The 144179-nt window shown below is 40.7% G+C and overlaps 1 protein-coding gene across 2 annotated transcripts; it reads left to right on the top strand.

Moving 5' to 3' along the window:
• The first annotated feature begins 29029 nt into the window (after positions 1 to 29029).
• Positions 29030 to 136257, top strand: PCDH19 (protocadherin 19). Of its 2 annotated transcripts, none has more exons than XM_047765551.1 (5): positions 29030 to 32160; positions 35723 to 36050; positions 94043 to 94101; positions 101054 to 101223; positions 134097 to 136257. In XM_047765551.1, the coding sequence occupies exons 1-5, from the start codon at positions 30014 to 30016 to the stop codon at positions 134684 to 134686; spliced, it is 3294 nt and encodes a 1097-aa protein (XP_047621507.1). In that variant the 5' UTR covers positions 29030 to 30013; the 3' UTR covers positions 134687 to 136257. The 2 variants fall into 2 exon arrangements, with proteins under 2 accessions (XP_047621507.1, XP_047621506.1); XM_047765550.1 differs by having other exon boundaries at positions 101051 to 101223.
• Positions 136258 to 144179: the final 7922 nt, after the last annotated feature.

The following is a 144179-nucleotide window of genomic DNA, read 5'->3' as shown; positions in this document are numbered from 1 at the left end:
GAAGAAAATGAAACCAGAGTGTGTTTCTCTTCTAATTCCCATTTTACTTTCATTATTATTATTATTATTATTATTATTAATTTCCATTTAAAATATATATATATTTTTCATATTATTGCTTTTCCTATGAAAAGTCTCTGTAAATGCCAAGCTTTTTTTTTTTCTTTTTAGGGCTGCACATGGAAATTCCTGGGCTAGGGGTCAAATCAGAGCTGCAGTTGCTGGCCTACACCACAGCCACAGTAACGCCAGATCGGAGCTGCATCTGGGACCTACACCCCTGCTTGTGGCAGCTCCAGATCCTTAACCCACTGAGCGAGGCCAGGAATTAAACCTGCATCCTCATGGATACTAGACAGATTCTTAACTCACTGAGCTACAACAAGAACTCCAAATGCCAAGCTTCTTAACCTGCCACTCAAGGGTCTCTGTGATCTGCCCATCGCTTACCTACGTACATTTCCCCACCAACCTTCAGCAGACAAAGCTCGCCACTCTTCTTGGGGCGAGGTATCTTCATTCCTATACTCGCCCTTTCCTGATGCCATTCATCCTGCCCTCCTGGCTGCCCTTCACACATTCAAATGCTCCCCATTCCTCAAGGAGGAACTCAAGTGCATGTCCACTTGATGTTGTACTGGTCTATACTATCTCATGGTAATTGCTCCCTCTTTTGAATTGCTAGTTCTTGTGCTCAGAACTCCTTGTGTTATAAAGCCTCGTCATGCCTCTTTTTTCACTGCCATATATTATTATTATTACCTTTATGATGCAATATTTATTGAGCATCTTTTCTGTTCCTGGCCCTGTTCAAGGGACTGAGGGTACAAGAATGAACAAAGATGGGCAAGTTGCTTTCCTCAAGGGGAATATATTCCAGAGGGTGGAGATGACAAGTAGTAAACAAAGGAATAAATGAGATCATTTCAGGTAATAATAAGTACCATGAAAAATAAAACAGTGCATTAAGGGGTTTCCATGGTTATTGCAGGCAAGGAAGGCTCTAGAGAAAGAGCATTTCTGGCAGATGGGGAACAGCAAATGTTAAATTCCCAAGCCTCCTGTTTTTAGTTAGAGTATGGGGTCTTACTACTAAAGGGTTTATAAGGAAAAACACATAAAGTAGGCCACCAAGGCATCTGGCTCTTGCAGTAGCAGACCCTTACAATGATTACTGCACACATTTTTTTCTTTTGTTTGCTTTGTAAATTATAAAGGTGCTACACGAAGAAGTTTCCAAAACATTTCACTTGATGACCACAATCACTCTTCCAGTTTGGTAAGTTGGGTATTATTATCTTCATTTTTTATGAGGAAACAAAGTGGTCAGATGACTTGACCACAATCCTATATTTAACTGTTTGTTGGGTATGGTTCATTTTCCCCATCACAATGGAAACACCTCAAGTCAGGGACCTTGAAGTGAGGATAATGGTGAGAACTCTGGAGGCAGTCAGATGAGAGTTCCAATCCTGACTCCACCTTTTACTGTGGAGTCTTGGGCAAGTTATTTTACCCTTTGTGTCTGTTTCCTTCTTTGTAAAATAGGGTTTAATAATACATCACGGGGTGGTTGTGCAGAATGAAAAAGATAATGCATAGAAAACCACTGCTGGAGTATTTAGCACATTAATAAATGGTCCCACCTATGGTTATCATTACAATGAATATAATAACACAATTATAATAAACAATGGTAAAATAATGTTTCTAAGATTATTCAGAGAGCTGTTATCCACTCATGCTACATTTATAGCACTATTAGCTATCAGATGGTGTTCTTTGTACCTAAAACAGTCTCCATACATTATTACACACCAGTTCATCTGAGTTGCAGTGACTTCATGAGAGTGATGCGAAAGAAACCGTAAATTGATCACCGAGCCTAGTATATAGTACATAGTAGTTGTTGTTATAAGCCATTATTTCTATATTCCTTGGTTGCCCAGCATTGTGCTGAGTGCACCGGCGTTCAAATAATATCAAGTGAGTGGATGAATAAATAATTTAAAGCACAAAGTGGCCTTGTTTAGTTGCAGCTAAAACAGAGCCAAATAAATTAATACTGGACTTTGATCATTGTCCATTGTCATCTGAACCAACCTGAGAGGAGAAAACATGCCTTCCTTTTCCTTTGTGTCCCACCCCCACCCCATTCCTATAGGTCACTGTGCTTAACTCAGTTCAAGTCTTTGTACAAAGTGGGCAATCCATACATATATGTTGAATCAATTATCTGTTCACATTATCTAGAGGCTCATTTCTAATAGATCAAATTCCATGACACCTCAGTGACACATCTGCAATACTGCCATTGTCCGAAGGGGAAACTAAGTCTGAGGGCTCTGGAAATCTGATGATGGGACTTCATGATTCCTGTTTATATATAGCAGGAACTCAATACAGAGTTGTTGAAAAAAAATAAATGACTACTGAATTAATGCATCCTTAATTCTTGCCACTAGATGCTTCTCTTTCTTACCATATGTCACAGCAGGGAAGTCTACAATATTCATTCCTGTGTTTTTCAAGTGCTTAGAGCTAAAGGCATTGCTTAAAGGCTCCCTTGGGCAATGGCATTCTAGTTGAATGCCATTAGGCAAGTCCCTCAACAGAAGCAATTTGGCCTGTGGGTCCTCTGATGTTTCATTTTCCTATGACTGTTCTACCCAAGGCAGCAAGAAGCAGAATCTGCTCTACTAGAGATCTAGCAGGGTTGGACCCCACTTCCATCTCCAGAGATAGTAGGCCCTGAAATTGTCCTGGGATTGAAATTGAAATGTTCCTTGAACTAACAGTGCAATCTAGTTAACCCCATTAGGTCTGCAGCTTGAGAACTATAAATAGAATCTGGATCCCTACATCCAAAAAAAAAAAAAAGCCATTTGTTGTCAGGATAACTATGTGTTAGTGGCTTGGGTGAGGAGGAGGCAATTCTGTGTAAGGATGTTAGGCATGATTTAAAGCATTTTCTATTGCTTATAATAGGTTTTCATTTTTTTGTTGATTGAATTTATTTACATCTGCGGCTGGTGTGCAAGCTCCTGGTTGGGAGGGGTAATGTGTGTGTGACCTTTTTAACTTTGTAGCACTTTAATGCAAATGAAATTTAAGGAGTGGAGGAGCCAGAAAAACCAGCCTAACAACAATGAAATCATTTTCTAAATATGTTTACAATCAAATATCTCTCTCAATAATTTGATTTGTAGGAAATGGCAGAGTGCAGCATTTTATACAGAAGCTTTTCAATAATTCATCCTCATCTCATTGATGTGCAAGCCTTTGGCTAGGTTGGTGAGTACAATAGGTGCTCTGGCACGAGGGAGAAATTCATTTGAGCCCTGAAATCAATGTACCCCTTGTCTGACCCACTCATCTAATGCTGCTTGTCCTGGTGGGTGACTAGAGCCTTTTCAATCTTACTAGTCCTGTAGTTCCCCTCCCTGGGGCATTTGGAGATTGTGGTCTCTCCTCATTCAATTTTTTTTGGGGTGATTTATATTAGTACAGTCCCTATTAAGCTATCCAAATGATTAAACTCCGTGGAAACTTCTGGAAAATTGACACTCCCAAATGTTCGCTTCTGGGGGCATGGGGATGTAGGAAAGAGTGGGAAGTGGCAATTTGGGGAGAGTCTTGGGCTAGTTGAAGATGTAAGCCTCTCTCAATTTCTCAAGATCAAATGAGCTGGAATACACAAGGAGTAGAGACTGGGGGCATTTGAGACCCTCTAACCTTGAACTAGCTTCAAAAGTAATCTTATTCCCGGAAACTTACATTCTTGTGGCTTCTCACAGTCTATAAGGGACACTGGTTCTTGCGTGTGGGGCCGGGAATCCTTATGAAGCTAGTTTCTGTTGTTTTTTCATGGGGAATGGTGTAAGAGGAGGCAAGATAGAAGGAGGAAGTGGGTGAGATGAAAATGGTGTGCCCAGTCATGTCAATTAGAGTCCCAGAGTCTTCAGGCAATAGTGTGTTAAAGCTTTGGCACCAAGAGAAGCCAGACAGTGATTACCTCCTCCGTAATAATAGACAGGAGACATGAAGTTTGCTATTGTGCTGCTGCTACTGCTCTGAAACTTTGTGAAGCCATTGATCTGACTTCAATGAACCATAATACTGTTGATTTGGTATCAGATCACTGGTAGGCACTAGAGTGACAGCCTGAGTGGATGTGATGTTACATTTAAATTGTCCTTTTGTTTGCTTTCTATTTGTCAAAACCTTTTGATAGAACACGTGCTTCCAAATGCCTGTACAGTCTTTATTAGGGTGTAAGTGCCAAGAGCATGTGCTACATCATTAAACAAAATAGGTGGCTCTTGGCCAAATTCTATTGGTCAAAAAATGTATACTTGGCTAACCTGATTTTCTCTGATTATCTCTGAAGGGCACAGGACTGTGCCCTCTTAAGCTGGAGAGGGCAGAAGCAAATCAGCTGTCACACCCATCCTGCCCCCTCCCCTGCCACCTTATTGGTATCTTGGATTCCTGCCATCTCAGCCACATTCCCTGGCTATGCTGGGACTAAGAAAAGGTTTTATTAGACATGAAAATCCAGCAGGTTGAAAAGTATCTTGGACCATCACAAGGGAAGTGGGGAGAGAATCAGTGGAATTAGTCTGACACATTCTCCCCAGGTTATAGCTCCAAACCAGGCCTCACATGGGCACAATATGTGAAGTTGCCCCAGTGAAGATGTGAGCTGGGAAAAATTATGTTGGATAAACTGCTGAAGAACATTCCTTGGTGGATTTCAATCAGTCATTATGCTATTCGTTGATTATTTCCTGAACACCTGCTGGATGCCAGACATGGTGCTCAATACTAGGAATATTTTAGTTAACCAGAAGGTCATGGTGCTAAAACATAGTTTAGTAGGGAGAGAAGTACCAAATAAGTCTAATGAGAAAACCTAGATGTAGTGATAGAACGGACACAGTGTAGTATGGTGGAAAAGAGATGGACTTTGAAGTCTGGAAGATCTGCAATTGAATTTAAATGAGCTGTTTGTTATTGAGTAAATTACTTTTTTTGAGCCTTAGTTTCCTTCTCTATAAAATGGTAATGGTAATAGTGTATGTCTAAAAGTGTTGTTGCCAGAATGAAATGGGAATATTCATATACAAGTCTGGCTCAGTTTCTGACACTGGTAGGTACTTGATGGCTGTGGGAAAGAGGAGTGGGATAGTGGGGGTGGAGGAAAGCACAGTGATAGGTACATGGAAGATGGTGAACAAAGGCGAGCATTCATGGCCAGTTAGGAGACTCTTGCTGTAATCCAAGGGAGAAATAAAGATGTACAAATCTACAGTGGTGGCAACAGGGATGGAGAAGAAGGGACATATGCTTCTGTTACAGAGGTAGAATGGATGAACATGACAGTGATGGAGATGCTAACCTCCATGTTTCTGACTGTGATAATTGGATGGATAATGGTTCTCCTTATGGGTTACAGAATAAAAGAGGGGATTTAGGGTAAATTAAATATGAAATGTCTGAGACAGCCAAGTGTGTATGGGATGTCCAGTAAGTATGCAATGGGATACCTAAGAGCTCAGTGCAGAGGTCAGGCTCAGAGATCCAGATTTGGAAATTATCAGCACATAGTGAAATTTCAACAATGGCCTATTTCATCAAGAGAGAGTAGAGTGAGAAGCAAAGAGAGTCAAAGACAGATTCATGGGGAACAATTTGGCAGCCTTGTTCCTTAATGTTCAGTACTCTTCCTGCTTTTCCAGAGAGGGATTTCTGGAGCTCTTTATGCCCTTTGTAAAATTTTTCTACTGTGTAACTGACTTGTGAGTTTTCCATGAAATGCACAGGTTGCTGGCATTTCAGTTTCATCTGTATTTATTTTTTAGTGGTTGCAAACACAGAAATGTAGGAAGCTGTCATGAAATTGTCAAGATTTTCCAGCAAGCACCAAACCCAGGGATCCATCTAGAACCACCGGCCTATGTCTATTCCTTTTTTTAATGGCTTTTTTTTTTTTTTTTTTTGCTTTTTTGCTTTTTAAAAGCATATGAAAGTTCCCAGGCAAGGGGTCAAATCGGAGCCGTAGCTGCCGGCCTATGCCACAGCAACGCAGGGTGCTAGCTGCATCTGTGACCTACACCACAGCAGCAATGTGGGATCCTGGACCCACTGAGCGAGGCCAGGGATCGAACCCCCAACCTCATGGTTCCACTGCATCATGATGGGAACTCTGGGAGAGCTCTATTTTTGAGTATGCATTGTCACTGTAGACAGAGGAAACAGAGTGGGAAACAGTCTGTGGGAGTGGATGACACTGTACAATTTGGAAGGAAAGAAAGAAGAGTTGAAGAGAGTAGCGCTAAAGAAGCAAAAGTGTTATTGGAGTAAAAAGACACTAAGGAAAATACTGTTCGAAGAACCCAGCAGGAAGTGAGAATTCCAGGAGAAAAGAGAGGAGAGAGTGGATGAAGTTGTGCCTACTTTTGAAGGAGGCAAGAGATTTGTTTATTTCCCCTTCAGTTTATTCAGAGTTTGTTAATGAAGGCCCATCAGCAGGAGATACGTGGTCCATTTAGGAATGACAAGGACTGCTAATCCAGGATTTACCTATGCTTGCCGGAGGTGAAAGCCCCTGCTACTAAATTATTTCAAGGGAATGCATGGGCTCAAGCAGAGATCTAGTTGTCTGGCTGGGCTCAGTCTTTGAGTTAATGCTTCAGCCCATGACAGTGGAAGTAAAATCCTGAACTGGATTTCCATACTTGTCTAATATAGATTCAGGCAAAGCCTGAGATGAAGATTAAAGCCTTTGTTTGTTTAAGGAGGCATGCAGAATTTCAAGGAGCTTCATTTCCATGACTGAGAGGCTGAAATGTGACCCCCTAATCACACCGGGAGGCTGAGCGCCCTTTCTACCGGTGGGTTACCAAAGGGGGATCCTTAACCTCTTTGGTATAAGCCAATAGAGACCATGCCTTACTGCTCCAGTACTTTTTTCCGTCTTCCCCAGTGAATCAAGAAATCTCAACTCAGCAACAGGAGGTTAAATACTGGTTGATGGGACTGTTTTTTTGCTTGGTTTCTCTCCTAATCTTGATGCTGGGAGCAGGTGCCTGCTTGGCAGCTCTGAAGCCCTGGACCATCTCAGAACAACTACAGTCGTGCGTCTCCAACCCACAGCCTCTCCACAGGGTCCTTCTGCTTGGCAGACCTGCTATGGCCTGGTAAACAGAGCTCACTAGCTAGCATCTGCTCTGTGGAAACTGGTGTGAAAGTCTCTCCTCAGGCCCCCAACTAACCTGCTGCAGGGAGACAGGAGGCTTTGGATAAGATCTATGGGTAAAGGCCTTTGTAGAAAAAAATGATTCAACTCCAGACCCCCAGATTTTGGAGCTCATACCCTCTCCCTCAAAGATCTTTTGACAATGTTCCCATTGTTAACATGGTAAACAATTTCTTTAATGTGTGCTTCAGTCCTGGCCAGATTAACACCTAGTGGTTCTAAGTGCTAAAAAGCGTATGATTCTCTCCATAGGTAATTCAAAAGTGAAAACATGCTTATCTGTAAAATAGATGTAGAAAGTCCAAAAATTTTTTATTTTGGCATAATGACATTCTGTTTTCTAAAAAGCAAACATAGGAATTCCTGTCATGGCTCAGTGGAAACGAATCCAACTAGGAACCATGAGGTTGCAGGTTCGATCCCTGGCCTCGCTCAGTGAGTTAAGGATCTGGCATTGCTGTGAGCTGTGGTGTGGGTCGTAGACTCAGCTCAGATCTGGTGTTGTTGTGGCTCTGGCATAGGCCGGCAGCTGTAGCTCCAATTTGACCCCTAGCCTGGGAACCTCCATATGCCGTGGGGGTGGTCCTAAAAAGCAAAAAATAAATAAATAAAATAAAATAAAATAAAAAGCATATACAATATTGTTTAAAATTTTGTGGTAAATTTACATAATCTGGCATTGGCTCTGGGATGATCCTAGCAGACTTGGGGGAGAGAGGCTACCTCTGCAGAGACCATGTGAACTCTATATGCAGAGATTCCATATTCCAAAGCTCACAACCTCCTTCCCTAGCTCATTTTTGAGACTGTTTCAAACAAATATTTCCTCGCAAGGTGCTCCAGACTGAGCGTAATGAGCCTATATCCTCACTCAAACTGGCTGTGTTTTTCTCTTTTGGAAAGTATCAGAGAAACCCCTATTGCAGAGACTGGTCTGAAATCATCTGAGCTATCTGTTTCTCTCTTAATGCTTGATTAGAAGAATCAATCCGTTTAATCGAAGAAGAGGCTCATTCTGTCACCCTTAAACCTTTAAATTCACATTTTTCCTTAAATGTGTGGCTTGATACCCACCTGTTGTTTGGGGGAACTTCTATCAGAATAGAAGTGGTGCCTAATTTTCATGTAAAACAGTTCTTTCTTTTCTTTGAGTAAAGCCATTACTGATGTGTAGGTAGTTTAGGCTGAAAGAAAGGATGGATTTTCTCAGTCCTGTACTGTGGCAGAACAATCCATCATTAAGTACAAAGATGGCCCGAGGGAAACTACTAAAGGATTAGCCCAAAGGGGCAGTCCTTGATTTGTTCTTAGTGGGTTTTTTTTTTTCATTTCAGTGGAGACAAAATATTGCTAATGAGAGATATACCTTTTCCCACATGAGCACATGGAACACTAACAACCAACTTCACTGAACTAAGTAGAGTGATACAGAAGCCTCCAGCAGCAGGAAGCTACAACCAAAAATATCCTATTTATTCAACTTAACCTTAGACCTTATTGTTAATTAGCTGTAAATAATGATAAACGTGCTGGTATACTTCTGTCTGTGTAGGATTCTGAGAAATGGAACAGGGCTCACTGTACTGTGTATTCAGTTGTGAAATGGTTTTGAATACACACAGAGCTATTTGAGGTAGCCAGACTGATCTCATTTCCCTGGCCTTGGGTTTATGTTTATGCAATGGGAACCTAGGGGGAGTGTTTGGATTAATTCTTATTCTGGAAAAACACTTCAAATTCTCTGCTTCACTGATTGTGGCTCAGTAGGGTTATTTCTATTTAAAGTACAGAACATTTTATTTTTCAAAAGTGATTACCTCTAAAACATCTATTATTTATATTAATTAATGCAATGTATATGTTGGATTGGTTTATAGAAACTCAGATTATAGCTCTGTAGTATGTTTCCTTATAATTGTCCCTTCTGTAGCAAGCAGCTAACCCTAAATATTACTGGTGAATTTGACTTGTATTTTGGAAGGGGAAACAAACTACTTCTTCATCTTCCATACTGGCTCTAGAATCACAAATGTGGGTGCATACTTCCATAAGTAATACTGTTTCTCCAAAAGGAATAACTTATAATGGTGCAATACACAGGGCTGGACAAATGATCACTAATTTATTGATAAGGAAACTGAGGGGTGGGCAGATTAAGTGACATTCCCAGGTGTGGTGTCCCTCTCTGCAACTGATTTCCACTTGGAACTGTGAATGTGATATTATTTGGACATAGGGTCTTTTCAGATGTAAATCAAGTTAAGTCAAAGTCATTATGCATTAAGGTGGGTCCTAAATCAAATGACTGATGTCTTTAAAAGGAGGAGGAGGTTTGGAGACACAGAGACTAGAGACCATAGTAAAGAAGACCATACAGTGGCCAAGGCAGATATTGGAGCGATGTAGCTGCAAGTCAAAGAACTCAAAGGATTGTCAACATCCACCAGAAGGTAGAAGAGAAGCATGGAATAGAGTCTTCCCTAGAGCCTTCTGAGGCAGTATAGCTCTGCTGACACCTTGATTTCAGACTTCTAGTCTCCCAAATGGTGAGAGAACAAATTTCTGTTGTTTTAAGCCCTAGCCTGTGGCTATTGGTTACAGTATCCCTAGGAAACTAATAACCCAGAGTTGCATAGATAGGGAGTTGTAGGTCCATGGATGCAGTAAGGCTTTTCTGAACTCTAGTGCAGTTTTTCCAAGACACCTCTGTGCCTCCTTATGTGTGCCCTTCTCCATCCACGCTTACTATCCTCAGTAAAAATCAGCTAGAGAAATCATTATGTTTGGGATTTATGACATTTTGTGTTTTAGGACATTGTGATTATGAGGAAATAGGTAACAGGTTTGAATTTTAAGAGGACAGCAGTATAAAAATCCCATAGATGCTGTCCAGACACAAAACTTGCTATAATGGGCAATCCACAGCATGTGGAGAACATATTCCTCCTCTCTGGTTTCCCCCACTGAGACAATCTCAAAACAGAGCTGTAATGAGTACTATCTATCTCTGCTGGTAACCTATGATACAATTATGATAATGATGATGATAAACACTTATTAAGCACCCACAGCGCAAGGTGTTACTTGTTCAAAGCTCATAAAAGATCTGGTCTGCACAGTCCAAGGGTTTATCATAGTATTGGTCCAGTGAGGGATCACTACTTAATGCTTTGTGCTGATCTGTTTGGACAATGGACTGCAGTCCTTCACACTTCTGAATTTCTTTTGTGAGTTCCTCTGCTGTCTGAGGCCCCCATAAACACATTGGGCTTGGAGACCATAAAAATTATGAATTTTGGAAAATTTGGTATTGCTATAATGACTAAAATATTTGAATCCACTTTTCTCATCAACTTACTGATTAGCCATCTACTGATGAGGAAACTGAGGTATGGGCAGATTAAGTGACATTCCCAGGAATAGCGGGCTGAATAGTGCCCCTTCCCTCAAATTCATGTCTCCCTGGAACCTGTGTGTTGTTGTCTCTGCACTTGGGTGGAAGAAGAATTTTCCAGATTTAAAGCAAGGTGTAGAAATGACAACTTTATTGAGGCAAGAGACACAGTTAACACAGTGGCCCAACTTCCTGATCATCAGGGAGAGCTGACTCTGGGTGCATCGTGTCTGTTTTTATAGCCCAAAGACAAAGGAGTTCGAGGAATGGTCTTGCCATACAACTGTTGACCTGGCGATTGGTTGGTAAAGAATGAGGTCTTCTGATACACTTACTGGTTGGTTGAGGAAGGATGGGGTCTTTGAATACCCTTGCTGGTTGGTTGGGGGTATACGTTACCCCTATAGGGGCTGGGTAGGGAGTTGGCTACATACCTTTTCTAGTAGGGGGCAAGAAGGAGTAGGCCAGGTTGATCAAGGGGGAGGATGTGAGGCGTGGGCCACATACCTTTCCTAGTAGGGGGCAGGAAGGAGTAGGCCAAGTTGCTGGGGTGGGGAGGTCCTTAGGAACACTGTAACAACTATAGTGAAATAGGTGGGATGATAAGGATCCAATAATTCTTATCCCTGCCAGAGGCTTTTTTGAGTTTTATCTCCTTGAAGAAGTCTTGAAGTCCCACACTGTGGACGTGACCTAATTTGGAAATAAGCTTCTTACTGATATAATAAAGTTCAGATAAGTTCATACCGGATAAGGGATGTTGGTTTGGTTGTTGTACTGAATTATTGGAGTTTTCATATATTTCACTGATTCTAGATTACCTTGCTGTGGCTCATTTAAGCTAGATGCAATCTTGTTATGAGGAAGATCTGGTGATAGTCTCAGAACCATGTATTTTAGACTTGGAAGGGACCTCAAGATAGCACGGTAAGCCACCTGCTTAGGGTGGCTAAGCTATCATTGTTTCCATTTTACAGATGAAATAATTGAAGGGAATTTCCATGACCTGATAAAGATAACACATTTTTTTAGTAGCAGGTAATATCCAACATTTTTGAGTACTTTATATGTGTCAGGCATTGTACTAAGTATTTTATGTACACAATCTCATTTAATTTCTACAGCAATCTTATGAGGTATATCATTTTAAAGATGAGAAGACAGAGACACAGAAAAATTAAGTAATTTGACCGGGGCAGTACTGCTAGTAAGTATCAGAATCAGGTATCTGCATCTACATAGCGTAGATAACACTATGACCTGAGAAAGTCTGGTTCCAGAGCCAAAGCATTTAATCACCACGTTACATTGTTTTTTTTTCTTTTTTATAATGATTTTTATTTTTTACAATTATAGTTGATTTACAGTGTTCTGTTAATTTATGTTATATTTTATTCTGTTTAATGGTCAGAGCGAGAATCACGTCATCTTTTCTTGATGGTTTAGTGAAGTGGTTCTTGGGAACCATTGCTCAACAGGGTCTATGAATCTGTATATACTCCAAGCATTATCTGTAGACTAAAAAATGTGATCGTCTAATATTTTTAAATTAATACTGATTTTTTGGGGGTATACTGTACATTCATTTAAAAGCGTTATTGAACTAAGAGGGGCTTCTTGTCATGATTCACTTATTAAATTAGTGACTATTAAAAGAACAATCCTCTTTTGGGAGAGTCTGAAATGTTTTGATCTGGGAAGGAGTCCTTATATTCATGAAGAAGATTGTGAACCACAGGTAGAGTAGAAAGTAAGCTCAATTTGGAGTCATCCAGACCTGGGCTTGAGTATTGCTTCTGTTTACTGCCTAGCTGAGTGACCTTGGGCAAGCCCTTTAACTATCTCAGCTTCAGTTTCCTTATCTGTAAAATAATATTCTATAACTTATCTCAAAATGTTGTTGGGAGTCTTAGCTGCAACTGTGTATGTGAAATTCTTTTATTAAAAAAAAAGAGTTTTCTCTATTTATTATCCCTCTCTGATACTCAAGGGATCAAGTTTCATCCTGAATACTTTCTTTTTTTTTAATTTTTAAAATTTTTTATTTTACTTATTTTTTTATTTTTTGTCTTTTTGCTATTTCTTGGGCTGCTCCCACAGCATATGGAGGTTCCCAGGCTAGGGGTCCAATCGGAGCTGTAGCCACCGGCCTATGCCAGAGCCACAGCAACGCGGGATCTGAGCCGTGTCTGCAACCTACACCACAGCTCACGGCAACGCCGGATCGTTAACCCACTGAGCAAGGGCAGGGACCGAACCCGTAACCTCATGGTTCCTAGTCGGATTCGTTAACCACTGCGCCACAACGGGAACTCCTCATCCTGAATACTTTCTTATGTGCTTTTGTCCTGTAGACTGTCAGTAAACATTTTTTCTTTTGTCACTATTGTGACAAAAATATTCATTCCTGCATAAGCTAACACCACTTTCTAGTCATGTCTGAAGTAGCATCCTTTGTGAAATGAAGATTTTAAGTGGCCAAGAGGAAAAGAAGATGTCATTCCAGCTCTTCTGTAGGCTTGACTTCACCCTTCCTCTTTGAGTATGTCAAAATCATTCTGGGATACCCTGCATAATTTTTTCTGGGATGAGAACTAGGGATGGAAGAATGGAGCCCAGCCAAAGAGAGGGGGATCTATTTCTGTCTCTTTCTCCCATGTCTCTCCTTTCTCAACTTTCTAATCTCTTCTGGGGGCACTATTTATTAAAAAATAATTCTAAAAGAACAGACCATATCTACCTGTTTCCTTTCTAACTGACATGAAAACACTGTCAGGTTTACCGAGCAGAGATACCATTGTGAAGTGGCCAGCTAAAGTACTCCTATCAGTGAATCCAAGGGGCTTGGTGAAGTTGTATCTAGGTGAGAGCAGGGACAAGCTTGAAGAAACCTCAGTTACAGCCCTGAATCTATTTTAGTCTGACTTGGTCACTGCCGTGACTTTCCATTTCCCCTTTGATCCTAGTCATTTGTAACTGCTGAGATGCTGGAAGGCTTAGCATGAAAAGATTTGCCTCAGCCTCTGGAGCTAGAGCTGTGCTGCCACCACTTTGAGTTGGGGTGGATTTCATCAGCAATTGTCTGTACCTCACTCTCAGCAGCCAGTTATCTATTCACAGACAGAATGTTCAATTTTCTCTCTTGTCTGAGAAAAAAAAAATCCTTTTCTCTGGAAGCTTCCTGATTCCTTAGGAGATGCTTGATTATGGAGTGGGGTTTGGTTTCTAGATTATTGAATGAAATTTACAAGGTTGAAAGTAATGAATCTTTAAACAGGCTTCTTATACTCTTCACCAGCCACAGCTATCCATTATGATGAATAAAACAGTGCATTAGCAACCTAGGTCTGACCAGTGATAAGGCCTGATTAATCCTGTGGCCTAACTGCATTTCAACTCTTTTTGTTAACCTCTTGCCTGAGGACACACAGATATCAAGAGAGACTGAGCACCTCCTTGTCAATTACACTAGTAGCCTACAGTCAGTGATTTATAAGACATGGGAAATATGGAAAAGATGATTAGCTGTTCTATCTTCTTATCACCAACTTATCCAGAGAGCCTTGGCACTTATCTCCTTGGTTCCATCTACATTTCTCTTTGGGTGCCATGCTAGTCCATCCTTATGGCAGACTTCGGTTATGTGTCTTGCCAGAAGATAAAGATGAACTTAAGTGCTTGATCTGCTATGTTCTTGGTTGTCAAGGTAAGAGGAGGATTTACCCTTTAATTGAAAAGTGAAACCTAGTGCAAGATGCAGAGGTCTTATAGAAAGGAGTGGTCCTCTGAACTTTGGAGTTGGTCCACATGTCAGGCCTAAAGCAACTGTGTGCATAGTACCAAGAGAGCTATCATTTGCTGGATTGACTCTCAAAGTCAGGCTTGTTTTAGGTTCACATGAAAGAGGTTGGTTGTTGTTGGTGGTCATTTGGTTGCTCTTAGACGCATTTAATTTTTATTATGCCAAGGCAAGGCTTAAAGATAGATGTCATAGGCTTGGAATACACCGCACTTCTTGTGCAGTGAAGATCTGACAGAGATGAAAATTGTAAGACTACACAGGAGAGTTCCAGGACCTTCTGTCTCCAAGAGTATGCAACTATAGCAATACATGGCTTTATAGCTATACTGTCAGTGTTCCAAGAATTAATCATTTTCATTCTTACCACTAGGTCTTATACTAACCTCTGTCTCCTGGGTCTTTTCCTTATATTTTATAACCTTTTGACAAAGCTCTTATTGCTTTTAGAATCTTTCCTGGTCTAATCGCTAGCAAATATCTTGAAGAAAATCAAGTTTGCTCAACAGGCCATCTCTTGGCATTTAGTGAATTCTTATCAATGTAGACTGCCTTAGTTGGTCTTTAGATCTTATATTAAATGCTACTTTGGCAGAGAGACTTTTCCTGACCATCTCTTTTAAAGCTGGTTTCTCCAACCTCCTCTTTGTTATAGTAAGAAAACATGGTTTAGAGGCAGACAGATCCATTCCCTGGCTCTGTCCACCACTAGCTCTGTTACCCAAGGCAAATTACTTGACCTCTCTGCATCTTAATAAAATAGACATAATGATAGTACATACTTCATAGGGTTGTTGAGAGAATTAGTTATGGTACATAAAGCATTTAGAATAGTGCCTGGCTATCATCATCATTATCATTTCAGCTCACATTTGTGTCTTTTATATCACTTATTATAGCTTTCAATTTTTGTAGGTGTCAGTTTGTCTTTTTTTTTCAGTCTCTCTTCCACTGTTCTGAAAGTTGCATGAGGGCAGAAACCAAGTTTGTATTTGTTTGTTCATTCCCCTTTCCTCAGTGCCTAGCACATAGTAGAAACTCAATAAATTCTTGCCAAGTAAATTAATGATAATTTAAGGAGTATTTTCTCAACAACCCAAATATCTCCTTCCTCCAAGTTCTTCTTCTTATAAAAGTCTCTTCATAACAAGAGGACTCCCAGATCTCAATCAATTGAACATTTTATTTCAAGGAAAACTCGTTACAAACAAAATGCCAGGGCAACATGTTCCAGTCTTTGCCGTCAGCCTCTTCCTTTTTCACTATTGCCTTTGTCTTTTCAAGCTATTGACAACTAGATCTACTAATGTGACCCACCTATAAGTCCAGGCCTAGAGCCCACATCAATCACCCAAGCCATAACTTAGGCATTTAATCTAGGGTATGAAAAATTTGAAGGTACAAACAAATTAAATAACTCAAATGTACCTTGCAAACTGTAAAGTTCCCTTACCCTAGCATTAAATGTATTAGAGATGTACCCTAGATGCCTGTGTAGCCTCCAAGTAATAGATCCTACTCACCATTCTCTCCATCATAAACAGCCAGATGTTCCAGAACCTGCTCAAGATTCCTGTACTTTTTACCTGTAATCTTCTGCTAATGGACATATCCTGTCCTCTTCTTCCCTGAAGTATTTTGGGACTTAATGAATTCCTTGGACACAATGCCTTGGACATACAACTTCCATTGCTGATATGAGCCTCCTCTGACTTACAATACCCCAGGTCTCAGTGTTGTCACCCATTCTCATTGTGACTCTTGAGCTTGCTCTAGTTATTCCACCTTGGTGTATGTTGTACTAGAATTTGACTTGTGTAAGTGAGTTAGGAGTTCCAGTTGTGACTAGCAGTAAGGAACCCTACTAGGATCCATGAGAATGCGGATTTGATCCCTGGCCTCACTCAGTGGGTTAAGGATCTGGGGTTGCCGTGAGCTGTGGTGTAGGTCGCAGGTGTGGCTTGGATCCTGCATTGCTGTGGCTGTGGCATAGGTCGTCTGCTACAGCTCAGATTGGACCCCTAGCCTGGGAACTTCTATATGTCATGGGCACAGCCCTAAAAAGACCAAAAAAAAAAAAAAGAAAAGAAAAGAAAAAAAATGTGGGCAAACTAGAGGAAGGTAGAGGAAGCCAATATGATTTATTTCAAAACAAACCACAAGTCATATAAATGATGTTTTGTTACTACTCTGTTCAAAAGACTTTGATGACTTTACTGGCCTCTAGTATAAGGTTCTAATTCTTCATTCTAGCACTCAAGGCCCTACACAATCGCCTCTACCTACCTTTGTAACCTCAACTATCATTACTCTGCTATACAATGCTTCTGTGTGATCCTTAAGAGCACAGGCTTTCTCTTCTTTAGTAGTAGCCTGGCATTTTAACTTATATTTGGTGTATTGTGGTGCTTGGTAAATACAGCCACTAAAAGTTATTGAGTTCTTTACTCTGTGCCAGGCATGTAAAACATGAAGTACTTTCTAGACACAGGCGTCATCTCATGTAATCCCCCAACTTTCTGAAATAGATGCTATATTAATTTGTCCAAGGTCACTCAGCTAGGGAAATGATAGTCCCTAACCCATATCTGTTTAGCTTGTGGCATTAATATGTTATATTACATCACTTCAGTGATATCCGTAGAATAAATACTTGAGTCAAACTGTACACTTTTTTTTTTTTTTGGCCACCCTGTGGCATATGGAGTTCCCAGACCAGGGATCAGATCCGATGCCTGTGACCTAATCTGCAGCTGTGGCAATGCCAGATCCTTAACCCACTGTGCCCAGCAGGGGATTGAACCTGCATCCCAGCGCTCCCAAGTTGCCTCTGATCCTGTTGCACTACCTACAGAACTCCCAAACTGTATTCTTAATTGTTTGCCTAACACAAGGAACTTACTGCAGTTTATGTGCCTTCACAAACACTCTTTCCCAGAGTTCCCATTGTGGCTCAGCAGTAACAACCCAACTAGTATACATAAGGATGTGGGTTCAATCCCTGGCCTCACTCAGTGGGTTAAGCATCCCTCGTTGCCATTGCTGGTGGCTGTGGCACCGGCCAGCAGCTGCAGCTCCAATTTGACTCCTAGCCTGGGAACTTCCATATGGCAATGTGTGAGCCCCTAAAAAAAGACAGAAAAAAAGCACCCTTTCCTTAAACCAAAAGACTTTCTCACAGCTTCTAGGTCATCAGCTACTCTTTTGGACTTAGGTTATTTCAATGCTGTGTACTGCCATTTAGATACCTGATAAATACTTCCTTATATTTGTAATTCTCCCTTTATGATGCCCATAGCTAGACTCTAAGCCCTTATGTCTTACAATGCTATGCATTTCAGGCTTCACATCAAGTATAGGAACTTAGATCCTGATGGCGATGGCTTAAATGGGGATGAGATAAAATAAACTGAAGTTAGATTCATGATTAATTACAATTGGCAAGAGACCTATATTACAGAAGGATGTATCAAAACATTAAATTTCCTAGAGTTCCTGTCATGGCTCAGTGGAACCGAATCTGACTAGTATCCATGAGGATGCAGGTTTGATCCTTGGCCTCACTGGGTGGGTTAAGGACCCAGCGTTGCCCTGAGCTGCGGTGTAGGTCACAGATGCTGCTCGCATCTGGCTTTGCCTTGGCTATGGCATAGGCAAATGGCTACAGCTCCGATTTGACCCTTAGCCTGGGAACTTCCACATGCCTCGGTGAGGCCCTAAAACGACCAAAAAAGAAAAAAACATTAAAGTCCTTTTATGTGCAAATATTAGTTACTGGGATTAAAAAGTGAAGGAACAGGGAAGAAATAGTTAAATAGTCATCATAACCATCATCCTTACAAGTCAATCTGCTTCAGAAGTTGAATTATCCTGTTAAGTCTACCAATTTTAGACCAATCTATGGGAACTTCTAGAAATCAGAAATTAGTTGCTTAGGCTGGACATAATTATTTTGCATTTGTGGAGTCATTTACATTTATAAAATGACTTTACAATAATTATAATGTTCACAGAAGATCAAACAAGACTGAACAGGAAACCTGGGAGGGCCTTCAAAGGCTTCCTGATGACCAGAAACTGCCTATGCTAGGAAATCTTTGGTTAAACTCTAAGTAGATCTCTTTTTCTCAAGAGAGTATCAGATTTCATTGATCTCCATGTTCCAAAGCTGTTCATGATCCCTGCTGTTCTGGATGTGTGACAGCTATTTATTTCTCAGGGAAAAGGGAACTAAATTAAGCGTCTTTATTTTACTCTCCTTGGCTAGAAAAATCTAATGCTATATTGGAACAGGTTAATGGTCCACTAAGTAATATTCAGAGCCCTGAGTTATAAATGAAAGGAGGCCCATGTGTGAATCTTCTCTAATGTATGTATAAGAAAATATGTGAAATTCAGAATTTTGAATTTTCTTCTGACTCTTGTAGGTGATTACCACTGCTGGGGTTTCAATCTGGTGGTTCCATAGACTATGAGATAGTACGGTTTGTGTATATATATACACACACATAATTTTCCATCCTCTTTACATTAGAAAAAAGGGTTTGTGGAAGACATGTTCTTATACATTGACATTGAAGAGAGACACTCTATCTACATCCCCCCACCCCAACCCAGATAGTCCTGATCTCTGCTATGGAGCATGCAATTTGATTACCTTGCTAGTGTTCACTTATATTGCATGACTAACAAAATTATTAATAGCTATAAAATGATTCAGGTCCTTAAAGATGCAGTCACTATGCCTGTCTGAATGGTCTCCCACAGCAGCAAATTCTAGGCTCATTAGAAGCTGCACACTGATTTTAATTTGAAATGTTTTTTCCATTAATTTAATTGAGCCCACTCCTATCCTTCTGCAATGGCACTGAGAGTCAAAAGGGCTTTCCTTTCTCTCCCACCATACCTCCATGGTTGGAAGAAATCAGACCAGGATTTTCTCACTTCTCATCTTCAGGCTCTGTCTTTTTCACTTTATAGTTTCTTTCTGAATGACCCTTCTCTTGACCCTGGGCGTGCAATCTGAGAGCTGCATGGGGGTGGAGTGTGGGGAGGATATTCTGGAGCTCAGCAGATGTATCCCAAGAGCACAATGGCTTACCAGCCCTCCTGTGATTGTTGCCAAAACGCCTTCCTGTTTTCAAAAGTCTCTCACCCCCTGCTCCTTTGTTTTGCTCTGCTAGGAGACTGAAGTTCTGAATTTGCTAGGGATCAAAATCTGCTGTTTCAAGGAAATGCAGCTGCTTGCTTTGGTGGGTGGCTTCAGAGAGGGAATGTTTCTACCTTCCCTTCCCAACCTCCTCACTATCCCACCCGACACGTGAACTCCACTAGCTTGTTCATCATCTCACGAAGCATTGATTTTAGAAACTGACTATTTGCTTTTGATTGTTTGGCTGGGGTTGCAACGAAGTCATTGATGGATCTCATTTTGAGCTATCATCCTGTCCACTCTTTTCAGTCAGCCTTCCAGAACTGATTACCTCTTCCCCCAAATGAAACTGCATAGCCAGACATTGAGGCTTTCTCAAGTTTCCCTGTTTCCCAGGGCAGAGAACACACAGAGCTGCCTGGGCCTCAAGCTGGGCCAGCTCCTCTCTAAGACTGTTAGTTCTCTCACCAGCCTGTTATTAGGCACGAGACTTAATTCGTGCATTGCTGCCTAGGCTGCTATCCCTGAGTAGATGTTGCCTGGTACTGATACAGCTGCATTTTGTGATCTTTGTTGAAAGAGACCAGTCAAGCTCAGCCCAGCTGGTGTCTCCTGTGATATAGGACACCCTCTTTCTCTATCCCTTCCAACTCCCAGATTTCGAAAGAAAGGTCATTGGTTGTCTCTGGACATTCTGACCCCAGCCGCGGGCAGCAGACGCAAATTAATATGCTCCCCCCAAACCCCCAAGTCGAACACTCTAGTATGCAAACTCTTGGAGCCCAAATCAGGATGCTTTCTCAGCTGGCAAGCCATTGTTTTCTTCTTATTCAAAAAAAGTGCATAATTTCTCTGCTACTAAAATTATTTTTCTGTCACTTCTGCTCTGTCTGCCCCCTTTGTGGTGCTCTCTCTGCCTCCTTCTGGGATCTCCCTCTTTCAGTTTACTCTCCACTGCTTCAGGGCTTGTCAACCTGAACAGATACTGTGCATTGTGTTGTTAGTGCCATACGTGACATGCCTTTGGTACTTACCTTGCAAGCCCAGGTAATGTAACTGCAGCTGTCAAACCGGTAGTTCTTCATGTTTATTAGTTTTCTTTTTTTCATTCTTAAGTTGATATTAAACCAAGGACTCAGTTTCCTAGTCTAGTGACAAATCAGTCAGTGGAGCAGCTGGAACTCCCAGGGAGCTACACAATGCTTTGGAGGAACCGAGAAGAAATCTAGGCTCAGCCTAGTCACTTAGGACTAAGGAGGGGACAGTAGATCGAGGGTCCTCACTGAAATCATCTTTTCCCCAAGATAGCTAGAGAAGCCCAGGAAGTTGGCTCATCAGATTGACTTTTGTGTTCCTCTTCTCATCAGCTCTTTGGCTATTAGTGCCTTTTTGAACTTAAGGCAAAGAAACAGGTGCTCTAGCATGGAGTTCATACACTTACCCCAGGTCCACTACCATATCTCAAAGTCTTGAAAGATATGATTTTTTTTCCAGTCCCATGGACCTCTCCAAGTAGAACCCAGCCTGCTATAAAACTAGGCAACCTGGGAGTTCCCGTCGTAGCACAGTGGTTAACGAATCCGACTAGGAACCATGAGGTTGCGGGTTCGGTCCCTGCCCTTGCTCAGTGGGTTAACGATCCGGCGTTGCCGTGAGCTGTGGTGTAGCTTGCAGACACGGCTCGGATCCCGCGTTGCTGTGGCTCTGGCATAGGCCGGTGGCTACAGCTCCGATTGGACCCCTAGCCTGGGAACCTCCATATGCCGCAGGGAGCGGCCCAAAGAAATAGCAAAAAAAAAAAAAAAAACAAAAAAAACAAACAAACAAACAAACAAAAAAAACTAGGCAATCAGCTTTTTTTTCTTAGAATTGTAAAAAAATTAAAGTATAGTTGATTTACAATGTTGTGCCAATTTCTGCTGTATAGCAAAGTGACTCTCTCTCTCTCTCTCTCTCTCTCTCTATATATATATATATATATATATATATATTCTTTTTCTTATGTTAGCTTCCATCATGGTCTATCCCAAGAGACTGGACATAGTTCCTTGTGCTATACAGTAGGACCTCATTGATTATCTGATTTTTTGTTTTAATTTGGAAAGCTGATCTTTAAGAACCATCCTGTAGAACTGATATTTTGGGTTAGAGGTCCTTCAGCACCATCAACCATTCCTTCTAGTGATATTTCTACCTTGTTTCCTGCTTCATTTGAACCACTCCAGAAATGGTGAAGAGACTTTGAGATAAGTCTAGGCTGGGAGTCAAAAGCCAAGCCAGTGTCTGGAGCCCTTGGGGTCCCTAGGATCCACCTAATAGGTTGCAATACTAAAATTTGAGGGTAGCAGTGCAAAAAAAAAAAAAAAATGGCTTGGTCTAAAAGAGGGCATCCTCGCTCTGTATATTTTCAATTATCTCCTCTTTTTTTGCATCCAGCTCATGTTTCATTTGGTTTTTGAGTTCTCTTATTTGGTGATAATTTTTCTTCCAAGTTTTCAAGAAGGCATTTCAGGAGTTCCCATTGTGGCTAAGCCGAAATGAACCTGACTAGAATCCATGAGGATTTGGGTTTGATCCCTGGACTTGCTCAGTGGGTTAAGGATCTGGTGTTACTGAGAACCATGGTGTAGTTTTCAGGTGCGGCTTGAATCTGGTGGTGTAGACAGGCAGCTGCAGCTCTGACTCGACCCCTAGTCTGGGAACTTCCCTATGCCTCAGGGGCAGCCCTTAAAAAAAAAAAAAAAAGAACAAGGCATTTTGTCTGGTGGTGGTGATGTGGAATGTCACTCTTACACTGCTCCTTGGGGTGAGAGAGCAGTGGGAAGGCTGGACATGATCTGATCAGAATGCCTTTGAAGAAAGAGCTTTATCTTTTCAAAAGTGGTGGTGGTGGGGAACAATAACCGTTGGTATGAGTTTGCACCTAGGAAAATAAAGTTTGGGATCCACTTTGAGAGAATTCACATGAAAAGGCCCAGGCAATAATGCCGCGAGCCCAAATGGTGCTGTCAAAACATCACAGGTAGTCACTGCAGGGTAGTACGGAAGGTGTTAGAGAGCAGTGTCATTTATTGAAATGTATCTGCTGATTTAGCCTTTGCTAATTAAATGGTCCCCATGATGTGTGTTTATATAGGGACAGTTATGAGTTTTGTAGCAGCAGGGGTTTGGCCCTGTGGGAAGTGCCATTCCTAATGAGAATGGATAAGCATGGAAAGGACTTGGGCATAAACTGTTCAGGGATGCTGGCCTTGTCAAAATGGAAAGACTTGGAGTGGTTAACAGCTTTCTGTCTCTTTTTTCCACCACCATCCCTTACCTCTTTTGTGTTTCTTTGAAAAGGTAGACATCAGGGCCATGATGAAAATTTTAGCACTTAAGGAACACTTTCTCTATTCGTTTGTCATGCTACAGCTCCCTGGCTGTCACTGTTAACCCTTTGTCATAGCGTGGGAATGGGGGTGGGGCTTGGAAGGAAGAGAGAGAAAAAAAGTGCAAGAAACCTCAAAGATTTTTCTTGGGCCCCTCCTCTTGTCCTCCTGGCATTTCAGAAGGGTCAGAAACAGCATCCAGGATGGTGGAAACCATACGCCATCCCTTCCTATCAGGACTACATACCTGGCTATTGCTTTTAAGGCCTTTCCTTGTGGTGCCTGGGAATGTGTGTGTCTGTGACTGTGTGTGTGTGTTGAGGGGGGCTAACTAGAAATTGGGCAATCACTTTGGGCAGAAAGGGCAGGATTTCAGGAAGCTGTTAACATATATAACTCATTCTAGTTCCTCCTCTGGCAAAATCTATATAACATAGAATTACACACTGCTATCAAATTAATCAACTGAATTTAAAACGTCACAAGGGCAAGGACCAGCTTTAAAAAAAAATTCTCAGTCCCTGGGCACACAGCCAACACTTGTTGATTTCACAAGGGAAGTGGTTGAGTTTTGTGTAATGAGGTCATCTTGGCAAATCATCGAACTACTCTGCAACTCTGCTTCCACATCTGCAAAGTCTTTTTCACCTCCCAGGAACATTGTAAAGAGTAAATAAGATGATGATTTTAATAATGACAGCTTGCAGTTTTGTGCTGTTTCCTCCATTTTCATTCTTTTATTCTCTCTACTCTAGGCATTGTAACCTAAGTAAGAAGATCATATCTGTAGGATGGAAAAATTTGGCTATTTTTTAAACCAAGTTTTTCTTTCTAAGAGAACCATCAGGCAGCTAGTCAAATTAGTTGAGTAGAATGGGATGCCCATGAGAGGCAACAAAAGCCAAGCTAAATGATGATCCACTTTTCTGCAGAAGGCTGTTGGGAGATAGAGGGGAGAAAGTGAGGATGGAGTGATTTGAAGGTTACTCTCTTTGGAGTTTGAAGCAAACAGTTGGAAAAATACATCAAAGTCCACATGATGGAGTAGACAAATGCTGGAGAAGGTGTGGAGAAAAGGGAACCCCCCTACACTGTTGCTATAAATATAAATTTGTGCAACCACTATGGAACACAGTGTAGAGGTACCTTAGAAAAGTAAATACAGAACTACCATATGACCCAGCAATCCCACTCTTGGGCATATATCTGGACAAAGCTTTCCTTGACAAAGACACATGCACCCTTGTGTTCCTTGCAGCGCTATTTACAATAGCCAAGACATGGAGACAACCTAAATGTCCAACAGCAGCTGAATGGATTAAGAAGATATGGTATATATACACAATGGAATACTACTCGTCCATAAAAAAGAACAAAATAATGCCATTTACAGCAACATGGGTAGATCTAGAGACTCTCATCCTGAGTGAAGTAAGTCAGAAAGAGAAAGACAAATATCATATGATATCACTTATATCTGGAATGTAATATATGGCACAAATGAACCTTTCCACAGAGAAGAAACTCATGGACATGGAGAACAGACTTGTGGTTGCCAAGGGGGAGGGGAAGGAGTGGGATGGACTGGGAATCTGGGGTTAACAGATGCAAACTATTGCCTTTGGAATGGATAAGCAATGAGATCCTGTTGGATAGCACTGGGAACTATATCTAGTCACTTATGATGGAGCATGATGGAGGATAATGTGAGAAAAAGAATGTGTGTATGTGTATGTGACTGGGTCACTTTGCTGTACAGTAGAAAATTGACAGAACACTGTAAACCAGCTATAATGGAAACATAAAAACCATTTCAAAAATAAAATAATAAATTAATTAATTTTAAAAATAAAATAAAAAACACATCACAGAAATTCCCCTTAAACTTGTCAGTGCTACAGGTCTCATATGCTGGGATCTTAGTTTCTACCATCAATTTTAGTTCTACCAGAAGATTTTTTTGAACAAAATTTTTTTACCCTATCCTTGTCAATGTTGGAAGATGAAGATTTACCCTCATACACAGGCTTGATTTGAATGTAGACCATTCCCCACTTTGGTCTCCTTTTCCATTGCCATTACTTAAGTGGTACAGCTGAGATTTTAAAGATTAAAAAAAACTCCTTACCAATTTTGATTCTGGCCTCAGTGACACAAAGAGTTGCCTTGTCCCAGAGAGCTGGCCCCAGGCTGCACAGCACTATAGCTGATACTCAGGGCCCAAGTGTTTCTCAGCAAAGTTTGGATCAGAAATACTGAGGACGGTCACTAGATGTCCCTCTTGTGTCTCTAAAGAGGCTGAGAAGGCGGCGTTCCCTTCAGGATTGAAGGGAAGCTAAGACCGAGAGAACATTTATCTACTCCCAGAACGGTTTTATTCAATTAATTAATAAATTCCTCATCAGGAAGGTGTTTTCCGCCACTCAGTCTATAGCATTGTTGGAGTATAATGATCAAATGTGTTTATTAGCAAACATTGCTGGAGGATAATTATAAAGCTCGTGTGTTAGCAAAAAAGTGAATTCCCAGAGCAAATGATGGTGTTAGGGTTATCTGTGGAGATAGACTGGGGGTTGGGAGGGAAAGGAAGAACTATTTTGTTGGAGGGGAGTTGCCGCTATCACTTTGAGCTTGGAGGGTAAGGCGAAGGAAGGAAAGCAGATGCACATGCCCCTGCTTCCCTCTGCATCTTGCTTCCATAGAAGTGGTTTAGTGTAGCCTGCAATACTTGCCGTGCTCGACTTGGAACAGAGGGGCTCACTGAGTGTGAACATGAGTGGGACTCAGGGAACCCCCATGTCATCTCCTTAGGAAGAGCATTTGTCTTTGCAAATGCAGGATGTATCTTTACAATGTGATTGCAATTACAAAGGTAATGACATTGTACATGAACTGACTTCTATTTATCTTTAAAAGACAGCAGAATATAGACATTCTATTAGCACTCCCCAAGGAAGAGGTCCTCAGCCCTCTTATCGTGTTGTGTACATCTTTTCAGATGCCACGGCAATGTTAATCATTTTACCTGAATAAATCTTCCATTTCTCATTACCTGGGGGATTGTTAATGGCTGAGACTACTTCTCAGACTCAATCAAGCCGTGGAGGCGCCAGTTTACTTTTATTGATCAGCGGGTTCCTGACAGCCTTCGCCACAAGGAAGCAGCATCATCCTTTTTTAACTTAAAGGGGAACAGATCGCCTTAAAGTTTATAGCTAAAAGCTTCTAAGCATAGCATGCAAACATTTTAGCATGCTGCTAATTGTTCTGTTTAAATAGTCCAAGCAATATTTTAGAAAGCTGCCAAACGCCGAACTCACATCCCGTGATCAGATAGCAAACCCATTTCAAATGCCTTTTTAGGCCTTTTTAATTAGACCAAGATGCACTTCATTCCCACTCGCTGACATCAAAGGTAAATAACTGTGATAAATCAAATGGAGTCCTTCTCTTTGCAGAGCCCGTGAGGTGAGTCCGCGTTGCCTGCCATGTTGTCACCCTCCTCCAGCAGGGTCTGCAGACAACCGGGCGGGCCACACAGCTCCCTCGAGCCGCCACTCTGCTGTCCACTCGCACCTCTAAAAGACCAAATTAAATGATGCTCATTGCAGATGCTTCGATTTTCTCCCTAATGTTCTGGGCTGAATAGCATCCAGAGAGTGAAACGACCCCCACGTGGAAAGCGGATCAGGCTCCCGGTGCCCTCCTTTTAGTCTCAGATGCAGGTTCAAGGGGGTGAAACCTCACTCCCGAAATAATTCCTTTTTGTAGGAGGAAGCTGTATTCTTCCCTCTGCCAAGGTAAAGGCTGCTATACTAGCTCCTCTCAGGAAGGAGAAATCTTTTTAAAAAGCAGTTGGGTCGGTCTTTGCAAGAAGATGGCAGTTTTGAGAAAGCCTATATATAACGTGTTCAAATATGCCTTTCCCCTTTTCTGGTTTAATTTTTTTTTAAGGGCAAAAGTGACTCTCATTTTACGCACACAGGCTCCAGCCAATGTTGCTGGGCTAATTATGTTTGCTCACCCAACACTCCCAAATATCCGAGACCACTCACTCTTCCAAGAATCGTGAATTCGGAAATCAGTCCCCTTCAACCCCAATCGATGATGAAAAAAGAAAGTAACAAAAATCCCAACATGTTCAGTGAAGTGCTTTTGATTCTTCCCGCCAGTGACCTTAATTAAAAGACCCAGAATTGGGCGGGGAGGAGTTCTCCTCTTTCCCCAGGGCGCCTTCAGTCCTGAAGGCAAGCCGAGTTTGATAGCCTCAGCCACGCTGGCCTCCCGCTTCTCAGCACTGGCACACGCCGCAGCCGCCGCCGCCTCTACTATCGCCCGAGCGAAGCTGGCAGCCCCCTGGGACCGAGGCTCCACAGGAAGGCTGGGGCGCCCAGCACACCCGCGCCGGCTCCAGCTGCGGGCGACCTACGTGGAATGTGCGCCAGCCCCTCAGCTTCCGCTGGGCTTGGGGCTTTCCCGGCTTGGCGCGGCGCGGTGCGGCGGCATCTGCTCCACCAGCACTTCTTAAACGTACAGTTTATTTATAGGGAGCTAAATTCTCCTATGGGGTGGGGTGAGGGGCATCGAAATGTGTCCAGCCCTCTCGGAGACTCTGTCCCTGCGGCACAGATCCCATGTGATTAACAAGCATCAGACAAGAGTGAACCGAACCGGGCAGGGGGCTCTGCTTGGCTGGCTGGGGGCGGGGGGTGGGGGGCACAGCGCTGCGTCTGCCCAGGAAGAAGTGATGGAGGTGACGGTCCCGGGAGGATGGCTGCAGCGGTTCTCAGCTGAAGTGAAGAGTCACCGGCCAAGAACTGGATGAATGACGACCATCTCTGGGGCGCTATCTTCCCTTTTTTTCCTTCCAGTACCGGAGAAGAACAGAGAAAGACAGACAAACTGACAGACAAACCCAGGGCGAAGAGACAAAGAGAGAGGAGGGCGGGGGAGAGAGAGAATATGAATATGAATATTATATTCAATATATGAAGATATGTGAGAGAGATAAACACGCCGAATCAAATCCTCATCTTTCCTGCATTCTCTACAAACAAGAGAGACGCGTAGTTCCTGGGGAGGCTCAGCAGTAGCGCCAGCACGCCTCTCTCCCTGCTCCACCCTGCCTTCTTGCCTCTTCTTGGCCTGCCCGCCAGGCCTCCCCAGACTCTTGCCTTGGCTCCGCGAGTCGCGGTACCACTCAGTCCCGCCAGTGTGTAAGTTTCTGACTCGCCCCGCCCCGCCCCGCCCCCCACCCAGAGCATTGGCCCCGCCCCAAGCCCGGAGCCCGCTGAGTCGTGCGCTGATTGGCCAGCGCCTGGCGTAGCCGGGCTCGGCAGCTCGGGCTCTCTCCGGCTCTCTCCAGACTCCACGGCCAGTAGTTTGCGGCATCGGGAGGAGCAGCAGCAGCAGTAGCGGCCGCGGGGAGCGCAGTGGGGAGACGGCCGAGCGGGCACAGACGGCAGCACGGCTCCCGCGCACCATGCCCGGCTTGCTTGGGGGGCACTGGCACCCGCGTGCCTAACCTGGCACGGGCCCTTGGCGCGTTGCGCTCCTCAACATTCTGGCTGAGCAGATTCATCGGAGATCAGAAACCTCCCATCCCTGCTCGCTCACACTCCCCACTCATATTCCCCACACCACACACTCGCTCTTCCTTTCTCTCACACATTCACACACAGCCCAAGACCGAGAGCGCGAGACCGACCTCGCGAGTGCGCGAGCGCCGGGGAGGGAATGAGCCCAACGCAGCGCGGCCAGCGCCTCTCCAGGAAGATGGAATCAAGAAGCTCTCGCAAGTAAACTTTGGCGGCGACGGAACCGTCGACCGTGGCAGCTGCTGAGGCGGACCCCAGCGACATGCGACTGAGCTAGGAGGGCTTCCTCCCGCGGCGGTGGCGGCGGCGGCGGCGGCGGCGGCCCTCGGAGCGACACCCCAGCCCAGACAGAGGGAGGAGGAGAAGCCCCCGGTACCCGCGGCGGCGGCCCCGCCTCTCCTGGCCGGTACTGTTGTCGCTTCCTCTCCCCTCCTCCCCACTCCCCGCCCCCCCCCCAGGCCATTGGAAAGGCCGGGACTTTTATTTTCTTAGACAAATTGCCATCGCCCGGTTTTCACAAACTTGACGTGGAGACTCGGGCGGCGCTGATAACTTTGATTTCCGAGACGCAAACGCCCGCAGTCCAACTGCTCTGTGGGGGTGATTCCGTGTCCGCCTCGGATCCGGGACAGACGCACCCCTCAAGCTTTCCGAAGCCAACCACAGTGCAAGGGAGCGCCCTCTCGTCTCCGCAGCCTCTCTCCCCTCCCCCTTCCTCTGCCGGCTGGGGGACTGCCATCCTGCTCAGCCAGATAGTCGGGCGGCTGCGGCGCTTGACAGCAACTCAAACTCCCTCTTGCGTTTCCCTTTTCTCCCCAGTAGGCCTCGAAAAGGCCAGCGTGGCCCCCCCGGACCCCAGAGGGCGCGTTCCAGGCGGGTCCTCTCTCCGCAGTGAGCCAGGAGCACTGGGGGGAGGTCCTTGCGCATGCCAGGTGCACCGACAACGCTCTCGCCAGCCCCAACGCCGCTGCGCCGCGGCGGGCCGGGGAGTGCCTGAGAGGCTGTACCGCTACTGCATACCCCGATTTCGCTCCCAGTGCGGTCCAGACTTAGCAGCTCGTCGACTCGGCCGCTCAGACGTCCTCCCACCCGCAGCCCTGCGCCGCTGCGGCCAGTCGCGCCCGGCTAACTTTGAAGGGGGAAAACTGAGTAGCCGGGCTGGAGGGAGGGGGCTCGGGGCCGCGCGGTGCTCCCTCGGCCCCCCGGAGCCCCCGGGCCCCCCGCGAGCCCCCGCTGGGTCCGTCGCAACCTCAGCATTGGAGCCGGCGCGGGTGTCCCCCCCGCGCCGCCGGGCCGCCCTGGGCGGGACTCCTCCCGCGGCCTCCGGGGCCCTTGGGCGTGCGCAACAGGCGGCCGGAGTCGGCGGGAAGCTGGAGCGCCGGCGGCGTCGACCTCGGAGGGGTGTGGAGAGGCGAGGCCAGGCAGAGCCCCGCGCAGCCATGGAGTCACTCCTGCTGCCGGTGCTCCTGCTGCTGGCTATATTGTGGACTCAGGCGGCAGCCCTCATTAACCTCAAGTACTCGGTAGAAGAGGAGCAGCGCGCTGGGACGGTGATCGCCAACGTGGCCAAGGACGCGCGAGAGGCGGGCTTCGCACTGGACCCACGGCAGGCCTCTGCCTTCCGTGTGGTGTCCAACTCGGCTCCGCACCTGGTGGACATCAACCCCAGCTCGGGCCTGTTAGTCACCAAGCAGAAGATAGACCGTGACCTGCTGTGCCGCCAGAGCCCCAAGTGCATCATCTCACTCGAGGTCATGTCCAGCTCAATGGAGATCTGCGTGATTAAGGTGGAGATCAAGGACCTGAATGACAATGCGCCCAGCTTCCCGGCGGCACAGATTGAGCTGGAGATCTCGGAGGCGGCCAGCCCAGGCACACGCATTCCCCTGGACAGCGCCTATGACCCAGACTCGGGCAGCTTCGGTGTGCAGACGTACGAGCTCACGCCTAACGAGCTATTCGGCCTGGAGATCAAGACGCGCGGCGATGGTTCACGTTTTGCAGAACTCGTGGTGGAGAAGAGTCTGGACCGAGAGACGCAGTCACACTATAGCTTCCGCATCACTGCGCTCGATGGCGGCGACCCACCTCACCTGGGCACTGTTGGCCTCAGCATCAAGGTGACCGATTCCAATGACAACAATCCGGTGTTTGGAGAGTCCACCTATTCCGTGAGCGTACCAGAGAACTCACCTCCCAACACGCCCGTCATCCGTCTCAACGCCAGCGACCCAGACGAAGGCACCAATGGCCAGGTAGTCTACTCCTTCTACGGCTACGTCAATGATCGCACTCGAGAGCTCTTCCAGATTGACCCGCACAGCGGCCTGGTCACGGTCACCGGTGCCCTAGACTATGAAGAGGGCCACGTGTACGAACTGGACGTGCAGGCTAAGGACTTGGGGCCCAACTCCATCCCAGCACACTGCAAGGTCACTGTCAGCGTTCTGGACACCAATGACAACCCCCCTGTCATCAACCTGCTGTCCGTTAACAGCGAGCTGGTGGAGGTGAGCGAGAGCGCCCCCCCGGGCTACGTGATTGCACTTGTGCGGGTGTCTGATCGGGACTCCGGCCTCAATGGGCGCGTACAGTGCCGTTTGCTTGGCAATGTGCCCTTTCGGCTTCAGGAGTACGAGAGCTTCTCCACTATCCTGGTGGACGGACGGCTGGACCGCGAGCAGCACGACCAGTACAACCTCACGATCCAGGCGCGCGACGGCGGCGTGCCCATGCTGCAAAGTGCCAAGTCCTTTACCGTTCGCATCACCGACGAGAACGACAACCACCCGCACTTCTCCAAGCCCTACTACCAGGTCATTGTGCAGGAGAACAACACGCCCGGTGCCTATCTGCTCTCTGTGTCGGCCCGAGACCCCGACCTGGGTCTCAATGGTAGTGTTTCCTACCAGATCGTGCCGTCGCAGGTGCGCGACATGCCTGTCTTCACCTATGTCTCCATCAACCCCAACTCGGGCGATATCTATGCGCTGCGATCCTTCAACCACGAGCAGACCAAGGCATTTGAATTCAAAGTGCTGGCCAAGGACGGCGGTCTGCCCTCGCTGCAGAGCAATGCTACCGTACGGGTCATCATCCTCGACGTCAATGACAATACCCCAGTCATCACCGCCCCACCCCTGATAAATGGCACCGCGGAGGTCTACATCCCCCGCAACTCCGGCATAGGCTACCTGGTGACCGTTGTCAAAGCAGACGACTACGATGAGGGTGAGAACGGCCGGGTCACCTATGACATGACGGAGGGCGATCGCGGCTTCTTTGAAATAGACCAGGTCAATGGCGAGGTCAGAACCACTCGCACCTTCAGCGAGAGCTCTAAGGCTTCCTACGAACTTATTGTGGTGGCCCACGACCACGGCAAGACGTCTCTCTCCGCCTCTGCGCTTGTCTTAATCTACCTGTCCCCTGCTCTCGATGCCCAAGAGTCGATGGGCTCGGTGAACTTGTCCCTGATTTTCATTATAGCCCTGGGCTCCATTGCCGGCATCCTCTTTGTCACTATGATCTTCGTGGCGATCAAATGCAAGCGAGACAACAAAGAGATCCGGACCTACAACTGCAGGTAGAGCCAACTTTTCTTTCTTTCTTCGACTTGGGTGAATAAGGTGTCTCTGTGAGAAAATCCCAGTGTTTTTGTTTCCTATTTAAAAGCATGCACCTTACTTACAGCGCTTCTTTTGGGGGGTGGGATGGGGGGAGAGAGTTTGTGGCAGCCCAAATTGATCAATTCTTTTGATCTGACGATTTGCTGGAAGACAATCATTTACCGTTTGAATGGATTCTGTCACATAATGATGATGAGTAGAAAAGCAATTATCATTTTAAAATTTGCACAGCTGTTTCCATGAAGCTAAGGCAGAAAAAAATTTATGGAGGGGGGAGGGAGAGGGAGAGAGCCATAACTTTATTTGGGGGCTGCAGTGTTTTGGGGACAGATTTTGAAAGGAAATTGAGTGCTGGCTGTTTCCCTGTCCTGTTGTGAAAAGAAACTCTGAAGAGAGCTTGTGAGTGGGAGTCTAAGGTAGGAAACAGAGTTGGAGGAAGAGAGAACAAGAGTGTGTGGGGAAGTAGGTGATTAGTGGTTGTGTGTGTGTGTTCTTGGCTTGTTTTGTATCCAGTCTCCAAGCATCTGGCTATGTGACGTGAAATTCTACCAGTTATCTATATATTTTGGAATGTCTGGTTGCTGGGGTGAAGATCAGGCATCCCAATAAAGGACGTGACTTTTTGCATCTAGATGTTTCACTAAATATAGCAATCTTCTGGAGTTGGTGGTGTTTTCCTCTAATGTGGGACTCTGCTGTGGCACTAAGAGCGGATCCCTACCAGTGGATGTCACTATGTTACAGTTTCCCTTGAAATGTGTGCAGGATATGTGAGTTCCTGTGAGAGGTGAGGGAGGGAGGGAGAGAGGAGGGGGGCAACATAGAAGTGTGGAAACTGGAATGACATGTAGTAATTTTTTAAAAAAAAGATTTCCCAATAAGCACTTGGAGGGTCTTGCTGAAGCAAACCCTTAAAACTGGATAGAACAAATACGTCTAAGTATTTCTAGAATCCAATATCCAATTTAGGATAATACATGTAATTTTGTTTCCAGCAGTGTCTCATCGAAACGGTTGAAAAAAAAAAGTTGTTCCTTTAGTTTGCTGAAAATGAATGATGCTGCTATTTCTTCCCAAGGTGTGTGTGTGCTTTCAACACACCTACACATCCAGTGTGTCTTTTGTGCCATCTGTGCTCGCATGTTAATCAGTCAAAATATATTCCTGTAGGTCCGATTTGTATTTGACACCAACTGAAATGCACACTTCTGTGAATCAGAGCCCCCTGAATATGTAACAGCCATGCAATTATTGTTTCCCTTTTACTATTCTCTGCGTTACACAAGTTAGTAGACAAATGCTAACCACACATGAATATCAATCAGGTGCCATAAAAGAGCAGCTGCAATGCCTCATAAATGCTTTAATCCTGTTACTAGCGAAATGGCCATGACTTTCTTTCCTTCAGCTCCGAGTCATTTCAGATGGGAGAAATGGAAATTAATATTGCTCTTACCTTTGAAACCTGTGACTGCCAGTGGCGATTTTTATAGGAGAGAAATGCAGGGGTCTATAAAATTTTATTTACATGGAGATAATGATAGAGGGGATTCTTTTTAAAGCCATTTCCTCAGCATAAAGTAAATGCGTAAAGACTCTTTGCTTAATGAAAAAGAAATCAGCTTGAAATAAAGATATTGAAGGCTTTGCCACCTCTTGGTGATATATGACTAGAAGTGAGAGGCACTTTCTGAGAGCTTGCCAGGGAGATCATTAAACAGGGAGAAGAGTGTTTGAATTGGGAAAAAAAAAAAAAAAGCAAATCTCAGTGCTCTCCAACTTTACTCATATGTGTGTTTTGCAAAGAGCTCTGTTTCCTGTGCTGGTTTGGGATTAATGAAGTACACTTTAATTAAATAATTGGTCAATACAGAAAGGGCTGCGCAATGAAAGCCTCAGCTGAATCATTGGACGGGGCATTGCCAAACTTACCCATCATGGGTAAACAAAATGATTAGAACTTCCCATTGATTCTAAATAGATTTGAAAAGAAAAATCAACCCCAGTCCTGGGCTCTCTGGAATTTTGTCTGCTCCTGAGCCAAGGTAGCATCAGCTTGCCACCACTGCAAGTCTTCGGGAGCACAGAGGAGAGGGGTGAGGGGAACGCAACTGCTCAGCACTAGGAAGATCCCAGGGATCCAGCAAGAATGTGCCTCCCTAGATAGGCAATCTCCCTGTCTGCTCAGACTTTTTAGAAACCTAAAGTTCTAGAGCTTGTCTTTCCCTGTATTAGGCAGAGGTTTGTTCTCAGCCTCTGCAGAGCCTCTTCCTGGAATGCATTCATTTATGAGACTTGCGAGATGATCTGCACTTGCTGCTTGATTTGGGCTCCCTTTTTGTATTCAGACAATTAGCTTTGTGGAGTGAGAATACAGGCACAGGCTTTCCCTTGTAAAGATCAACCTGTATTATTTATTAACCCTATTGTTTTGCTGATTATTGCTCAGAAATTGAATTTCCAAACAATAAGCCGAATCATTATGTGCAAAGTAATAAATGATCTTGAGAATCTGGCTGCATTTAAATGTATTTCTTTTGACAAGTCTCTTAATGCTTGGTGTCTTTGGTACACATTGCTGGGTCTGTGTCAGTGTTAATTAAATTGAGCTCTTTATGTTCCAGTTGCAGCACAGCTGCTTGTAGGTACACCTGAATGGAGAAGGATGCTGAATGCACTAACCTTTAAATTCCTTTGCAGTAATTGTTTAACCATCACTTGTCTCCTCGGCTGTTTTATAAAAGGACAAAACAGCAAGTGTCTGCATTGCATCTCGGTTTCTCCCATTAGTGAGGAGCAAGACAAAAAGGCTGAGGAGAAAGTGAGCCTGAGGGGAAAGAGGTAAAAAGGCTTTTCCCCTCATTCAAATGGGTTTGGCTATCAGATTTCTTGAGAGGTGGGGGTGGGGTGGGGAGTTGAAGGGAGCAGGAATAGGGCAGGGGGAGGAGGGGTGGAGGAAAGGAGCTGAGGATTTGGTAAAGGATTGGGTCTGATCTACTGCAGTTCAAAGCTGATCAGGTCCGTCATCAAGGAACTTGAGTGAGGGTGTTCACCACTTGGCAGTTGCCTGCAGGAAATGGAAAGGGGATTGTTTTTTATTTCTTTCTATCACTTCTATTAAATTAGGACTTGCTTCTTATTTCACCCAGGAATTCCTTTGGGTTCCACGAAAGCTCCAGATTTGAGCATTTCCATGCTTTCTCTCCCATAGGCTCAACTTTCCCCATCCCACACCCTTGTTAAATGGTCACTCACAGTGAGAAATTCCAAATCCAAAGTGTAGAAGCCTTTTTTTAAGGGGGGGAGTGGGAGGTTACTATGTGTAATATAAAAAAACTTTATAGCCTTCAGCTTGTTTTCATATGTAAAAAGCACAGGGAGAAACTCGATGATGTAATGCACCAGAATAAGAAGCTGGAGCGGAGATGGGGTGCAACCCTCTGGGGTGCTTAATGTTTATTAATCGATGCATGGTTTGGGAGGGCGTTAGCGATACATGCTGCCTTTTCTGTCACGTAGAATCGCTGAGTACTCCTATGGGCACCAAAAGAAATCAAGCAAGAAGAAAAAAATCAGTAAGAATGACATCCGCCTGGTACCCCGGGAGGTGGAGGAGACAGACAAGATGAACGTTGTCAGTTGCTCCTCCCTGACCTCGTCCCTCAACTATTTCGACTACCACCAGCAGACCCTTCCTCTGGGCTGCCGCCGCTCTGAGAGCACTTTCCTGAATGTGGAGAACCAGAATACCCGCAATGCCAGCGCCAACCACATCTATCATCACTCTTTCAACAGCCAGGGCCCCCAGCAGCCAGACCTGATCATCAACGGCGTGCCTCTGCCCGAGGTGAGTGCAGCTAAATGGCTCTGTGGGGTCCTCCCAGACCTCTTTCCCAGGCTGCTTACTGAACCCCATCATCCTCTATGGTGGTACATTGCCTGACAGGGGTGGGGAGAACCTCTCTGACCAAGCCCATTTGCGCAGTCAGGGTTTTACTACCAGCGCATCTTGGGACAAAGGGTAACTCAACATATTGGGCCTTTGTAGGGATGGATGTTGGGAGTGGGAGCTTAAGGTCCAAGCTTTTGAAATACCCGTATGGTATTCTGGCATAGTATGAATTCGCTCCACCTGTTGTAAATACGCATGCTTGCCAGCCTGTGGTACTCCTATTCCAGTTGAAGTGTCTTAGTGAGAATCAAGTAGTCTTAAAGATGGATGAACCCTAGGATGCTTGGGGGCCAGTTTCCTAGTGTGAGAGTGATTCAGCTTCCTGAAGCACCCCCTTTTGCTTTTTATTTGGTCATATACACCCTTTGCTGAGAATATGGATGGGCTAGTTAAAGGAAGGCAAACAAAAACATAAAAAAAACTTGACCATTTTTCAGTAGTTCTTATGGTGACATTTGACAAATGAGGAGGTTGAAACTGTCACTAATATGGAAATTTCGGGAATTAACCATGCATTTGAGTTAGCTGTTTCTCTTTATTGGGAATGAATGTTTTCAAATGGAAGCATTTTTTTTTTTTTTTTAAATAAAGACACTATGTGGTCTGGTGTTTGCTGGGTATTGAAATATTTCAGGGTGGTAGGGTAATAAGGTGGATGATGGTGGGTTGGTGGCTGGCTAAAAGGGTATAAATAACAGTTCTTGAGTTAATTTCATTTTTCTTTGACTTGCTTAAGTCCCTCTTTGGTTGGAAATTTGATGCACTGGGAGGCATATGCCCTCTTCTGGGCCACTAATGAAAGGAGTACTGTATACTTGGAGAGCACTTGACAACCGTTGTCTCCTTTGATCCTTACAGGCAGGTATTTTTATAGATTGCCCTTCAGTAGATGATGAAATGGAGGTCCAGACACACTAAGGGACTTGTTCAGACTCACACAGCAGAGAGGACTAGATTACAGGGCTCTATAATTCTGGCGAGTGCTGTTTCAGGGACACTTTCCAGCCTGAGAAGTAATTCAGCCTGCCGTACCTGGGCTGGGATGCAGATAAAATAGCCTCATAGTCTTTGTATCAATTTCATAGGGCAAAGGGTTTTAGGACCACTTTCATTGACTGCTCCTCCTAGTTCCGGAAAAATATTTCTCATTGGAATTAATGGAAGAAAAAAGCAGTGATTTGAATGAAAAGCTGATGATCTTCTTCCAGCGACAGAAACACCAATAGTGTCAATCTATAAATCTGTAAAGAAGGATTTATGGAAAACCCAGTATTAAGCTGGGTTGGCTCAGTTATAATTATGAATATCAGTGAATACTACTAGGAACTAGATCCTAGACTTTTTGCACGACTACTTGTGGACCACCAAGAGTTTAGCAATGGAGAGGGAGAGGTAGTGCTATGTAGTGAAATCAGATAGACTGAGATTTTGCATCTGGGGGACACGTCTTGCTATGGAATCCCTCTGAGTTTCTGTTTCTTCATATACAATGGGCACATCTATCATGCAAGATTGGTCCAAGGAACAATATGACATGTAATGTAAGGGGTGTGACACATAGGTGGCCTCTGAATGATAGATCTCCTCATTAGACAATAATTGGAGAATGCTGTTGTCATAGCCTGCACACCTGAGTGTGACTCCCTAGGCACTTACAACCGAAGAGGAATTTAGGCTGGTTCTGTATAGATAAGACCTACAAAGTGGTGTGGTTAGAGCACTCATACTGGACTCTTAAACAACGAAAGTGAAAAATGCCAAAGTGTGGGTTCAGGTGCTGCCTGCTGTTGCTTGAGGTGGACAGAAGCACTTAATCTTGAGGGCTTAGTGATTTTTATGCAGTCGATTTAAGGCACTAGAAAAAAGTAAGCCCTAGTGTCTAAGGGATGCTTGGAGAGGGCAGGAGATACATGACTGTGTTGGCATGGTTCACCTAAGATCTTGGTGTTCTTTCTAAGATTCTCCCATGGGCAGAATGAAACAAAGTATTGCTTCAGTTATTTAGAAAAGCCAATGGAAGTCTGAATTCTGATCCTATTTCTGACTCACAAAGCCAGATGCTCTCTCTATTTAACAAAATCACACAGATCTCATGTCTAGGTAGGGCTAGTCTGGGTCAAGACAGCACAGCATATTTTAGGAACAGTGTGTATGTCTAATACGCAGTCCTGGAGAGTTCAATTGATAAACCCATTCAAAAAGGGAAGAGACCCACTCATGGCAGAGAATAAGTCAAGTCATTTACCCTGCATCTGTCACAAAGTCCTGCATGGGGAACATGATACTTTTTCTTTTTTTTCCCATACCAGAATCCCCTGAATGTGGACTAGGCACGATGCTTACAGTGAAATGTCTAAAAGCACAAGGATGATTGATTCATACATTCAACTAATACTGTTGAGTATCTATTCTTTGCAAGGTTCTTCTTTAGGCTCTGGTGTTAGAGAAATGAAAAAGGTGTTCTCTAATCTCAAGGAATGCACATTCTAAAGAAGCAGATTAGGAAATAGGTGATTTGCAGTGTGGAATGATAAATGCTACTATCAGGAACAATGGGATATTCTCCATTACTAGTACAGTAATATCCTAATATATTTCCTACCTTTTCTTTATACTTTTCTGATTAGTTAATTAATCCATCCAAGAAACCAACATTTATTAAGTAATTATAGCATGAAATGATAAGTGCTACAATGTGATAAATCTTAGATTCTGTGGAAATTTCTGTATTAAATCTTGTTAAGGCATGTATATTTTTCTCTATATTCTTTCATTAAACCATTCTTTTATTTGTTCATTAACTCAGCCTAGGAGCATCTATGGCATACTTAGAAGATGCCAGGCACTGTACAACTTGCTGAGGATACAGAAATAAAACACTTGATCCTTGACCCCAGGGAGCTATAGGGAGAGAGTCAAGTAAACAGGTCATTTCAATTCAGGGGAATATCTCTTTCCTGAGCACATGTTATATTCTTACTTGCCAGACTGGGACCAAAAGTCACGACACATTATGTTCCTCTGCTAGGCTACCTTGTGACAAACTCTCTCCTTTCATTAGCTGCGGAGTCAGTTGCAGGGTTTACTGGGCCATAGGATTATAGAGGAGTCAGAACTGCTTACCTCACAGAACTCCATCAAACTTTGAAGTTTATCACCATGCGTTAGATCAGATCAGCAAGCATTGTTTGAGTGTCTACCATGTGGTCAGCTGTGTGGCAGGTACCATGGGGATCCCAGATAAATATAAGATGTAGCATCTGCCTTCAGAGATCATAGTCTAGTTGGGGTGCTAAGATCAGCCACATGATTTCCCTGTAAGCAACACAAAAAGTTTCTAATCATGAGTCACTTTGCAGCCTCCTGCACTCCCACACCTCCTTCTTGGCAGCCCTGCCATCATTTATACATAGATTTACTGTTGAGCTCTCAAGGTTTGGGGCTGATGTGAGAGTAACTTTTGCATCAGTGTGCAGACCTAGACACATCTGAACATTCTTGGCTTTTGGAACTGAAGGGAACGTGACTTTAAATGCAGGTAGGAAGGTCAAGGTAAAGGGAAGGGAGCATTAGTCTAGAGAACTGGAACTCAGCCTTTAGAATTACAGAGACCATCTTGCCTGGAATTCTCGATAATCATTTACCTGCCCTTTGATGTTGGTCAGGAAATCAGCTGTGTGGATTTTGTGGTTTTGTATACAAATTTGAGGCAGGAACATGGAGGATGCTTTTGCTGTTTACACAAGACTTGTAGAATTAGTGATGTCGGGTATCTCTTAAGTATTTTAAATTGAAGGGGGAGATTTGCTTTCCTTGGCATCTTGGTTTATTTAGTCCATAAACTTAGAGTATATGTAAATTAATACATATGAGTGTGTGTGTGTGTGTGTGTGTGTGTTGTGTGTGTGTGTGCACGCGCATGTGGGTGGGTGGGTGTTAGGGGTGGGAAGAGAGTGAAGAGAGAGGAAAGGAGGTTGAAAAAAATAGAGAATGGAAAAGAGAGAAAGATAGTAGTTTTGTCAGTTTGCTAAGATTTTTCTAAAATTATTCCAGTTTTTTTTTTTTTAAGGCTCCTCAGTATGGCTAATATTTTTTCTTCCAATCTTATGGAATGGAGGCATGCCTACTGGGTGCATCGGTATTAGTCCTTTGTACATCGGCATTCCTGCATTACCCTTTTTGACACCCAGGCTGTGGTCACTGTTGGAGAAGGAAAATACAACTCGTTTCTTCTGCTGGTAATGAAGACTTGGGTGGGACCTCTTCTTGCCTTCAGGGGGGATAAAACACCCAGTCTCTGTTGAGGCATTTACAAAGTTTAGTTTTTTAATATTGAATGTTTCAGAGCTGACAGCTCTAAGGAAGTGACAAGGGGCAAGAGCTCCCAGATTTCTAGTCATAGGTGAATAGGGATTGCGATTTTGGTTTCAAACTCCATCTTGAGTTCTCACTCTTTTATTTTTCCTCCATTCACTAGCAAACTGGCATCTTTGATGTGAGACATCCTGAGGGTATGTGTATGCTCTTCTCTGGTCACTCACACAGCAGTTTCATAAGTAGCAGTGTAGGAGGAGTGGAAGGCTTTGCAGGACAAGGATGTATGTGGCAGACCAAACTTGAATGCTTCCAATTATCTTACCAAAACTCTTAATGCACGTTATCTGAGTGCAAATAATGAAACTAAAACATCAGTTAGGCTTTGAAGAAAAATAAGAAATAGCTCAGCATGCTTTGGTCCCTCAAAAGAGTTTTAAAGTTAGGGATTTGCAATGATTTGAGTGAAAACTCTGAGCTAAGGAGCTAGAAAAGCAGCCAGAAACCTATTAGATGTCAGATTCAGAAGTCATTAGACAATTAATAGGTACAATGAGGCTGGTTTGGATGGCAAGTTAATGACACAGATCACCACCTCCAATTAAAACAAACCAACAAACCCTTCAGTGAGCATTTTTCCTTTTACTTCCCTTGTTACAACAGGGTCTTGGAACCATGTAAGTCTTATCCCTAAGGGTCAAAAGTACCCCTCAGGCTGCAGAAGGAAACAATGGAAAACAGCACAGCCCTCATCTTTTCAAGGCTTACTCCAGCTTTCTTTAAAAACAAAATCAAAGGCTCCACTTTTACTGAGAGACACTCGAGGGCCACCCTACATTACATTTTCCTGCCCAGTTTCGCATCTAGCCTAGGTAGCGCGTTTCCCAGTGGGGATCCGCTTGCAAGATGTGTTCCAGAATAAACTGTTCCTCTGTCGTCTCCATGCAACTGCTGCAGAACTGAGTTAGTTTACATTAGTATTTGCTAATTTATTATTATCATTCCTTATTGGCAATTAACTGGTTACCTTAGAGATCACCTCTCTCCCCATACACCTTCACTAAAGTTGAGCTCAGCCAGAGTGCTTGCTAATGATCCTGAGATTTCTCTCCCTAGCGTATGGGAGGCAGGACATTTTCCATAGAGGGCTTAGAGGCTTTGGAATTCCTCTTATCAGAGGACCACCAGTTCAGGGGCCTAGTAGCCCTACCTGGTTTTGCTCTGAGTGTCAGGCAGATTTATAAGGCAGGAGGAGCTGCAGACCTCTCCCTCCCTAACCTTGCCCTCGTCTTTGCTGTGGCTTTGGTATACTGTACACAGAGGCCAAGCTGTGGGGTTGGGGGGATTGCTTGTTAAGGGTTGGAAGACCGAAAAAGGATGAAGTCACCTCCTGGCAAAGCTGGAGTCTTTCAATTATGGTGCTGCAGTGGATCTGAGTCCACTTGGAGCTTGAGATGTTGACCCCTCTGCATGTGTATCTCAGCTTCCAGGGCTTAGGGGAGGCCAAGCTTGGCTAGACTGAATGTCTCAGATATGGATAAATGAAGCCATTTTGCAAGAGGCCTGTGTTATGAGAGGCGGGAGGCTGGCTCTGGATCGGCCATTTTCCCCACTGAGAAGAGGCTTGATTTCTTGATGTGTGACTGGCTGGCCTTTAATGTGAGCCTCATTTACTTCGAACAATTGAGAGGTTTGAAGTGAAAGTCCCAGAGGATCAGTTGTTTGTAGAGGGAAATGCTCTTCAAGTTACATTTCCTCTTTGGCTGTTGTGTAGTTACGAGTGGTTTTTGTGTGGGCTGCATGGTGAGGGTCACCCTGTTTCCAGTGGGTGTACCCAGGCTGCTAGTCCTCCTTGTGCCCCTGCCCCCCCCCCCCCGGTGAACCAGGAGGAAAGTACTACAGCCTGGAGCTGGAGAACAGCCCTGCCAGCTCCAGGAACTTGGCCTCCCATAAGGAAATCACATTTGCTATCATTTAGGGTTTTGCTTAAAAATATTGGCTGGGACTACACAGCTCCACAGCACTCCTGGAAAAGGTGTCAGAAGGGACCAGTATTTCTACTCTATAATCATGAAAATGGAGTTGCAGAGAAGACAAAGACTTGCCCAGGCATACATCATTTGGGGCCAAAATGGACTCATTTTGCTTGATAGCAGTTCTGCTGCAGCTTCAAAGTACTTTCTGTCAAGTAACAGAAAACCTGATTGGAATCCACAGGAGGACCTGTGGCTATGCCTTTGGCCTGTGGTTGTGTTCCTGAAAAGTTGTGCAGCAAGGAAGTGTTTGTTTTATAAATTAGACCCCATGTTAACCACAGTGGTGGTGTTCCATATAGAAACCATGTGGTGGAGTCTTTCATAAAGGAAAGAACCCCTGTGTCATGTGAATAATCAGCTCCTTACTGATTTCCTTTGTAAGTCTGGATTTTTTACCCATCTTGTTTCCTTAAAGTGTAATTCCTCACCTTGGCAAGAATTAGAAAACCTTTGAAAGGTGAGCTAATTCATTATTCCTGTGGATTCTTACTGTTTAGCCTTCCTGGTTGAATCTCACTTCATTAAAAATGTAATTATGTAATATTTAAAATACATGGAGTCTAGAGAAGACAGATAATATCACCCAGATTTAACAAATGTTAACATTTCATATTTGCTCCAGATTTTAAAAAAATTAAATAAAAAGTTAACAGCTATCCTCTTCCCATCCCATTCCTTTCTCTCCAGCCATTCTTTGTAAGTCTGTAGCTGGAAGAGCAGAAATCCCTCAGGAATATTTTTGGTGCTTTTTGTCTTAGCCTCTTGAGCACGCTTCAAAAAAGATGGTTCTTATTTTGCTGCCTCAGGTCCTGAAAACTCCCCAAGTCAATAAGTGTTTCCTCGATTGAGCAGAAGCCTGGGAATTATTTTGGAGAATGAAAGGGCTCTCTTAGACTTCCCTTAAATTCAGCCTTTGGAGAGGGAGAAACTTATTTTGGGGAAAGAAAAATTTGAGATTAAGCATTAGATTGACAGACAGACAGGTGTTAAGGGCAACTATTTTGCATTTTGAGCAGACCATTGGGGATTGAAGCAGGCAACAAACTTGATGGGAAGCCTGCATTCTCCTTGAGCTCAGTGTTCATGGACTAGCGCTGGGGCTTCTTCATGTCAGATGCTTAAGCACTGCCTTGATGTGCATAGTCTTCGGATGCTCCATTAAGTCTCTGAGTGCCAGTGTGGCTAGTTTTCAGCTTCTTCCACTGGGGCCCATCTGGTTGCTGTTCTGCGACAAGCTGCTCTCCCTGATTGCCACCAGCACTGGTCTTGGCAGTCTCTGCTTTCTGGATTATTTTTGCTCCTAAATCTGATTTCCAGAGCATGAAGGGCACCTCGTCTCAGATTTTATAGTTTGCTCTTCTTAACAACATGGACCCCTTATGCAAGCTGGTGGGGAGATAAATTCAGTCCAAAGGCTCTACCCTTTAGGGCAGTGTGTGTGTGTTGGTGGTGGGGCGGGGAGGTTATTATCTGCTTCTTTCACCCACTTATTCTGGTCTGAGGTGATGGAGCCTTTGTGAACTGGCCTGATTGTACACATGTCTATGAGCTTAGGCTCTCAGAACCCCTTCCTCAGCCTTTGACCCTCTTCTGGTTGCCTCCCTGAGGAAATGCTTATAAGCATAGTCACAGCAGAGTATGATTCCCACCAACAGGGAACCCCAGAGACAGATCTCCTGGGGACTTTTTTTTTTTTTTTTTAAATGGCTGCTCCTCTGGCATATGGAAGTTCCCAGGCTAGGGGTCTAATTGGAGCTGTAGCTGCTGGCCTACACCACAGCCACAGCAACTTGGGATCCAAGCCATGTCTGTGACCTACACTACAGCTCATGGCAACTCCAGATCCTTAACCCACTGAGCAAGGCCAGGGATTGAACCCTCATTCTCATGGATACTAGTCGGGTTTGTTACCTCTGAGCCACAATGGGAACTCCATGGAAATTATTTTTAATCATCGCCATGCATACACCCTAGCTTAAGAAAACCTTAGAGGGAGTTTCAACTCCTTTGAAATTATTTTCCGAGGCTCAGTTTCTCTTTTTGCCCTTTTTATGGGGAGGGCGGGGCATAATTCTGCTAAAAGTCTTCCTCTTTAATTCACTTGGCTCAAGTAAATCTGGTTAGGGCTGCCTATGTGTACGGGTGCTTTGCTAGAAAACCATATCTTTTCTAAGTGAGATGTATGAGTAGGGAGACTAGATCAGACTACATTGATAGGGATTGACTTAACCTTTAAACACCTGCTTTAAAAAAAAAAAAATAACTGAAGATGCCTGTAATCCAGCATTCATATTTGAAACTTGACATGCTTGAGGGATGCAGGGCTCTGGAAATGCAGGGACAGGTAGAGGCATCTGGCTATAGGTAATGTTGAATGGCTTGTTGGAAGACTGATTTCTTTTTCTGAGCTGCCAGGCACAGAGGCCATGGTGAGGACACAGGCACGCTACACTCAGAAGACTGGCATTGACTCTGATCTTGCTGTCCTGGTCATTTCTTTAATTAGTACATTTCCATTTTCTCAAGTATAGACTTTTGAGTGATGAAGTATGCTAATGGCCACATTTGTTCCTTAGAGCTTAGGGGAGAGAACATGATAGCATTAGTATTAAATAATGGGTTTTTCATAGTGAGATTTTGCCTGATTTTTTAATTGCAAAACAATTTATGATAGCTGTGGCTCTTTAGAAACAAATATCAAATGCTCCATATGAAACACCTATTTTCTGTGTGGCTTGTGAGCTTGCTAATGGGATGTGTGTCCTTACACTTCTAGGTCACTCTTTCTAATTTTGCCTCCACTGATCATTCTTTAGAAATGGAAAAAGGCGTGTGCTTTGTTGCAATAAGAAATACAATAAGGAAATGCCTGAAATGGAAACAAAGTTAAATTGCTTTTGCACAAACTCTACATTGTGTTGTGGTCTGGTCGAGCAATGTCTTATAAAGCTGGTAAAGCCATACAGGCCTTGGCACTGGGCATTGCTGGAATGGCATCAAGGGGCTTGGTCTTTGCACATCTGATCATCTGGTATCCTCAAGAAATGATCATGGAAGGTGGAGAAAAAAATCTGGAACTGCTAAGGTTTGTGGTTTGTGCATGTGTCATATTTGGAGACACAGGGTCAAAAACTGTGTGTGACACTTGCAATGCCTTGCTTTCCTCACCCTATGAGCCTAGAAAACTCCACTGGGACAGTTATTTCTAATGTGTATGTCACCACTAGTCACTCTGTGATAATCTGGAGATCTGTAATTCTGGGATGGGGAGGAGGTCATTAGCAAAACAGATGAAACAATTAAAAATCCCACAAAAGAAGAGCCTTAGTTTATTGAAATCTATTACTACTGAGGAAAGCAGACTCTAAGACATTGAGAATTCTGAAAAATCCAAACAGATGCCAAATAGCACTTGTCCTGGAATAATTATATGAGGAGACTGGGTCAGGGGATCTCCAGGTTATCTTGAAGCTCTGAGTGTAATTCTTTGAATTTTGCAATATTGGTTTGAAGTTAGCATTCATATAACTGACTGCATTAAGGTTTGAGTCCCTGTGATGACAGTGGCGGCTCTGTAGGTAGTATTGGGACTAAGGGAATTACCTATGACACAATAGGTACAGCTTTGACATGAAGGCAAGATATTCTGTGTCTAATATGAGTTGTATGTACATCAAAACTCAATAACCTCTCTATTCAAATGGGTCTTCTTGCCCAATGTGAGTTCTGTCATAATGGCAGCAATGAGTACACTAACCTTGCTTCAGTTGGTCTGTACTTGTTCTAGGGCTGAGTAGGAGATGCACTTCCCTTGCTTGGCAAGCTAGACCTTTCAGAAGAACACAAATTCACTTAAGTATAAATTATGTTGATTATCACGCTACCTAAAAATTCACAGAGCTGTAAGTCACCAAGATCTCCTTTTTAAGTTAGGTATTCTTGAGAACTGTTTTGTATATCATGATAAATTATCTAACCTTTCATACTGTTGAAGGCCAACATTATGGAAATAAGCAGCTTTTTATTCCATTCTAAGGTCAGTCTAACCAAATTATGCAACTTCTAATGCAATTGCTTGAAGCTTCCATTTTGAAAGTTTTCTCATTTTAATACCTTGTAACCAAGATAAATATTTTTTCACTGCTATTCATGCTTAACAATATATTTCCATGATTGTCATTCTTTTTCTGGCGTTTGTTGGCACGAAAGGCAGTTCTCCATGGCTTTCTTGGCTTGTTTTGCTGTTTGCTATAGATAATCAGCCGAAGGCCAGAATTCGATAAAAACATGAATTTTCGTTGTTGTTGTTATTTTTAATTTCAGGCCATAGGAAGCTAACTGAGCCCTACAGAATCAATATATATGGGGCACTTGAGGTTTTGCTTGAGAGCCAAAAATGAGGTAGATTTTCTTTTAAAGCAGATTTGATTCCAGAATTATGAAACTCAATGCATGTCGGAGGCTGGCGGATTGCATTCAGCAGGATTTGGGGCACTATCCAAAACAAAGCAATCTATTTCTTTCAGGGAGTAAACTGCTATTTCAGGGGAAGGAGAGGTCAGTAAGAGAGCTTTTGGGAAGCTCTGTTTTACTTTTAAGTCCTCTAAAGAATACTTTTCAGGGGTTCTGGAAGGTAGGGCCAATTCTGTGCATTTCCTTCTGTACAGTGTCAGGTGTTATTATGTTTGTTACTGATGAGTTTATGCAGTTTCTATGGTGGTTATTGTGCCCTGATCTTAAAGGGTATTCATTTATTCTAGGTAAAGCTTGGCCCTCTATGTGGATTGCTTCCAGACTTTAGTGAATGGACTTACTGTTTAGTTAGACTCTTTAAAAAATATTTTGGCTTGAAAATTTTCATCCATTCATCTATCCACCAAATATTTGTAGATCATCCTTTAATGATCAGCCCTGTCCTCAGCCCTGAAGCTTATAGAAGAAATATAAGCAGTGCCTACCCTCATAGCTTATATCGTAATTGAGGAGACAAGATGAGAAGTTAAACACATTTTTTAAAAAAATCAATGGGGAAAGTAAGGATTATTCACTAAGTGGTGCCATGTAATTGATTAACAATAGGAAAAATGTTTTTATTTCCCACTGTATGACGAAATAAATGCTACATGGATTAAAGAGTTAAAACTTCAAGATGAAAACTGAAATAGTAAAATTATTAGAAGAAAAAAATAAACACCCATCTAATCCTGAAATTGAAAAGGACTTCAGAAGCTTAAAATCGGTAGAAATGAATACAAAGAAAAATACCAGAAGCTCTGACCATGTAAAATTTAGAAATGTCGGTATGCCCCCAAATATCAAAAGCTAAATAAAAAAATAAAGCATAAGCCAGAAAAATATTTTCAATTTATATAGCAAAGAACTTATATTTATTATTTCTACGCTATTTATAGAGTACTTACTGTGTACTAGTCACTAAGTATTCAAAGTGCTGGGGATATAAGAGTGAACAAAGCAAGGTGCCTGTTCCCACTGAGTTTATATATATATATATATATATATATATATATATATATATATGGGTTTTTTTTGTCTTTTTGCCTTTTCCAGGGCCGCTCCCACGGCATATGGAGGTTCCCAAGCTAGGGGTCGAATCAGAGCTTTAGCCACTGGCCTACACCAGAGCCACAGCAACGCGGGATCCGAGCCATGTCTGTGACCTACACCACAGTTCACGGCAATGCCGGATCATTAACCCACTGAGCAAGGCCAGGGATTGAACCCTCAGCCTCATCGTTCTTAGTCAGATTTGTTAACCACTGAGCCACGACGGGAACTCCCTGAGTTTATATTTTTATGGGTATAGGCAAACAATAAACAAATACATGTTAGGTGGTGATATGGAGAAAAATAAGGAAGGGTAAAAGGCATATGTTCTGCCAGCAATGAAGATTCTCTGGCAGAAATGAAGGTTCTCTAGGAAGGTCACGGAAGATAACTTGGACAAGGGGACATTTATGCAATACCCTTAAAATATAAAGAGCTCCTTCAAATAAGTAAGATAAATACTACAATATAAAAATTATGCAGAGGACACAAATAGGTAATTCATAAGGAAGCTGTGTAATTGACCAGTATGTATGAAAGTATTTCAGTCTTAATAACTAAATAATAGCAGTGCAATGCCATTATTAACTTTTCATTATGAGTACTAAATATACTTATTAAAAAGTCAAGCAATACAAGAATGTATAAAATAGAAATGAAGTCTCCACAACTCTGTTCTCCCCAAGTCATTACCTCAGGGCATCCATAGACAATAATTTGATGTACAAGATGTAATTTTTTAACTTATTAAATTAGAAAAGATTAAAAAATATACTCTGCATTGGCAAAGGTGTTGTTATCATACATGGAGTATAATTGATAAAATTGAAATTAATATAATCTTTCTTGGGGTACACTTAATCAATACACATTAAAAGCCCTAAAGTATCTAGTATTTCTTCTTCTGGAAGCTATCCTGAGGAAACAGTTTTAGATTTACTTAGAAATTCATGTTCAGAAATGTTAATCTCAGCATAATTCATAGAAATAAAATATTAGAAATATCCTAAATATCATCAATATGTGAAGGACTAATATATCATGGTACATATATTGTTAGAATACTGTGGAGCCATTAAAATAATATTTTGAGGACTATTTAGTGACATAGGTAACTGCTCATGTTATAACATACATTAATTGAAAAGAACAGTAAAAAACCCAGCATGTATATAGATGTGTTCCAAATGTTTAAAAATATATATGCTTTAAAAAAACACCAGAAGGTAAATTACCAAAGCATTAACAGTTGTCTCAGTTTCAAGAAATCAGGTGATTTTTTAACTTTTTAAATACATTTTTCTAATTTCCCAAGTTTTCTACATTGGACACGTATTATTTTTGAGATGAGAAAGCAATTACTTAAAACATTAACTACTATACAACACAGTAAACATTAAGGTGGCATAGACAGGATTGTAGATTATTATGAGGAGGGACAGATTTGTTATGCTCTTCATTTTCATTCTATCAGATCATACTTTCTAAATTTTTCTTCTTATTTTTCCTTTTTTGGAGGTCTCTCTTAGATGATAACAGGTACAAAGGTTGACATTTAAAAATAACCCTTTTCATGATAGTTTACATTTTAAGTGTGAGAAATAATGTTATGAAAAATATTTTTCCTCCTTCCTTCTTCTTGCCCGTATGTATACTCTTGCAAAAGTAAAATTATTTCACCAGTGTTAGACATCTGGTTCACAAATTTTATTTTCAGAATGAGAGATTTTGAAATAGTAACATTTAACTTTAATCAGTACAGATTTTTAATACTATAAAAATGATATAGGCTTTTTCTAAGGGCAAGTTTTGGCAAAATATATTTTTTTCAGTGCCATTTTCAAGACCACATAGCGAATTTGAGGAAGAACCTTTTTGTACTCTTCAATATTTGATTTCATATTTGGGCTTCTTGGCCCTGAGGCATAGGATAGCCCCAACAATTTGGAACAATAAAAAGGAGGGAGTTAATGAGTTGGTGGTAATTGAGATACTCAAAATTTCAAATTCATGTCCTGGCTATTGTGAAGAGTGCTGCAATGAACATGCGGGTGCATGTGTCTCTTTTAAGTAGAGTTTTGTCCGGATATATGCCCAAGAGTGGGATTGTGGGGTCATATGGAAGTTCTATGTATAGATTTCTAAGGTATCTCCAAACTGTTCTCTATAGTGGCTGTACCAGTTTACATTCCCACCAACAGTGCAGAAGGGTTCCCTTTTCTCCACAGCCCCTCCAGCACTTGTTATTTGTGGATTTATTAATGATGGCCATTCTGACTGGTGTGAGGTGATATCTCATGGTAGTTTTGATTTGCATTTCTCTTATAATCAACGATGTTGAGCATTTTTTCATGTGTTTGCTGGCCATCTGTATATCTTCTTTGGAGAACAGTCTATTCAGGTCTTTTGCCCATTTTTCCATTGATTGATTGGCTTTTTTGCTGTTGAGTTGTCTAAGTTGTTTATATATTCTAGAGATTAAGCCCTTGTTGGTTGCATCATTTGAAGCTATTTTCTCCCATTCTGAAAGTTGTCTTTTTGTTTTCTTTTGGGTTTCCTTTGCTGTGCAAAAGCTTTTCAGTTTGATGAGGTCCCATGGGTTTATTTTTGCTCTAATTTCTATTGCTTTGGGAGACTGACCTGAGAAAATATTCATGATGTTGATGTCAGAGTGTTTCCCAAATGTCCATCAACAGAGGATTGGATTTGGAAGATGTGGTATGTATACACAATGGAATACTACTCAGCCATAAAAAAGAATAACATAATGCCCTTTGCAGCAACATGGATGGAACTAGAGAATCTCATACTGAGTGAAATGAGCCAGAAAGACAAAGACAAATACCATATGATATCACTTATAACTGGAATCTAATATCCAGCACAAATGAACATCTCAGAAAAGAAAATCATGGACTTGGAGAAAAGACTTGTGGCTGCCTGATGGGAGGGGGAGGGAGTGGGAGGGATCGGGAGCTTGGGCTTATCAGACACAACTTAGAATAGATTTACAAGGAGATCCTGCTGAATAGCATTGAGTACTTTGTCTAGATACTCATGTTGCAACAGAAGAAAGGGTGGGGGAAAAAATGTAATTGTAATGTATACATGTAAGGATAACCTGACCCCCTTGCTGTACAGTGGGAAAAAAAAATTCAGCTTTGACTAAATGTACTATTTTTTCCCAAAAAAAATTGAAATGAATTCAATCCTTTTAAAGAAAGGCACGTTTATTTAATTGCCTCCCCATCTAGTAGCCTAACTTTAAGTAGCATGAATATAACAAAACCCATCATCCATTGGGATAACTTTAAAATGATGACTGTGTAAACTTCTCACATACCAAGTATTGCACCTAAATGTAAACTGACTATTCAGTGGCCTTGTGTATATATCAGAACTATTTAGATATTGTAAAGAAAATTCTCATTACAAACAAACATACTTCACCCACTCCAACCCCATAGCTAATAGATGAGAATGTCATCTGTACAATGTCACCTGATTGTAGATGAAGTGTATGCCTGCTACGGGAAAACACCTGCAGCCTGATTCTGTAGTCTGTCCCTTGGATAAATGGAGACAATGGATTTCAGTAGGATTGTATCTCTTATATGTGCAGTCATTTAACTAGATGTGTTTCAATTCGGATTATGTGTCTTTTACATTATAACATGCAGTATTCGATAGAGAAAAATAGCTGCTTCTTTGTTTGTGACTGTGGGCCCAGGAAGAAGGAACTAATAAATAAAGGAAATTAAAGGAAACACCATTACTTTCCTCCCAGCCTCCCCCCCATCTTAGATCTTTAATGTAAAAGTCCTCATTTAAAGAAATAATGACAATGCTTGGAACTTGATTATGAAGCAACTTAAGATTCACATTTTCCCTTCCTATGGTTTAAAGATGAGATTGTTTGAATTAGAATTTCCAGGAAATTAAAATATTTAATTGATTTAAAGCCAGGATTCGAAAGAAGTTAATGTGATAAAGCAGAGTGTTCTAGCTGGAAAAATAAAATGTAATACTATGTAAATTCATATCACCACTAGAGTGAGTGTGCAACTCCGGAAGGTGATAAGATTGAAAGCAAGGGATTTTGTTTATTGAATTTCAAGACCATTGGCAGTTGCCAGTCAGTGGAGGCCGGTCAGTGGAGGTTTGGTGCTGGCTTTGAGGAAGGCCCTACTAAATACATGCTGCTGCCTAGTATGTATGTGATGGTCTGATTCTGAACTTGCTTATGGTCCTGGGTAGGTCTAAAGACCTTGAAGTTCTCCCTGCTGCCTTCTACTCTACAGAGCTGTTGTTGCCTAGGACCCAAGAACAGAATTGGTTAGACTTTGTGACTGAAAATTTCTTATTTACTAGTGCCATTATGAGGTAGATTGAGCCATTTAAGGAGATGTAGACACGCCCCCACAACAAATGGTAATCACATGAGTTAGTTTCTTTAAAGACACATCTGTTAATGGCCTGAGTGAATTCAGTATACTATCCAATTTTCACTCGACAATTATTGCTCTCTGGGGAAAAGTAGGCTGGGTCCTGGTGTCTTTTTTATTATTGTTTTTTATTGGTTACTCATTACAAAATCAATTCATTTTCATTGTGAAAACAATGGAAAAGAACAGAAATATTTGAGGAAGATGGAAAATCATCCATAATTCCACCACTTACCCACAACCACCATTAACTTTCTGGTCAGTCAGTGCCTGACACAAAATAAATGCTCAATAAGATTTAACGAATTAATGAAAAAAATTGCACATTTTTACTGTTTTAAAATTGAGCTCATTCTCAAGCTTTACTTGAGCTCATTCTGTTTCTTTTCCCATTTTTACATTAAAGTTTTTTCTATATTATTAGAAAATATTTATAAGCAAGATTTTTTTAGTGCTTGAATTGTAGCCTGTTCTGTGGATGGGATTGATTTTACTCAAACAACCTTTAATGTTGATCTTTTAAGTTATTTAACTTTTTGTCATATTATAAATAATGCTATGATTAATATCCTTATACATAAATCTCATTGTGATCTCTGAATTTTTCCTTAGAATAAATTCCCTCAAACTGGAATTGTTTTACCTGAAGGCTTACATCTTTTTAAGACAGCTGATGTGTATTTCCCCGAGAAACCTACCAATGTAGAGTCCTACCAGCAGTATATAAGAACATATTTCACTGTATTCACAAAGCGTTATTATAATTTTAAATATCATCACCAATCTGATGAGGCCAAAGGGAAACAGATAGTCTCATATATTGTTGTTGAGCATATACATTTATACCAGACCCAAGGAAGACAATTTGACAGTGTTCTTCAAAATTGCAAATGCATATACTCTTTGACCCAGCAGTTATGTTTTTAGGGTATTCATCTCATAGATATGCTTGACCACATCCAAAATCATGTAACTACAAGGCTATTCATTGATGTATTATTTGATATAGCAAAACTTAAAACAACATAATGTGAAGCAATATAACCTTTTCAAAAATGAATGTTTTATATATTGATATGGAAAGATTTCTAAATATATAGTTAACTAAACAAAGGAATATTCAGGAAGATATGTAAGCACACTATCATTTATGTGAAAAAGAGAAAAAGAAAATATGCATTTTAATTGTTTTATGTATACATGAACTTGTACAATATGATAAACAGGAAATAGAGTGGGCACATGTTGGGAAAATAGCAAATGAGAGCATGGGAATGGGAGAGAGACTTATAGTTCCATAGATGAAAATGGATACCTAATTTCAGTTTAAATTTGTATTTCTGTTTTTTTTTTTGAAAAAAGCTCTTATTTCATTTGTTGCAAAGACTTTTTTTTTCAGTGTGTTGTATGACTTTAATTCTGTTTATGCTTATTTTTTATTTATAGTGTTTTGGAATCATTATATAGAAAAATATATCAGTCTTTTACTCTGTGATATCTTTTGTTGCTTTTAAACTATGAAACTTTCTCCCAACCTGAAGATTATATATCTACATATATACATATATACAGTCATCCCTCAGTATCTGTGGGAGATTGTTTCTGTGGATGCTCAGGTCTCTTATATAAAATGTCCTAGTATTTGCATATAGCGTACACATCTTCCCGTATACTTAAATCATCTCTGGATTACTTATGATATGTAATATGAGTAAATGCCATGTAAATAGTTGCCAGTATGTGGCAAATTCAAAGTTTGTTTTTGGGAAATTTCTGGATTTTTTTTCAAATATTTTTGATCTGGGGTTGGTTGAATATGTATATATATACATATAGCTCACATTTTCCCTAGTATTCTTATGAATTCATTTTTTCATTACATTTTATTTTATTTTTTTATTTTTATTTTTTTGACTTTTTTATTACTCAATGAATTCATTACATTTATAGTTGTACAGTGATCATCACAATCCAATTTTATAGGATTTCCATTCCACAACACCAGTGCACTCCCCCACCCCCCGAACTGTCTCCTTTAGAAACCATAAGTTTTTCAAAGTCTGTGAGTCAGTATCTGTTCTGCAAAGACGTTCATTCTGTCCACTTTTCAGATTTCACATGTCAGTGATAGCATTTGATGTTGGTGTCTCATTGTCTCATTGACTTAACTTAGCATGATAGTTTCTAGGTCCATCCATGTTGCTAAAAATGCTGGTCTTTCGTTCCTTTTAATGGCTGAGTCATATTCCAGTGTGTATATGTACCACATCTTTTTGATCCACGCCTCTGTTGATGCACATTTAGGTTGTTTCCATGTCTTGTCTATGGTAAATAGTGCTGCAAAGAACATTGGAGTACATGTGTCTTTTCAAGTCATGGTTTTCTCTGGATAGATGCCCAGGAGTGGGATTGCTGGATCCAAGGGTAGTTCTATTTTTAGTTTTCTGAGGACTTTCTACACTGTTTTCCACAGTTGTTGCACCCCTTTACAATCCCACCAAGAGTGTCATAGTGTTCCTTTTTCTCCACACCCTCTCCAGCACTTAATGGTTTGTAGACTTTTTGATGATGGCCATTCTGGCTGGTGCAAGGTGGTACCTCAGAGTGGTTTTGATTGGCATGTCTCTAATGATGAGTGATGCCGAACATCTTTTCATGTGCTTGTTGGCCATCTGTTTGTCTTCTTAGGAGAACTGTCTCTTTAGATTTTCTGCCCGTTTTTTGATGGGGTTGTTTGTTTTTTTGGTATTGTTTATAAATTTTGGAGATTAATCCCTTGTCAGTCGATTCATTTGCAAAGATTTTCTCCCATTCTGTGGGTTGTCTTCTCCTTTTGTTGAGGGTTTCCTTTGCTGTGCAGAAACTTTGAAGTTTGATTAGGTCCCATTTGCATCTTTTTGTTTTTACTGTCAGTAATCTAACGGTATCTGAGAAGATGTTGCTATCGGTTATGTGTTTATGTCAGAGGGTGTTTGGCCTATGTTTTCCTCTAAGAGTTTTATAGTGTCTGGTCTTATACCTAGATCTTCCATCCATTTGGAGTTTATTTTTGTGTATGGTGTTAGGGAGTGTTCTAGTTTCATTCTTTTCCATGTGGCTGTCCAGTTTTCCCAGCACCACTTATTGAACAAGCTGTCCTTACTCCATTGTATATTCTTGCCTCCTTTGTCATAGATGAGTTGACTGTAGGTGCATGGGTTGAATTCTGGGCTTTCTATCCTGTTCCACTGATCTATATGTCTGTCTTTGTGCCAGTACCATATGGTTTTGATGACTGTTGCTTTGTATACAGTCTGAAGTCAGGAAACGTGATTCCTCCAGCTCCATTTTTCTTTTTCAGGATGTCTTTGGCTATTCTGGGTCTTCTGTGCTTCCATACAAACTTGAAAATATTTTGTTCGAGTTCTGTGAAAAATGTCCTTGGTACTTTGAGAGCGATTGCATTGAATCTGTAGATTGCCTTGGGTAGTACAGTCATTTTGATAATATTGACTCTTCCAATCCAAGAGCATGGTATGTCTTTCCATCTGTTTGTGTCGTTTTTGATTTCCTTCATCAGTGTCTTATAGTTTTCAGAGTACAGGGCTTTTGTCTCTTTAGGTAGGTTTACTCCTGGGTATTTGATTCTTTTGGATGCAGTGGTAAATGGAATTACTTCCCTAATTTCTCTTTCTGATCTTTCATTATTAGTATAGAGAAATGCAGCTGATTTCTGTGTAGTAATTTTGTATCCTGGGACTTTGCCAAATTCATGGATGAGCTCTAACAGTTTTCTGGTAGAGTCTTTAGGATTCTCCAGGTATAGGATCATGTCATCAGGGAATAGTGATAGTTTTACTTCTTCCTTTCCAATTTGGATTCCTTGATCTCTTTCACTTCTCTAATTGCAGTGGCTAGGACTTCCAAAACTATGCTGAGTAGTAGTGGCGAGAGCGGACATCCTTGTCTTGCTCCTGATCTCAGTGGGAATTCTTTCAGCTTTGCACCATTGAGAATGATGTTAGCTCTGGGTTTGTCATATATGGCCTTGATTATGTTGAGGTAGGTTCCCTCTATGCCCACTTTCTGAAGGGTTTTGATCAGAAATGGGTGTTGGATTTTGCCAAAGGCTTTTTCTGAGTCTATTGAGAGGATCATATGGTTTTTATTCTTCAGTTTGTTAATGTGGTGTATCACACTGATTGATTTGCAGATATTGAAGAATCCTTGCATCCCTGGGATAAATCCCACTTTATTATGATGTACAATCCTTTTAATGTATTGTTGGATGTGGTTTTCTAGTATTTTGTTGAGGATTTTTGCATCGATGTTCATCAGTGAAATTGGCCTGTAGTTTTCTTTTTGTGTGGTATCTTTGTCTGGTTTTGGTATCAGGGTGATGGTGGCCTCATAGAATTGTTTGGGAGTGTCCCTTCCTCTGTGATTTTTTGGAATAGTTTCAGAAGGATAGATGTTAGCTCGTCTCTAAATGTGTGATAGAATTTGCCTGTGAAGCCATCTGGTCCTGGACTTCTGTTTGTTGGAAATTTTTTAATCACAGTTTCAATTTCAGTACTTGTGATTAGTCTGTTCATCTTTTCTCTTTCATCTTGGTTTAGTCTTGGAAGATTGTACTTTTCTAAGAATTTGTCCATTTCTTCTAGGTTTTATGTTTTATTGGCACATAGTTGCATGTAGTAGTCTCTTATGATCCTTTGTATTTCTGTGATGTCCATTGTTATTTCTCATTTTTCATTTCCAATTTTATTGATTTGTGTCCTCTCCCTTTTTTTCTTGATAAGTCTGGCTAAGGGTTTATCAATTTTGTTGATCTTTTCAAAGAACCAGCTTTTCTTTTCATTGATCTCTTCTATGGTTTTCTTTGTTTCTATTTCATTGATTTCTGCTCTGATCTTTATGATTTCTTTCCTTCTACTAACTTTAGGTCTTGTCTGTTCTTCTCTCTTGAGCTGCTTTCAATGTAGTTGGTTTGTTTATTTGAGCTTTTTCTTGTTCGCTGAGGTGGGCTTGTACTGCTATAAACTTTCCTCTTAGAACAGCTTTTGCTGCATCCCATAGGGTTTGGAGTGTCATATCTTTGTTGTCATTTGCTTCTAGGTATTTTTTAATTTCCTCTTTGACTTCTTCAGTGACCCATTGGTTGTTTAGTAGCATGTTGTTTAGTCTCCACATGTTTGTGTCTTTTGCAGTTTTTTTCTTGTTGTTGATATAATCCAGTTGTATAGAGTTATGGTTGGAAAAGATGCTTGACCTGATTTCAATTTTCTTAAAGTTACTGAGGTTTATTTGTAGCCCAGGAAGTGATCAATCTTAGAGAATGTTCCATCTGTGCTTGAGAAGAATGTGCATTGTGTTGCTTTTGGATGGAATGTCCTATAAATATCTATTAAGTCCACATGGTTTAATGCTTCATTCAGGGCCTGTGTTTTCTTATTGATTTTCTGTCTGGATGATCTGTCCATTGCTGTAAGTGGGGTGTTAATGTCCCCCACTATGATTGTGTTATTGTCGATTTCTCCTTTTAAGGTTGTTACAGTTGCCTTATATTGTGGTGTACCTGTGTTGGGTGCGTAGATACTTAAAATTGTTATATCTTCTTCTTGGATTGATCCTTTGCTCATTAGGTAATGAGCTTCTTTGTCTCTTAAAATATTCTTCATTTTAAAGTCTATTTTGTCTGATGTGAGTATTGCTACTCCAGATTTCTTTTGATTCCCATTTGCATGGAATATTTTCTTCCATCCTCTCACTTTGAATTTGTATGTGTCCCCAGAAGTGAAGTGGGTCTCTTGAAGACAGCATATATATGGGTCTTGTTATTGTATCCATTCACCCAGTCTGTGTCTTTTGGTTGGGGCGTTTAGTCCATTAACATTTAAGGTAATTATTGATATGGATGTTCTTATTGCCATTTTATTCATTGCTTTGGATTTGTATTTGTTGCTCTTTTTTCTTCCCTTCTTCTCTTGTTCTCTCCTCTTGTGGTTTGATGAGTATCTTTAGTGTTGTATTTGCGTTGATTTTTCTTTCTTTTTTTTTTTGTCTTTTTGCTATTTCTTGGGCCACTCCTGTGGCATATGGAGGTTCCCAGGCTAGGGGTGGAATCGGAGCTGTAGCCACCGGCCTACGCCAGAGCCACAGCAACACTGGATCCGAGCCGCATCTGCAACCTATACCACAGCTCACGGCAACGCCAGATCATTAACCCCTGCGTTGATTTTTCTTATTTGTTTTTGTATCAATTGTAGATTTTTGGTTTGCACTTATTCTGAAGTTTTGATATGAGTCTATATGTATATGAGATTGTTTTAAGTTGTTGTTCTCTTAATTGCAAGCACATCTCCTGCATTTGTACCCTCCTCTTCTCACGATTTCTGATTTTGGTGGCATAATTGCACCTGGATGATTTTGTATCTTTACTGTATGTATACCTTTACTGGGAGACTTGTCATTTGTGGAATTTTTGTTTTCCAGTTGTGGTCTAGAGAATATCCTTTAGTATTTGTCATAAAGCTGGTTTAGTGTTGCTGAATTCTCTTAGCTTTTGCTTGTCTGTGAAGCTTTTGATTTCTCCTTCATATCTGAATGAGAGCCTTGCTGGGTAAAGTAATCTTGGTTGGAGGTTTTGTCCTTTCATCATGTTGTATATCATGCCACTCCCTTCTGGACTGCAGAGTTTCTGCTGAAAAATCTGCCGATAACCTTATTGGGGTTCCCTTGTATGTTACTTGTTTCTTTTCCCTAGCTGCTTTCAAGATTTTCTCTTTGTCTTTAATTTTGGTCAGTTGGATTAATATGTGTCTTGGGGTGTTTCTCTTGGGTTTATTTTACATGGTACTCATTGTGCCTCCTGGATTTGAGTGAGTGGCTCCTTTTCCATGTTAGGAAGTTTTTGGCTATTATCTCTTTGATTATTTTTTTCTGTCCCCTTTTCTCTCTCTCTTCTCCTTCTGGCACCGCTATAATTCGGATGTTGGTGTGTTTAACGTTGTCCCAGAGTTCTCTGAGTCTCTCTTCATTTGTTTTCAATCTTTTTTCTCTTTTCTGTTCCACATCTGTAATTTCTGCTAATCTGTCCTTCACCTCGCTTATTCATTTTTCTGCCCCCTGTATTCTGCTGTTGGCTGCCTCTAATGAATTTTTAATTTCAGTTATTGTATTTTGCATCTCTTCTGGTTTAAGTTTTATATCTTGTATCTCTTTGGTCAGTGTTTCCTGTAAATTATCTATCTTTGCCTCCAGTTTATTTCTAATGTCTTGCATCCTCTTCAGCATCAACAGTCTAAAGTCTTTTTCCTGGAGGCTGAGAATCTCCTGATCACTTAGCTGTTTTTCTGTTTTTTTTTTTTTTTCCTCCCTCATCTGAGTTATAGTTCTCTGTCTTTTCATTTTTGTAGGTTTTTGGTGTGGTGACCTTTTTACAGATAATAGAGTTGTAGCCTCTCTTATTTCTGGTGTCTGCCCCCCTTGTGGCTGAAGTCATTATGGGGGCTTGCTGTAGGCTTCCTGATGGTAGGGACTAATGCCTGCCCACTGGTAGGTGGAGCTGATTCCTATCCCTCTGTTGGTTGGGCCTTTGCCTCTGGGTGAGATTAGAGGTGGCTGTGTGCCTGAGCGGTCTTTAGGCAGCCTGTTTACTGATGGGAGAGGCTGTGATCCCACCTGGATTGTTGTTTAGCCTGGGGCTTCTCAGAGCTGATGGGTGTTGCCAGATTTTCCCAAATGGCCACCTCCAGAGAAAGGCAAGCTGATGAATATTTGCAAGAGCTTTGCTTCCAATGTCCTTCCCCCACAAAAAGCCACATTCACCCCTGTTTTCCCAGGAAGCCCTCCAAGAATTGCAGTCAGGTCTGACACAGATTCCTATGGAGACTTTGCTTTGCTCTGGGACCCAGTGCACATGAAAGACTGTGTACACCATTTAAGAATGGGGTCTCTCTTTCCCCCAGTCCTGTGGAGCTGCTGCATACGAGCCCCCACCAGCCTTCAATGCCAGATGATCCGAGGGCTCTTTCTCCCAGTGCCAGATCCCCATGCTTGGGAGTTTGATTTGGGGCTCAAAACTCTCACTCCTGTAGGTGAGTCTCTATGAAACAGTTAGTTTCATTTGTGGCGCTTCCCACCGGGGAGGTATGGGGTTGTTTATATTGCAAAATCGCCCCTCCTACGTCTTGATGTGGCCTCCTCTTTGTCTTCTGGAGTAGAATATCTTTTTTAAGGTTTCTGGTCCATTTGGCTGAAGATTGCTCAGCATTTGGTTGTAAATTTTGTTGTTTTTAGGAGAGAAGTTGCGCTCCAGTCCTTCTATTCTGCCATCTTAATCTCATCTCCATTTTTTTCATTACATTTTAAATTCATTAATAATTTATTGTGACATATGGTTGGAGGTGACTGTGAAGAATTTTTTCTAGATGGTTAGTTGGTTGACTTTTATTCTCCTTCCTTCTTCTCCATTGCTTTCTGGTACTTCTTAAAAATCATACATTAAGTTTTTATATGGACTAGGAACTTTCTAGAGTTATTAATAATTTTCCACTGATCTGCTTGTCTACTCTTGTACTAATACCACATTGATTCACTGCACTGATACTTTATAATAGATTTTATTAAGATGGTAGAATTTCTCTCTCCTTATTCTTTGTCATTTCAGAAAACTTCTAGTTTTTCTGTATTCTTTCAGATAAACTTCGGAATCATGTGAAGTTTAAAAGTGATTATGTAGAGATTTTGTTTGGAAATGTGCCAAACTGGTAAATAAAGTTAGGAATAATTGGCATGCATATACTGTTTAGTCTGTTTTTTTAGGAATGTGACGTCTTTCCACTTAGTCACATTTCATTCTAACATCATCATTAAATTTATATTGTTCTCCTTGCATTTCTTATTAACCTTATTTTCATCTATTTTATAGTTTTACTGTTATATTGAGTGGGCTTTTTTTTCCATTAAATTTTCTGACTTGATGAAGCTGGTAGAGTATGTAGGAGAGCTCTTGACATTTGCAGCTCTATTTTGTATCTTGAATTTTTTGTTTGTTTTCTTAGATGTGGTTTTCACTTGGGTGGTTGATAGTTGAAAAGGCAGGACTTGAGCTTATACATCTGGGCATAGAATAGGCAGGACGGTGGTAAGAGCTTGGATTCTATTAGTATTTTAACTATGCTAGTCTTTAACCAGTGACTTTAAGGGAAGTTAGTCTCTGAGCCTCAGCTTCCTCCTTGGAAAAGGAGAGTAAGACTGCCTATTTCATAGATTCTATGCAAAGGCACATAGTAAGCTTGCCATAAATATTGAGTAGCTATTATTATTATTATCATGGTCTCTATATGCCTAAGAAGACATCTAATTTGTTTCTTTCAATCTGGAAGGAGACAATCAGATTCTAATCCCCCCTAACCATGAAGGCAACACAATCCAATTTTGAAATTAAAGGAAAAGTTCCATTTGATTCTAATTCTTACAATTGAATTGCACCCCAGCATCTTTTTTTTTTTTTTTTTTGCTTTTAGTTATGTGAAGTCCCTTTTATGTGACAATATTTAGTTTTTTCATTAGTGGGGCTTCTTCAAGGTTTGTCATTGCTCTTTACTATGATACTCATCTCTAGTTCACCTGTGAAGTTGGAGGAGGTCCTACATGAATCAGAGTTAGCTAGATGTGCTGGCAGGAGAGCAAAAAGCCCTTCTTTGATGTTATCCCCTTGTATTTTCTTTCCAGAGTCAGTGGGTATTAATTTAGGCCTTAATCTGGCATTTTTCAACCTTACTCCTGTGTGACTCTGTGCTGAGTATCTCCATTAGCTAGGAAGCTCTAGTGATGGCAATTTCATGGACCACTGGCTTGGGGTTGTGACCTGCACTTCAATAAATACTGCCCCAAGCCTTTCTTCTCCTGTGACCTGCTGCTTTCACAGACCTTGGCTCTGTTTCAGGACCATTGATTTTTCTTCTCTCTTTCATGCAAGTGACTTACAAATGAATTTTAAATAGTCAGTTCATGGTGAGGAACTTTTGAGCTCATGTTTCCAGAACTGCACTCTGTCCTAGAGATGCTTTCCTTCCACCCAGAAAACCAGTTCCTGGTGTCTCTTATTGAAGGATATTTTGTACTTTTTCCCTCAGTTTTGGGGTTGGAATATAGTGGCCTACGATAGGGACTCCAATTCTACTTTGGCCACGTGGGGACCAATTTGTACTTTTGGAGTTAATTTTAGGGAAATGCCAGGAGGCTGGTGGGGGTTAGTGGAAAGGGAGAATGAAGCTTGATTCTCTATTATAATATTGAATGTGAATGAAAAGTGTGAGCCCTGGCAAGCATGATTTTACTGGAAGTGAGTATGTTTAACCTGAATGGAAAGTGTGAACCTTGGCAAACACGGTCTTACTGAAGGGAATCATTGCCACTAATAAAACAATAGGTAGTTGGGGGCCACTATTTCCTAACTGGATTGTATGTATTCCTGGTACATCAGTTTGATTTTTTAAAAATGACTAGATATTGTTCCCCATAGAGTCAGCAGTTGGAGTACCAATCACTTTCTGTTCATTAAGCACAGGCTGATTTCCAACCCCCCTACCCACCACTCTTTCTATCTTATAGAGTTGTAATCCATACCTGTGCAATGAAAATGATATCCACATACAGCTCAGGGTTCCCTTTGAATTTGTAGTGGCTTTTGTGCATAAGGAAGGTTGTTGCTTTGCTATAAACCACAGACCCAGAGTAAACCTCAGCTGTGCTGTAGCTATTTTGGACGATGAGTTTCTAGTTGCTTGTGTGTAATTGCCTATATTACATCATCCTAACTATTGTGAAATGTGCAAAATACAAAGCTTGTCTAATGATTCATTTCAGGTGGACAGTTCCTTTTAACGTAATTTTAGTAATTTTAGAAGCGGTTCCCTGCACAAAACAGATTCCTCCCTTTGCTCTTGCTTTCCAGCTGGAAGGTAATTTAGTGATTGATAACAATGCAGCAGAAAGAAGTGTATCATACACATTGTGCTCCATAACCTTGACAGTCAGCCTAAAACATTCTATGGGATGTAGTTTCTCTTGGTGCAAGTCAAGAACCAAGGGGAGAAAAATTCCCTCCACATCAAACCAAGTAAGAATTAACCCCCAATGAAATTTAATTTCCCTAACACAGAGCAGCAGAGGAAAAAAAAAAAAAAACTACTTTCAATGACCACAAGAAACTTGGATATAAACCACTCGCTGGTTTTGTTGGGGTTTCAGTTTGTCAGATTGTGCTGTCTTTTGTGATGGTAGATGGATGCCATAGGAAAGACTTTAAAATGTCTCTGTTGGGGGATTGTATTAACCCATCTTTAAGTCAGGCATGTGAAATTCCACTAAGCTAAGACCTTCTGGTATTTTCTTACCAGTGTCAAACATTTGCCGACTAAGTATAGGTCACGTTTGCTCATCTTTTAGTAGGAAGAGGAGTTTTAAAATAAAAACATTTATCTTTGGTCATAGACTTTATGTCTTGAGCACAGAGTATAGTTTGGGAAAAGGCCTTATGGATAATATTTCAAAGTGGGAAAACAAGATTTCTTAGAACCTGAAGGTTAGAAGTAGATCAAATAATTCTACGCCTTTTTATTGCTGAATAATGGACTTTGTAAATACTGTATGTGACTATTAGATCAAATGAGAATACTTAGAGTTCAATATTAATTGGCTCAGCATCAGCTTATGGCCTGTTTGCAGGATACAATGAAATTACGTTATCAATATAATGTTTTATCGATCCCTTGGTTTGCAAAATTAAATAAACATAGCATAAGCACTTGGAGTGGAAAGTTGAAGCAGGGAACAGGATTTTGATTTGGAGTTTGAAAACCGAATTAAAGGTGATTGAAGCAGAAAGCAGGCTGTGGCATGAGATTTCTGCCAGCATCTCTTGATGTAACTAAGTATATCTGGATGTTTGGGAGGAATAAGAACCAAAGAACAGAGTCTTTGGGGAAGTGTTCGAAAATGCTTTTTTAAGGCTTGTGTCAATATTAGAAAATGCTCTTCTTGAATAGGTTTGCTTGTTTTGGTGTGGATATATTCATTTATTTCCTTCTAGGCTTTTTCTTCAGTATTTTGTTAGTATTCTAGGTACTGGTTAAACAGTGGTGAGCAAAACTGACATAGTCCCTGCCTTTGTGGAGTGGGGAGACAAAACCTCAATATAAAATTATAGTGCTATGAAAGAGAGCTTGTGATATTATGAGAGAAAATGGGAGAACCTGGAGTGATTAGGGAAGTCATATTTGAGTTGACACCCGAAGTGAGAGCAAGAGTTGGTGATGCAAAAAGTGTGGAGAAGAGGCAGTTGTTGAAAGCCAAGAAGGAGCAGCTTGTGGGAAGACCCTGAGGTGGGAAAGAGCTTGGTGGAACCAGAATGAGAGGGCCAGGGGAATCAGAACAGGTAGGTGAGGGGGAAAGCATCACATGCTGTGGCTGTGGCTGCATCTGGAATGAAACCCTCGGCCTAATCTCAGGGAGCCAGTCTTTCTCCCAGGTAGTTTGAATCTGAGCGCTCACGTCCTGAATCGCACATACAGCCTTTGGTTAAAAAGGTGCAAAGGGGCCAAGGCGGGAGGATGGTGCAGAGTCCAGTGCATATTCTGCAGAAAGCCAATTCATTTCCAAAAAGCAGTCATGGAAAGAATGGATTTTGAAGTAGAGAAAGAAGCAGCCTGCAGCCAGCTTCAGATGGACAGTTTGTGGCCCAGGTCCATTCTCTTCAATGGCCTCTTGTGTTCATGCTGCACCTACACACATTAGTGAGTGCTGTACATGAGCTCTTGGAGATGGGGTTTGTGGCACACGCCAGGCTTATCTAGTCATAATTATGACATGGAATCTGTAGTGTCAAGTCATCAGTTATGATTTTTTTTCTTCTTTTTTGGCTGCTCTTAATATAGAAGACTAAAATGAATTCCTCCTTTTCACCCTTCCTCTGAGTAAGTAGACACTGGGCCCCAGAGAAGAAAGAATTCTTTCTTTCCCTATGTCTTGGCTTTTTTTACCCTCTTCCCTTTCTCCGCTCCAACTTTTTTTTAATCTGTGAAGTTCTGCCTGACAGTCAGCAGAGGGCGCACAAATGCACTAAAATTCAGCCTTTATTCCTCTGGCCACAGTAATTTCATTGTCTTTATCTCTTCATTTTTACATTCCTCAGAGACAGGAATGTATCTTGGCCTTTTCTCTTTGTAGTATTTCCATCAAGGGCAATCATTCCTCATCTATTTTGTAAAGGTGGGAAGAGCTACTGTCCAGATAAGAAAGAGAACAGGATTGTATTCCTGAGATTGGGGAGCAGAGTATGTGTGTGTATGTGTCTCTCTGTGTGTGTGTGTGTGTGTGTGTGAGAGAGAGAGAGAGAGAGAGAGAGAGAGAGAGAGAGAGAGAGAGAGAGAGAGGAGAGAGAGAGAGAGAGAGAAAGAGAGCGAGAAAGAGAGCGAGAGAGAGAGAGAGAGAGAGAGAGAGAGAGAGAGAGAAAGAGACTGTGACAGATCTCAGAGTTGCTGGCACCTTCTGTGACTCATTTGGGAAGGACTCATTTTGCCAACAGCAAGGCAGAAAGTCTGGACCCCTCTTCTTCACTTTCCCTGGGCTGTTGTCCTCATAGTAGCTCCCCTGCTTCCTGACGTGTTCTAATAATGAGGATGATGTGGCCAGAGGGAGATTCGTCTTCTTCCCCACTGACTTCTTCAATGAATTTGCTCCTTGCTGAAGTACAAAGACGGTTGTCTCCTTTTAACTTCGTGATCTGTTCGCTCTGCTCAAGGTCAGAGAATTCAGCTGGAGCCTGTCTGCCTCTAACATCACTGGCCTTAGAAAGATCCGCATATGTCTGTGACAGTTCTGTGTGTGATGTGCGAGAGGCAGGGGAGAGCTAGTTTAAGCTTCTCCAAAGATGTCTTGGCATGGTAGTGCTGATGAAGGTGGAGACTTGTTTGTGTCAATGACATAATCAGAGAAGACATCCAGAGCCCTGCTGCAGGGAGTGAGGAGGTGTGCCGCTTAGTACTGGCTTCTGACAAAAGCCCACATGCTTCACATTCATCTTCCCGTATTGCCAATCTCCTTCTGATGTCTTAACCTGACTTTTGTTCTGCTTTGCTCACATGGTCCTGATGCCACGAAGAATTGCTTGGCCGGGGGTAGTTATACTGGCTTGCACATTGATACAAGTGCAGGGTGCTTTCTAACTAACTAGTTTCATAATAAACTGCACACGAGGAATGGACAAGGTTTAGTTTAACATATTCTGCCTATTGGAAAGTATCAGAGACAGTTATGGCTTCTCATAAATAATAGTGATAGCTCCGAAAGGCCATTTTTCATGCAAATTTCCTGACTGTTAGTGAGTTTGGAAGACAACTGTGTTGAAGAACAGGTTATTTAAAAAGCAGAATGGTTTCTCAATAAAATGCTTTTCAGATTTTCCCTCTGGGGCTCTGGGGTGCCCCCTCCCCCATCTACAAGATCCACGTGGGCAGATCACATGTTAGCTTGAGAGCCCAGTAAAAGCATTCTTCCTTTCTATGCCAGTAAAACGCTAATAGCCTAAACACAAAGGACATTTAACGCAGTAACTGTTTCTGATGGAGCCAGTGGCACTGCCAGCTTGCTCTCTCTTGGATGGCTTCTGTACAATGGGAGTCTGGCCCAGGCTACTCCTTGGTTTTTGTGGTATAAATGAACAACTTTTAAAAAAAGTGTTTGTATAGTCAGGGTCATTCCTGCCCTTTCTCAATAGACTTGCAAGCCTGGGCTGAATACTTATCTGGCTTGGTTTTGTGTCTTTGGAACAAGGGAAACTTCCAGGGGCCTGTCTGCTTACTCACTAATGCTTATTCCCTCTTCCCTACTATTCTGTATTGGGTTTCCTTCTACTCTAGTACATTGGATTTCCAATCACATCAAACCCTATTAGGCTGCCTTCCATTCACAGCAGATTAGATTCCCTTACACCTCATTGCCTAGCAGGATTTTCCTCTCCACAATGCAGAGAGTATTAGGTTCCCTTACATGGATTGCTGCTTGTTAAGTTGTGTTCGGTGCTGCGTAGTATTGAATTCTCTTTCCCATCAGCAGTCACTGAGTTGTTAATTACACACTTGCAGATTCACTTCTCTTGCCCATTCTCTAATGCACAGCTCTCCATGAGCTCTGCATGCACACTTCAGTGCCTCGGGTAGCCCTGTCTGCTCATAGGTTTGGTTCAGTTCAGCTACGCAGTATTAAACACCTGTGTGCCAGCATTTGCGCTGGCTACTGCAGGGTTCAAAAGTGAGTGGGGGAGTAACCTTGCTTTCAAGGAGTTTAAGTCTACTGGGTGGGGATAGGGCAGGACAGTATATAAGATGAACAACTATGTGCATGAACGGTAAGCATTGGTTTTTACACTTTCCTAGTAACCATTTATATTTGGTACAACTAAAGCACCTTACAGAGCAACTTGTTACTTATAATGCTATTATTGCCACCACTCTGTTTCATAATGAAAAAAAAAAAAACATTATGAAGCACAACTGAGTGAAAAATGGACATTTTACTGGGTTCCACTGCAGGTATTGGCAGAATTGTGATAAAACTCTGGGTTCTCTTAACACACTCAGTCCTGCTTTCATATGTACCTAGCATGATACTAGAAATTTGCATGACTCAAAGAGAAACCCAGCAGGCAGAGCATAATAAAAATTCATATGCAGACCACTCTCAAACAGACCTTAACATTACACACAGACTAGGGTCTATGTCTATCTGTTTCTTCTGACACCAAAATATGTATGATTTTATTCATCCTTGGAAGGAAGGGAATCAAAAGTAATGGAAAATGGAGTCAGTCATGGTTTCCCACAAGCAACAGCTCAAAGAGTCTCATCCTGGTGGCAAAAATCATAGTCTGTGTCCCACATTAGGGTAACCGTGACCTAATTCCTTCTTGATAGAGCTCCTCATTCCTTGAACACTCACCACATGCCAGGCATGGTTCCAGGTCCTTCCTTGTAGCATCTTAGTAATTGCTCACCATAAATGAACCTTCTCCGCATTTGCTGTCGTTAAAAAAATCCAGGTTGACTGGCAACAAAGGGATGTATTTTGTATCTCTTTCTGCCAAATCAACCAGAGCGCTTCATTGATGCCAGATTTCTAATTTGATGTGAGCAGTACTTGTAGCACAGTCTGAAGCTTGAAATGACAAATACTGACTTAAAAAAAAATGTAGTTTAGAAAAAGACCTAGCTAATAAATACAATAATTTATATAGGAATGAAAAAAAAAAACCCAAAACTTTGGGTCTATGTTGTTTCTTTGGCACTGCAATATTGTAACATTAAAAAAAAAAAAATCCCTGGAAGGGATGGAAACAAAAGTAAGGCAAAGTAGAAAGATGTGGCAGGACCAGTGTTTTTGCAGTTAACCTAATCTTTTCTAACTAGTCAAATTTAGAATGTATCTAAAACCTAGAGTATGATATCTGTATTTCCTCTTCTAATTGTGGAGTATAAAGAGACTTGACTGCTATGGAAAAGTGACAGTGACATTTTAAACTTGTTTTTCAGATATGTTTTTCTTCAGACATGTGGACCATAACACTATTTCATTAGAATAATAAAACAGAAGTTTCCCGTTGTGGCTCATCAGGTTAAGAACCTGACACAGTGTTCATGAGGATTTCAGTTCCATCCCTGGCCTCGCTCAGTGGGTTAAGGATCTGGCATTGCTGTGAGCTGCGGTGTAGGCCAAAGATGTGGCTCAGATCCAACATTGATATGGTTGATGTGTAGGCCTGAAGCTGCAGCTGTGATTCAACCCCTAGCCCAGGAACTTCCATATGCTTCAGGTGTAGCCTTAAAAAAAAAAAAAAAAAAGGTAGAATAATAAAACATTGATCTTTCAGCTGAAATACTCTACCTCTGAACTTGACCAAGGTCATAACAGTTGCCAAGGGACTTTTTCTTTTCTTTGCTGAGGTTTGTCCTTACTGCATAGGTCTTAACATGCACATCTGGACACAGATTTTATTACCCCTGAATACTGTTCCTGCCTTTACTAAGCTCCTACTATGTGTAATGCAGCACCTTTCTACCCTCTCAAACACTTCTACCAGGGTGTGTATATCCATAACTCAACTATTTCATATTTCATCCCCTTTTGAATCCAAGACTTCTGACCATAACTTATGATTATGGCTTCAGAGAATCAATTGGTTACCATGTGCCCTGCTATTCCTTGCACAGGTCTTGATTCATAGTACAGTTTCCACTTTACCCCTGTTGCTCATTTTTTTAAGCTTTATATAAAGACCACAGAATCAGTCTCTGCCTCAAATATGGCCACCCCCTTCTGCATTAATAGCATAATGGCGAACATTCTGTACATTGCCTGAGACTCACATAATCACCATGCAAAATGCATCATTCATAAATTGTTTAGTGCGACCTTTTGCACAGTAGCACTAATTATTATTATCACAGAAGCCCAGTAAACTATACTGGTAATTATCAGGGATTTATTTGAATGGACAGCTAAGCTATTCTTGGCAAGTTAGTCAAAGCAGTTGTCATGACAGCCATACAAATATGTCTTAAGAATTGGGTTAATTAGGGTAATTAATAACTGTTATTTGGCCCCCTTCTCCCGGGGTATTGCCTATGCATTATCAAAAGGGGAGAGGTGAATTTTAAAAACAAGATTGTATCTCTCTTCTAAGAAAGCTACTTTTTTCAAATCAGTGAAAACCACCCAGCCTCCAAAGGTGGCTCCCCTGGAGAATCCCTTATTTTGTGGGATCTTCTGCTACTTTTGGAGGTTTCAGAGCCAGTGAGTACAAGCCACTTTGAAAAAAATGTAGTTAAGAAGAAGAGCTAAATCATCAGTTCCCTGAGGCTGCTCTTGCTTTCCTTTTAGTCACCTCTGAGAGCCCCCAAGGGACAGTTCTGGCTTCCACTTTTGGCAGAGCCCTGCTTTTTTTTTTCTTTTTTTTTTCTTTCTCATCTAGAACTTTCTTGCCTTGGTCTCTAGCCTGTTCATTGTATTGGTTTTCTTTTCTTATTTTTCCCTCACAAGGAACTTGTGAGTTTTCCTTACTTGGCTTTCTGCCCCTCTGAGGTTTACCAAGTTTTAATTTTGTTGGAGGCCTTTTTTTTATTTAATGCATTGGGGACTGTCTAACATTGCCTGGTGGTGGTTTTGCTCTTTTTTCAAAGAAAGAGAAAGGGGCTAGCTCTGAAGAGCTTTCTCTTTCTCTTTCCTGAAGAAGTAAAGGGGGGGAAAGTCCAAGTTTTTTATCTGCACATCTCAGCATATTAAGTTGTTTCCCTTATTATAGTGGAAAGGAAAGACAGAGGGAGAGGTTAAAAATGAAACCGGTTTTCCCCAATGAGATCATCCTTTCAGAGGATACCATTGTTCACAAAAAGAATTCAAGACTTTTAATAGTGGTTTTGAATAGCATATCAATTTCTCCCTGTTTCTTCCATAAAGCATGGAGTAGGGAATCCAAGGAGGGAAGGGAACTGAGAACATTAATGGGATACCGAATCTAGGTCGTTAGTTCCTGGGCCTGATCCTTTCATATACTAACTAACAATCATCACAACAGCCCTACGAGACTGGAAACAGTATTATCCTACTTCTGCAGATGAAGAAACTGAAGTATTTATAGGTTAAGTAATATTCCTGAGGTCACACACAATCTAATTGGGACTTGAACCCAAGTTTCCCTGACCCAGAGTCCTTTCTTCTACAACAGCTACAACAGAGTTTTCCAGAAAAGCATGAGGCTACTAGTATTTCTATTACAAATTTCAGATGCTGTGTTCATACCCCAAACTCCCCTTGACTAGAAATACCCCTTCTTCCTTGCTTCTCTGCCTCTTTAGCAATCAAGATTTCTAGGTCAGGGGCCAGCATTCTGGCTGACCCATAAAATCCGAGTTTGGGGACAATTCTAGGAAAAACTTTTAGTAGAAGGAGTTAGGCTAATACTTTAGAGCCATGGCACTTTCTTCCTGTGTTACACTGGAATCCTATGATGATGAAAAGGCAGTTTCCTTTTCAATTTTACACAGACTTGCCCTGTTAGGGAAGAAAGGCTTCTTGTTGCCTAAAGTGACTTGGTGATGGTTGGAGGCTAGGTGGGTGGGACATATGGGACATGGAGTGGTTGGGGTCCTCCAGGTATCGCTGTCCTAGTAAAACAGGACCATGTTCTGACATCTTAGGAAGCTGAAGACTGAGAAAAGGGGGCTAATGTAGGCCCTCTTCTCTGGTGTGCCTTTACAGAGTTTAGAATGAGTATTGCACATTTAGTATTTAATTTGTGTGTGTGTGTGTGTGTGTGTGTGTGTGTGTGTGTGTGTGTGTGTAGCCATTTACCTAGTCCATGGAGAACAAACTGCCTTTTTTTTTGTCTTTTGTCTTTTGTCTTTTTCAGGCTGTACCCACAGCATATGGAGGTTTCCAGGCTAGGAGTTGAATTGGAGTTATAGCTGTTGGCCTACACCAGAGCCATAGCAACTTGGGATCTGAGCCACATCTGCAACCTACACCACAGCTCATGGCAACGCCAGATCCTTAACTCACTGAGCAGGGCCAGGGATTGAACCTGCATCCTCATGGATACTAGTCAGATTCATTAACCACTGAGTCACGATGGAAACTCCCACAAATAGCTATTGAATGCCTACTTCATGCCAGGCAGTGTTTTCAGGGTTTCAGGAAGAGTGTGAGCAAAACAGACAAAACTTCCTGACACCATGGAGTTAACATTCTAGGAGGGAGAGGGAGATAATAAATAAAACACATCAATTAAATATCTGGTATTTTAGAAGATAGATGCTATGGAGAAAAGTAAGACAGAAAAGAGGGATTAATGAGTGTTGGAGAAATTTTGCAAATTTAAATGGGGTGGTCAGGTGAGGCATCAGTAATACTTGTTTATATTCCTTCTCACTTCACATACTTCTCCATCCAGGCTGATAGTTCATTCATTCATTAGTACCTATCCTACCTACTACCCTTGTATCCTGTCAGGCACAGGAGACACATTTAAGAACAAAACAGATATTTCTCACACCCTTATGGTGCCCAGAGTCTAGTACAGGAGACAGACAGTAAAAAATGGTTACACAGATAATGTGTGATGGAAAGCAGTACAGGGTACCAAAATGTACCACATATGAAGGCCAGGACATAGCTATTAACTCTGTGAAGCTCAAGGCCACAGACAGACCGCTGAACATTTGGTCTCACTGGATTATAGTAGGAAGGACCATGATGACATAATTGCAAAATAGCAAGTCTCATTTGGTTTTTGTGGTATTTAGGGATCCATGAATTTGTGATATCAAATGTCTGGTTGCCATAACTGCATATAGATACCTTCAGCCTCCAAACCAGCTAATTACCAGCCTTGGATTTTAAATACACACACACATATATGTGGCTATATTTTTCTGGAAAATAAATTAATGACTGTTTGATGTGGTGAATTGTGGGGCTGCTAGAATACTGACTTAAAAGGAGGGAAAGCTTTAATGAAGTAATGGCTGATTTGCAGAGAAGAGGGCCTATTCATTTTTACTTCTGCTTTCATTGTGCCTCCAAGGATTCAAAACCCCCTAAAATGAAAGACTGAGGATAAAATGCATCCTTTTTAAATTTTTAAACCATGGAGAGCAAAGTATTTTAATGAGGAAATATATTATATTATTCTCCTATGAACCAAGGGCTAATAGCCTGGAACTGGTACTTTGGCTCCCTAAAAAGTCCAACAAGACAAGCCAATTACAGACTCTGAAACATTTCTATTTTTAGTTCCTTGTAATAGCGATTCATTCTCTGCTATGGTACATTAACTGGGAAACAAGTTGAAATGAGAGTTTGGGCACCTTTGGAATAATTGACTATATTTACTAAATTCTTAATAGTGCGGAGGGGCTAGTGTGTGGGGAATAAAAGAGCAAAAGGAGAGGTAAGAGGAACGTGTGTCTAGGAAAGCATGACTTTTAATAAAGTTATAACTTCCAAGTTATGACATCTGGGGATACGGTTTAGCTAACTTTTCTTTCTTTCCATTTATTCTTTAAGTCAGGCAACAGTTTGGTTATTGATGCTGATTTCTGCCTTTAGTTGCCATGTGGTATTACTTTGGTAAGCAGGAGTAATTAGCTGTTTACAAGGCATAGCTATGATATGCTTCTCCATCTCCAGCAGTGTCCAATTGTCCTCTGTCTATGGGCGCATAGGTGACACTACTAGCAGAACTCTTCTCTCTTCTTTTCAGGATAATTTATTTAGTTTAGGAATTCTGTTACTTTCCTTTTGGGGTCTACTCTTCCTTCAGTGGCTCTCCTTGCCTACCTGCTGCTCTTTTTAAAAGTTCCAACCCAATGCCAATCTGGGGTGGGGCTGGTCTTACCAAAATGGATGGAGACTTTGGGAAGGATAGAAATGTTATGAGGGAAGGCAGTTGAGGTTAAGTGGATTGATAAAACCAATAGGATCATAGGCCTCATCAACAAAGTATAGTTTCCCAATTTTAAGAAAGATTAACCCCTCTGAACTCTTGGCTGCTCTGGAGTATTATGTTCAATTCTGCATGCTTTTTAAAAAATAGGACACTGACAGTCTAGGGTAAATTTCCGAGAAGGTTAAGAAACTGATAAAGGGCCTGGAGACCACATCATTTATGGAACAACGTTCATATTGCTTAATTATAATGATGTCAGAAAGTCAGTCGCATGAAGCCTAAGTTATTATTGGTCTGTTCTGGGAAAAGTGTTGAAACAAAAGATACTGAAACCAAAGTGTCACAAAAGTAGAAAACACTCTTCTTCATGTTGGGACTTTTAATGAGTTACTTTGGCTAAAAATATATACTGGGATATATACAGGGATGTTTAACCCAGCACCAGCTCATCGCTTGTCGTTTGACCAGTACAACAGCTTTTACATATTCAGTCTGGAAAATCAGTTCTGAGGTGTTAGGCCAAAACCTGATGGATCATTGGGTGATCATGGGCATTTTGCTTATAAAGTGTACTGTATTTAATCTTTTCATCATGAAAAAACACTACTGACAGAGGCAAGGTCATAGGAAGGATGGACTAATGCTGTCTTCCATCTTCTCAACACCCTTTGCAGCTTGGTAGTGGTGTGTGTTTAGTGAAGTTAGGAAGCCATTAATATCTTGGCATAACCTTGGATGTGGCTTATTTTCCTCTTAGGAATCTGAGAAGATGAACATGTAGTTGGGAAATGTTGAGATTTTTTGGTTTACAGGCTCTTTTTCTAAAACATATTTCTAATTATCATCATCATCATCATTGCAAATGACATAAGAAATATTAAATTGTGAAATTAAATGTTCAGAAGGCAAATTTTATGAAATGGTTGACCTCTATAGGAGCCTCACTATTTTTAGAACATGTAGGGAGAGGTCGTTCATATCTTTATTTATTAATTCTTTGTCTTCTTATGCCTTGTTTATTTTTTAAAGCACAGGAGCAAAAACTTGTGAGGGAAGAGATAAAAGTAATCTCTGTTTGCACAGCAGCACAATGTGTACATTGCTGGCTTAAGGCCTGTAGTAGTCAGAAAGAGTCTGGCTTCAGAGCTATCCTGGCCCTGTCATCCAGGAAGCAAAGACACAGAAACATCATTATCAGAGCAGAGACGGTGTTTATCAACAAGCCAAGATTTCCTTTGTTTCTTCTTGTGACCTTCCATCACTCTGAGGTACTGGACAGGTCCTGGCCTCCAGGGATGTCACTCAGTTACCTGGCAAGTGATAGGGAGGGCTTAGGAATCCAACAGTACCTGGGAGGGTGACCCAAGAATGTTCAGCTTCTTCTAGAGAAAAGGCACAGAGTCAGGCAATCAGAAGAGGAAGGGAACAAGCATAAAAGCTACATGCTTACGTTCCATTAAGAGGAGAAAGGAGAGCACTCACTCTGCTCTCCACCATGTGTGCAATTTTTATGGCAATCTCTTCTTGTAGGTCCGAGAGCAAATGGTTTTGCCATGCTGAGGAAGGTATAGGCCCTCACCTACAGGGTGCTAGTCTCCATTTTCTTTTCGACTTCTGACAAGTGGACTAGGGCAACTTTTAAGAGACTATCCAAGCTAGGGTAGACTTGTCTCAGGACTCATCTTTATGCAAAGGCTGCAAAAAGAATTTGAAAGTCATGAACATCTGACCACTGGAGAAAAGCTTTCCTGGCTCAAAAATAAGTCTCTGTGGTTTAATTAGCTACCCCTTCGGATATTGATTTTTCTAGCACTTGTGCTGAATGTAACTTGTCTTCCAAACTTTACAGAAGAGCCAACCCAAATCCAACTAGATTTGCGGCTGGAGGGAAAGTTGCCTGATTTTATTAGGCATGGCTTATGTTCTCTCTCTCATACCTGACACTCATAGGTAACTTGTAAAATCAAGCTAGAGAGAAGCAAACTCTTCTCCCCAAAAAATGGTTTCCCTAGTTCCATCCCCCACCAACAGATCACACATGTCTGAAGGCAGTTCTGATGGTAAGTGTCACTTAGGGGAACCTTCCTTTGTGTTGCCCTCTCTTCTTTGCTACCACACATATATACTGTTGTCATAGCACTCACAACATGGCATTATAATTGTCTCTTCACTTATCTGTCCCCCACACTAGAAATGTGAACTCCTTGAGGGCAGGAGTGGAATCTGATTCATTCATCTCCATACTCCAAACATCTACAGAAGGGCCTGGGACACAGTTTTAATAGTATTTGTTGAATGTAATCAAATTATTTCAGGTCTGAACTCTGTACCACTGCCATTTGTTCTACAGTAGGCAGTCAAGGACAGCCAGGGAGCATGAGGCAAATCTTTTCAATTGTGGGGAAGGCTCTGAATGATATCTTTTTGCTTTTCCTTCTATCCCTCCCCATTGCTCCTATCTGCTGCTGATTGCCTACAGTTTGTGCAAAGAAAGATCTTAAATGTAGTGCAGGATTTTCTGTGACTTTCTTGTTTTTCAACCCAGGGCTGATAGCTTTGCCACTTTACTCAGCCTTTATATAGTACAGTCAAATCTGATTAATTGAGACTAACTTGGGGGAAGGCCAGTCAGAATTACAGAGAGAAAAGAAATGCAATTTTATTACTTTCAAGTTCATAGAGTAATAACAAGTAGACTAACAAAGCTCTTGCCAGGAAGGTTTGCCAAGTAGAAGTCCTTGGATCTGCTTTAATGAATAAATAAGAATGATGTGCAATTAACATATTTATTGTTTGTAAATTGCTTCTAAAGTGCTTAAAAACAATTTATTCTCCTAAGTAGTTTAAACACTTCCCTTGTAATCTTGTTTACACCATAATTTTCCCAGAAAACCTTTTTAAAAATAGATAAAGCAGCCTAGCTCTATCAGAATGATCACCAAATATGAATTAGTGATGTCTGAACTACAAAGGTATGACTCCAGCAGGGTAAAGAAGGAAGTCTGAGAACGATGCTTTGAGGAAATGGGCAGAGTGGATTCTTCCTCTCCTGCTTAGTTGTTGTTAGTCCCAGAGGCAGGGGTTCAGCCCTATTTAGAGAAGAGAAAACCTCCCTCACCAGAAAGCAACATTTGCCATCAGTCCAGTGACCCCCTCCCCCAGGGGTCTAAAGCCAGTTTCCACTGGGGCAGTAAAAATGAGCAAATTTACCTTTTGGATTATTTCACTATGATCAAACAATCCCCAGTGGGCAAAACTAATAGAAGATACTGTATTTTGATTGCAGTTTATCTCCAGCAATTATAGATGTGCAATTTAAGTGGCAACAAAGCAAGTCATTTGCTGGAATGAGGCTGTATTTCACTGAACTTTATCATTCGACTTTCTTTGGATCACTCAGCTAAAGACAGTCTGTATCCGCTTTCTATAGTATCCCAAGGAACAATTACTTTTCTTAATGATGGGATATTGACAAGAAATGATTTACAAACATCATTTGCAGTCAATTTGACTTTTCCTTCCCTCAAGAAATTTTGTGGATGGAATTTGCATCCTTAGGTTTTACTCTTCTGGGACATCCGAGGAGATTTACAAGGAGATCCTGCTGAGTAGTATTGAGAACTATGTCTAGATACTCATGTTGCAACAGAACAAAGGGTGGGGAAAAAATGTAATGTATACATGTAAGGATAACTTGATCCCCTTGCTGTACAGTGGGAAAATTAAAAAAAAAAAAGAAAAAAAAGAAAGAAATAACAGAAAGGGGCTGGGCAGGTGGAGAGGGATGAGCTCTGGCCTGGGTGTCTGAAGAGCTGGGGTCTAAATTTATGCTTGGTTTCTAATAAGCAGGTGTGATGCTTTGAGGTTGGTTATGAGGTTCCCTGGACTCATTCCCTTGCTTTCAAAATATTGACTATGTGTGTGTTGGTGGAGTGGGGGAGAGAGAGAGGGGTAGAGACAGAGATAGAGACAGAGACAGAGAGGGAAGTGAGACAGAGAGAGATTAGATGCTAAGATCTTTTTTGAGTTTGAATGTTCTTTGGGTATGTGATTCTGTGATGGTCATGAGACCAAAAGAGAATTTTTTCAAAGCCAGGGCATAGCATGGTCAGATGATGATTTCAAGAACATTTGCAAATGAACATATCTGTCAGAAAAGCAACTGAAGAAATAATTAATATTGCATGATATGAAGAAATAATATTGCATAAAAGTGTATATTTTTTCATTTATGAAAGATAGATCGCAGAAGAGACTATAGATTGAAAGCAAAAGAAGTGTCAGCCAACTGAGCTTCCATTTCCCCTGAAGTTAGACTGGGTGGAAATTTCCCTTGTCTGGAAAGAAAGAGCCTTAGGTTCTTGCTCTGAATCTGCTAATAATTGGCTGTTGATCTTAGATTCAGAAACTCTCTGGGCCTCAATTTTTCCATCTGTTAAAAAGGGAGAATAGGGTGTTCCCATTGTGGCTCAGCGGTAATGAACTCGACTAGGATCCATGAGGACTCGGGTTTAATCCCTGGCCTTGCTCAGTTTGTTAAGGATCCAGCGCTGCCGTGAGCTGTGGCACAGGTCGCAGGTGTGGCTCAGATCCTCTGTTGCTGTGGCTGTGGCATAGGCTGGCAGCTGTAGCTCCGATTGGACTCCTAGCCTGGGAACTTCCATATGCTGCGGGTGTGACTCTAAAAAGCAATATATATATGTATATGCATATATACATATATATATATACACACACATATATATATACACACATATATATATATACACACACACACACATATATATATATATATATACACACATATAAAAAAGGAGAATAATACTTTGCCTACATACTTAAGACTGTTGTGATTATTGGAAGAGAGCCTGGGTTGAGGCTCTGTGAAGAACCTTACTGAAACAAGGTGCCATTTAAGAAGATAATTTAAAAAATTGGGCTACTGAGAGACACAGTCCCATAGGTACGTCTCATTATCAGATTGTAAAAACCTTCTTTAGGAGTTCCCGTCGTGGTGCAGTGGTTAATGAATCTGACTAGGAACCGTGAGGTTGCAGGTTTGATCCCTGGCTTTGCTCAGTGGGTTAAGGATCCGGCGTTGCCCTGCGCTATGGTGTAGGTTGCAGACACGGCTTGGATCCCTTGTTGCTGTGGCTCTGGCGTAAGCCAGCAGCTACAGCTCTGATTGGACCCCTAGCCTGGGAACCTCCATATGCTGCAAGAGCGGCCCAAGAAATGGCAAAAAGACAAAAAAAAAACCCAAAAATCCTTTAAAGGTGTGGATGGTATCATGTTCAATATACTGTGTATTATACATTGGCATCTTGATATTGATAAACATGGGATTCTAATTTTTTAGGTTCACAAATGATGCTTTAGATGAATGCAAGAGTCGGATTTATAGGGGTGGGGTGACAGAAGGGTAGTTTTGAAGTTAAGCCAGTCCTCTCCAAGATCTAAATTCCTGAGAAATGCTGAAACAAATACAAGTGTCAGAAGCAGAGTCGCCTTTCTTTAAACAGCTTCGCAAACCTTACATTTCCGATTCAATCTGTGAATTCCTGTCACATGGATGCGTCTAACATCAGCTGTTAGTCAATTAACAAGCAGTGGGTGAGCACCTACTTTGTGCCAGGAACAGTGCCAGGCACTGAAGATATAGACACTTAAAGACATAGTCCTTGCTCTTAAGGAGTTTCCAGCCTAGTGGTGCTGACATATATGCAGTATGATGTGTTACATGATGTGATAGCGGTAAGTCCATGTCTTATATTTCCTTAGGCCATCAACAGCAACATATTTCAGAATTGGAGAGTTCCCAGTCACAGGCCCACAGTCTTGCTCTAGGGAAGCATTGTCCAATAGAACTTTATAGGATGAAGGTAATCTTCTACATCCGTGCTAAGATGGTAGCCACTAGCCACGCTGCCTATTGAGCCCTTGACAGGTAGCTACTGTGAGTGAAAAACTAAAATTTTAACTCTATTTTAGTTAGGTTAAATTTAAATAGCTACATATGTCTGTGCTATTGGACATAGTATCTATGCTCAGCTCTAAGCCCACAGTCAGACTCCAGGGTGGTTCTGAGTTGAACTCTCTCATTGCTTGGGGTCTGGGATCTTAGAAGGCCTTGGTCAAGCTGCTTCAGCCCTTTAACTGTGCTTTTTTTTTTTTTTTTTTTAATCCATACACTACTGTAGGCTTTGAATGGCTCATTTCCAGCTGAGGGCTCTGAATTATGCATGCTAATGTGCTTTACTTAACCCTGGGATGAGGTTTTCTTTCTTTTTTTCTTTCTTTTTTTTTAAAATTAAAGAGATTCTGTGACACTTCAGTCATAACAGAGGAAGGAAATGGGGCAAAGGAAAACTGGTTTATAAAGGCTTTTAAAGTGTCTCAAATCTTGTCTTTCACATAATTTCAGATGGTGTGAGGTCATTTCAACTCTCTTTAAGCTGAATTTTCTTTCTCTGTTTCTCTCTCTCTCTCTGTCTACACACACACACACACACACACACACACACACAGAGTCACACTCCAGCTAAGGTGTTGAATCAGTAATTAGAGAAGTTGAGTCTCTCTCTCTCTCTCTGTATATATCTTTCATGCCGAAAAATAAGACTGGTCATCACATTATTTCTTTTTCTGATAGTACAGATAGGGGAAGAATGAGATAAAATATTCTAGTAGGAAACCTTAGAAGGAAAACTATTCATAATGTTCAATAGGAATTTAGTTGAAAATAGAAATAAATATTCAACAGAGGTAGTTCCTGTCATGGTTCAGTGGAAACAAATCTGACTAGGATCCATGAGGATGCAGGTTGTTCCCTGGCCTCGCTCAATGGGTTGAGTATCCGATGTTGTGGTGAGTTGTGCTGTAGTGTAGGTCGCAGATGTGGCTCCTATCCCGCGTTGCTGTGGCTCTGGCGTAGGCCAGTGGCTACAGCTCCAATTCAACCCCTAGCCTGGGAACCTCCATATGCCGCGAGTGTGGCCGTAAAAATGACAAATATATGTGTGTGTGTGTGTGTGTGTGTGTGTGTGTGTGTGTGTGTGTGTGTGTGTGTATGTGTGTATGTGTGTGTGTGTTCAAGAGAAATTGTTTCTAAAGTGATAATCTGATAACCTGTCATTTGTCCGGCAATCCACTTTTAGAAGGCACCTGCACATTTATTGTTTTGTTTGATCCTAATAACAACTTTGTAAGATTGTTAAAACAAGAGCTATTTCTATTTTATAGCTTAGGAAATTGCATGTTAGAGAGGTTCAGTGATTTCTTCAAGGTCACACACCTAGTAAGAACTTAATTTTTACCTTGAAGGCTCTGTATTTGGAGGTTTCTAGGACTTTTCTTTAAATATTCTGTGATCTTTGCTAAGCTTAAAACCACCTACAGAAACAATCAGCAGGGTGAATTATGGCCCTAAATGAAGCTGTGTCTGCCAGAAACAAGCATTTTTTAATAGGGAGACACAATGATACAACCCTCTTTTCCTCACAAAAATTATATGTAATATGTCTGTGTCTGTATGTGTGTGTGTTTGTGAATTAAGATATGACTGTATACACCTGTTTGTACCAGTTGAGCCCCAAAAACATTCTTTCTTTGTTATCAAGTAGGCACAAGTATTGAGCAGATAAGGATGAGGAGTGAGTGTGCTAGTTTCTTTTGAGAGAGGGGTATAAGTGAATGGAGAAAGAGGAGTCTACGAGTATTTAAAAGACTGACCAGGAAAAAGCTGAGAACGTTGTGGGGAAAGGAAGGTAGAAGTCACCTATACAGGTTGATAGGTTGGACTACCAGACATGGAACAGTTATGTTTCTGACAGTGTTATTTTTTTTTAACAGTTAAGTTTGGAATTGTTCCTGGTTTTTGCTGCTGGGAGTCTGATGGGAGAGGGAGGGTGAGGTGTTCCCCCTCATTATTTCTTAATCTTCCTGCAGGAGGAAATTGCTCTAGTTGTGTTCACTGTCCTTGAACTTGTCATGTTTAAGCAGGTAGGGTATTTTTTTTCTCCCAAATAGTACATCCAGTCAGCCAGTCCTAATTGCTTCTATTTCATTGCATTTCCCAGAATCCTAATGAGGTGTGGCCTAGTGGTGTGAACGCAGGACTTGTAGTGAGAAATCTTGAATTCTAGTTGCAGATGTGACACTGTTCCTTTCTAGTAGAGGGCATGTCTCTTAACCTGTTTTTTCCTGCCGTTAATGGGGATAATAATATTTATTTAGCTTATAAGAGTAGCAGGAGGACTAAATAGTTAATGTTGGTTAAAAGGCAAAGAAAGAAAAAAAATGATTAAAAAATGGCAAGATTTTGCACATTGCGTCCATTTCCAAATGCTAATTCTTTCAGGGTGTTATTGACAGGAGGCACCTGCTCCATTGCAGTCATCAAGCACGTCATGGAAGTCTTGCTGGCTGGCTTGGGAAGCAAAATTCTTCAATTCTGTGCCATGAGCTCTGTAGAAAATGTAGCTACCTTTAGGCTTAGTTTCCAACTTGGGCATCTGTTTTCTGCCCATCTAAAAATATTTCTCTCTCTTGGAGCTCCTATTGTGGCTCAGTGGTTAATTAATCTGACTAGCATACATGAGGACTCAGGTTCGATCCCTGGCCTTGCTCAGTGGGTTAAGGGTCCGGCGTTACCGTAAGCTGTGGTGTAGGCCGGCAGCTGCAGCCCTGCTAGGGAACCTCCATATGCCCTAAAAAGACAAAAGACCTATATATATATATATATATATATATATATATATTCCTCTATCTCATGGTTTCTCTAAGGTTAAGTACATTTTTTTTTTCTCTCCTGAAACCCTTTTAATTATAGTTACTGGTACAACATTCAGAGATTCTTTGTGAGGAAAGGTCCCCTGTAAGTGCAGGGTGCTTCAGCAATTGTTCTGTTGGTGTATGGCATAACTGCAGTATGGATTTCTAATACTCTGACAATTTCAAGCTGCAAATAATGTTGACCACTTTTTAAGGTGTAATTATGGCTTTACTGTGCATCATTGCCGGCACTCATGTCAGATAGTAGCCTTTTGATTAATCTCTTTTTACAAAATCAGGTCAAATTCCAGCCTGCCCTCACCACCCCTTCCCCACCCCAGCATAAAATGAGAAGATCTATTAGAATTTGGGAGGACGGGTAGGAGTTTTTAGAGAATGAGCAAACATTTCCATGACTTCCTTGAATCAGTCCTCTTCCTCTTGCTACTCATTTATGCTTCATGAAGTGATGCTGAAGTGTGAGCTCTGTCTTGCCTCCAACACTGATTTGTGGCAATGCTTGTTAAAGTCACTAGAAACTGGAGGGAACGGTGGATTTCCTTCAGTACCTAATAATTTCAGCAGAACTGAATGTTCTTTATTTAAACTACTGTCATAATTAGAGGGTTGCCAATGTTAAGCAACCATGGAGTCTGATTCTAAGAAACGTTTATTGTGCCTCGTTAAATTTGAAACTAGTACTTAAAAAGATCAGAAATAAATAATCTGTTTATATTTTGGTGACAGTAAATATAAGTGGATGTTGTGTGTTCACATCCTTGCCTCTCTGCATCCTGGTGAACTGACACACCCCCTCCCTTTGCCATAGCAGTAATCAAAATAGCTACACCAAAAGAGAACTGTGGAGGATTTCATCGACCACAAACTAGAAAATGATCTATTGTATTGCCATCTAATTAGAAACATCAATATTAGAAGCTAACACATTCACTATTTCTAAGATGGTATATTACCCGGTTGGTTTTTGTCCGCATGATCACATATTACAGGCTTGAGCAACAAGCCAGTACAAGGGAAATGAATTTAGAATGATATGCCGAAGGCTGTTACTCCTTCACTCTTAAATAAGCTTGTGGAGGCAACTGGCTTTTAAGTTATGTATAATATAAATAATGAGATTGGGGCTGGAACTAGATTGGGGGTGTTGTTTTGGCCCACAGGCATAGGGCCACCTGCTGCTTTCCCTCCAAATATTTTGAAAGTCTTGTCAGCTGATAAGACTTGCTCAATAGAAATTGCACTCTGCAGGAAGTCAGGGCTTCATAGCTGCTAAGCAGTAGAGAATTGAGACCAATAAAATAGAATTTAGCAGAAATGGACCCTCTCAGAGTGCTGGGCCTTCTTTAAGCCAGAAAGGCTCAAAGATAGGCTGGATTCAGGAGAGTTCAGACTGAGGATCCCTGAGCCATTTCTTGTGTGAGGTTTTATATTGGTTTCCTATTGTTGGACCAGCTATCCCAAATCATAGTTTCTGAAATTGAAGCTACCCCATGAGTCATCATTAATCATCTTAGGTCATTTGGTAAAGATGTTTGCCAATGCCGCTAAAGGAAATTGACATGGTCACCGAGGTTCCAGGGAAGAAAGTGGCCCATTTCTGGATCCTGTGGGCTATGTGACTGGCTTCTCTGGCTAGGTCTGGAGAACTATCTCCAGTTAGTGGATGCCAAATTGTTCTTTTGTCTGTCTGCTAGACTATACTCTCCTGACTCACTCACTGAAAGTAGCCAAAAAAGTCATCCGGAGAAAAATACGTATAAAGCAGCCTAATCACTTCCCTGATGCTACCATCTTGTGTTTGCTTTCCATCTCAGTGGTAGGTAATGCCAAGAACAGTGTTCCTGGGGATTTTTCTTGTCCTTGATTTTGTGGCTTGTTCTAGCTGAGTCAGTATTTAACGTGGCTGTAGCACTTAGCCTGTATGTTTGTTTTCTTGGTTGTTTAAGGGGGGAATAACAATTGGCACCTGCTCGTAAAGTACTTTGATATTTAGGGATGAAAGGCAGTCTGTGCCTGCAAAATAGCTTTAATGTGTTGCCATTACATATTTGGGGGTGGTGATTGGACTCCAGGGTTTGTTCCACTGGCAAATGCCGTTGATGACTATTTACTTCTCAGGTTGAATTTTGTTTATGTGGGATGAGATAATGTGACTCGTGTTTGGATTAGTCATTTTATTTACTCTTAAACTACTTTTTTTATCCTCACTGAAGTCTTGTTGATTTTGCATTCCCATATAGAATAGGCATTAACTGGCTCCTCAGAGTTTTTTATAAGCAGATATTATTTTAAAGTGCACTGTGCCCCCACAAAAGACTTAGAAAAGGGCCCCAGAGCCTCATTCAGAAGCCTGTTCTTATCTATATAATGGGATGGTGCTTAGCCTGGTCATTCAGTAGGCTCTTTGCCTCTGAATTGTTTCGAATCCTGCAGAAAGCTGCTGAGTTTCTCAAGGATGCCTTTGTAGTAAAATTTGTGCTGGGTTGCTCTTCTAAAGGCACAACTTTGACCCAATAAAAGCTGAAGGTAGAGAAAAGTGCTTTCCCTAAGCTGCCTTTGTCACCTCTAGGTAGTCTGACTACATCAATGGTGTCGGTGAAATTTTAGGAGAGATGATAAAAGGCCACCAAGAGGGGAATTCTTTCAACTTGACTTGGATGTTAACTAAATGGCCTGTGTTTCCCACTGATAGCCCTGTCTTGAAAGCCACTGGAATCCTAGAGTTCTCTTCCACGTGCAGGAAAGGAGCTGCCACACTGTCAGTCCTCAGCTCCGAGGTCTGATAAGGCAAAGCCTTATCTTCTGACAGAAATTGTATCCATCCTGGTTTGGAAATACTCTCATGTGTCACTACTGACATTCCCAGAAATATAGTAGGACTGATGGATGGTAGGCAAGAAGCACCTAACTGTGGCAACTTAGTCCTCACAGTCATTTCCAGGCTGCTATGCATTTATAAGGTCAGAGTTGGGCGTGAGTACAGGGAACAAATTGTTTTTTTTTTCCCTGTCTTTTTAGGGCCACACCCCCAGCATATGGAGGTTCTTAGGCTAGGGGTTGAATTGGAGCTGTAGCCACTGGACCACTGGCCCACCGGCCTATGCCACAGCCACAGCAGTGTGGGATCTGAGCAATGTCTGTGCCCTACACCACAGCTCACAGCAATGCTGGATCCTCAACCCACTGAGCGAGGCCAGGGATCGAACCTGCGTCCTCATGGATGCTAGTCAGATTCACTTCTGCTGAGCTAAGACAGGAACTCCCAGAGAACAAATTATAACTGCAGAAGACAGTGTTCAGATTCTTTCTGAAGATACACCACCACCTTGGCCTAATAGAATTGGTTACTTTAACTGCAATAAGAAGCTTTATTCTCAACCTCTTCCATCTCTTCCCCAGTTATTTTATTGATGCATTCATCACGTGAGTACTTGCTAAGTGTCCAGCATCATGGCAGTGATACTTCAAAAGAAAGCTTCCAGTCTAGCTGGAGGACAAACTCATATGCTACATGTGAAATAATCATAGAACCTAAGGAAATGCATGACTGCATCACACAGTCTGTACAACAAGTGCTAAGAACATTCTAAGCTATGTGGGATGATCAGTGATGTAGATAGATTTGAAATGAAGGAAATGAGTTATGAGGGAGGCAGAGGACTCGTGTTGGCTGACTGCTCAGCTAAAGATTTAATTTAGATTTAATGTGAAATGCAACAGGGAACCACTGTAATGCTTCTTTGAACCCTTGAAAAGACAAGTGCTGTGATGAAAATAGAAGGCAAGGATTATTTACATAGCATTTTGCAAAATGGGCTAGAGCAAGAGGCAGATAGAGATGAAGAAGAACTGGCAGAAAGTGATGAAGGCTGTGGAAATGGAGCCAAAGGGACATATACATGTGCTTTTTCCAAGAACTTTAAGAAATTTATAATTCCTTGGATAGAAGAAGGAAGTTTCCCAAATTTGTGCTGTGGTTTAGTATGGATAACAAATATAAAGGCCAAATCCTCCTGTGTGTGTCACCCCAAGCCATTAGGGTGATACTTAAATCCATAGAGTTGCAATAATTCTCAAAGTTGCACTGCATAGCCTATGCACAAGTATGTGCCTTGTCTGTAGGTAAGCATGTGGTTGTGTGCGTGTTTCATGTTTTTCTGAATGGCTGACATTTTAACCAGTCCCAGTAAAAGGTCTATCAATTTGTGACCTCCTTGCACATGCAGCCTATGTTTTTCATCCTCCATGATTGGCAAATGTGTATTGAATGGAAGAATGAAAGAATGAATTAATGAGAGCCATTTTGTCTTAGAATCCTAGAACTGTGGGAACATAGTGTCAGGTGAAGGGAACATTGACACCATTTGGGTTATTCATTTCATAGGTAGATAAGTTAAGGACTCGAGAGAGATTAAGTGATTTATTCAAGGCCGTCAATGTCAGTGACATATGTAAGGAAGGAATCCAAGTCGCCCCACTGCACTGCATTGCTCACCGTAGTCAAGCTGTGTGTGAGTGTGTGTGTGTATATATATGTGTGTGTGTGTGTGTATGCATGCACATGAGAATTAGTGCTGATATGTATATAGGCATGGTTAATGGAAGCTTACTTAGTTTGTTTTCCAGTTCAGGGTAAATATGAGCTTTCTAGTGATGGCAGCTCTGGGGGTGGTGCCTTTTATTCCATCTTAACTAATTCCTACTTCAGCTGCTGCTATCTGGATGAATGAGTCTTTGAATATACATTCTAGCTGGAGGCACATTGGCTTTATTTTTATAGAAAATCTACATTTTCATTTTTCTGTGTTGAGGATTGGAAGGAGGAAGAAGCCGTTTATCAATTCATTTTCTAAAAACACCTTTGTGAGGAGATGCCATCTAAAGCAGCAATCACTTTTAGAAGAACGTTGAGTCTTATCATCATTGATCAATAGGCACAATTATCATTATTAGACATCAGCAGTTAAAAAAAACCCAGCATTTAAAAATAATTTTGCTGTGCATTTGATTTGGGATTCCAGTTTTCCTGTTTGTATTGTTAAAATTACTAAGGGTGAAAAATACTTTTAAAAATAATTATCAGGAGTTCCCACCATGGCTCAGTGGAAATGAATCTGATTAGTATCCATGAGGACTCAGGTTCAATCCCTGGCCTTAGTCAGTGTGTTAAGGATCTGGCGTTGCTACGAGCTGTGGTGTAGGCCAGCTGCTACACCTCCAATTCGACCCCTAGCTTGGGAACCTCCATATGCCGCAGGTACAGCCCTAAAAAGACAAAAAAAAAAAATTAGTGGATTGCAGTTATAATGCTTTTTGGTTTGAGGGGGACTTTTAAAGTGTAATTTAAATTGGCTGTTCGTTTTCAAACGAAAACTCTTAGGGTTTGAGGAATCTCGGTTTTCATCTCAACATCTGTAACCTTTTTTAACTGTATCACGACCTAGGGATTTGTGCTGCTGGGCGAAGATTCTAGTCCTGGATATCTGCATTTATTTCTCCTTGGGGTTGAAGTCTCTCCTGGTGATAAATGTGGTGCTGAGAGAGTCACAGTCACTCTTCCAGAGACTAGGGCACAACTCACTGAACTGTAAAAGTAATGCAAAATGACAATTAAAGTAGGACATTCTGGTTCCTTGGGGGCCTGACAAAGTGGAAGTATGCGACTTCTGATGTGCCAGACTTATTAACATAATAACATACCACCCATCCCAAAGTCTCTCTAGAAACCTCCCATATCCAGAAAGGCGCTGAGAATAGAAAGAAATCAGCAAAGAAGGCTCCCCAGCAGGTGGAAAACCCTAACAACACTACCACCACCCAAACCATTATGCAAAAGTCCCTATAAAACTCATGTATTTTTCCCTCTTAGAAGAGCCACATCTCAGCTCTCTACCCAGAACTTAACTCTCATTCTCTAGACTATTCTAATGAATATAATTATATAGTTTCCAAGAGCACAGTAGAAGCATCAAACTTGAAATGGAAGAGGAGCTGCTTTTGATATACTAATAGCACTGAGAAGTAACAGTACTTACTGAGTGTTTTATAGCAGGTTGGTGGGAGGACATATGTTAAGAATTAAAGGCAAGGACTCAAAAAACACAGTGCTGTGAGATCGGTGAGCACACAGGCAAAACCTGCATTGTCCAGTGATTTATGTTTAGGAAGGTGCTTCTAAGTAGCCAATGAGCAAAACCAAAGCAGACTGGCTAGGATTTTAAATCAAAGTTTTAGTCCTTACAGGAGAAAGCCTTGAGCTCTCTAAAAAATTCTGCTATCCATAAGTATTCTTTATGTTTGTAGAAAATTAAGACTTTTATTAAATATAAACCAAGTGAGAAGTCTGCTCTCAGTGAATCTTAGGATAAAGACTACTAATTAAAGATTTGGGAGAAATACATTAAACAGAAATATATTAAACGATAGGAAAGTTACTCAGTTACCATTGAGACTGGAAATAAAAGTTTGCTCTAGACCCTTTTTGTAAGGTCGAAATTTAGGTTTTTTTCAGAAACAAATGTTCTTGTCTCTCTTCTGTGTTCCTGTGTTAACTTGGCTGTCTCATTAGAGACAGGGACATTTCCTAGTGAAATTAATGTGACATTTAAAGAAAATTTCCCCTCTCAAATGTTTCATGTTATTTGCCATTTAGAATACTTAGAGAGGGGATTGGAATAATGTCAAGCAAATTTTGATTAAATAAGGCTAACCAGGAGCCAATACGTTCATGCAAAAAATAAAAGCTCTTCTATTATTTCTTAAAAGTGTATTTCTGTTGTTGTTCTTTATCCTCTATTAAGAGACCATGGCAGATAATCTGACAAAAGAGACACCATCTTCTAAACAGCTGAGCTTGCCTTAGAAAACAACACCTCAGGTCAAAGCCTGTGGCCAGTCTTTTTCTCAGGACAATTCTCCACTCTCCATATGTTAGTTACCTGGGAAGCTTTTAAGAGATACCAATGCCTGGGTTCCACTCCAGACCAATTACTTCATAATCTTTCAGAGTGGGACCTTTGCAACAGGATTTTAAAAAAAAATTGCCTAGTTGATTCTAATGTGCAGTTAGGGCTGAGAATCATCGGCTTAAGACAACTTAAAACAATAGTGCAAACTAGTCATTAAGAAAAGATTATTTCCTGCTTCAGGGTGGTCTGAGTCTCATTCTTTGCTGTAGCTGAAGTGTGAAATAATTTATTCTTTCAATGCATGGGAGTTGGGTTTGAACACCTTGAATCAGTACAAGTAAGAACACTTGATGTTAGTATACACTGACCCATAATAGGCCATCCATGGCCAGTTAGCTCAGTTGTTTGGACTGCAGGACTCATGAGGCCAGAAAAGTGTACTTTGTCCAGTTAGAATAATTCTGTTGCACCGGTTGTTTCCATAACTCCAACAAAGCTGCCTCACAAAGAAATCCCAGACTGATTACAAAGGCAAAGGACAATGGATGACTCAGCATAGCTCCATCCACTATGGAAAATCAGTTCTAGGAACCTGCCTCATGACTAGTGCTTTTAACTGCATGAGGATGCAGCATGGGGACCTCTGCCCATTATAGTTTATGCTGGTTTGGGGAATGGAATATCGACATTTGAAGGCCATGACCCACAAGAATAAGGGCTTTACTCTCTGAGAGTAAAAAAAAAGGAAAGAAATGTTGCTGAAACTCAGCCTCTGTCTGCTGTTTCTGAATAGAAACTCAGAGACAGAGTTTTGGGTGAAGGAGAAAAAGATAGCTTTATGGCTTTGCAGGGCAAAGGGGGCCACAGCAGACTAATGCCTTAAAGACTGTTCCCCCTTTGGGAGAGATTAGGAGGTGGTTTTATAATTTGGGGAGTGGAAAATAGGGCAATAGGGCCGTAGATAAGGATCAGGGTAGAGGCAAGCTTGAATTGTCTTTCAAAGCTGGTGTTTAGTGGCCCTCAGGACTGGTTCTGGTGGTCCTCTTTTTTCCAGGAAAGAAGAATGCTTTATCAGGTAGTTAACATCTTCCATTTGTTGGGCGTTTTAGTTCTGCCCAAGGTCTCAAAGATACTTTTGTATATATTCCTTAAGGAAGAACCAGGACCCTGCCCCACGGCTGCCCTACTGTCTCTTGACTGCTCCTCCCCGGTCTCTGCAACCATTCCCTGATTACCAACTGCCCTTTGGAACTCAGGAAAGGTCATGAAGGCTGAAGCTTATTCTCTAAAAACAAGAAAAGGAGGACACAGAAAGGCTTGTGTGCCCAGGAGCCTCACAGGGCTCTGCTTGCTTTCAGAAAGAGAGGAAGGTGATAGGCTTCAGTGATACTCTCCTACCTACAGTGCCAGATCATGCCTGACATATCTGCCCAGGTTAATCCATCTGCACATCACAGTCTGGGAAAGAGAATGGTTAAGATTTCCATAAGCAAGGCTTCTAAACTGATTTCTTCTTTTAACTCAATGTCTATGAGAAGAAATCCTTAAGGTGAGATATATTATTCCATGAGGGCCAAGAAGTAGTACAGTCACCAGGGAGAAAATTTGTATGGCTTTGCTTATTTGCCCAAACAGAGTTCTGGCACCATGCCTGGAGGTCATGTCCCCACAGAGCTCCATATTTTATGCACAGTGCACACAGATTGGACGCCATCATATGCACAGCTCTGCAAAATATTCTACTTGAAAACTGGCTTCTTTAACATGACAGTATCTTGGGATGTTGCTTATGCTTTCCCTGCAAAGCCAGTATCCTCTTTTCTGTTTTTGCATCTATGCGTCTATTACCTTTCTTGAAAAAATGATTTAGGAAGTTTAGAGGTTGAGGTGGAACGTGTATATGTTATTCTCTTATTGCCCAAATGGGGTCAAATTCCAGATCCTACTCAGGAATCCAGGTTCTGTAGAAAGCAGGGGATATGGATTTCCACCATTCCCACCAAGAGTCATGATAAATGTAGTTCAAAGTCCTCTTCGGATTTATGTTCTTTTATGCCTATTTTATGGAGGAGGAAAGTGAGACACATAGAAATTAAGTAATTTGCTCAAGGTTGCACAAACTAATAATTAAGCTCCTGAGTGCTTAATTGGTTCCTTATTTTACTTGGATAGAATGCTTTTTGGGGTGGTTAAGAGACTTTCACTTGTTAAATTGTATATTGTACTGAATATCATAGAATAGCATATTTACCCAAAGTTCATTTTTGCCTTTTATGTTGATATAAAAATTAATTCAGGAGTTCCCGTCGTGGCGCAGTGGTTAACGAATCCGACTAGGAACCATGAGGTTGCGGGTTCGGTCCCTGCCCTTGCTCAGTGGGTTAACGATCCGCCGTTGCCATGAGCTGTGGTGTAGGTTGCAGACGCGGCTCAGATCCTGCGTTGCTGTGTCTCTGGCGTAGGCCGGTGGCTACAGCTCCGATTCGACCCCTAGCCTGGGAACCTCCATATGCCGCGGGAGCGGCCCAAAGAAATAGCAAAAAAGACAAAAAAAAAATTAATTCAAGAAATGCTTGTTGGAATTTAAAAATCTATACTATGAATCCTTTATGATGGAAATACACATATGATGTACAGCTGTCTGAGAAATATATTTAAAAATTTTAAGATTAGGTAAACAACAATATAAAAAATTTAATGTTCAATAAAGCTAGTTTTCAAAGTATAAAAAAAGACATGCTTGTTGGTTAAGTGACCAATGGATAACCTCTTCCAGCATTTTTTCTCAATGCAGCTTCAAGTTTGCTTCCTCCTCCTATAATTATGTTTGCAACAGTTTCAGCTTCCATTGTGTTAAGAACCAAATTGCAAAGAACTGACCTTTTTGATTTTCACTCTCCCAACCCATTCCTTCCAACAGCAACAAAACTTGTGGCTTTCATTAAAGGGGGTTTTATCCTTTAAATAAAAGCAGTGTGAGTGGATATTACACAGCTTATCTTCAAATGAGGGCCATGTGGAGGGCATGGACATGCCTAAATACAGGACAATGATGGGATTAATTTTCTTTGCCATACGCCGCTCTCTCTTTCTCTTGCCTACTCGCCACCCCCATTTACTCTAGATACTTGGGTTCCCTATCCTGACTCTTGGCTGTTTGGTGCTCATGTGGCAATTAGATTTGCCATCACCTGTCCTATTTTCTCCTCTACCAAGCTCTGAGCTCCTTGAAACCAAAAGCTGCTTCTGAGAGCCTGGCAAAATTCATGTATGACATGTAGTCATCTGAAAGGAATTTGTTTGTTAGCTAGACAGCTATTGTGTTTCCTTTCCCAGGCACTTTCAGTTGAAGTGATTTCAGAAGGCCCTAAGGAATGGTGAGAATGGTGAGGATTTCTGGTAGACTGGCAGGAGGGCAGAGGGGGTGTGTTTGGACATTTTTCAGCTTATACAATGGTTCAATGAGTGTAGTACTTTAGTGTTGGAGGTAAGATCCACTTTTCTAGGACTTGCAGTTACCTCTGTGTCAGCATTTCCCTGGGTCCCTACCTCCTAAGACTGCCTCCCCTCAAACCCCTCCCTCAACCTCTGGATGCTCTTCAGCTGGTTTCTCATCTCTTTCATCTGGCAGGTATTCTGCATCTGCTTTTGTAAAACCGTTGCTCAGGCAGTCTACTGTAACCAGATTAGACGGTGGTGTTTTAATGATAGCTGAGACAGGGGTTTGCCTGCAAACTTCATGTTTCACATGAAAGGCTTTGGCACCCCCTGTGGACTGCCCTTCACCCTGTTTTAAGCATAAAATTTGTTATAAAGGCCTTTCTATATAACCAGTGCTGAGCAAAATGCCTTAAAACAAAGGGAAGTGAAGAGTTTAAATCCACAGTGGGGATTACCTTGTTGCATTTCCATATCTATGGAATAAATATTTTAACACGTTAAATATCTACTACTAATAAAAATACCTTTGAACTTCCAGTCAATTTGATGGGCACACAGTTGTGTCCACTGGGGAATGGGAAGCAATTACTTTCTGTAAAGATTTTGGGTCATGCTGTGTCTTCCCTAAGAGGTTGCATGGTCTGTAGCCAGGCATATTCTGGTGGATGTTTGTGTTAAGTTCATCTTGGTCTGCCCAGGAGAGCTGCCTCCACAGACTCCCCAGGCCCCCAAGGATGTGGCAGGCATTCCTCAGGCTGTTGCCCCACTATTTAACTTTGGTTTCTGATTCATTCATTGCCTCTTGCCAGTAGAAAAATTCCTCCTATAAGTAAAACAATTTGGCTCTTTTCATGAATCATCTCCATAACCCTTTTAATCTTTTTTTTGTGCGTTGCAGACTGAAAACTATTCTTTTGACTCCAACTACGTGAACAGCCGAGCTCATTTAATTAAAAGGTATGTTGGTTTGCTTGTCTATTTCTACAACTAAGCTTGATTTAATATAAAAAACAAGAAGATTAAATAGTTTTAATGATGCCCTTTTCAGATTTTAAAATGAAAATACCTATCTGCTTAGTGTAGAAAATTAGGAAAATTCATAAAAGCATAAAAAAACTAAATAAGAACCTCTAGTAATTCCGTGACCCAATCAGTGTTGGCATTTTGTCATGTTTCTTTACATTAATGTACACACAATTACCAAAGTAAAATTGGGATCATTTTAAAACACAGTTTTATGTGATAATTTAGAAATTTAATATTAAAATGTTCTCCTATGGAACTTCTAGTGAATTTCAAGATGGCTGCTATTTTGACAACTTTGAAATCGTTTTAAGCCTACTTTAATGGCAGATAAACTGATTCCTTATCTTTTAAAAACTTTATAGATGAGAGAATGAAAGAAAAGATATTTGCCTAATTCAATAAATTTTAAAATATTTACAAGTGTTTCCAATGAAGAGTTGTGGTTCGTGTGAATGGTTGGTCGTAACCCAGTTATCCATGGAGGCACAATGTATGTGATGCCCAAGGCAGGCAAAACAAGGGGTTCAGGGAGTCCTCTAAGCAGAGAACTTCTGCAGAAAAACCAGTACGGACCATTCAGGTGATGCCTTTATTACTGTTTGATGCAAGTGTCCTCTTGAATGGTCCAGTGGTTATTCTGCAGCTAAAATTGAACACTGTGTGTTAAAATAATAGAAATGAAGGGTAGGATTTGAGGAATAAACTAGTTTGTTGTACAGACGACTTTAAATCATATCTAATTTAATCTATGATGCTGCAATAACCCCCTGAAAACAAGCTAGGTTTATCTGTATTGATCTGGAATTGCTTGTGACCTTAAGTGATGATCGTTAATTATCTGAGTGTGGATAGCCCAGTATTAGCAGTCATTCTGTTGTTTGGATTTTTATTCATTTTTTTTTTTTGAGGTGTTGGGAGGAATCCACTTTGAATATTTTCTTAGTTCAGAGAATAAAAACAAAAGTTGAGGAATTCAAAATGATTTGACTGATTCGTTTTAGGAGGGAAAAAAAAACCCTCTTTTTTTGTGCACTGATTAGAGTAACTTTGAAGCAGCAGTTTGCTTTGTTTTCTGCTTCAGAACTGATATTTAAAAGCTCCTTTTTTTTAAACTTCTGGTAAAAACAGTGACTTGCGTTATCCTCACAGGTCTCTTGGGCTAGCTCTGGGTACCTGGGAATTCTGTGATTAGGTTAAACTCATAGCATGAGCCTGATTTTCATAGCATGGCAGAAATCTAAGGCTCCTGGGGACCTTCACTGTCTTAGGTCAGACCTGAACTGATGAGATGAAGACTTATGTTCAAACATTTAGCTTTTGGGATACATGTATTTCCACAGCAACTTTGGGACTCCCTAGAACTTTTGATTTTGATTAATTACTTTTTATGTTTCTGTTTACACACATGTATACAGAAAAGGCACAAACTGGACTTAATAGGCTCTCAGTGGAAAAATCTCTGATGTTGCCTGATATCAAAGATAGTGGCTTTTTACCAGAGACCACCTTGATTAAGAGGAAACACCTGAAAGCTCAGGGACACGCCGTTTTTGCCAGGTTCTGTTTTTGGAACCTTGAAGGCTTTGGAAAACCACAAAGGCCTTGGAATTTATAGGATCAGCTGAACTTAGACAAAGCACAATACCTGGAAAGACACAGGGAATCTTGTGTGCTATGCTTTTTTTTTTTTTTTTTTTTTTTGGGAGGTGTAACCATTTTGAATGTAAAATGTTTGGAAAATGTTAAGAGAGTGGTGACTAACATCAGGTGATAAAGCCACAAAAACTGTTCAAATAGCTCACAGTGATACTTGAAAGGCGTTTCACTGTGTGGTTTCTTGAGGATCCATTTACATGCATGGAAAAAGCTCCTGGCCAGGAAATTCTGAATCTGATTATCAGTTTTAATTTTATTATCAATTCCCTGTTTCTTTAAATGCCAACCCAATTTTAGGCCAAAAGTTGGCCTAAAACTTTTTTTGTATCCATTTTCTCTTCCTCTACTCATTTTCTACCCATCCAAGGATGCTTCTTGGACTTTTCTTTTTGGCATTCACCAGCAGTTGTTAATGTCTTCCATGCTGGCTTCTTTTTCCCTCTCTCATCTATCTACCTCGGGTAAACCAATGGAAAGCCAGAGGGCAAGGGGGTTTTCATAGCACAAATCAAGGTTTAGAAGGATGAAGAGTAGATCCTGAAGGGAAATGAAAGATATATGACGCTTTCCCCATAACCTTCTGCACTGAGGAATCTAGTGTTAAAAAACTGTAGTCTTTTATTTTTCCTGAATGTCACCTGTAACCTACAGGTGTACCCAAGGCTTATGTCAGAATCCCAGATTAACAAGCCAAGACAGTTTAGGATTATTTTCTGGTGTTTTGCTTTTTTTTTTTTTTTTTTTTTTGGCCGTGCCTGAAGGATGTGGAAGTTCCCAGGCCAGGGATTGAACCCGAGCCACAACAGTGACAACTGCTGGATCCTTAACCTGCTGAGCCACCAGGGAACTCTCAAGTTCAGAATTACTTTCTGGATGGGCTTCCTTCCTGCTTTGTTTGTTTCCTTGCTATCATCTCAGAGCAAGGAAAGCCAGCAGTGGTACTTTACCACTGCTGCAACATGGTCTTTCCTCATGCCGGTTTTCTGTCCTGCTGTCTGATATCCGCCCCTGTGGTGCTTTTTGAGCAGATCAAGGCTGTAGCTCAAAGAAAATAAAACAGGAAATGAACATGGTACTGAAGCAGTGTGGAAAAAAAAAAAGATGAGCATTGGGCCCTAAACCATGCATAGGGCTTTCCTTTTCCACCCAAATTGTCCTGGGGTTTTACAGCACCTGGCATGGTGCCATGTCTATAAATGCTGGTACATGTTTATTGAATGAATGGATGGATGAAAGAAGTTGAGAGAAACCTCAGCATTTTTCCATTGAAAACTAGCTTTAAAGGTCCCTTTAAGCCAGCCATTCCAGGCCTTTAAATGTGCATGAGAATCACCTGGGAGGTTTGTTAAATGCAGAGTCTCTAGCTCCATCCCTAGAGGATCTCCAGTTTTCACAAATTCCCAAGGTGATTGTGATACAGATGGTCCAGGAGCCACTATAGGATTTTCCTTATGTTTCTTAAATACAGTTTGACTTTCGCTACCTTCTCATTTTTACTCTCAGAAGGTATTCCTTGGTATGTGGTGTAACCTACTGGGAAGATATGACCTGTTTCCTTTTAGATTATTCTACTTTTGGGAAAGATTTCCAGAGTCTTAAAGGGTAAATCCAAGTCAAAATGTTATTAATGTTCATTCATCAATAATTTTCTGAGTAACTATTATGTGCAGAGTCTTGTTCTAACCTTTTTTTCAAACAAATTTGTCTGTCCACCACCAGAGCAACTAATAGAAACATTGCAAATAGAACCCTAATTTATTGTTGCACGAAAGTTGGTTTGCAAGTTTTTCATCTCCCAAGAGGTACACAGGTAATAAAGCAAGTGAAATCAGCATTTTTTATGCCTGGCATAAATTGTTGTTTTGGATGAGCGGCCATTTACCAGGCTGTTTTGCAATTTACAGCATCTTGCTTACTGAGTCTTAAACTGCCTTACAGAAATCCATTCATTAAGCTACTAAATGTCCTTACAAGATAAGAGTAAGTGGTTCTTAGTTTTTCAGACGAGCAAACTAATCTTTGAACAAGTTAACTATTCTGAGGTTTGGGGGAGGAGAGTTAATACCCCTTGCTTTTTCTTTAGAGAATATGTGACTTACACTCACTACAGTCCCTTAAACCCTAGTAGCCAATTCTTCACTCTTAATATTTCTTTTCTTCTACCTGAAAAAAACAAAAGTTCTGAGGTGGTTTATAATATTCAGATGCATATAGAAATGATGATGGAATTTTAAAAAGACAGATCCAAAACCAGTTAGGAGAAGCTAAATAGATATCCTTTGCATCTAACTCACTGCAATCAAACATTATATTTACTCTGAAGCTTTTGAGAAGCTGAGACAAAACAGTAAGTATACCTGAGCATATAGTTCTCATTTTTCAGTAAAGGAAGGATACACATTGGACAGGAGAATTTTTTTCCTGTTCCTGAATTTTAGAAGAAATGAACATAGTGGACAATGTCTGACTATAAGTTACAGAAGATATAAAAACATTCTTTATATTTACATTTGCTATATTAGTCCTGTAAAAAAAAAACTATGGATGTACTATTTAAATGTAAAACAATGAAAGCATTATGATATATGAGAATAATGATCATATTAAACAATAACTGTTGAGCATTTGTATATACCTGGTACTTCATGTGAAGTATCTCATTGAGTCCTCAAAATGGCCTTGTGAAGGAGGTTTTAGCAAATATATTTTATAGACAAGGAAATCAAGGCACAAAGCCATTAGTAGCTATCAGGCCCAGGGTCCCATAGACTAAGTGGCAGATTATGGATTATTGCTTGTTCTAATCACTCCAAGTTCAGTGCTCTTTCTACTATAGTCAGGAAATCTAACATGTTACAGGAGTAGAGATAAAGAACTTAGAGCAGTGGTTCTCAACTGGGGCTGATTTGGCAATATCTGGAGACAATTTGGGTTATAACTTGTGGGAGGGGCACTGTTGGCATCTAGTCGGTGGAGTCTATCCTACAATGCACCGGACATCCCCACCCCCAACAAAGAATTATGCAGCCCCAAATGTCAATAATGCCAAAGTTGGGAAACCTTGCTCTAAGGAATTGTTAATTGCATTGTCCTTGTTCTATATCCCTCACCATCATATATCTCAAGAAAGTTTTGGCAACTGCTGAAATGCAGTCAATTCAGGGTTGAATTCTCTGGCTTAAGGTAATAATTTTGTTTTTTAAAAAATAACAATTTTGTATTGTTGTGGATTAAAGAAATTTTCATATGCATCAGATAGAAATGCAGGTTGAAAAATTATTTGTTATAAACATGTTGGAGCCTGTAATGTCATCCAGGCAGGTCATTTCCTTTCTCCTGAGGTGCAGGGGTGTATGTGGGCAGGACCAAATTTTTTTCTAAAAAATAAACTTTGAATCTGTTCATGCTGTGGGATTAGTATTTACAGGAAGCCTCGAAATCTGTGCCATAAAGCTAGAGATGGTGACACACGTTAAAGCATGTGTTTCCAATTGGTCTTAATGACCATAAAAGACTCATAGGATGATTCATTTTTGAATGAAACTGCATCCTGGTGGGTCCACAGGGCTGAGTAACTGCATGACATAATTTGGAGGAACTGAACGAGTTGCCCCATTGAGTGATTTTAGTTTTAATACAGTTGATACTCGGTTATTCTTTCTGAAAATAATTAGCAAACAGGTCAACGCTTCACCCCCTTCTGCCCTTCATTTTCTGATAATTATGGCTTTCCAGTTACTGCCCTTGTGATCTTTTCCTTTTCATATGCAGGGCAGCAAGCATTCTACATCTAGGTTGGTCATATGTTAAAAATCTGCTGTGATTCCTTTTGGCCAAGTGTGGAGAATGACAATGTAGCCATTGTGTCCATGGCATAGCTCTTTATATGTACTGAATGTTCTTATCAAAGCCTAGGAGAGTCAGGCCAGTGGATGTTCAAGGTTGAGCAGATCAAGTGAGTTTGCAGTGTCATCTCCACAGGGCTCCCTTTTCAGAGGTACAGTAGGTCTGCTGGGACTTGTCCTAATTCACAAGTGTGCTACTCTCCCTTGTTGAGACAACAACACATTTTCTTTGAGTATGCCTTTGCTGCCTCCTCACTGACTAGGGAATGGATTCACCATTCACTAGGTATTTCAGATGCATAATTTATGGTTCATGGTGCAGCACAGCTGCAGATTCTGTCAGGACACACAAAGTATTAGAAATAGCAGATGGGGCCTCTATGGATGCACCTTATGTGTTATTCCTATTTCATGAGAAATAGTGTGCGGTTCATGGACAGTAGGTTTAGTGCCTTGAATGGTGGATTGATTTAATCAGTACAAGAAAAATTTACTCACAAACTCTTGAGCTAAAAGTTGCCATGTTCTTAGCGTAACTACACTCCCAGTTTCATTAGAGCTCACTTTCTGGTTCTCACTTTTATCTCACATTTCCATGCACCAAGGCTTTCCTCTTCTTAGCTCCTACCTCTCTCCTGTTTTTCTTTGAATCTATCCCCCAGCCTTTTTCAGTTAAAACTGACTTGAGGTCTCAGATCCTGATTACCCTTTCTATTTTAATTGCGTTACCTCAATGTCCGCCACTTTCATTTTGACAGTTGGTTAGTAGATATCTTTGGAGAGGCAGTACTCATAGGGCTTGTGTCCAGGCTCTGGGGCTAGACTGCCTGTGTTTTGTCTTAGATCTGCTACTTTTTCACCAGCTGTGTGACACTGGACACATAATTTAACTTTCATGTGCCTCTTTTTTTTTGACCTGTAAATGTAACTATTAATAGTACCTTTCTGTTATAGAGTTGCGATGCTGAAAAAAGTTCATTCATGTCAAGCACTTAGAACAGTGCTTCATGCCTACTGACTTCTCAGTAAACATTAGCTATTATTATTTTACTTTGTATAAGAAGAGAAAAAATTCTGAAATGATGATATTTTTTGCAGGTGGTTGTTTCAGAGTTGTAGCTTCTTCTGCCTCGCCTGTAGTGATGCACTGAAGATAAGTGAATGAAAGTATTAGCTGCATCAGCATCCAATAGTGAGAACCTCTCTACAGTGTTAAGTGCCATGATCTTTAAACAGAAATTTCTCTTCCTCCTACCCTGTTGGACAATCCAGTCACTGTTGGCCTCACCACAGACCTGATGTCATCCTGGCTCTGAAAGATTTTTTAAAAGTCAGGCCTATCACAGTTTTATAATTTTATCATTCTTTCTTCAACCCAGCAGCTCCACCTTCAAGGACTTAGAGGGCAACAGCCTGAAGGATAGCGGCCATGAGGAGAGCGACCAGACTGACAGTGAGCATGACGTCCAGCGCAGCCTGTATTGTGACACTGCTGTCAATGATGTGCTGAACACCAGTGTGACCTCCATGGGATCTCAGATGCCTGACCATGGTAAGGGCTGATCAGACTTAAGTTGCAACTATAGATTCCAAAGAACCCAGAACATTTGGAGGATCACTGTAGTACTTTACCATAATGAGTATATTGTCAAGGTGTGCATTGTGCTCATGCCTTAGCAGCATCTATAGGCTTTTGAGATGTCCTGACACTAGTCCAGATTCTTCTTCACCTTTCCCAAGCTGATCCTCTAGGATTGTATAATGTTCAGGCATTTAAAAAGCTGACTACCTATACCCATTGCATACATACTCTTCAATCATAACTGTACTGAGCACGTAGGAAATGAGCAGATGCCTTCTCACCAGGAACAAATGCCTTTTGGCTTTAGTACATGAATTTGACTGAGCGATTGAGTTGCAGAGAACACAGCATTAACACCACCAAAGGAGTGAATTTTATTTCCATATCAGGCTGGTTAACTTCACCCAGAAAGGGACTCTGTTCTCTGACCACAGATTGCATACACTTTACTGAGGGGAGAGAGTACAAAACTTCCCATTTTGTCTATGGGGCTGCAATGCCAAATCTATCTAGCTTCCATGCAAATGCATGCCATTGGTCATAGGATAGACCAGGGTAAGAGAACACGTCTGCCTTAATGTAACAGTCTGTGTATGTAAAAAAACGCCCCAAAGCACATGTCAGGAGCAGCGTCCTCATGTATGAAGAAGAGTCTATTTTTGTGGACTCAGCCACACATGCTTTAACAAGAGGAGCTATTTAAAACTGTGCCAGGCATAAACTAGGATATAAAAACATTAACAACATTCAGCTAAGGCAGAATGTTCAGATGGACTTGGGCACAAATGTCATTTTCAATGTTTTACTGATGCAAACATGCTAGGCAAACAGCCTGTCTTTTTCAATTAAGAACTATGAATTCAGCTTGGTGTTTAGGCTCAGTGAAGCTTCAGAATGCTTGGCTATGTCTTGAGAGAAGCTAGATGCAAGCTCAGCTGGAAGTCCCACTGCTAAAAGATTTAAAGATGAGAAAACAAAATATGGTGATTATGTGCTGGTCTTCAGCTGTTTCATTTCACTATAAACATCATTAAATGCCTTTTTTTTTTTTTGTTCTCGTAAATGAATCCAAAGGAAAAAAATGCACGATCCACAAAACAAAATGTTTTCTATGGAAAAAAAAGTTAATCACTTTAGATTCTATTAAACTGTTTAATCCATCCCCTCCCCAGCAGACCCAAGTGTCAAAGTCTATAATGTATAGAAGTCACTAGCGATTGTGCACTGCTCTCTTCCCTAATTGGAGAGTGCTGACATCCGCAGAGATAATATACTACTTTCTGGGCAACCTTACTAAGACGAAAGATGAAAAAATTAAACATTTATATAACTGAAACAGAGACTATTTAATTCTCCGAGGATTAGCTACATGTCACAGGATACCAACTGATATGTATCATTTACTAGTCACTGGGTCTCAAAGAAATGCTTTTTCATTTATATCAGAAAAGGTTTTAGTCAGATGCTCTCTAAAATGAAATGACTTCAGGAAAAGAAATAGTTGTAATTGATTCTCACTTTGTACCTTGCTAGAACAACATCTGTTTTGGCTTTTTTGTCACATATTTCTAGGAAAACAATATTAGTGGACTGAAGCTCATTTTTTCTGGGAGAGTGTTTCTTACAAATGGGATATATGGTATATATATTGCTGTAGGTTGTATAATAATGAGATTCTAAAAGATATGTGTGGCTTTATTTCCAAGACTCTCCTATGTTTAAGATGGGGATCTCTCTCTCTCTCTCTCTCACACACACACACACACATGTACACACACTTTTTGCTGTTCTGTTTTGGTAACACTTTTACATTTTGTTTCTCAATATTCTCTTCTCCTGTATGTATCCACATTTTTTCCCATTATTCTAGCCACAGCTAAGCCTTGAACCAACTCTTAGGTTTATTTTTTTTTTCAATCTGGTTGAGTCATTAAAATTTAGGTACAAAGGTAATTCAGGTCTTGCTTGAGTTACATCTTTGGCTCTACCATATGGTATCCTACCCAGTACTACTGAGCTTTACAGAATGGTACTTAATTGATGTATCCCAAATCAACTCTAGGCTAGCCACACAGATGGTGTCACCAGTTCACTTGGGTTGAATATTGCTACCTCTAATAATAGCAAAAATTTCAAAAATTAACATTTTATAGCATTTTACTGTCTCAAATCTGGATTCACATAATTGTTTCTCATTTTATCCTAAAGTCCAGTGGTTGAAAGGCAATCACTGAATGAACTTATCGTGCCTGATCTTGTAACCATTTTAGTTACATAACCAGTAATCATAACTAATGTGGTTCTAGTTAGATTTGTTCCAGGGTGATATGGTACTGTTGATTCTGAGGACTACTGAGTTAGGAAGATGAAGAGGGAAAGTGGAATCTCCTCTATACTCAGACCTGCCCTGAATGTCTGAAAGATTCCTTGAGGGAAAAAAAAAAAAAAAAGATCCCAGGTCTCTTTGGTTCATTGATACTGTGATAATGCATCTCAAACCCAAGTGCCCTGAAATCCTAATGGTTCCAGGACTGAACTATTCTTGAGGTTTGAGTGGATGTCTCTGGAGAAGAGCAAAGGTTATAATGACCTTCTGAGACTAACTCTGCTCTTAATATTATATCTTCTGGTCCTGTCAGAATTGCTCCAAAGTTGGGCCAGTTATACCCAATTGAGTACATCTTACACTTGTTTTGAGTCTGGCGCACCTTGGATTTTATATCTGTAGCTCTTTCTATGATGTTTCTAATCTGGATATTAGCACATCTTTTTTTGCATATGCATGGACATATGAATGATGGAGAATATCAGGATTTTCAAAATGAAGATATTTATGCATCTGTTAATTTTTCCTTGACCAGGAACAGGTTGTTCAATGAGCTAATATTGTGTTGCCAGTGTTTGAGGAAAAGGTACAAAGTGTATTTTGCTCCTTGCTCTCTTATACACTTGAGCCCTGTGCTTCTTCACATTGCCAAAACTTTCTTGGGCTTTATTCTTATAACTGTACTGTAGCTGAAGAATGCTCAGTGTGAATGTCAATTGTGATTTGTGACTCTCAGATCTTTTAATTTTCAGTAACCCTCCTCTAAGGACATTCCTAGAGATGGGAACCCAGAATCACTACAGTCAACCAAAGAAAGAAAGTCTGGAAGAGTTTTGTACTTGAAGGGCAAAAGTCTGAGCTTAGACACTTGACTTTGCATTGTGTTTTGATCACATCTGTGAGTTGGGTCAGGGCAGAGATAAGAGGGAGTGACAGGAATCTCTGATTTTAGGATTATTGTCAATCCTGGTATCAGCCTTGACATGCCTAAAACCAGGTCAGTGGGTTGATGAACTGGCTGAGCTGAATTTCCTGGTTGCCAGCTGACTGAATTACATTTATCATCTGCAGTGCCTTTAAATTAATACGCCTCAGCTTGTTCTCAGTACCGTAGCTCTTGTCATGGCTTCCCAGAAAAGAAAGTAACAGAACATTCTTTATCCTGTACTTTCTACTGGCAGATGGCACTTTTTGGAATGCTATCTCTCTATAGCTCTCAGAGTGTCTTGTGAACAAGTAAGTGTCACTCAGCAGATTTTTACCACCTGATTTAGTTCCTGAGGTGATTTGGTGCTGAGCTGGGGAGTCACACTTAAATCTTTTAACCAATGCTTTCCCTCCCTGAATGTAAGTTGTTTGGTTAAAATTACCAATTGGCAGCGACAAAAATTTTGCACTACAAAATTTCCACCAACAATCTCTAAGGAAAGTAGCCAAAATGTAGGGTGGTCACGGGTGCCAGAGGCTCATGGGTTTCCTGCATAATTGGGGGTATCACTGGGCTTCAGTCTCTTCCTATCAGGGTTATTTTTGGGTTGAATAGTACTGGGGTTAATAGACTTCTGTTTCCTCTTTCTTTGCCTGCCCATTTGTGCATACACAAACATGTAGTCCTGTTATGAAATTAGAGTTTATAGGTTCATGTCTTAGAACTGTGCATACAAGTCCCAAGCCCAACTAATTTGTTCCAAATCACACTCAAATCTCTCTTACCTTATTATTTTAATTATTGATTATAAATTCCTCAACTGAAACGATGACTTCCATTGCTCTAATGTGCACCTAATTTGGAGTTCACTATGACACTGAATTGGCTTCGCTCCTATGCCAGTTGATATCAAATAGAAGGAGCATACAGAAATTTGTGATAATATCTATCTGATTTTCACATCTAAAAGCATCCCCATGCAATATAAGGATTGCTTTATTTCTGGAAGTGTAGGTTCTTCCGCATTTTACTAAACTTGTTTGTTTGCTGTTTCATCACCTGAATGTCATTTAACATGTTTATTGTGTAAAACCTGGATTTGAAGAACTTGCTCTATGCTTAATGCAACTGCTGTTGCAAATTAGCCGTGAAAATGTTCTGTAGGCTGCATACTATGCATAGTCTAGTTTCAAACACAGGTGTATATTAAGACATTTACACTTTCTACATTCTACCAACAATGTGTACTTTCATATCCTCTAGCCTTTTAATGAAACTATGATTCAGTGACTGAACATCCTTTCCTTATATCCTTTTACCTATCCCCCTGACTCACCTCTCACCTCACTAAATTTCCAAACACTCATTTCAATTAGTCTCTTAGCAAAATAGGAGTTCTCGATGGAGAATGTTTTGTGACATTGCAAAGCAATGTGCTGCCGGGCCCCAGAAATGGTAGCATGGACCAGATGTTCATAGAGTAATTGAAAATTCCATTTTATCAGAATAGCATTTGCTGTCAAAAAGTTTTATCTTTACTTCAACAAAGAGGTTGATTAGATCCCCCTGGACCCTAATTAGCATCTTTGAGGCTAGATATACTGTTTTGCAATTCATGTCGTTATTTCTCCCCTGGTTTTGTGAATATAGGCTCTTTTAATAATGTCTTCAGCCTATTGGAAATATACTGGGTAAAATGTTTAATTACTTGAACACAGTAATGTGTACATACACACTGTTTCTATACATATGACTTTCAGGTTTTTTCAATGCCTTGGGTATATATCATTCTAATGCCAGGCAGGAATAGTCCATGCATAGATACATATTATTCATTCATTCGGCAATTTTTTGAGTGCCTGCTATATGTCAGGCTCTGGGAATGTGTCAACTACTTCTGTTATTGAGTATGAAAGTTATCATCTTTTTTGATTTTCCTTATCTGGGTTTTACTGGGGTTACCAAGGTCAGCTCAATGATGAAATGAATAATTTTCTGATTTACAAAATCATTATAAGAATAGAGCCTAGGATTAATTAAAACCTTATTAATATCGTGCCAATAAAGCAAAAGAAGCAGTAAAAGAAAACTGTTACAGTCAAGATCTTTTTTTTTTTTTTCTTTTTGACTGTGGTGTACAACAACTTGATGTTCCCAGACCCAGACTAGGGATTGAACTTGGACCACAGCAGCAAAAGTGCCAAATCCTAACCTCTGGACCACCAGGAAACTCCTAAGATTTTATTTTTAATAATAGTATCATGATTCTTCCTTGATATTCTAATTTGAACAATGTCACAGTGGTAAACATTTTCTTTTTAAATCTATCTGCTCTGAGATTGACATTCCTGCTTACTTTTAGTTACTGTCACTGTAAGATGGAAGGTTTAATCTCTGACATGTCCCATTATAATGCTAGTTTAGAGGTACTCAGTGATACTCAATACCAAGTCTCCCTTTTCTTCTCACGTCCAGGACCTTTATCCATTCTCAGTGTCAGCAATGTCTGGATAGGTGGGAAGAGAGGTGACAGGTGGACTCTTTTGTTTATTTCAACTACATTGCTGCACCAGATAATTGGACTCCTTCCAAAGCATTATTTACATCTTATTGGCAAGGTAGTTGGTAGAATAAAAAGTTGTCCTTAACTAAGGGAAAATCCATGGTGTTAGCAGTTGTTTGCTAGCATTATTTTGCGCGGGCCCTTTGGTCACAGAATTCTTTTAGGACAGCTCTGTTCATCTGCTTTTAAATAGAAGCAGTATTCTTTTTTTATATAATAATGTTTCCCTGATCCACTTGGAACTGTTATCTCATAGTCATTGTCTATTATAAATTTTATTATTAATAATTACCAGTGGTAAGGGATACATTATTCATCAAGAGAATAAATACCAAGGGCTTTCTTGACTGGTTGACACTAAGCATTTCTATATTTCTGAGCACTTGGAAAACACTGGAGAATGGAGCTATATAAAGGGAGTGCACTGAACAATTAAGAATTTCATTCTCTAGGAATTTATGGCCCAGTAGCACAAATGGTCCAGTATGGAATAGACTGCATAGGATCAGTGAATAAATTAATTAAGATTATTTGAGCTGGAAAGCAAAATGCATTTCAAAAGACACTTTGGTGTAAAGGGATCCTTTTGGAAGAATAGCGGAAGCCAGGCCCGACATAGTATGCAAGATAAATGTTTTATTTGGGCGATTTTCCAGGTGAATTTTTTCCAGTTGCTTCATGGTAAAGCAAGTTCTGTAGGCCACGATAAGTAGGGACACTGCCAATAGGACAACAGTTGAGAAGCAAATAAGATGGTTTGATAGGACTAGATCATAGGGATTGCTTCACATACTCAAAAAGTCCTTTGAAATATCAAAAGTATTATCTTCTTTGGGTCTTTAAATTATTTAAAATTATGTCCTGATGCTTAAAAACCACAAGTAAACTCCATCAGGATGGGAAAACATAAATCTGAACTTTACATTTAAATATTTACGAAGTATTTTTTCTGTTCATTTTCTTTTTAATCATTTCATTATGAAATAAATATGAAGAATTAAGTCTAATCGTAATTTAAGAATCAATTTCAAGGATATCAAAATTATATTTTATTTATTATATAGGCAAAATACTTGTGAGATGGTTTTCCTCTCTTATTGTAGATGCTTTTTTTCATCCAGGGTCAGGTCTTTGCCCCAGGTATTTTTGGTCTCTGTCTTCACCAGATAGCTCATTGCCTGTTTGTTCATTTTCAGCCAAGAAAAGCTAATTTGACACATCCACTTTGGAAATGTGGCTTGACAAGAAAATCTTTTCAATTTATCATCCTAAAAGACTCCCAATAAAACTTTCTCCCAATAAAACTCCAGCCATGGAAAAATCACCAAGCACCTGATTGGAAAAGGTTTGAACTGCCCTTTAGAGCCATCAGAAAAAGTTGCTTTTTAGAGACTTACACACAGCTTCAGGTGGTTGATAAAATAGTTGCTTTCACATTTGGGCATAATGGAGCCCGCTCCCACCCCCCCAAACCAATTATTCTGCCATGTACACAGAATGCAAAGCAGTTCCTCATGGCTTGGGCTAAAGAGATACCAGTTTCTAGAGTTGTTTTGGAGCAAATCCTTTAGGGCTAGACATTTGCGTGCAGGTGACAAAATCAGAAAGATGTTGTGGGTTTTAGGTTTTATGGTGAACACTGAACTTCACCCCCAAATGTGCAGGTCAAAGATCTACTGTTATGATTGGAGGAATAGGCAAACTGGTAGGTAGCAGAGGTGATTCAAAAGGCACTGAATTCAGAAGGGGTCAAAGGAGTTTATCAGAAAATAAACTCTGGATGAATTCATTCCAAGTTTTGTCTCATAAGAGACACTTTGTTTTTTGAGGGTTCCTGGTAATCAGAAATAATAGGTCTGCCTCATTATTCTTCACCACAACATAGACAACAAACTTGTAACATGTTAAATCTGAATAGACAACATCTTATCATTAGTTTTTTTTTTTTTTTTTTGTCTTTTTAGGGCCACACCTGCAGCATATGGAAGTTCCCAGGCTAGGAGTAGAATTGGAGCTGTAGCTGGCAGCCTATGCCACAGCCATAAAAATGCCATATCCGAGCTGCATTTGCAACCTACACCACAGCTCTCGGCAACACTGGATCCCTGACCCACTCAGCAATGCCAGGCATCGAACCTGAGTTCTCGTGGATACTAGTCAGATTCATTTCTGCTGAGCCACGATGGGAACTCCTCATAAGCTTTTTTTTAATCTTAAAAATATCCACTTTCATGGCAAATGAGACTCTTTAGATTCCTGTCTTAGGTGAACAGAAAGATTTTCAATTTGGCAGAAGTTAAAACTTTAAAAACATGTTCATCTCCCTCTACTCCAGTTAGCTAAGCCTTATGTTCTTTTTAATTCGTAGTCTAGTACCCAGACTCTAAGTCATGCAGGAGTGCAACAGTAATCTGTATGCTTTAAATAAAAGCATAACATATTATGTTCCTTCCCTTTTAAATAGATAACTGTAAACAAACACTGCTGTTATCACCTGGAGAAACCTGGTAACCTTAGTCGATTAAGGCAAGACAGCTTCCCAACCATGAGTTTGCAAATTCAAATCCGGTGCCAGAGAATCATTTTCCAATTTTTGCGTGGCCACCTTCTCTACCCTCCAGCTCATACAGTCTCTCTTTTCTCTCCTTAACTTGGATAATAATAGATGTTTGACCACTTTCTTCCCTCCTCTTTCACCCTGTGGAGTTTCCAACCTGTATGAACAATAGACTCTTTACTTTTTAATACATGGAAAAGGAGGAAGAGAGAAATGGTATAGGTTCCAAGATACTCAGACTGGTCAAACTGTTCCAAAACATCACCACCTGCTGTTTTTAATCATTAATGAGGCTGTCAGTTGCTCTAATCTGGGAGGTGAACCAAAAGAATGGTTTTGATTTTAATTTAATTTAAAAATCAGCTTATTGGAAAAAAAAACGCCTCCAGCTTGTAAGAGTCAGGTTGCCCACTGTTGATAAACTAAAGCAAGTCAGATGCAGAAGCCGAACCATCATTCATATGCAAACATGAACTGTTTTTAATTGGGGGAACTATCACTAGCTAGAAAATTTAGTCCTTTTAATTCAAGGAGCCATTTTATTCAGAGACATGCTTCATATAAATATCTGTTCCATTTTTTTTTCTGGAAGAAAAACTGATACACTGAGAATTTAAAGACTATTAATATTGGAACACAAATCAATGGCAAAGTCCAGGGTGAAGCCCAAAGTGCAAATTCTTTTGCTTGACTCACTGCCCATCAATACTGTACATCTTAGAAGTTGAGTGATTATCTGTGAGTTTCCTGTTAAGTTTGGGTTTTCTTACAATGGGTGAACTTGCTTAGTGGCAAAATGAGAATTTAGAAATACAGTGCCTATGCCCAAAGTGGATCTTAAAGACCTGGAGCCAGACTTTTTTTTGTGCCAACTGTCAACTTAGAAGGTTTCATTATGCCTCTCGGAGCTTCACCAAACATTTTCAGACTTATAATTGATGTCAACTGAAATTGAAGGCAAAGAAAACCTGCCTTATTTGGCTGCAGAAAACATTACCTTACTGTTGGGCCCTAGTTAGCTGTAGGGTAGGTGTATCAAATTACACTAGCCTTCTGCTAACACAGCAAGTGAGCATTTTCTGAATTCAGCTGATAATCAATCTATGCAACTAATGAATCTGCAAACAGACTGAGCTGCTGGAGCTGGCACCAGAAAACCATTCCAAACTAACCATCTCTTATTAACCTTTTGGTGTTTCCTTTGTGACACTAATTAGAGACTCATAAAACTATCGGCTTTGGATCTTTGGTTTAAAATCCAATTTTCAAAGAAACACAGTCTACTTGAAGGTTTCCATTAGTGTGGTGTTTCCCCTCATGGAGGAAAATGACTGACTTGCCATTTAAGTAAGTTTTGCCTGATTAATCTGTAAAGTCCCAGTAATTAAAATGCTGGAAAAGTTGCTTCTGTAGTTGGTATAGTTTATAATGCTCTCCAGACTCCAGTGGTACTGAAGTGGGCAGCAGATGTTTCTACCAACTTTATATGTTGATGGTCTGAAGGTACCCACTTCCAGCCTGTAGCCCTGTCTGCCAGACTCCCTGTCTGCCTTCTGCTTTGGACTAAATTCCTCTTGATTGCCTAAGGGTGTTAGAGGTGTATTTTGCTTCCTTTCTACAGGATGAGCCAAGGAATGAGCTTTGTACTGTTGGGAGGGGGGAAGTCTTCTCTATTTAAGAGCTGTTTAGCTCAAGATGATAGGTTACCAAATGGGCTTACCCAGCATTCAAACTATTATACATTTTCATGAGGAAGATGAAGGAGGAACATTCTTTTCTGCTCTTGTCCTTCATCCTGCTCCCTTTTAGATAGTTTCCACACCCAGAAGTAAGTGTCATTGAGCCAAGAACATTTTGAGATGTGTTCCACACCTGTTGGACTCATGTCTTCATCCTGTGCTTTTGTTTATCCGTCTACAGCACCTGGAAGTGCCTCGTTTCCCTCTCCTTGTCCTAAAGAAAGATTATCTAAAATGAATAACTTACGTGATCCTAGGGGACAGAATCTCTAAATGAGGAATTGGCTGTCTATTAAATAAGTATGATTTGCAAAGTTGGGCATTACTTTATTTAATTGAGGAAACTGGTACTTCTTCCAGGAGCCTAATGTTAATCATCTAGGACTTTTTAGAGATTAAAACACCTATATCAGAAATCTAGGCACAGGACCTAATATTCTACTTTCAGCATTACGTGGAGCCCCTTTGGTATCTTAAGTTTCCACTTAATATAGTATGTTTAAAGTCCTGAAAAGTCCCCCAAATCATCGTGAAGGCAGTTCCTGTTATATCGTTTATCCATTACAGCAATCCTGAGAGGGGGACAAGCATAGAATTTGAAAAAGTTAACAGAGGAGTGACAGCCATCAATTCAGGCTCCAACTAATATAAGCAAATCCTGTTGAGTCAGTACAACTGCTTCTACCTACTCCATTCTCTTCAAGATTGACACTCTTAGTCTGCCTAAATCCATAGGCAAGCATAGCATCATAGACTAAGAGTACAGATTTTGGAATAAGGCATATCTAAGTTCCACACTTATCTTTGCCACTTACTAGCTATTCATCTTACTCAAATTACTTATTTTTTGAACCCTCAATTTTCTCATCTATAGAACAGGAATAGCCATAGCAATTCCTTATTAGGGTAGTTGTGAGAAGATATAGGTAAAGCCCTTAGTGTTACCTAATGGCACATAGTAAATGCTTAAAAAATAGAAAGTGTTATCATTACTACGGAAATTCAGTGGGCGAAATATCCATTTTGCTGATTTCAGCGACACCACTATCCAAAGCCTCTCATCTGCTTGTTGCTGTCTATGATACATTTAACAGAGGGACAGTCATATTGTTTTATAAATATAGTTCAAACTTCAGGCAGCCCTTGGGAAAAGGGAGTACATTTATTCAAATTCACACAAGTTGTAAATGGCTGGTATTAGATTGTTTCTGAGTTTGGAATGTGGTGTGTGTTTTGGGGGGGGGGGTTTCTAGAATATTTAAGAGTCTCAGTGGATGGGGAGAAGCACAAAAAAGGGGTGCCACAAATGACAACTTCACGAGTTTGCCCAGAGCTATCAATATCCAAATGAATTCTGGATACTTATTTGATTGACTCACTGTGAAATATCTGAATGCTGAAAAGCTGCCTTCACTATCAAATTATTTTTCTGAATTAGCCCAGACTTTGGTTTGAGAAATTATAGGATGTCCACTAAAGGTTCTCATGGAACTTGGAAGAGGATCCATATTAACCTACATTATGAAATGCACATTTTCTTGAGCACCTGTGGTGAGGCAAGCCAAGTTCTAGTTCTTTTGGCACCGACTCTGCTTTGCTTTCCCTCTGCAAAAATAAGCATGCCCCAACCCCAGAGGCCCTGTCTTCCCTTGCTCTCCTTCTCTTGCCTCACTGCTCTTAAATGGCTAATGCAACATGGTTTTGATTCTTTTTGTTTGTTTCTACTTCATGCCAGGCTTTCATTAAAAAAATAAATGAAACATTTTTCATTTCTAGTGTTCCTCTAAAAAAGTTACCCTCCAAAGGATTGTTTCTATCCTTTTTTTTTTTTTTTACTGCCCATGGACTGAAAAATGCCCAGCTCCTACCTGAAACGTCATGTCTCCTTGTCATATGAATGAGCTCACAGCAAGTCCATGGGGACAGTGTCGTCTGAGCAATGATGGGAATTTATGTGCCTTTGGATTTCTGCCTCTTTTTGTAGTGGAAAAAATGAATTTGTTAATGATAGAAAAAATCTCAACCAAAGGCTTTTATAAAATCTCCATATAAATGCAAGGAGAGAGCTACTCAAGTACACACTTTATAAGCGAATTTTCTTCTTTTAACTCTTGCCTTGCTTAGAGCTGTTTGTCTTATGTTAATGTCAGATGGCTTATCTTCGCTATTATAGTGTTTTTAAATTTTTATATTTAGTGTTTTGAATTTAGCTGACAGGCTGTGGTTTAAAGTGACATAAAATGCTTTGGCTTATGAGGGACCTTTCGACATGGTTGTGTTTGCCAATAAATGGAGATGGAGAGAGAGAAAATGAGAGAGAGGGAGAGAATGAGAACATACAGAATAATGTGGAATTAGGGATATGCATATACGACTTATAACACAGGGACATGCATTGTTTATTAAAAAGTCAGGAAAAATCAAACTTTCATAGCTTGATCACAACATTCCATGATCAATGTAACTGAAAAGGCATAAGTTTTGCCTTCCTAAAAGTCCACATCCACATATCCTATGCAAAATGCTAAAAAAAGGTCATTATAGCCCTAAAATGATTTAATGCCGTGTTGCCCAGGAGAAAGAGAATTTTAGTTTTCACTCTATTATTTAATTCATCACAGAGCCTTGGGTAAGTCACTAACCTTTCAAAATCTTAATTCATATATTTATAGAGGGGTTGATGAGCAATGTTGTAAAAGTGTTGCTAGGATCAATAACCAAAGTGCTATTTATATGTGTATAATACCTTTTCTTGGTATAGCATAATTGTGAGTCAGATAGCTATTTTTTTCCTCTGCTCTTCTCCTCCTTGACCTTTTGACCTGAGTGCTTTACTATCAGCACAATCTAGTTTAGTGGATAAGCACTGACCTGAGAGTCAGGGGCTTTTTGATTCTCATCGTATTCCACAAATTCATCGCTGTGCAACTGGATGCAAGTTACTTGTCCTGTCCAGTCTTTGGGTGTCTCATATGTAGAATAGAAGCTATTGGACCACCTACCTTATAGGGTGGTTGTAAAGATTAAATGAGGTAATGCACATAAAACATTTAGAAAAGTACCTGCTTTAGAGTAGGCACTCAAAGAATGATGGCAGTAAGATGAGGCTGATGAAATCATTCTCCTTCGTGGTTTACTTTCCCTCTTTACTCATCCATATCTCTACTTTAAAGTCTAGGGCAGGGGTTCCCATTGTGGCTAAGTGGTAACAAACCCAACTAGTATCCATGAGGACGCAGGTTCGATCCCTTGCCTCACTCAGTGGGTTAAGGATCTGGTGTGGCCATGAGTTGTGGTGTAGGTTGCAGATGTAGCTCAGATCCTATGTTGCTGTGGCTGTGGTGTAGGCTGGCAGCTGTAGCTCTGATTCAACCCCTAGCCTGGGAACTTCCATATGCTGCAGGTGTGGCCCTAAAAAGAAAAAGAATAAAATCTTGGGCAAAATTTAAGTCCTACAAGAAGCCTTTCTTGACCCATCTCTCCTTTACTTGGCACCTTTTCAATACTTGTAGACACATTAATTTGCATTTTGCTTATTTTTTCTATTTTTAAATGTAAAATGAGTAGATTGGTGATTGTTAGGAACTTTCAACTTTTAAGGTCTTTCATTCTGCATTTTAAGTTCTGAGCACAATCTTTTTGAGTCCTGAGCTCATAGCCATTTGCCAGTGGATCTGTAATGAGTGCCATACTCAAGTTAACAGATGGTATGGTGTGCTTGCTTTGAGGGGTAATTGCTCTTTCATCTTAATTTCCTCCCTTTGGTGTTCCTTTCTTGGAAACTGCTCAATGGTAATGTCATGAAGCATGGGATGAATATCAGACAGAAGTAGTGGGTTACTTATCTATTTCAGGAAAAAGTTTCAGTTAAAAACTAAGGACCAGTGAAGTTCTATTGAGGGAGGGACTTTTCATCCTAGTATTAGAGGCCACATAAGTCTAGGGACACAATAGGCTTAAATTGTCTGTTCATTACTCTTTTCCTAAGCAAGTTGTCTATTCCTAGTTGATAACTGCCTCCATTTTCCTTAAACAATGTTTAAGGCTCCTCCTCCTTGGCTGACATGTGACACCTCTCACTGTCAGTCTGTTCTTAAAATCTAACACTCTAAGCCAAATTTGGTATCCTTTCTTCTATGGGAGTCACTGTAGACTGCTCACATTACCATAGGCTTTCCCTTTCCGTCCTCCCTCTCCTCCCCCACTTTTCTCCTTGATGTTTCTTATTTAATTCTTTCTTCAACCCTCCCTCCCCCTCTTTAAGCTCAGCCGAATTCTATACTCTTGTCTTCTAGGGACAACTTCTCTTTCATCATTATATTTTTACAAAAAAGAGAGATATTTTCAATGATATCCAGTAAGAATTTTCTTGGATGCAGTAGTCCAGTGTTCCTTTATACAAGATTTTTATGGCTTCATTTCATTTGATACAGTTGCCTTCTTTATTATTTTTCCCCTCCTCCCACACAGCTCCTAGCACATGCCTATGAATAGAGAAGACCCTTAGTGAACAAATGTTGATCAGTTCATTGCTCCGAACACCACCAAACAACAGATACCAGCCACCAATGTTTGATCCCTAGGGCAGTTCTCATCCACCCCATTCTCCAGATGCCGGAGGTGAAATGATTTACTCTAAGACAGGGCAGGGGTCAGAAGAGAGTTTGTGTTTCCTGGATTTGTTATGTGACTCCGGCACATTGTTTTGTTTTTCCATTTGAAATCTCAAAGGCTACTGGACTGGCAAGAAGTTTTTATTCCTGTTTTGAAAGGGCTACTTCCTCCAGTTTAGAAGAGATGTTACTTAGGGAAACTGCAACAGAATATGGTAGTAAAGCCAGAAAGATCAGGGAGGGAGTCAGAAGCATTACTATGAGATGGAAGGAAAGAACTGATGTGTCTAACTAGCCCAGGGTGCATGTTTGATAGTACCTTGATGTGTCTACAATGTTGGCATCTGTACAGATACTGGCTTTTCACTTTTTCACTTTGTTTCTTACATTTTACTCTTTGAATTGGTCTGCTGTGTAATCTGTGTCACTGGCCATTCCATTGACCACACCATTTCAACTGAATCACAGCTTGAGTCTTTTTGAAGTTTTCTTCCCTCTAACCTTGATGGTTTCTTGCTCATGTTGGGCTTAAAGCTTTTTCTTTCAAAAGGTGCCTGATGAAATTCAAATCTTTAGCTTCTGCTCCCTTCATCATTTCCTCTGATCTGGGCTTATGAGGCAAATGTTTTCATTAAGTTAAACACCTTAAGTTTTATCTGATGGCTCCATTCTTTTTCGCTTGTTGGACTGCACATTTGCTGAGGCCCAATCATTCTAGATGGGCTTGTTCTTTGTGATATTGTGTGGGCTTTTTGATGACAGTCATTTCTCAAAGATGATCTAAAAAATATTTTCCACATTGTCAAAACACCCTGTGATCACTTTTTACTTCCCAATATTTATTGAGGTGTTTTTTACTGTTATTTTTTTTTTCCTTTTTATTGGGGTTTTTGTTAAATAGGGAAAAAACTCTGATTCAGGCATCAGCATTCAAGTCCTGGATCTGTTACTAACTCCATTTGTGATCTTAAGCAACTTACTTCCTCATTTTGGGCCCCAGTTTCCTCATCTGTAAATGAAGAATTCAGATTGGAATGAATTATGGGAGCTCATTATTTCTGATACTGTATGTCTCTTCATTTTTCTTTTAGTATGAAAAGATTATTGGAAAAGTAGGAGGAAATTTGGCTGGATTTTCCTCTGTATTTTTAAAGACCAAGGCAGAATGGGAAATATGACTCTTAGTCATGGGGCTTTGGGTTGTAAAGATCCTTCCATTGTGGCAAGTAAAATTAGGGTGAAATATGGGTGAAGATAGCTTGTATTAAACATTCTGAGTTTATTCCTCCTCTTTGACTTTTGTTTACATGTGTTTAGCTTAAACCTGCTTTCAAGTGTGTGTAGTTTTGTAAAAATGGTCCTCCTTTCCTTTTATACCCGATTCGTGTTCTCATCTTCCTTCTCCCTTACTGAATCATCAATTTCTGAATAGTTTGCAATTTTCGACTTAATTAGGTCTTTCCCCTAAGTGAAGAACACATCTGTTCCCTGTCTGATGCTTTGGCAGCTGCCTCTCTGCCTTTCCCAAGATGGAATGATTAGCTCTTTCTTTCGTTGTCCTAGCTGGTCGTTAGTTCAGGACTAGTAGCCCATCTCATGGTAATGGAATGTCCAAATCCGATGACCAGAGTTGTTCCCATTGCCTTTACTGCCTTTCAGTCTTTGGTGGAGGGTGCCTAATTCATATGAAATGGGGGATCTAGCAATCTTTAGGAGCTCCATTTGCCTCATTATCTTCAGTGATTCCATTGTTCAGCCTTTTGAGGTGCTGATTCATCTATGAGTACTTAGCCCAGTGTCCCTGATGTGGTTTTGATGGAGAAACAGAGGATAAGAAAGATCCTAAATGTCCTTTGTCCTTGAATTAAATGGCTTCCTTTGTCCATTTCACAGATTCTCTATTTCAGTTCCTAAGAAATCTTATTGCCCTTTGATCTTTTTGTTTTAGTTTTAGGTACCTGTATTCTACGAAGTGATTTCTATTTTTCCTCTAGGTGTTTTGATGTTATCTGCCCCCCTTAGCTTTTAATTTTATATTCACTTCCAATGTTAATTGTTGGGATTTGCGCTGATCATAGCTTGCCCTTACATCTAAGATATCAAGTCAGCTTCTCCATTCTATTCCATCTTCCCTCTCACACTATGCTCCCTATTAATCAACCCAAAGTGTTTTGTATTGTGGGTTTAGTGCTGCCCTTCCAAATGTTTGTGGTGCAGCTGGTTTTCGTTTCCTTGCCCCAAGTGCCTCATTCAATTTAATTCCTCATACTTAGCATATTAGGCATCTTGTCAATACTTCTTTTCTCAGGTCTATTTTTTAAATTTGAATGCATTCTGCTTAGGGGTGTGTGTGTGTGTGTGTGTGTGTGTGTGTGTGTGTGTGTGTGTTGAAGTGATGACATCTGCAGCAGAGTCAGAATTAGCTCTATGCCTAGGAGGAAAGATAGCACAGAGGGAAAGAGCATTGCTCACATTCTCAGAAAGAGTATGCAAGGGTGAGCCCTCGGCGAAATTGTATCTGCCCTGTCACTATATTCATCTGCCTGCTCCTTCCCCTCTCTTTGGGCATCTAATACTGCCCTTGGGTTTTCTTAGTTTCCATCACCATTAGCCCCTCTACTCAGGGCCCTGCATTCTCAAGCTTTCTTTGCTTGTCTCCTATTCCCACATAAACTAATCTGTTCTGTATTCCATTTTCCCAAGGTCTTAGTTATTCCACGGGATCTGCTAAACTCATCAGTACTTCTTTCCAAATAGCATTTGATACCTTAATGTGATGATAATACAAAGGAATAATTAATGGTGGCATTTAGGTCACCGATGTGGCCTGATGAGGGTGATGTCTTTAATGTGAGGTCTTTCCCTGCATCCCTTCTTCATATCTCACCAGTAGTTGACTACATGGTCTAAGGATAAGATCAGCTCAGACTCCATCTATCCCAGAGTTGGAGCTTTCTGACCTAAATGTGTATTGAGGTTTTTTTCCTTTGTGCCAGGAACTCTTTAGCTTGGTTTACACTTTGGATCATCCCAACAACACTGGGAGGTCTGTCCTCTTATTCCTATCTTACAGATGGAAGGAAAAAAACCCAAGGCACAGATAATAATTTTAAATAACTTCTGGATAGGGTTATTAAGCAGTGGATCTGGGACTTGAACCAGGCAGTCATGCTCCAGAGCCCACACTCTTACATACTTTGCTACACTGCCTCTGGGAGAGAGATGGTAATACAAACTTCGCTGAGAGGAGCTGACTTCAGATGTACTGCAGGGTAGCAAGCTTCCCTTTGGCAAGGAGCAGATTAAGTCTTGAGTTGCTCCAATAGATTTGACTCAAGTGTGCCTCATTCTTTCTGGAGAGAAGCTTGCCTTGGGACACAGTGCTGCATCAGAAAGGTTTGCCTTTGCTTCTCCATGCACAAAAACTTAGCTATATTAAACATTTTCTTCACCTGTCCCTATGGCTTTAGGTCCTCAGCAGGAATGATTCTCAGATGCCTAGGACTAAACTTACCCTCCATCTTTTCTCTACTTTTGGAGCTGATGAAGCTGTGCAGAGGGTTCTCTGTGGTGCTGGCCAGCAGGAACATGACAACCTCAGGGTGGGGGCTCTGTGAAGGAGAGAGCAGATTCACTCCTACTCTCAAGGGCCAGGATTGCAAGAAAGCTGGCCTCACTAAGGAAGTGCCCGTCTTTTCACTAGATATAGTTTATCGATATAGTCACACAGTGAATTGTTTTCTGACATGGATGGTTGTCTTTCTTGTTATGACTTCTGGACTGAGCTTTTCCTTCTGGACTGAGCTTTTCTTGGCTGCTGCTTACTTACTAGCAGACAGAAAGCTTCCTACCTGTGGGCTGCTGCAGTCATGGTAAGGCACACTCTGCTCAGAGAAGGAGCGCTTTCTCTCTCTCTTTCTCAGTAGCTGTTATCCCAAGGCTGGAATTTAATACATTCATTTATTCTTCTTTAGATAAACAGGATTCAATCCAGAATGAAAAGGGAAGCAGTCTAATGTGGTCTCACTTTGCATGATTTTTCAGGGTCTGCAGAGTTCCAGCTGTGTAAACATGATTAAAAAACTTTGGGATTGTCTAATGGAGGAGGATTGCAATTTGGGAGAGGCCCACCATGGCTGGGCTGAAGCCAGACATTCTTCCACCCACTCTAGTCCACACCCTGTGAGGTTGGCTTGCTTAGCTCCTAGAGTCAGAAGTGAAGATGGGGCAGCTGGTGTTAATTATACTGTCTTATAGCTTCTTATCAGTAGGGGATGAAAACTAGGCAAGAGTTAGGAAAACCTAAGCCACATTCTCAAATATGCTCCAGTGATGGTGCTAGGAAACAAAAAAATTGAAGATGTTGGACAAAATGAGAAAGCCCAAAAGATTAAATATGACAGTAGGAAGAAAATAGCTAGGGAGACTATAGCCACATTAATATTCAGTTTGATCTACTCCATGTTCACTGGAAGCAGGGGCAGAGAAATGTTGCCTTTGGAAAGGACTGATTGGGTTCTGATATCTGGACTCAATTTTGTCAGATTTGTTTAAATGATGACTAGCTCAATAATGCTAAAGATTTTTAATATATGAGCATTATTATTGTGGAAGGAAATGTGGTTTCTCCATAACAAATACAAATATTATGGATTATCCAGTTTTTCCATCCCCACCCTCCACCCACAATTATGTGAAAAGTTGGATCTGCTCAATTCAGTAAAATCTGGGATCTAGTAATTGTTTTGTCCCTCTGAAGAGGCTCATGGACATACATATTCTTGAGCTCCGAGGTATGGACTTTCTGATGAGATAGTGGGTTTCTGTGCCTCAGATTCCAGTTAACACAAAAGCAATTGGCTTTCCCCTGGAGGTGAATGTCAGGATATGCTCCTGATGAAGGAAGAAAATAAAGCATTACCTTTTCAGTGCAATGGCATGCTATTGCATTTAGGGATAACCCAGTGAGTTAGATTCACTCCTGATACAATTGGCTATTGAAAAACTATTTTCCTGCGAAGTTCACTTCAAAGTATTATCTCTGAGACAGAGTATTCTTTTATGGGATAGGAAGCCTCTGGTTTGAGAAGAAAAACTCTAGCACTGAGTTTGAATCATAGGGGAAGTGTTTGGGAATAGAAAAGGGAGAAAAGTTCAATCAGTTACCATTTGATGCAATATTGGGATGTCAGGGAAATAAAAGACTCACTAGAGAGTTCTAGGCTTTATAGCATATACACGTGCATTCCTTTGTTCACTAGCTGTCAGAGTCTGAAGAGGCAGAAACAGGCCTCCAGACCAGCAGCAGGACATTTGAGAACCCCTATATCTTCCGTCATATTTAACTGGGGAGGGGGGCAATCCTGTCAATACTGTGTATGTGGTGCCCTTGGAACTTGAGGCCGGGATGCCTATTAGTGCTGTGCTGAATGCTGTAATTGTAGCATGTGCAGAGCATCTCAAAATACTTAGCTCCTGGATGCCTGTCTGAATCATTAGGTAGGAGCATTATGGGTGCCGTAATAGCCCTGGTATTCCTGCAATGAAAAAGGAAACACATTCAGCTGGTACTTCATCTACAATCACTTACACTTAGGCTATTGATAGCTGATTGGGATCAGTAGACTGCTGGGCTGGTGCCATGGGACTTCTAAGCATATTTGATGGGTGGAACAGACAGGGAGGCTGTAGATTTTGGCAAGCTGTAGTTCCCATTAGTCAGGCTGAACTAGTCAGGCTGACTGTATCTGACACTGGAGATTCCAATTCACCACGATGAAGCTTACTACTCTAGGCTTTGGCTGATGGCCCAATGACATTAACATGAAGGACAGAAGAGGACCAGTGTTAAATTAGACTGTGAGTTGCCAGTGAGCAAATAGTTGAGTGGTTTACTGAATACCCTTTTGATTCTTTTGGCAGACATAAAATTCATAGCAACTTTTTCTTTTTTTGAATTTTAGGGAATTGTAAGTTTAAAAATTTTATTTTATGATAAATGTTAACCATTCACCCTCCTAATAGCGAGGTGGGCTCTTTTATAGGATGTACAGATAATATTCCTCTCCTCAAGTTTTTCTTGTAAGGGGGTGCTGGTAATATACCCAGCTAAGGATATTCCAGACACAGCTGTTTCTAATATTCCGAGGGGCCCCCACAGAACCATCAGGATTACTCTGAAGGTGCCTTGGTAGGAATGGGGAAATGTCCCAGAGAATAGGCCTTTTTCGCATCGGTGGATTTTCTGTTAGACTTGGCCACCGCTATTGTTTCTGATTGCCTCCCTGTAGCTTCCCTGGAGGTGTGAGTTTCTAGGCAGAAAGATTTGATGTGATGAGGAATGGCTACAAAGCTGAAGGAAGAGAAACGGAGTCTGAATGGAGTGGTAAGACAAGAGGATATTTTAGGCAAGGCAGAGATGTGTTGAATATTATGGAATGGAGACAAGGGAAATGAGATGAGAAGTAATTCATGAGGGCACTTATTATTTATAGGTGGGAATAAAAGGTCCATTGAACTCCAGGGGAACCTTCCTTTATGCGATGCCTGTGCATATGTTGAAATTCGTGAAGTGAATTCCATCTTAAATGCACTGGGGAAGCTGATGACCTGCAGTTCGTGGAATATTCTATTTGGTACACAATCAATCTACTTTCCCCCTGCCCTGGACAGTCTTTGGGGTGTGTTCAGGAGAAAGTAAATAGAGCAGATGCGATATTTCCTCTCTGGAGAGTTCAAGAGTTTCCTTAAACAAAGGCAAGATGTCAGTGTCCCCTTTTTACTTTCCAAACAACCTTTTCTGAGAGCTAGCTTGGCAATTTTCTGGCTTCCTCGCAGTTCTGAAATAATTTCTGAAACATTTAGGTACTCTGATTAGTTTTACTTTGGAAAATAAAAGTTGGTTTGTGTTTTAAAAAAATCGTCTGGACAGTCCGTGTCTAGTTGGGTGGTGCAGAAGAAAAGGCGAGCTCTTGTATCAATCTTTATTCCCTCTGTAAACACAGATGACCAGAAGGGAAGGCTGTTATTAATGGTAACGCAGACCAGAAAAAAGGCTATTATTTTCAGTCTGTTGAACAGTACAAAAATGCTTCTCAAGCACTGTGTTCAGATGTTTCCTTTTATTAGCCGTCACACAAGGAATTAGACTCATTTCAAACAGTTCATTTTCCCACTCTTGTCTCCATAAAATCATTACTCATGAGTGGTTTCTTTGTTGAAATACTGCTGACCTCCCATATTGGAATGGATAACAGAGTGTTAAACATATAAACTTTTCAGTTTGCATAAACTCTGAAAGAAGGTGGTGGTGGGGGGAACAAAGATTCCCCAGGAGAATAAAAGTGTGCGTCGATGTCTTTGTTACTGTCCTATAAGTATCTTATCCAGGAAACTATGTCAGCATTGTAATTCTGTGTTGTGTGTGTGTCCGTGTGTGTCCGTGTGTGTGTGTGTGTGTGTGTGTGTGTGTGTGTGTGGTTAATAACAGCAAAGAGCTCTTTGAGCACCAGCAGGAGGTTTTAAAATATCATTCTGCATCTGCCCTGTTCTTTTCTCCTTTCCAGCCCTTTTCTACCTCCCTGCCCCCAATCCAAGACCATTAGAATAGTCAAAGGAATTGTGCCATGTCTTAATATGTGAGCAGATGATGATCCTCAGCTCTTCAGCTAGTTGCCGTTTGCATTTTGCCAAAGCTGATTATTTTATCTGCAGTTTTAATAACAAGCTGGATTGTTAGCTATTCACTAACTGACAGAGCAAAAAAAAAAAAAAAAAGAAAAGAAAAGATTGCAAAGTGGAATGAAGGAGATGAGAAAGCTCTAGGGCCAAAGAAGACTTTTTCTTTAATTAATAATTTCAATTTACTCAGAATATTTTTATGCTAGGACCCAACATTTTATGTTAAACAAGTCTGCACCCTCCCTCTCTGTAACTGCCAAATTGGAAACTCAGAGAATAGAAATCATGCAGGCTTGAATGAAACATTAAATTCTCTACTCCCAGTGTTTTGTTTTCTGAACATAGAACTAGGCTCCTCAGGGCGTCTCCAGCCACAGCATGGCATTCGTTCATTAGCCCCATGTTTCACAGACCCAGTCATGAAAGATTGGCATTTTAACCAACAAGGGGCAGATGCAATAAAATTGGAGTTCAGGAGATGCAATGTTTTGGAAAAACAGCTTATTCCAAGGGTGTGAAGATACATGATCTGTGCTAAATGGATAGAACATTTAAATTTACCAGACTGGTTTTCAGTAATCTTTTGATTTGTTCCACTGATTTTTTCCCAAGCTTTATTGAGATGTGATTGATGTATAATGCTCCATTGTTTTAACTTCTGAACAGAGATGAATATGCAGGATGATGAGGGCTGGTAGGGGTGGTGTGTGTGTGTGTGTGTGTGTGTGTGTTTGTGTATACATGTGTGTAGGTCTGTAATAAGTTTTTTCTGGCCACACCTGCGGTGTATGAAAGTTCCCTCCACAAGGATCGAACTGAGCCAAGCAGCAACCTGTGCCACAGCAGTGACAATGCCCAATCCTTCACCCGCTGCTCTACAAGGGAACTCCTACAATAGGTTTTGGGGGCTGTAATTCAGGCTTACTCTACATCAGCGCTTACATAGACTTTTCTAGAGTTGTGTCAGAATGTCTTAACTCAGGTCATCTCAACTGAAAAGCCTTCTGCTACTCCTATATTCAGAGTTCAAGCCAACTCAGAAAAAGCCCTCACGGTTGTGGCCCAAAGAGATTCTAAGACTTCCTTGATGCTTCAGTTGGAGCAGCCATTCTTTTTTTAAAAGAGTTGGATATGCTGAAGGTCAGGATGTCATACTGGAACCACCATGTGCAAAATGTGTAAAGGACTTTTTCTTCTTAAAACAAGCAACAGGACAAATATCTGGCACCTTCAGATTATCAAGTTTCCTCCAAGAACGGATTAATTGGTCTGATTTCTGAATTCATCTAGTTGCTTTTGAGGCAACACCCTGAAAAATATAGCTTGTTTTCTCCTACTGGTATGGTTATGTGGACAACTGGAAAAAGAGTAATTCTAAGTAATTCTAAGGAAAAGAGCAAAAGAATAAAATTGAGCATTGTTCATGAAAGATGGATAATGACAAGAAAACATAGAAGGTGGCGTTTCAGCCCTTCAATTTTGGTATTCATTATTCATGGTTATTATTCATAAATTCTAACACAAATGTTAGGCCTGCACCCCAGTGACATATTTGCATTTTATTTTAAGTTGATCTCTACCTAGTTTTGCAAACAAAGATTTAATGGTTTTGGTTGTCTCCTATGCTCCCTCTGCTACTATTTTGTCTTTTTCATATATTGGCTTCTATCCCTTTCATATTTGCTATCTCCATCATTCATCTCACTCCTCCATCCAAGATTCATTCGTTCTTTCTCTCTTGCTCTCACTCTCGCTCTCTCTGTCTCTCTCTTTAATGTTTTAGGAAAAAAAGATTTCTAACATGGAAAAGTGATATTTGAATAGATTCCCCTAAGGCAATCAATTTACTTTTAATTTGTCTGGAAGTAAGCTTTTCTTTGTTGCAACGAGGAAGGATTGAAACTGCTGTAAAATTTATTAGCTTCCAGGAAGATATTTGAAATGAATTTTTTTTTAATGATTGTGCTGTTTGCTGTACCCAGAAGCAGTGTCATCGCAATTACAGTATTCCAGATGGTTGCTGAAGTTATGCTGAAATATCAAGATAATGCTAGATGTTTCTACGAGGCTTTTGTTGGCAATGAATAGTCCAACCTAGGCAGTTAATAGATAGTAATCCCTCTGACACTCCTATTTGTTACCAATGACTATTTCTAGTGATTTCCTACCTAGCTGATGACATGACACATGCTATCTTTTTGAATCATTGAGCACTTTATTTTTCAAATGGGAAAGAAGTGATTGGAGAATTACCAATGTTGTTTCTTAGCTTCCCCACCCAGTAATAGGAACATTTTGGCAGTTAAGAATCTTGAAAGAATTTAGAAGTTGCAGTTGCAACATTTTTCATTGACTCATGTATAGCAGTGTCTCTTTCACACAACTGAATGTCCTGGGACTTGATTGAAGGAAGTGTCAGTTCCTGTTAAGAAGAACAGCAGCTGTTGGGTCCTCCCCCCACCCCGCCAACCAACATTAAATTTTCACTCAAAAAGGAAAGATTTTTTTTCCTGGCTAACATGCCCTGTCCCTCTTGCTTTCTCCATCAGCCTTATTTGTGCCATCCTCACTATGTATTGTGTCCAATACCCAGAAACTTATGACAGGCATAAAAGTGAATTTTTTCTCATGCTAATGATGTCAGAAATTTGCATATGTTCAAGGAAAGAGTGAAACCAAGTTAGTGATAACCTGAGGTTTAGTGCTATTTATCAGTACCATCTAAAGGCACTGTCTTGGCAGCAGCATAACTTACCTGTAAAATGTGTGTAACTGTCTGTTTTTCATTTGACTTCACGCCAAGTCAAACAATTGGTTTAGACTCTTCAACTGGTGTTGTAGGTGTCTGGTGGTTGTAGGCTAAGAGACTATTCTGTGGACATGGTAGAATGAAACTCTCGAAAACGGTCCCTCTTTGCTCAGAGTTGCAGCATCTCAGTGTTCCCCCTTTGGGGGAATAGTTCAGTGGCCTTCCCTGACACCTCATATTTTACTTGTAAAGCTTTTGCAAATGGTTTTTAAGCACTTCGATGAAGTTCAGCACCTTGTCAGATAATTTGCTCCACCATAGAAGCCAAAATACAAAGATTCCAGTCTAGTCAATCTCTGCTTATCTCAGTCATTGTCAGCACCTCTTATTTCTCAGTCTCAATTTTCCAGGCAGCCTTCTGCTTCATTTCCTTGCTCCCTATGCATCAGCACAAATGACTTATACTTATACACATCTTGAAATCTCTTCTTTATGGGTTGAATTGAATTGAGCCCCAGTACAAAAATAAAAACTCCAGGAACTATTGTGATTGCCCAAATTGCAACTTAGATTGTATGACTGTACATGCCACACTGTCATCTATCATAAATATTAAATTCTCAAGCACTTACACTTCAATATGTTTTAACTTTGTCTCTTCAACCAGCTCAGCACTGAAGATTCCATTGAAGATAATTCAATTGCTTTGCATTCTGAAAGGGGCATCATCTTTTTAATCTATTTTCATGTTGCACTGGGAGTAACTGAATTTCGGTTGCATAGCCATGAATGAGGGGGAGGCCTGCACGCCATTCAGCCAAATATTGGGTGGCACTTGCTAACAAATGCTCAGGTGTCAAATGGGCTAGGGACAAGGTTCAGGTTCCTCAGTCTTTTCAGCCATCCTCTCTATCCCGAGCTAAAACCAAATTTCACAGAATTCCTGCTGTTTAACTAGTTAGCCATTCTGAAAATGTCAATCTATGCTGATCAGGGCTGGCTTTTCTCTCTGCCTGTCTTCTCTCTTTTGGCACCATCTCTTTGCCAGTCTCAGGAACTTTCTTCTCATACCTTACCCCCACCTTGCCTTTCCTTAGGTATCTCTCTCCAGACATTTCTAGCTTTTCTTACTCCATCAAAACTTTCCTATCCTGCCCTTCTCCCAGGGCTTTGCTATATGACCAAAAAAAAAAAAAGTTGATGATCTCAGTTTGTTAGTGGATATTTATTTTATTATTAAAGTATAGTTTGTTTACACTGTTGTGCCAATTTCTACTGTATAGCAAAGTGACTCGGTCATATATATATATCCATATATATATGTATGCATGTGTATATATATATATATATGTTTTTTAAAATGCTAATTTTCATTATGGTCTGTCCCAGGATGTTGGACAGTTTGAATTCTCTTATTTTTAACAGGTGCATTTAATGTCTGTACACAGATGAAGGAAAATAGTGGGATTTTTCATCCATGTTTATAAGGGTTGGTTTTTGCATACTCCTTCTTTGGCATCTGTCAAATAATACCACCTAGCTGTTTTAAATGCTAATCATAGTTTCGCATTGTACCCCTTCTGCCTGTTGTTCATCAGGCCATAGTGCTGTAAGAAGGGCTGCTAAATAGGAAAACAGAAAGAAAGCATTAGGGAGGAACCAAAATGGCAGAAAATGCTGAAAGAGAAAAAGGGAGTGAGAAGGAAACAATACTCTTTGTAGTGTATGCAATTTTTGATTTACTTCTTGTCATGCTAGAATGGCTGCAGGATAGCTTGGTGTTGGTTCATGAGCCTCTAGAAATGTCTCAGTTTTTACTGGTCAGCTCTTTAATATTTTATAGATGGTGCTCCATATTTTCTTCCTGAAACTTTGGGTCCTTTAGGAAGTAAGTGTAAACTCCTTCCAAAATTACAGCCTAGGAGGGCTCTGAGAAATCTTCATTTTGCAGAGTCCTAAGCCCTTATTGAATTTTTGCTACATGTTCAAATAGTATCTAAATACCCCCAAAGAAGCCCAAGCCTTAGGATGTTAATCAGATCAAGACCGAGATGTAATGTCTGAAGCCTACATGTTGTTTCCTGCTCCCTTTCCTTCCCCCTTTCTATCTTCCCTTCCTCCCTTTTCCACTGAGTCCACTGCTACTCTGTTTGCTTGTTAAGTTTCAAAAAAAAGGGTGAATGTTCTTTCTCCTCAGTCTTTGCAGGCCTTAAAATGCTTTTAAGAATTCTTTCCAGGATAATTCTTTCCTTTGGAATTCTCAGGCATGTTTGACAAGAGCATTTGTTTTTAAATGGGTATTTAAGTTACTTTTGCCAGGAAGAGTCAGCATCTCCAGTGGCTCTAAAAGGCCCATTTTTGGCCTATATTTTATAGGAATTAACAACAATTTTATTCAATGCCAAGAAATAATGCTTCATATTTGAACAACAAATTAATTTCATAAAATAGACTCTTCTGCTTATTGCATTGTTAACTTATCACAGTACAGGCCCCATTGACTACTGTTAAAATTAAAAACTCCAAGGTACATGGCAGATGTACTTTCAACTATATATCAAAGCATAACAGATCTCTTTAAGACCTGTACATAGCATGCAGGAAACTACCCAGAGGCTAGTGAATTAAACAAGAAGGAGGCTTATTTTTTCTCTTATTTAAAAGAAGTTCAGGTCTAGTGAGGTAGGTCTACAAAATCTTTGATATCCCAAAGTCCTTATGTCTTTTTTACTATGCTATTTATAGGAATATGGCTTCCATCCTCAGAGTTGCCTCTTGGTAGTAATATGGATGCTGTAGCTCCAGCTATTATGTCTCCATTCCAGATAGGACAAAGCAGGGAGGAATAAGGACAAAAGGGTCCTCCAGCTAAGTCAGTTCCCCTCTTTTAAGGAGATTTCTCGACATCCTGCCTCTATAACATTGGCCTACTATTAGTTACATGGCCACCCCATCTACAAAGAAGACTAGATAATGTAGTTTTTAAGCTGGCATATTGCCAGCCCTAACAGAGGAGGAGTTCTGTTTATAAACATTAAAAATAGATATGGATATTACATAGGTTTGCTATGTCTGCTTCAGATGAGTAGGAGGTAGGTCAAGAATGGACACTTCTCAACCGTTATGTTTTCTGAATTAGGTGCATGTGATCAATTTTAATAGCCCTTAACCTCTTCATGATATTGCCATAGTCTCTTCCATTGTATCTCATAAAAAATGGCCCCACTTTGGTCAGAGATTATTTTGTTTGTGGGTGATGCAGGTGAAGCTAAATGGATAGATATGAGTACAATCCAGGAAGCTTTTCCGGTTTACACATCACTTGCTTGTAGGTTATGTTACTGCTGCTACTTAGAAGTATCTAACTACTTAAGTTCTCAGGAACTGAAACTCACTTTAACTTTCCCTTTCTGCCTTGTTGATTGCAGATCACTTCTGAGTCGGTAACACATTGCTCTTGAAACTTTTACCTTGAACTATTTTAGTGTTGGAGCTTTGTCTCTGATCATTGGGATCTTTGAGTTAATACACCAAGCTCTGAATCATGATAAGGAACTTCCAGCATTGTTGAACGCATCTACTGTGGCTGGACATCTGTACAAACTCAACAGAGCTTCACAGCCCTTCTATTCCACCAGAACTTTGAAAGTTTTAGCAAAGCCTGAGACGGTGTTTTCATCATTTTCTTTTCTTTTTTCACTTTGGTTGGGACCATGGGTAGGTTCTTTCTAGTGTGGAAGCACATTGTTTGCCCACATCTAAAGAGATAGCAGTTTCACATTCTGAGGTGGATAGTAATTGCTGCAAAAAGTTTTTCTATTACCTGCACAAAATAACATATTCTGTTCTTTTTCTATTTGAATTACTTCCTTATCCATCATGACTTAGTCATCGCTGCCTATTATGCCTCCTATGCTCTCGCAAAACTGATGCTTTAAGATTTAATTTTTATTTTTTTGGCCAGAGATTTTGGGAGTCCCTCACCAAAGTCCTTAATGACAAATTGTGGCCAAAGGTATACTTATTACTATCTCAATTGAAGAAGCTTTGTTTTTTCTCTATGTTTTTATTTTTTTGTCTAAAATAATCTGATGTGTTTTGAACTAAGGACTTCTGTGGCCTCAAGATTTGTGTCCCTCTTCCAAACTTAGGCAATCTCTTCATTCATTCATTTTTTTTCGGCCAGACTTGCAGCATGTGGAAGTTCCTGGGCCAGGGATTGACCTCATACCACAGTAGCAACATGAGCTGCTGCAATGACAACACCAGATCCTTAACCTATGGCACCACAAGGGAACTCCTCATTCATTTATTCTTTTCAAATCCTAGGGACAAGTTCAGAAGCAGGGAAGACCATTTTGAAAATTCATCATTCACCCCTAAATATGTGTATATTTGAATTAAAGAATCTTCTTTTATTCATCTGCACATGGTGATGTGTTTAAATTTCTACAACTTTGTGTGGGGTTTTAGAGCCTTACAATTTGCTTTGCTTAGTCTCAGGTTAATAGTCTTAGAAAAATGTAGTAAGATATATATAGAGTCACAAATAGGCTCACAAGAGAAATCTTAGCCAGGAATTAGAGAATTGTTAGCCTACCACTGTTTCATCTGCAGCCAGCATCTTGACAGTTAATTTTTGATGATATCAAATGGTTCCTGTCTGGTCTTGTATCTTCATCCCCAGCCACAGTACTCCCTGATGGCAGGTACATAATCTCTACCAGTCCCAGGCAATTCCATAAGTAGCCTCTTTGCTTTGTTAAAATCTGATTTGTCATCATCGCTATTCTTAAGGGGCTTTGTGTTATGACTTTCTCACTTAATTTCACTAACTAAACTGAAGTTTTGATTTTTGAAAGGTAATTCATCCACATTACGTTTATGATTATAGATTATCTTGGGCTGGGAAGACATTCTATCTAAGTTTTCTTTCATATTTCATAGGGCTATAAACACTAAAGCTAAGTTAGATTTTGTTTCAGTAGTATTGACACAAATGTCACCGAGTGTTGTTTGATAGTAAAAATGATAAGCAGCAAGTCACTGCCCTTGGTAAGGATTTAAGGAAAGAAAGAGATCAGATCTAAGCCAGGAATGAGATATTGTGAGTAAATGAGTCTTTCAGATTCAAGTCTTCACTTGCATGAGGTAAGAGTGGTACACATAATATAGTCACATAATTAATACAAGAAAATTGCATATTATTCTAGCTCCTATATGGCCGAGGTGGGCTTAGTGAGATTGATGAGTGGGCTTAGACTGATTGCATTCCTGGGGGGCACTGAGTGAGTTTACCATTTGCTTTTCCGGAAGAGCGATTTATTCACTTAGGCAGTGGGTAAGCTGAAAGCAAGTACAGTCTTTGCAGAGAATCTTCTGAGATGGCTGAGTTCCCTGCTCTGATCTTCCTAGATCCATTAGATCTTAGAAGTGTCTGCCTCTGGGGTCTCTGCCCTCTGCTTTTGCTGAGGAATCCAGGTATCCTCGTGTCACTCATTTGAAGCAGCCTACTGGAGTGAAGGAATGCTGTAGTTGGGTTTGAGGTGAAGCATGTATGGCCTTCTATTCCTGAATGGTGTTGAAAAAAGAACTGCATCTTCAAATTTGAAGACAGACACTTGAAACTCAAAACTTAAAAGAAATGAGAGCCTTATGTTGAGCCTTTTGGGAAGATTCTACTAGATTGTAGTTCACTACTGTTCTGCTCTAAGAGTATGAGCACGTGGCCTGAAATATCAATCTGAAGGTCAGCTGGGCTTTCTGCAGCTATTCATAGGGCTGTGGTTCCAGGGCTCAAAGGCTAAGGCCGCTATGCCTTTTTGCCCTGAATTGTGGACAAAAATGACAAGGCTCTTCTAATACCTTTTCTCCAAATCATGGAGTATACAGCCAAGTGCCCTTCTACCAAAATAACTGTTGATGAATGAGGCAGAGCAGTGCCTCTTTGTGATGTCTTTTACTTTTTAAAAAAATCAAGTCACAAACCAAAAAGTATAAATACAAGTGTATAAGGAAGGTGTGCTATATAGAGACTAATGCCAGGCAAGACCTTGAATTGCAGGCTTCTTCCCACAAAAAAAAAAAAAAAAAAAGCAGTCACAGCATATATTTCCAACTTTTTTTGACACGTATATATTTTTTGTCTTTGCAGTCTCTGTCTCCTCACGTCCTCCAATCCTACACCAAGGATTTCTATAAATGTTAAGCTGCTTATATTTTGATGCATTGTGCAATGTGATGAAAATTTTCATTAGGTCATCATCAAGCAAGAATGTAACATAAATATAAATTGATATGGAAAACTAGGGCTGTAAACCAAACATTAATAGTTTTCCAATGGGCAAGGGGAAGTTAACCCTGGATCTATGCTCTTATGAAGCCCATGTAGAAATCCTTTCTGAGAGCCAGATTAAAACCTTAACTCCAAATAAACCTGGCATGAAAAGAGAAAAACGTGTCACCAGTAGTTATGAAATCTATGTGCTGAGATCTTCTATGATAGGGTTAAAGTAATCCATGAAAGAATTGTTTTAAGAAATATTACCCTAGGAGTTCCTGTTGTGGCTCGGTAGAAATTAACCCGACTAGTATCCATAAGGATGCATGTTCGATCCCTGGCCTTGTTCAGTGGGTTAGGAATCCAGTGTTGCCATGAGCTGTGGTGTAGGGTCACAAATGCAGCTTGGATCTGGTGTTGCTGTGGCTGTGTTGTAGGCCAGCAGCTATAGCTCCGATTTGACCCCCATCCTGGGAACTTCCATATGCTGCAGGTGTAGCCCTAAAGACCCTAATGAAACTACAGATAAAGGTAAGGAATGGCTAATTGGGTAACTTAAATGATGTTCAGCCTATGAGTGATGTGTTCATAGGGCCAATTGAAGCTTTTGGGTCAGATGGATGGAAGCAATCTCAGTATATTCCTTCTTATGGGAAATTAAGTCATGTAAATAGGTGAGGAGACTGGCAGTTGGGACTAGTGGTCAAAAAAGGTGATATGACCAACTGCAGAGGCATGGTTTCCACCCCCAGCCTGGCTTAGTGGATAAAGGATCTGGCATTGCCACTACTGTGGCTTGGATCCACTCCCTGGCCCCAGGAATGTCCATGTGCCAAAGGTGTGACTATAAAATTAAAAAAGAAATAAGTGATATGATTGGGTTTTCAAAAAGAATGATACTAATCTAAAATTGAGCACAATATATCAATTGACAGGTAGGGTGGGAATGTGGTTGACTGCGCTATTTTTCAGAAACATGGCCAAGAACTTCTCAGATGTACTGTTGGATTCCCTGCTCTGCCTCCACTCCCTCTTCTACTGAACCACTTTCAAACATAGTTCATTCTTGGCAGGAGTTGTTATAAAAATCCTGACTTTCAGCACCTTAAACATTTAAAAATATATATGTTTTCATCATAACGTGCTACCCTTTAGGTTTTTAGTTTTGTCGGCAGTGGGAACAACAACAAAAATAATAGTAATAAAGTGGAGGGAGAATATTCAGGGGTAGATCTAGAGCTATTTAAAAATCCAATTCTTCACACTTGCTCCAAAAGGCAATAAAGGACTATCTAAAAGTATCATTTCCCAAAAGGGTCTGTGGATACCTAAGAAAACAGAACACTGAGGATAACAGTGATTCCTGGGGAATGCTGATGAAATTGACATTTTTATTTTCTCCAAACAGATCAGAATGAAGGATTTCATTGCAGGGAAGAATGCCGGATTCTTGGCCACTCTGACAGGTGCTGGATGCCCCGGAACCCCATGCCCACCCGCTCCAAGTCCCCTGAGCACGTGAGGAACATCATTGCGCTGTCCATTGAAGCTACTGCTGCTGATGTTGAAGCTTATGACGACTGCGGCCCCACCAAGCGGACTTTCGCAACCTTTGGAAAGGATGTCAGCGACCACCCAGCTGAGGAGAGGCCCTCTGTGAAAGGCAGGAGGACTGTTGATGTGACCATCTGCAGCCCCAAGGTCAACAGCGCTATCCGGGAGGCGGGCAATGGCTGTGAGGCTATTAGCCCCGTCACTTCCCCTCTGCACCTTAAGAGCCCTCTGCCTACCAAGCCTTCTGTGTCTTACACCGTTGCCCTGGCGCCCCCGGCCCGCGATCTGGAGCAGTATGTCAACAATGGCCCTTCTCGCCCCTCTGAAGCTGAGCCCCGTGGAGCTGATGGCGAGAAAGTCATGCATGAGGTTAACCCCATTCTGAAGGAGGGCCGCGACAAAGATTCTCCTGGCGTGAAGCGTCTGAAGGATATCGTTCTCTAAACCAATCCTGGGGAAGAAGAGAGAGAAACCATGCTCGCTAGCAAAGAAGCAGGAGCTGATCATTTTAATTGCTCACCAGTGGTTGGTTCTTGAGTGGCTGTATTTCAGAGCTTTCCCTAAATGTATTGTTTATAAATGACTATCGTTCTGTGACAATCCCTCTCGTTTCAACAGGCAGCAGGGGTGTTCCATTGGAGCAAATTAGCTTTGGCTTGACTTGTTCATGGGGCCTTGATGTTGGGGAAACAGAGACAAATTCAGTTGTGAAAAGTATTATGTATTAAGTGTTTGAATTTATATATTTTTCTATGTTGAAATTATAATAAAAATTACAATTGTTTGTGGAGGATTACATTTTAAAAAAGCAAAAAAAAAAAAAAGTCCAAAAAAAAAAAAAAAAGCTCTGGACACCTTTAATAAGCTCGCCGCTGTTTTGTAGTGTAGACAAGTTAATGGTCATTATTGTGTACTATTCATTGATCCAGTGATGTGAAATCGAGCCCCAAAAAGGTTGTTTCTGAAGCTCGAGTACTTTCCAATGCCACTACTTTGCTGTGGACACCCCTGCTTTAAGAACCCTTTTGCTAGCTGTGCTATTGTTGTATTTGATATTGCAAATTGCTCTGTGTGTGGTGATGGCAAAAGGCTTTTAGAGGTTGGTGTGTTTTTTTTCTTAAAAAAAAAAAAAACTGCAGACAAAAACAAAGTGCAAACAACTGAGACAGCAAGTGAAGGAGTAACACCACACATATAGATTGAGTACTTGAAGAATACTCATGGAGGATACCCATGTAGTGGTTGCTCACTGCCTTGCAGAGTATTTTTTCTGCCTCTCAGTCTTCTGCCTGGATCTGTGATAGATCATTGCAGAAAGTCATTTTTGGATATTCTGCTATCTAATTTGCAGTTGTCAGAAATACTGTGCTGAAAGTTTTATGAGATCAATTTTTCTAATTTTCAGGCCCTGAGCAGGAAAGTAGTTACTGAAGTTATCAGTTTCCAGGCTTAGAAATTCCCTATCTCCAATCATCTAGAACTCAAAAAGACTGAATCTATTTTGAGTTCTAAATTAGCATCTTTTCAAACACATACTTCCTGATTCAGTGTTTCCCAATCACGATTAGAATTAAACTGCAAAGCATGTCATGGGCTGGAATTGAGAACTCCATGTTGCTCTGTATTGTAGGATTCTAAATAGGGATAGAGTAAGCAGTACAAAGTGTACATTTAGGAAAAGACAGGTAACAGGTAACAGCATCACTAATCCAATTACTGTGCCTTCTAAATGGAGACACTTGGACACTTGAACTCATCTTTTTATGACTAATACTTTTTTAAATTAAAAATGTGAACAGGAAACTATTAAAAATCCCTTATATTTAGCTAGCTTTGCTGTAGGCTAGGAATACACCTTTTTAAAAAATTAACAGGTTCGTTATACACATTCTTTTTTTGTTGGGTTAACATTCCTCCAACTCCCCCATTTATTGTCTGTTAATATTCACTAGCCAACAGAGTATTCTTGCAGCCTAAGAGTTCATTATTTAAAAATAAATGAATATGTCACCTTTGCTCTGCCTTGGTCTTAAAATATTTGTTTCTAGAGAAAAAAGTTTTGTGGTTATGTTCTCATTTGTTTCATTTTTTTTTTGAAATTTAAGAGTACCCAGAAAATAAGGCTTAGAGGTTAGAGCACTAGAATGCAAAAAAGGATTTATTTTCTTAAGTTTAGGTAGATAAGTCAGCTCTTTTAAATGTTTTAGTCATTTTTGCCTGAGTTCCTGGCTTCAAAGTTACTAGGAACATTTTCTCTTGTGGGAGGGAGGGTTTTGAGGGAGATGGGTGGGTAAAGAAGTGGGGATGGGGTTAGGTAGGAGAATATTTCTGAAAAAGAACTTATAATGAAGTAACAAATTCATCCGTATTTCTTATTCAGTGCTGAATACTACCTCATGCAAAACATTGGTGTGGCTGCAAATATCCCTCTGAAACCGACACAATTAGAAATCAATTACCATCGCATCTTCATTTTGGCTCATTTAATTCTCCCTTTTTTCCCTCTTTGATTCATTTCATTTTAGTAGTCAATTTTGCATTGGGTATTTATTTCTGTTTGCAAGTTAATAGACTATTTGATTAACACAATAAAAATTATTTTTTTTTAATTTAAGTTATGATGGCTGCCTGTAGAATTTAGACTGTTTCTCGCCTGATCCATCCTGATAGTATGTTGTTAGCTTCCACCTCAAGGTCGCTTTCAAGTCAGATTCTACAGTTTTTGTACAGGTGTATTTCTTACTATGCTCAGTGGGAATGAAGGAGCTGAAAAGATTGTGGCAAGTGGGAACATTCAATGTTATGTGGCTGTTGAGTCAGAGAGGCCACTGGCTGCCATTTACCAGCCAAGTTTAAAATTGTTAGTGTAGAAGAGACATTGATTCTGCTATTCTCTTGTGTTTTTTTTCCTTGAATTTTTTTTTTTCAGAATTCAGTTTCAAGTGATAGACCAATCCTTTTTCCTTCTCAAAATACTTTGTTCACAGTGGGCAGTCAGACATTTTTTGGCTTCCAAGCCCTTTATTGAGCATGTTCAGAGAATTCCCTTCATTAAGAAAATATCTTTCTTTCCCCTCTCTACGGTCGTCTGATGTATACATCCTCCCAGAAGCACAAGTGCATCCTAGGAGGGCTTTGTAAGCTGGTTTTATAGGTAGGCTATTCCTCCAAATAGTTTTGTGCAAGGATCCTAAATTTCCCTTTGGCTCATGTTTTATTCCCTTTTTTTCAACATGTCTGATGAAAAGCCACAAAGGCCAGAGGGCCAAATATTCTTCATTTTCCCTCTTTAAACATGCTATCCATTTAGATATGAGGGAGCAATTTCAGTTCCTAAATCTTAGGGAGTTCTATTCCATTTATTCTGATGTCCCTTTTGGGGAGGAGTTGATGTTGAGGCATGACTTGCTTTCCTAACAACTGTTTCGGGCATGTCCTTGAGCAGGTGAACGTCTTCATGCAATGTAAAGGGTTTAGTTTGCATTGATTGATTGCTTTTCCCCCAATGTGGGAATTTACTATATATAAGGAATAGGAAGAAGGGAGCCATGCTCTGTAGACTCTCTTTTTTCTTTTCTCTATACTGACTAGTCTATGAGCCTGTTCAGAATGAAACTTACCATGCCTTCTCTCAAAGCCAGTAGAGTCAATTATGGTCCACATTATTGCCCAAATAGGTAATGGACCAAGGGACCCCTCAGTTCCTGAAGGGCAGTGGTTCTCAAAGTGTAACCCCTGGGGGACCAGTATCACTAACACCACTTGGGAACTTGTTAGGAATGGTAATTAGCTGTCCTTACTCAGACCAACTGGAGCAGAAACTCTGGGGGATCTAGCAATCCATATGGATCAGATGCCCAGTAAAGGTTGAGGGCTTGTTAAAGCACAGGTTGATGGGCCCCACACTTTGAGTTTCAGGTTCAGTAGATCTAGGGTGGGGCCTGAGTCTTTGCCTACTTCAACATTCCCAGTTGATACTGATGCAGCTGGTTCAGAGGCTGCACCTTGAGTATCGCTACTCCAGTGTAAACCTGCCTAAGGTGCCCGTTTCAACTCATTCATCACCACGGTGTCCCACTGATCACTAACCAAAAATGTTAACAGAATACAACTTAGATCTCTGAAAATTGGAAACCACCTAGAATACCATCCCAATAGTGTTACCTCAGCATACAACTGAATGTTTGACAGGAATTCAGTTGAACTTCTCATATAGTTCTGTTCTATAAATAAGCAAAACACAAGTGGTCCATTTGAAGCAGTAATAACCAAGGGCAGTTCTGGGAGAGGCAGGGGTGTAGTGATGGCTTGATTGGGCATCCAGGGTGGGAAAAAGATTATTCTTGTACATAATAGAAATTCTGGCTGGAATTCCAATTCACTTATGGGGATCATTTTGCTGTGGAATGTTTCCCCAAAGCATCCTGAAAAGTCTGGTCTACTTGGCTCTTTACCTAGGGTAATAAGACCCTAACTGACTTTGAAAAACTAGCATAAATGAGCTTAAGAAGTCCATTGTATACAGTCCTAGTGTTTGCCTTCTTGGTAAAATTACATTTAAGGATGTCATTTCATGAGTCAAATTGTATCTGCTGACACTGAAGTGTATTGAGATGTTGTTCTTTAGTTTAAGTATGTAACAAAGTAATATTCAAAGGGGATGTGTGGGGGTGGGGCTGGGACCGGGTGGCTTTATATTGATAATGAAATATTCCAGAGCAAAACACATTGTCCTAATGAAGTTGTTGCAGCTCTTTGTTTTCTTGTGAAGCTGGAATTGGCCTGTGGGTCACATGTTGTGCAAAAGTGAATTAATTTCCAATAGAACTCATATTGCTTTTGTCAAATGAATAAAAATCAACCACCTTGTCTGAAATATATATTGTAAGGCGCTCTTGGTAAAGAACAACCCACGAAAACCTGATCTTGATTGGAAAGCACTGTAGGTCATTAGGGAAAACTGATAATGCTGATTGTTGCTCCAGCTGTGTTGGCAATTAAAGATGACCTTGTTACTAACTGCAAGTTGCTGTCAACCTTAGCAAACAAACCAGCTAACACCCTTACAGCACTGGTTAAGTAGATTTTTACTGGCGTTCAGCTGAGGAAGGCTAGGATACAGACTTTAATGACCAAGAGCCAGACTAGCTTGAGCTAGAAATTCAGCAACAAATACCTCCTTGTGCTATTTGAATGCTAAGGTATTAGTTGCAAAAGGCTTATGCCTTCGCTCCTCTAGTGAGGGGAATGAGCCTGATGACACTATTACTGTTTACCTGTCAAACCAGGGTGGAAATTTAGAGGGATGCAAGTACAGTATGTCTCATTAAGCAGTCTCTGTTGCTGACTATATGAAGATGAAATTGTTGTATATGCTGATCTGTATGTTATGTACATTTTCACAGTGATTGAATCATTGTAAAAAGAAAAAAAAGACAAAAAAGAATAACCACTCTGTCTATTTTATCAAAATGATAAAGCAGCTTTATTAAATTATTACAGTTATGTTTTAAATGGTGTTACCTGCCACATTGTTTCCTTTTATCTGGTGGTTGTTTTCCCCTTAAATGTGTTTTCTCTGCTTCAAAAATTTAATGCATTTTAGTATTAAAGGCTATTATGGAAAAGTTATTGTTTAGTGATTTGTGTCTGGGAGGGTGTTGTTTGGCTGGGTCGGGAGGGGTGGGGTGGGTTGACTGTTAGGTCTAGGAAGGAACCAGCCCTTAGTGGGGTCACTGATGTTTGGACCCAAAGGATTTCTTCTTGCTGTTTTCATTTCACACAATCTCCAACTCTCCAATTAAGAGAGGCCTCTTCCTTCAATCAGGCTTCAGTCCTTTCCTGAGTACCTCCCCTCCTTCCCATCCTAGTCAATACCTTTGCCTGAGGAGAAAGATCCATTCATATCCAGAGTGGTAAAGACTTTCCTGGGTGGTACTTTATACAAGAGCACTAAAACCATTCTTTAAACCATTTCAGGCCAACTTCACAGTGGGACTTCTCTGAAGAATTAATTTAAAAAAGGTGAGAAAATAGAGACTGACAGCAGGGGAAAAGAGAATTTAAAACAAAGATGACCTGCATGCCCCTTTGATGCCTTCAGATATGAAAGTGAAGCAACAGGAGAGGCTCTGACTTTGCCCATAACAAGGCTGCAGTCAAAGCCCTGACAAGCTTTCTTTATCCAAACTATTATTCTCTGGGACTTAGTACTTGTGCTATAAGTATTCATTCTGGCTGCAACTGGCAGGAAAAAAAAAATCAGAGTAGAGGAAAAATAGAATCATGGCAGATCATTTCCACGTAGCACCTTTAGTGGTTAAAGGCTAAATTGCTTCAGCATGACCTACTCTCTTTGGACAATTAAAAAAAAAAGTGATCTCAAAGAAATCCACCGCTTCCTTGGATCTCCATCATTCTGTTATCTCTACTTACCTGTATTAAATTGAGATTGCATCTTATTCCCCAGAATTAGCCCTGAAGTCACAGCAACAACCATCTCTCTGGTGCTGCAGTTTAGCAGGTGTTACATCAGAGAGCAGACACAGACATGCTGGGACACACAAGTACATACTGATGTATGTGCAGATGTTTACAGACTCACAGATATTCATAAAGGTATATTGGACGGGGCTGGTCTATCACTTGCTTGGAGGCCATTAAGTCATAGGAGGTATTATGAGTGCTTCTGGGTTAGTCCACACTAAGTGCGCAAAGAAAAGGTTTTTGATCCTCTTCCATTCACCTTTTGTTTTTTGGCCCCCAAAGAAATGTTAATTCCTCCTTTAAAAGATTGTGTGTGTGTGTGTGTGTGTGTGTATAGACTGGCCCCTATGCTATACAGAAGAAATTGACACAACACTGTAAATAAACTATACTCTAATAAAAATAAAATTTTTAAAATAAATGAAATAACATCCTTCAAAGAATGAGCAAGAGAAAATAAATTCTCATGTGATGAAGGGCATTCATGAATGCAGCACAGGTATATCCAAGGTCATGGACCACTACTGTGCCCCTCTACCTAATGTGGGGGAGTGACAAGATTAGAGTCATAATCTTAAAGCTATTTGAGTTTATAAAACAAAACAACAAATCATTAAAATAATCCCCTTTTAATTTTGGTGAACAAAGCTCTTGTGACTTACCTCAAATATGTCACTGATTTGCTGCATATGGGAGTCAAGAAACCATGGTGAGAATTGGTGCTTAAGAGGGCAGTTTCTGATAGGAGGTGACAGCTGCTCCAGGGACAAAGATAGGGATGATCATTTTTCTTTTTTAATTTTCAGTGTAGAGATATGCCTGAGAGAGGCATGTTCCATCTTGTTAAGGAAATGGGACCCTTACTCCTCCAAGCAAAATTCTCCAAGATGGAGTCAGAGAGATGTTATCTTAGAGTTTTAGGTCTTAACATTTCTAGATGCTGCCAAATGACCTAGTTGCGTGTGTCTGACACTTCATCCATGTACTATTTTTGATGAGAAGAAGGAGGATAGGTGGGAAGTGACATTAGATTCTGTCAGTTATGTGCAATTCCTGGCTCTCTGGCGAAACCCCACCCCACTCTTTCAAGGATCAATGCACTGCAGAGAGTCCACTAAGCCCTGTTGGGAACCCCTGCTATTTGTGCCCATAAGTGAGAAGGGAGCTGGGAAAATGGTCCCAACACTTTCCCTACTCTCCTTTTCCTTGTGTTTCAGTGTCTTGACTTTCCTTAGGTGCCCCAAGCCTTAATTTCCCTTACCTGTCTAGGTTTTCCAGTATGCAATCCTCTCCCCACCCAGAGCTGTCTTCTCTCTCATAAGCCCTCCCTTATTTCCCTTTCCATTTTGAATTATCTCTAAAATTTAGCCTAATCCTATCTATTCTAGGATTTTTCTCTGCTAGGGTTTAAGGGAGTTATACTTTTATCGAACATGTACTGTGTGTGCCAGACACTTTGTAAACATCATCTCATTTTATCCTCACAGTAACTTTATGTAATAGATGATGATATCTCCACTTTATACACAAATAAACTGAGGCTTGGAGAGCTTAGGAGACTTGCCCGAGGTCACACGACTACTAAGTAGCAGAGCTATAATTCAAAATCATGTCTGTCTACTTAGAAATCATTACTCTTCTCAACTACTCTTAAGGGATAAGCAATCCACCTGCTAAGTTCTTCCTTACTAGAGTATTAACAATGGATGCCAATGTCTTAAGGCATTTATCCATCTGAAGAACGTATTGGCATTTTAACTGAGATCTTTGCAAACTCAGTGTCATGGTCCAAAGAAGTGATTGCAGCAGTGGGATTTTTAGGCCTGAGGGCTTTTGATCAGCCTCATAAGCAACTCCCTACCCCTTCTACACCCAGTGCCTGTCTTTCAAGTTGCATTAGTCATGCACGATGAAACTATGGCTCCTTTTAGAATCTGCGCACTCTGGCTAGTCAACAGCCCTTGAAATGAAGGTCTTGTAACCTTATATTCATCTGTCCCTCTGGGTTTCAAACAATCTGTCAAGGATGTATTCATGTGTGTTACAGGTCAGCACAGCTGGAGTTGATCCCAATAAGATGTTCACAACAGGCCTTGGTGACTTTTTTTGCATCTGGAAAGTTGGTTGAGGGTGAGGGAGGTTGAAGGTTAAAAACAGGTGGTAGTGGTGGTGGGAGGGGAGGCATACTTGAAAAAGAAATTGAAACCCACATTGTTGCAAGGAAAAATATCAAGGAGTCAAAAAAAAAATAGCTGGGAAAAGTGGCTGAATCAGTTGTGAGCCCTTGGACACCAGAGGCCAAGGAATTTGTTCCCACGCCTGCCTCATAGTTCAGGTGGGGTCTAAGAGGTGTTGATAGGCCCTCAAAGGCCCTTTGTCTGGTCCTTCTTAGTCAGCAAGGGCCTTGCCATGGAGCTAAACTAGCAATTGAGGTCAGACAAAGAAAAATGGGAAGGAAGGAGAGGAATGATCCCAATTACAGGCATAAAATCTTTAGTAATGAATCTAGCATGTTCCCCCAGAGGAGGCCTTTATATAAAGAATTTAATGGCCAACCCATTTGAAAATTCCTGATATTGAACTTATCTTGTCCAGTTTGCCTCATTGGTCTGGAACTTTCTCAGTCTTGGATGTAGTTCTTCAGGGTTTTGGATGTCAGAATTGAATTAGAGGCAATGCTAAGCACTGAGATGTTTTGCCAACACTATCCAAGCATTCATTTTTTTTCCTTTTAGCAGAAAAATATGGAATGTAAGATACCAAGACAGAGGCATTTTATGTCCCCAAATTAACACAGAGAAGCTTTTTCCAAAATGATGAGCTTTCCTCTGCCACAACTGTGGCCCAGGCCACAACATCCCTCATCTGAACGACTGAAATAGTATTCTAATTTGCCTCCTCTCATCTGTGCTCCCTCTTTTTATCACATTCTTCACCTTGCAGCCAGAAGGATCTTGCTAAAACAAAAGCTGGTTAAATCACAACTCTGCTTAAAACCTGTCAATGGTTTCTCTTAAGATGAAGTCCAAACTCCTTGACATGGACTACAAGAGTGCTTTTCAATTTGGGGTGATTACTTCCCATAGTAAGAAATGCATTTTGCATCAATTTAATAGTGCGCATGCACACACACACACACACACACACACACAAAAGTGTAACTGAAACAAAACTTTCACAAACAACACTTATCTTTGTTACCTGCAATGCACTCTGAGATTTTCCTATTCAACTTTGTATGCCAACGATCAGTAAACTTTGACGGCAAAGGACCAGACAGTAAATATTTTAGGCTTTGTAGGCTGGATGATCTCTTTTGCAACTACTAAACTTTACCATTGTAGTGGTGTACACAAACACTTTTTTTTATATTTCCAAGGATACTGTGCATTCCCCAAAGATCCCTCAGCTTTCATATGCACAGCAACCTACCCCCAAACCTGAGAAGTAA

This window comes from Phacochoerus africanus, chromosome X (assembly GCF_016906955.1).
Source record: "Phacochoerus africanus isolate WHEZ1 chromosome X, ROS_Pafr_v1, whole genome shotgun sequence".
Taxonomy (NCBI): Eukaryota; Metazoa; Chordata; class Mammalia; order Artiodactyla; family Suidae; genus Phacochoerus; species Phacochoerus africanus.
The sequence above is the reverse complement of the archived record's forward strand: the minus strand, read 5'-3'. Positions and strand labels throughout refer to the sequence as shown.

Excerpts from the sequence above, each read along its gene's own strand:
- PCDH19 (XM_047765550.1), top strand. The coding sequence starts at position 30,014 with ATGGAGTCACTCCTGCTGCCGGTGCTCCTGCTGCTGGCTATATTGTGG. Across the intron at positions 32,161-35,722 it reads ATCCGGACCTACAACTGCAG|AATCGCTGAGTACTCCTATG; the intron begins GTAGAGCCAACT and ends TCTGTCACGTAG. Across the intron at positions 94,102-101,050 it reads CGAGCTCATTTAATTAAAAG|CAGCTCCACCTTCAAGGACT; the intron begins GTATGTTGGTTT and ends TCTTCAACCCAG.